This window comes from Rhinolophus hipposideros (genome assembly GCF_964194185.1).
Source record: "Rhinolophus hipposideros genome assembly, chromosome: 4".
NCBI lineage: Eukaryota > Metazoa > Chordata > Mammalia > Chiroptera > Rhinolophidae > Rhinolophus > Rhinolophus hipposideros.
The window spans coordinates 29,894,460-29,999,467 of record NC_138050.1 but is presented as its reverse complement, the minus strand read 5'-3'; the positions used below and the strand labels follow the sequence as shown (position 1 = coordinate 29,999,467).

Below are 105,008 nucleotides of genomic sequence, written 5' to 3'. Positions count from 1 at the left end.
AAAAATTTGAAAGTCTTAAAAACTCTAAGTATCAAGAAGTATGTGGCGCCAAAGGGACTTTTATATGCTGCTGATAGGGGTGTAAATTGTACAGTCTACAAAACAGTGTGTAAAAATTGCATTATCAGGTAAAGCTGAAAATATCTTTAAATGATGAGGCGATAATATTACTATTGAGTCTATCCATAGAGAAATTCTTAGACATGTGCCCATAAGACAAACAAATGTTTAGCGCGGCATTGTGGTAATAAGCAAAAAAGACTGAAAACAACGGCTGTATCTATACACAGGAGAATGGATGAATAAAATGTGGTATATTAACCCTCCAAAGACAATGAAAATGAATGAACTACAGCTACATGCATCAATGTGGATAAATCTAAAAATCATAGCTTTGAGTGAGGAGCACTTGCAGAATATGTACCAAATATCATTTATATAAAGTTTGCAAATATGACAATTAATACATTATTCAGGGATACATCAGGTAGAAAAGCATGGGAATGATAAACACAAAATCAAAAGAGTGGTGATCCTTGGAAGGAATGATAATGATTTATTTCCTAATCTAGTAATGAGCACATGGGTGCTCCTTTTTACTTTTACATTATTTTATGTCCTTTTAATGCATAAAATGTTAGTACTTTTTCTTACTGTGGTAACATATACATGACATGTAGCATTTTAACCACTTTTAACTGTACAACTTAGTGCCACTACTTAAGCACATTCATTCTTATTGTTACACAGCCATCCACCACTATCCATCTCCAGCACGTTTTCATCATCCCAAACTCCTTTGGCGTCATCATAGTCAGTAAATTATTGCAAAGTCCAATGTCACAAAGCTTTTGCCCTATGTTTTCTTCTAAAGTTTGACAATTTCAGATCTTAGGTTTACGTGTTTGATCCATTTTAAGTTCATTTTTATTTCCGATGTGATATGGATCCAACATTATTCTTTTGCTGGGTAATACATTTTTAAACAGGGAAGAATCAGAGAATATTAGCTCCAGAAGGGGTCCTCCCCACTGATGAAAGACGTAAGTGGGGTAGAAGTAAAATAACAGGCTACGTTCACACCGTTGCTTCAGGGCAGCGGCGGACTGGAAGTCCCGTCTCTTCCGCAGTGCATTGACTAGACAACTGCACAGTTGCCTAAGCAGCAGGCGCCCCCAACCTTGGGTTTGGATCCGCCCCTTATTGGCCAGTGCCCATCCCAGTTTTTGACACTGGCCCCTCCCCGTCCCCGCCCCTGTGGGCGGGACCAGGTGGCTCCAGAGCTTTGGAGCCTTTGAAAACTGGTTCAGGGCACGGGTAGGAGGGAAAGCCCGGCAAATCTTTCTTGGTTCAGGGGCCGTTAGCGACCGGTTGTAAGGCGAGGACTCCAGCTCCGGTTTCGTATTTCGCCAGGCCGCATTTTCCGTCGAGCTCCAGAACGGGGCGGAGCCCTGCGCCCCGCCAGTTTGAGGCCCGGGTGCAAGCGTCTGACGTACGTACGCGTGTGCTAAGCCCGGATTGGCGGTTCGGAGCGGCGCGGGGTTTGGCGGGAAGTTTGTGGGCTCCGCCGGCTGGCGGAGCGGTCGGCTCGGATGGCTTCGTGGCGGCGGGTGCGGACCCCCGGACGCGCGAGGTGAGTGCCGCGGGCGCTGGGAGCGTGGGCTGGAGACCGGCTTTATTGTCTTCCTTTCCTGCGGCGGTGTTTGCCTCCCCGAGCGGTGCTGCCGAGCGAGGCGCCCGGGCGGTACCGCCGCGGAACTTGGCGGCGAGTGACTCAGGGCCGTGGTTTCCGCGTCGGTAGAAGGGAGATAATTATAGTCCCAGCTTCGTCCGAATCCCGTGGGTCTTACAGGAGTCCCAGTTTAAAGCCGTGCGGGGCGGCAGGGAAGAACGTTAACTCGTGTTCGCGTCACTTTGTGGGCCTGTAGTTTCAAGTAGCCTCAGCATGTTGCAGACAACACCCGTGCCGCTTGGCGCACAGGCCCCGGTGGCGAGGGTCCCGGCCTGCCTCGTGGTCTTGTTTTCAAAGCCTCGCGGTTTCCGCCACCCACACCCCAGCCTGTACAGCTAAACCAAGTCTCCACGGGGGGGGCGGGGGCCGCGAGGCTGGCGCTTGTATCACTAAGAAGGGCAGGCACTCCAGGAGGGGCCAAGCAATTACAATTATTCTTTTAAAAAATTATGGTTGGCATACAGTAGTATTAGTGTCAAATGTACCACAAGGCGATTCGGCATGTATATGCTTGGGATGTGACCAGCACCGTAAGTCTCGTAACCTTTTAATCAAAAAGGTCACGCGTGTAAAAATTGGTTGCAGAATTGCTCTCCGAAAGGTTGGTCTTGGTGGCCTCGTTGTCGACGGTCCCGCGGGCGGTGACGGGAGCGAATTGAAAGGCCCGGTGTGGTCCTGGCCCAGCGCTGTCCGGGCTTGCTGCGTGTGAGGCACGAGGTCACCCACTGGAGAGTTCCACCCGGGCCGGGTCTGGGAAGACTGCCTGGAGAAGGCGGCGTCTGGCGCTGTGGGTGAGGGTGGAGGGCGAGCCGAGCAGAGCGAGCAGAGCGTGGGGCAAAGGCTGGCGCTGGGCGCAGCAGGGAGGGGGAATAAACCGACATTGCACTTCTGTGGCCAGTGGGGAAGAACTTTTAAAGAAACTCTTCCCCCAGTGGAGAAAGGAGTTGGGGAAACAATACAGGGCCCTTGAACCACAGCCGACGAAAATTAAATTTGATCTTGTAGGCCAGTGGTTTTTGATTCATCCCTTCTCTAACTGTCTCACAAAGATAACGTATGTTACGTATTATGTTATATGTGTTATATGTTAGCTTTGTTAGTTATATGTTATATGTAAATGTTACATATTTTATATTTTAAAATGTTGTATTTTGTTTATATACAATATATATTAAATACATGTAAAACATTTTTTCACCTTTGAGATCCATGAAATCTGTTCCTCCCTCCTCCCAAAACTCACTGCTGTGCATACACCAACATTTTTACATACGGTGTCACAGAGGTTTCCGTCTTTTGGAAGCCCTACCGTGCTCCTCGCCTAAGGTAAGGAGGAAACATGACCTTTTTTTTTGAGCACAGACAAGGCAAAAGACAGTGGAGTTTAAGAAGTTATGTAATCTGCCTTCTAGTCCTATTTCTATTACTTGGCTGTGTGACCACTGATAAGTCACTTTACTTTTGAACCCCAGAACCATAAATGCCGTAAAGTGAATACCAGTTCTACCTTCTTCAGGTCTGAGAATCAAATGAAGTGGTTCTCAAAGTGTGATTCCTTAACCAGCGGCATCAGCAGCTTGTTAGAAACACAAACCCTCTGACTCAGCCCCAGACCTACTTACTCAGTCAGCAACTCAGGGAGCAGAACCTGGAATCTTGTAACGAGCCCTCAGGTGATTCGGGTGCCTGACATTTGAAAATCACAGCTCTCAACAGTTTTCCAACTTTTTGTTCACTACGATTAACAGTTATGATGTTTTACATCACAGTTGTGCACGTACACATATATAACAAAAGGTTTATGAAAATACTATGTCCAGTGCAATCTTACATTTTATGTTCTCGTGTTTCCTTTTTAAATGCTGAGGAGAAAAAAATCATAAAGGACATTCTGGGGCAGTTGATGAAATTTGGATATAGACTGGATTACATAATCCTATCAGCGTTAAATTTCTTGATTTGGAAATTGTGCTGTGACCAGGCCCTTTCTTTGGAAAGACACACGTATTTCGGGCTAAAGGTGCGCAGTGTGTCCAGGTTGCCATAGGCATTTGTACACAGGAAGCAAATGAGACCGTGTAAGTGCTTGGTGGACCTGGGCAACGGGTGTACAGAAGGTCCTTATACTGTTCTTGGCACTTTTCTGGAAGTTTGAAATTACATCAAATAAAAAATTACTCAAAGAAATATTGATTCAGACACACGAAACTGATTTCGCCACCCACCAATGGGTGTCTGCATGGCTTGTTCTCAAGCTGGGGATGTGTAGGTATTGTGCCGACACCCCAGCGCCCTGGTACCCAGCGGAGCTCAGTACATGCTCACTGACAGTTATTTCCTGCCTCTCTTATTGACAATTTTTATTCTAGTCACTATTGTTCCATCTGTTTACTTTCAGGTTGTTGAAGACAGGCATTTTTATCCTATTGCCCAGTGGAGGGGGCAAGAAGGGGTGCAAAGCGGGCCACATGTGGATTTGAACCGATGCAGATTTTAGTGCAGGCTTCTCTCCTGCTTGGCTGTGTTGCTTTGGGCAAAAATACGTCTGTAACATGGGGTTCACTTCTACCTCAGAGGACTGTTACGTGAGAAGATGTACGGCCAAGAGCCAGGGACAGGATGGAATGGGTGTCAGGTGTACCTCCCTTCTGCTCAAATCTGCAGAGACAGTCGTTGCTACTGATTGGGACCTCAGGGACAGGATAGCTGCCGGAGTAGGAGTTTTCCACGTCCCTGAGGGAGAGAGCGATGTGCTGTTTTATATAGGTGACATGATTTGACCTATAAAAATACAATTAAATTTGTGAAATCTGGGTTCTACTTTCTAAAACGATTTTACCATAATCTGAATTTCATTGGGTGCACACTATTAGTGCAAGTAATGGGGAATATAATTTGGAAAGAAAATGCTTGGAAAGGGTTGCAAGTTAATGGTGTTTTCCCTAGTTATTTAAAAAATATTTCCTAACTCTTTTGTGTGATTTTGCTGTTTAATAGTGTGAAATATTCAAACAACACTGTAGGAAGAACACATTCCACAGAAGATGTAAGTGATCTTTTATATTTTAATGTGATTTTCTTATAACAATACAGAAGAACTGACATGTTGTGGGAACCTCAGAGTTTCATAGACTTCACTGGGTAAACTCAGTGTTTTATTGTAGTGACAAAGTATTTTCCTCTTGCTCCCACTTTTTCCAGTATAATGGAGAAAATGACCATTGTTAACTTTTTGAATCTTTTTTCTTGGACCTAGCTTGATTTTATTTTTATTTGGATAATTGACATTACTTACAATTGTACAACTTTCTGTATTTTGCTATTTTCATTTATAGTCATTTCTTTGTTGTAAACAACTGTTTATGATTTTATAATATTCCACTTTGTCCACATAGTTTTAATTTAGGGTGGAGTTTTAGAATAACAATGTTAAAAGCAGCTACATTTCTTTAACACTCTTGATAGCTAATTTCAAATTATTTTCAAGGGCTTAACCAGTTGGCATTGGCAATTCACGTCCAGACATAGGAAGGATGTCGGAGAGTACCTACTACTTTCAGGGAGTTCTCTCTGCTCTGTCTTGCCCGGGGTTTCTGTCTCGTGTGGTCTCTCCCTACCTGTTGCCCTAACCCTAGCCTTCAGAGGGCAGCTCTTCTACTCTTGTGACATGTGAGAATGAAATAAAATTCAAATTTCAGGGTGTGTAATTAAAGTTTTATTGCAACATAGCAATGCTTGTTCTTTCTGCACTGTTGCTCTGTGCTTTCACACACTGAAGGCCGAGTCAAGTCAGTGTGACACAGACCCTGTGGTCTGCAGCACCTAATATATTTATTCTATGGTCCTTTATAAAGAATTTTGCCCGAGGAGTCTGCCCCCCAAAGTGTTAAGGATCTTCTTCAGGCAGCAGGGCTGGCAGGAGTGCCCTTGCTTAGGAAGTCGGTTTGGGATGTACTTATTCGTTAAAGCCAAGTGAATGACTTTGACTTTATTCGCTTGTAGGAAGCTGGCCAACAGCCTAAGCCCGCTGATGTGTTTGATTTTCCTGACAATTCTGATATCTCAAGCATGGGCAGGATGAGTGAAAATGAGAAAGATGAAGAACCTTATGAAAACTTTGGTTAGTATTTAAACCTTTATGCTAAAAACTTGAAAGTAGTTTAAGCAACAACATTTAGACTAGTTACTAATACAAATATAGAAATATCTTCAAATATAAAAATCAACTTGTCTGCATATTGATACAATGTTCTGGGGAGTGCTTGATAATTTGAATTAATTTTTCTCACTTCTAAGTACATTGGAACTAAGAACTCTTAAACATGATCAAAGTGGAACACTTCTAGTAGCATTTGTTAATAAGCTGGTCATATTAGGATACCTATTATAATATTTGTAACAAGAAGAATATAAAATATATTTCTCACTCCATACCACCAATAGAGTCATTCAGTAAGGGACTTTAATTTAGGGAGAAGAAGAGGGGTAGTTTTCCCTTTTCTTAAACACACTGAGGCAAAGGATCCTTCAGGAGAGCCAGTGGGAGAGTTTCTCCTGTGTTCCTTGAAGTCCCTGGCTGACCCGGAGTGTGAGTTGTCCAGATGGAAATGCTTCTGTCTCTGTCACTGGCCACTTCAGAGTAAAAGTGATACAGAGAGTGCCAGCTGCCCCCACATCTAGGTCAGACATTTTTGCTGGTATATGTTTTAAGGGAATTTTGAAAATATATACCCCCTCACATATTTTTAATTTGGTATCTAATGTTTTTCAGTCTAATTTTTGGTCAAAAGAAAATATTGTACTACATTTTATAAGATATAAAGTAATTATTACCAGAATATATTATGACTTGATAAAAATGTTTTAATTATTTTAAAGGAATCTGAATGTAGAAGATCTGAATCTAAAAGAAATCACATAGTTTAAAAATTAGGATGTAAGTCACTTACCTTGAAACTGTATTAAAATTGTAATACCCAGTATATACTGATAACAAAAGATGAATACAAGTCATGTGTATACATTGTGTATACATTTTTTTTGGCACCCCCGGTATATGAATTCATCGGTCAGTTGACATTGGGTTGCTTCTCCCTTTTGACAATTGTGAATAATGCTGCTTTGAACATGGGTGTACAAATATCTGGTCAAGGTCCTGCTTTTACTTCTTTTGGGTATATACCCATAAGTGGAATTGCTGGATCTTATGGTAATTCTGTGTTCAATTTTTTGAGGTGCCATTTTCCACAGGGGCTGCACCATTTTACACATTTCCATTTTACACATTTCCACTAGCAGTGCACAAGGGTTTCAATTTCTCCACATCCTTACTTGTTTTCTGTTTTTTTGATAATAGCCATCCTACTGCTACTGGACGGGGAAGTGGTGTCTCATTGTGGTTTTGAGTTGTATTTCCTCAGGACAGTGGATGTTCAGCATCTTTTTCTGTGCTTATTGGCCATTTGTTAATCTTCTTTGAAGACGTGTCTATTCAAATCCTTTACCCATTTTTAAATTGGGTTATCTTTTTTTTTACCCTCCCCCCCAACTCCGATTCAACTCCGGTTCAAGTTGTTTCTCAGTCTAGTTGTGTAGGACGCAGCTTCCTGGTCCATGCTGGTATTATGAGCCTTGCGCTCCACCAGACTGAGGCACTTGGTTGCCAGGTCAGCAGCTCACGGCAGCTCTCGCCAGTTGCCAGCCACTCACACTGGCCACTGGCCACTCATGGTAGCATAGGATGGCTCAGGTTGCTCCCGGCAGCCCAGCTCCATGTAAAGCTGTTGTTCACGATCTTAGCTGTAGAGGGTGCAGCTCACCGGCCGATGTGGGAATCGAACTGGCTACCTTGGCGTTAGGAGCACAGCGCTGACGCTGAGCCACCAACCACCTGAGCCACCAGACAGCACCTGGTTCGTTACCACTTTAATATTGAGTTCTGAGAGTGCAGTTTGTATGACTGGTTACATATGAAAATTCAGGATTGAGCTATTTCTTTTTTCCTTGTTATTCATAGTAGTAGCGTAAATAAATCCCTTTGCCTAGTTGAGGGCAATATAAGTATATTACTAACTTTGAAATTGTGTAGTTGATAATGTTCATTATTTAAGCAGCTATTTATTTGAAAACAGTTATTTAAATGTGCACTGTCATGCTAAAATTTGAGCATAAAGAAATTGTTGTTCGGCTCTTACCCGGCATCTCCCTGCAGCAATTCAACTCCACCACAACTGGCCACCTACCTCCCTACCCCTCTCCTCAGCCCAGCCCAGCGTGCTGAGGTTGCTCCTATTACTCCTCTTTCCTAAGCAGGTAGGAGCGTAGTCCTTCTCTCAGCATCTCCTCTACGGCTTTCCACCAGGGTCGTTTGGTCTTCTCTTTTATCTTCTTCTTTATTCAAGTTAACTTTTTATGCTAGCTAGAGGCTCTAGCAATGCAGAGCCAAGTAGAGAGGACAAGAAGTGAGAGAGGACTGAATCCCTCCCACAGGGCCATTCATTCACACGCAGGGAGTGCCTGCCCTGGGCTAGGCACTGAGGCACTGGCGAAGCGGGAGTGTGCCAAGCCCTCCAAGCCTTGGCATTGATAGTAAATGCCGTGGTCTCCTACGCAGTGCAGTGCTCCATCGGTGAGGAAAGAGAACGCCAGAGTTCCTATTTATGTTGGTCTTTTATCTAATTAAAACCTTCTCATGTAAGTACAGTGATACAGGTTATAATTGATAAATATCCATGTATTTATTAGTGAGATCATTTAAATTTTTCATTATAGCGATGTGAGATCAAAACATTTGGAAAACAGATTGTATGATTGATTCTGATTTTGTCAGCCATTTAAACAAGATTGCTTTGTACTCCATTGTAAAGGAACAAACTTAAACTTTTCCTGGTAAACTTTTAAAGTTGCACTTTTAAAAACAATCTTTTTGTAGAGCCTCCTTTACATAGCACGGCTATATATGCTGATGAAGTCGAACTCTCCAAACACTCCAGATCATTTATCCCTTCAACTCCTCAAGGAAAAGAAGCAAAAAGAAGGTACGGTTATAGTTCAAGCAATTATTTATTCATGCTTAATGGGATTTCTGAGAAGCTCTTTAAGATAAAACTTTATAAAGCTAAAGTTTTTAAAAGATGTGTTGGGCCAACTTATGTTTTTCCTTAAGAGAAGTGGTACATAAAAACTTAGTCTTTCAAAAATTGACATATAATAATTACAGGTACAAATTTCCAGTTATTAAAAGGAATAAGTCCATAGGGATGTAATAGATAACATGGTGACTGTAATTAATAATACTGTATTGTTTATTGTATATTTGAAAGTTGCTAAGAGAGTAATCTTAAAAGTTCTCATCACAAGAAAAAAAATTGGTAACTGTATGTGGTGACAGATATTAACTAGACTCCTTATGCTGATCATTTTGCAATATATACAAATATCAAATCTTTACATTGTATACCTGAAACTAACATAATGTTATATGTCAGTTACACCTCAATAAAAATAGTCTAATTTAATAACCAAAAAAAATATAATTCACCCCTGATTATCCTAGAAAACATTGCCTGTGAAGGTGGTTTAGCTTTGAGGTAAAACAAAAAACGGAGGAAACGGTTTTATGAGCATAGAATTTTAGGTGATTTTTCAGAGGTCTCTTTAATTTACAAATTCTCTATCACAAAACACATGTTCTCTAGTACAAGGTGAGAGTAGGGAAGACAGGCTGATAATTACAAATATGTTGTATATTTTAAATGTGTTGTCCCTAAGGAGCATCGGTTTGAGTTTTACAAATTTATATGAAGGTATGGTCAAGTAAATCATGTAAAAATGACTCCATAGAGACAACTTGAGGGCAAATTCTATAATGAAGAACTTTTCAATAACTATCATATTAATTATAAATTATTAGCTAGAACAAATCTTTGACTTAAGGACCTCTATTAGGTAATAGGTCAGTTCTAGTTATTGAATATATTGTGAAAGTAGCAAAACTGCATTTTTAGAACAAATATTCCACTTAGACAGAAATCTAAATGAGAAAGTCTCTCTGAGGTTATCTGCATGAGGGAAGTTTTACAGTACTTGTAAAGACTCCAGTTTTTCTGTTACTGAACATCAGCAATAAAAGCCAAATATTTGGAAAAACACACACTTCATTTTAAACCGTGGTGGATGTAAGTTTTAAAGAGGAATTTTTTTTTGAATAGGCAACACATTCACATGGTTTAAAAATATAAGAAGGTTTTAATAAAAAGTCTTTCTCTCTTTATCATCACTCAGCTCCTGCACCCACTTCTTCCCTCTCCTCCACTATTAATTTCTTATGTGTCCTTTCAGAATTCTTTGTATTCACACAAAACTAAGAATACACATTTTTAACCTTGTATAGAAAAGGTAGTATACCTTGCTACCTACCTTTTTTCACTTAATATATTTTGGAAATTTTACGTATTGATACACATGGACCTTTCTCATTCTCTTTCACGTTGCAAGTATTCCAGCATATGGATAGTTTACTCCATCCCATATTGATGGGCAGCGGGGTTTTTTCCAGTCTTCTACTGTCCCCAAGTGCTATAGTTAGTCACTAACCTGGTGCACGTGCCATTTCATACTCTTGCCTAGATATCTAAAGGATATATTCGTTACAGGAAATCCTGGGTCAAATGAAATGGTGTTAATTTATACAGTTATTGCCGCATTGCCACCATAGTGATATCAAACTTGGATTTTTGCTAAGATGATAACACTTTTGATCTATCTCAGTCTAGTTCTGCTTTGTGTTTTTCTTAAGACTGTTGAGCAGCATCTCATCCTATGTTTAAAAGCTCCTGAATTTCTTTTTCTGTACTTTTTATAGTCTTCTTCATTTTTCTAGTAGATGTGGTCATTTTCTTCTTGATTTCTATGACTTCATCTAAACATTAGTGAAATTAACCCTATTTATTCACCTTATTAGATTTTTTTTTTACTAGTTTGTCCACCTATCTTTTGCCAAAATACCTAATGGTGTTTTTTACCACACAGAAATATTTTTCTTTTTGTATAGATACATTGATACATTTATTAAACTTTTTCTTTTAGGGTTTAGGGATTTTGATTCATAGTTAATCATTTTCTTTCAAAGAACTTATATGATTTATTTTTATACTGAAATCCTTGATCCTTTTTATCCTTTTGTAAGATATAAGGTATAGACCCAACTATTTTTCTTTATATTTTTTTAATTTTTCAATCACTGTTGACATTCAATACTTTATTAGTTTCAGGTGTACAGCATAGTGGTTGGACATTTAATTTCTAGGTTTCTTCATCTGGAAAGTGGGATAATAATACAACCTACCTTATATGATTGTTTCAAGAAGAATTTATCCTCTTAGGCTCTTAAAATAGGTTGAATATAGTAAACTTTCAAATGGTGCTTATTATTTGTGGTATTTTTTTCAACAAGAATTTATTAAGCACTAACTAGGTACAGGCTCTGGGTTAAAATAACTCAGAATGGACATAATCCTTGTCCTCATGGAGCATATTAGTGAGGAACTACTGACAAATCATATGGGGAGGGCATGATACTAGGAGTAGGATTTCGGGGGGTGAGGCAGGGTGAGGAACATTCCATATGAGGTAAATAGCAGTGTATAAAGGTGCTGTAGTGGGAAGAAGCACGGTGAGTCTGTGGGACTAATAATCTGAGATGCCCCAGAGTAAAAAAAATGAAAGGGGTAAACACCCTGCCAGATGGTAATTGCTTTGAACGTCATTGTTGATAGCGATTGCTAGTTCTACCCCAACGTCTTCTCCCCTCCCTTAGTGATAAAATGTGTGGTTTTAGCTGAATACATGGCTGTCAGAGTAAAGAATATATTTTCTAGCTTCTCTTGCAACCAGGGTTTCTATATACTTAAATTTTAGCCAAAGAAGTATCTGCAACTTGTGGAAGTATCTTTATAGGGAGGAGTGTGCCCTTCTTTGCTCCTTCTCCTTATGGTTGGAATGGAATGTGACAGCTGGAGCTTGAGTAACCACCAGGCTTTCTGAGAAAGTGTACTGAGAAAAGGAAGCAGTAAGGTAGAAGGAGTCTGGGTCTCTGATGCTGGTGGGGCTGCTATACCAGCCCTGAATTGTCTCAAGTTCTGTTGAGAGGGAAATAAAGTATCTTGTTTAAGCCACTTTGGCGGTGTCTTTTCTACCATTTGTAGCCATACGTAATCCTATTTAATAAACTTGGTAAGGAGTTTTGTCATCATCTTAAGCAGTTGAAGACACAGGTCTGCATTTATAAATGATTGCTCTGGCTGCAGGGTGGAGCATGGATTTGAGAGGTGAGAATGGAATGGAGAGACCAGTGTGGAAGCTATTTAGAAGTCAGGCAGGGAGGATGAGGGCAACTGTGACAGAGATGGTGATGAGGGCATGGGTTTGAGAAATAGGAAGCAAGTCACCGGGGCTTAGTGATGGGTTGGATATAGGAGGCTGGGGAAGAGTTTGCTGTCAGGGATTCCTGGTTTTCTAGCTTGTATGAATGGACGGATGATCGTGCCATTGATTAACGGAGGGGTTACTAGGAGAGTGAGTACCCCTTATTATGAGTCGGCCATGAATTTGTGTGGAGATGTTAAAGAGGCTGTTGTGTGCATGGGTCTGGAGCTCTGAGGAGAGGACCGAGCTGGAGTTCCAACTGAAGTTGTAAACACAGGTGGTGTGGCGCTGTGGGCATGGAGAGAGCGCACAGGGAGAGGTCACAGCCTGAGAGCGGGCAAGGGCCTGGCACCAACCGCAAGGAAACCCGACGTCTTCTGTCCAGGTAGAGAAGGAGCTTGCAAAGGGGAGAGAAGAAAAGTGGCTACAGGGGAGAGAAAACTAGGAGAAAACGAGGAGAGTGTGTGTGTGTGCAGTCAGGAGGATCAAATGTAGAGAAGCACATAAGGTAAGGACTGAACACATGCATTGCATTTAACAGTAGGGACATTTTCGGGAATCTTGGTGTTGATGGTGTGATAAGTCCAAACAAAAGCCGTTGTTTGGGTAAGTTAGACAGGGTTTGTTATGGATACAAAAGGAAGTTAGGGCAGAAGGGATGCACTGGGAGAGAAGCCAGCAACATTTCCCAGGACTTATGGCGGCATCAGCATCTAGGCCCCAAATCCTCACCAGGGGTGTAAACTCTTTGTTCCCACCCTCTCCCTCCGTCTCCTCTTTATGTGTAGGTGATTCTGCCACCGTATTACTCTTAGGGTTTTAGCTCTCCATGTGCCACTGTTCCCAAGTCTCTGTCTTACCCAGCCTTTCTCCCGAGGCCCAAGATGTCTTGCATATCGGTCATATTTCCCTAGATGCTCACAGACAGCTCAGACTCAACAAAGACAAAACGAAGCTCAGTCCTTTTCTTCCCCATCCAGTATCAACAAGCTCCTACAGTGTCTCTGTGTTACTGGTCCTGCTGTCATCCAGTCATGCAAGACTGGGGACCATTCCTGGTATCTTCCGTTGTGACCAATCCTATTCCAGCCTGGTACCACCTCAGGAATCCACTTTTTTCCTCTCCGTACGCTGCTACCTCCCTGCAGCTGCCATAGTTTAGGCACTAGCTACTCTCCCCTGCAGTAGTTTCCTGCCTGGTCTCCTCTGTTTACCCTCCTGCCCACACAGCTTCCAGCGGGATCTTTCTGAAATGCAAGTCTTACAAGGGTGAGATACCACCTTTTAGGGGCTCACCGTTGCCTGTATGTGTGGCCTAGAAGGCCTCTGCCAGTTTGGACCCTCAGGTAAATCAGACAGAGGCAGATTTAGAATCGAATAGGCTTATTAGTAACATCTGTGAAAGTGAAAGGTGGAAGAGCCAGCACTGGGCAGAGATGGCCTTAGACTGCAATGTAAGCTCGCGCAGTTCTAGCCAACCCCTTCGGGAGCTCTGGGGAGAAGTCCTGTTAGAGGAGTGCTGGACTGGGCAGAAATGCGCAGGGGCCGTGCTCTCACCATGTTTAGTTACTGGTGGAGACTCTCCAGAGTGTAGAGTCTCTGCTCACGCTGTGCTGCGGGCTGGTGGCCGCTGTGTGGAGATCTGAGCAGACGCTGCTATGGCTGCCGTGCCGTCTCCTTGGTCATATCCGTTGATCTCTTCCCTCGTATTACCTTCTCTTGAACAATACATTCTATCTGTACTCTGTCAGTGGGCCAGCTCTTCTACATTTTTCTAAATGTGCCAGCTCTTCTACATTTTTCTTCCTACCTTAAATACGCTTCCCTTTATTTTTTCGCCTGGAAAAGTGTTTTCAAAAGTCAGCTCAAGTGTCTTAACCCTGATGTCTTTCCTGATGCTCCCAGCCATGCATCCACATCTTCTGTCCATTGCGCTGTCGTCACTCTGCGTTATCTTTGTTCTTCCTGCAAGACAGTGAACCCCTTTAAAGGAAGGCTCTTCGTTTTCAAAGTGATTGTATTCACTGCACTTTGTATTTTGAAGTTGGTTTTAAATGTTTGTTGCATTGAATTGAATGAAATGAAGAACTCTCATCTGTCATCAGAAGTGTCGGTTACTCTTTCCAATTCAAAGGACAGAAGAAGGTGTTCCTTTTTATATCACCTAACGATGGGCTTAGGCCTGTAGTTTTTAGTACAAACGTAGTCCCTAAACCTGAGAATAGCAACTTGCAGGAAGTTGCTGTTCTCAGACAGGACCACGTGATGCTGCAGGAAGGACACACCACTACTTGCCTACCAAGGATAAAGTGGTGTGGCCTGGGTGTGGGAAGATGTGGGAGGTGACCAATAATCTGGGAAGGTGGCAGTCTGCCTAGGACAAGTGGGAAATCTCATTAAATTGAGCCTATTTTCCTGCTTGATGAACAACTTCTAGAAGACATGAATAGAAATGAAATGTATTACAAGATATTGATGGCTTGTTCTTTGGCACAGTTCGAACACTTCTGACATTGAAGAAAGTGAAAACGAATCTGTAAAAATTAGTGCAAAAAAGGTACGTAGGAGTGTTCTCTCTTCTACTTGATTTTGTAAGACATTTCATATCCTGCCTGTTTAGATTGGATGCAAATAGAAAAAAATGTTCTGTAGCAACATTTTTCATAGAGAAAGAGTATTATGTTTTAGAAGGTACTTTTTAAATAAGTGAAATATTCTATATCTGAAGTGTTCCGCATTACAGAGGTCTCATATCCAAGTAACTTGTCAATTTTAGCGGTCATGTAATGCGTTTAGATTGTGATTTACAAAGGCAGGTTGATTTGTTGAGGGTATTTATTTGGAGCTTTCGTTAATCTAGGTTTCCCATCCTATCCACTGATCATGCTGTCAATCTCCCTGTTATGTTCAGTCTTGAAGTTTAGAAATGAGAAATGTGGACTTGATGGTTATCTACTACCATGCTTCCCCGAAAATAAGACCGAACTAGATAAGCCCTGGCATGATTTTTTCAGGATGACATCCCCTGAACATAAGCCCTAATGCGTCTTTTGGAGCAAAAATTAATATAAGACAAGGTCTTATTTTCAGGGAAACGCAGTATTATAATAAGAATGTTAAACATTTTTATTTTCTAAATCAGTAATGCTGTTTTCTTGACATAGCCAAGAAGAAAACTCAAGCCCATTAGTGAGGACTCTGAAAGCAATAAGGAAAGTAATATAATAATAGGTAAACCAGCAGAGAAAGTAAGTATACACAAGATGGAACTGTTCTAGCTATAGAATCTTCAGAACTTTCAGAGAAACCAGCTGAATTGGGCACTCCTAATTGGGACCCCTTAGTACCAAATCCTCTGTTGAAAAAGAGACCCTGGTAACACAAAGTCAACCAGTAAGAGAGTGTCTGCCATCCCCTTAGAGAGAAAAAAAAGTTGATTGAAAAATGTGTAGGAGGAAAATAAAGCATTTTCTCTTTCCTCCAGTTTTTTTAAAAAAAGATGTTTTATATTTTTCTTATTATAAAAATGTTTATTTTAGAATATTTAGAAGGTATGGAAAGGAAGATAAAATCACCTATAATTCCATCACCCAAAAGTAACCACCATGTTTTTTGGTCTATACTCTTCAGTCTTTAATTGAGCTTTTCTCACCCTAAGTGGGACCATGTTCTTGTCCAATAGTACAATAATTTAATGAGTGCATGATATTTCATTCATGAAAGTGCCATAGCTTCGTTCAGCTCTTACTAGTTAATGGTTGCAATTTAAACAATTTTAAGTACTTTGATGAATTTCTAGGTAAATTTTTGTGTGCGCTTTTGATCATTTCTTTAGGAAGAAAAATTGCTACAATAAGATTTCTGGGTCATATGTGTTCTGTTTTAAGATTCTTGACATATAATATCTTTTGATCAAGCTCTTAAAATGTTTTATGCCAGCACCTTGATTTTGGCCCATTGAAATGGCAGACTTCTGACTCCAGAACTGTTGGAGAATGAATACATTTCTGTTGTTTTTCTCAGCCACCAAGTTGTGGTAATATATTACAGCAACCACAAGAAACGAAACCGCCACCTAATGACTTTTTCTTTATAGCTACATGTTTTTTCAGTTCTATAATTTCCTTTATTAATTTTGATTTTGTATTTATTTTAGTATAGTTTCTACTGAAATTCCCTATCTAATCACTGAGACCATCGCTTCCTTTACTGTTTTTGGACATATTTATAATAGCTACTGTAAAGTCTTTCTTTCCTAAATCAGATATCAGCTATCTCAAAGTGTTTTGTTTGAGTACTTTTTTGTCTTGACTCCAGATCACATTTTTTGTGTAACATTTTAAATCTGGTACTTTCTAATTCTTTCTAATTGTGTATTGGACATTGTTGTTGATAGATTGAGAGTCAGAATTCTGGTAAACTTCTGAATAATGTTGACTTTTATTCTAATAGGTAGCTTGATTATTGGCTGATCAGCTTGAACTTGGTTTTCTTCTTTAGGGTCAAGTTGTGAAAAGCGTAAGGTATTTTCCAAGCCTCTCCAACTCAGTGGGACTCAACCTCTGTATTAGTTTTCAGTTGCTGCATAACAAATTACCACACACTATGTGACTTAAAACATCATACATTTATATCTCACAGTTTCTGAAGGCCAGAAGTCCAGGCTAGATTTCCTTAGCTGGATTCTCTGCTCAGGGTCTCACAAGGCTGAAATCAAGGTGCTAGCCAGGACTGAAACTCATATGAGACTCAGGGTCTTGGTCTCGTCTGAGCTCATTCAAGTTATTAGTAGAATTTGATTCTTTGCTGTTGTAGGTCTGTGGTTCTTGTTTTCTCTCTGGGTGAAGCTGGGGGTTACTCTCAGCTCCTAGAGGCTGCCCTTAGGACCTAGTCCCGTGGCCCTTGTATCTTCAGAGCAAGCCAGAGAATCTCTCATTTGGCTACATGGAGTTAGCTACATGCGTTAGGTTATATATTGTAACCTAATCAAGGGAGCGACTATCCCATCTTATTCACAGTTGCCACCCACACTCAAGCGGAGGAAGTCATACAAGTCACTGGGGATCATCTTAGAATTTTGCTTAGCTAAACCTCCAGTCACTGTGTCCCTGGTGAATCTGGTCAGAGATTGGTTCATTCTAGGGCAGTGTTTCTCAGTCCTTAGTCATGATTGTCTTCCTTACGAATCCTTTTTAAATGTTGTTTTCTCTTAATCTCCCCCACCACCCCACACACAATTAAATTTTGATGCCACAAGTATACTGCATTATCTGTTTATGTACTTGGGTTCTTTGGAGGCTTACAACCATTGTAATAGCTAAGATTTTTTTTATTTTTGCATTCCTCCTAAGAATCAGTTTTTGCCCCTTTGGGAACAGTGTCGCCCCATTTGAGATTGCATGCTCTAGAGTATGGTTCTCACCTCTAAGTTACAGTCTTTCTGCTAGCTCTACTAGTTTGAATGAAGTCTCTGCATTTTCTACATCTAATTTCCCCCAGCATTGCTTGTCTATTACTTGTGATTTTCTTAACCCTATCGTGGCCGCTTCTGGTAAACTTTATGTTGTCTCACTGCACGTGTGGAGCGCACTCACTCAGTCAGACTTTCAGAGCACCCCTCCTGGACTTCTGTGCTCTCCTCTGAGCAGTCATTCCAGGTGCTGCAGCTGCTGTACTCGGGTGGCCGCCTCCTCCGTGGGAGGATTACTGTGCTTTGCTGGGACTGAAGCTTGCTGTGCTGCTGTCTGCGAGTTGTTCCCAGGAGTGGGGAGAAGGGTGACAGACATTCACAGGGTTCGCTTTCTGAGTTTCCTAGTCTTGTTTGGCCTGTAGTCCAGTTCCTAAATAAAATTGCCAGCCCCACCCCATTTTATGGTTTTTCATGGCAGGAGAGCTCATTCAGTTGTTTTTCCATCATAGCTTTAGAAATTGAGCTGATTCCACACATTATTTTAAATAATAAAGGTTCACCGTCTTCCAAGGCAACCATTGTTAAAAGCCAACTGAAAGTTTTGTTTACTTTTTATTTTGAGACAGTTTCATTTTTCTCAGTGTTTCCTTATGTTAATTTAAGTAATTTATATAATATATTAACTTAGAAGTAAATAAGAATTGTAGCTAAAATATTTACTAACAGTGTTTGATAATACTGTCTTAATCCTTTTAAGAGAAGAATACTTAAGTAAAATTCTTTGCTGTGTTTTTTTGTAGAAAACTCAGAAAATGTTACGTACCAAAAGGAAGAAATCAAGAAGTGAAGACACAGACTCAGGTACAGAACAGTGTTTTATGCTTTGAAAATCATTCAAGAATTTCATTTAAAAAATACTTAATTTGTTAAAGTAGCAAATTCTAAGTATGTAAAACTGCCACTTTAAACAGTTAAAAATATATGACTTTGGAGTAACTGTTTCCAACATCTATCATGAAAACTTTCAGTATACAACAAAGGTGAAAGAATTTTACAATCTTTATATACACACCACCTAGATTTTACTATTAAATTGTATTATATTTGCTTTATCACCTATCCATTAATCCATTTTAATTTTTCATCATATAGAATATACTCTTTTTATACATCATGTAGTTTGTACCTTGTATAAGGTTTTTCATTTAGCATAACTTTTTTCAGGTTCATTTGTTATTTTGAATCATTTTTATTGACACAAAATTTATTGAAAAATGTTTGAGAGGAAAATAAAGCATTTTTTCTTTCCTTCAATTCTTTTAGAATAGAAGTTATATTGTTTCTTGTTATAAAAATGTTTATTTTAGAAAATTTAGAAAGAATGAAAAGGAAGATAATCACCTATAATTCCATCACCCCAAAATAACCACCATGTTTTTTTGTCTGTACTCTTTAATCCTTTTACTGAGTTTTTCTTACCCTACTGGGATTATATCCTTGTGTCATCATATCTTACCATATTCTAAGTATTATATAGTATCATGTTAATGAATGAATATTTCATTCATGAATGAATATACTGTAATTTTGTTAATATCTTACTATATATTACTATAACTATCTAATACAGTGAGAAATCTTTATGTGTTCTAGAAGTGGCCTATTAGGTAGGTTAAAATTAAGAAAATATAAAGAAGAGCTTGATCACCAGCAGTGTTTGGATAGCAGCAGGCTATTAAATAAAGGCACAGCAAAGTAATTAAAAGGCAGCAGTGCTTCAGGCTGCTTCAGCAGAAATGGGAGAACCAAGGAGACAGCAGTACAGAGTGATTGTATAGACAGGTTTGAGAGACTGCACTGGAATAGAGAAGTGAGTATATCTCCGCCCATGTGCTGCTTCAGCTGTAGCTATTTTCAGCCATTTAGTGGCATGCTTTCTGTTGAAGCCTTTCAGAACCCTGGACTTAGAGTCAAATTATTGATCATTGGTATATTAAATTGGCTTATCTTAATGTTCTAGATACTTCCGACGGTGTACGTATTTGGTGTCTAAAAGGAAAGAAAAGCAGTGACATCACAGAGTTAGATGTTGTTTTGTCTGCATTTGAGAAAACCCTCCTAGAGTATAAGTAAGTTTTTTGATGTGATATAGGTACCTAATAGAATCCCACAGCTTTTTTATACATAGTATTTTCATTATCATTTAGTTTTACATATTTTTAAATTTCCATTATAATATTTTCTTTAATTTCCATTATAATTTTTTAGTAGTGTGTTTTTGTATGTCCAAATACATGACTTTTTAATTTATAGTTTTGTATTAACCTGTCTTAAATATGTTCTGGTCAAATTGCGTGGACTGGTGATACCTATTTTTTGAAATTTTGAGGCTTTCTACCACATAATCTCTGGGAATCTCTAATCAGTTGGTCTATATGTAGAATCTCTAATTATTGGATCTATATAGAATCAGTATTATTAACATTTGTAAAATTTTTCCTGATAGTTCCATCAATTTATGCTATAGACATTTAGAGACTATTTTATTAGGATATGCTTAAAATTGCTCTGTCTTGATTGAACATTTTATCCTTACTTGACCCTCTCCATTTTCTAAAAATGCTTTTTGTCTTAAAATCTATTTTATCTGATGATAATAATATAGTATCACTAGATTTCTTTTGCTAGCATTTGCCATATTTTACATATTTTACATACGTTCTTTCCAACCTTTGTCTTATTTTAAACTTTCTTATAAAATCTTTAAAATCCCATATGTCCACCTTTGAGTTTCAGCTGTTGACTTTAGTGCATTTACATTTATTATAATTATCAATATATTTGGAAGAATAGATTGATATAGTTTTATTGCTTGAAATATTTTGTTCTAACTTTTGATGTTTTTAATCCTTTCTTTTTTTTAAAAAAATAGGATTTATAACTCCCCACTAATAAGAACTTTGGCAAGGTCTCTTATCTTTTGGTCTTCTCTTCCTTCTCTTCCCCCATCCCAAACCCCATCAGTTTCTAATACCTAGAGACTTTTGATTCTGGCTTAAGATAGACAAATTGTCTTTTTTAGCTTCTAAAACAGCAACAATCTTTACTCAGGTATGTTTTATATTTGACTACCTTTTTACTTCACATATTTTTTGTAACATGCCTCTTATTTAAATGTTTCATCCAGCACTTCTCAGTATGGCTGTTGATGTTGTAAAATTCCTAAATCCTAATTATTTTGATCATGACTTTGAACAAGAATGACAGTTTAGCTGGATATAATATTCTAGGTTCTAAATCATTTCCTTAAATGCTTTGTAATCACTGTTCCTTTGTCTTTCGCATCTAGTGTTAATTTGGAAAATATGTCCATCTAAATCTTGTTTCTTTACATGTGGTCTGATCTTTCTCTAAGCTTTTACAATATTTTGTCTTGATATTCTTAAATTTCACTATTTTGGGTCTGACCTTTCCAATCTAAGATTCTTCTTTAATTAAAAAATAAAAAGCATTTTTGTCTTCTCTGATTCTCTTTATTTTCTATGTCATTGTTCTTGGTTTCTAGATTTCCTCAATCTAGAAATTAGAAATGTGCTAATTTACTTCTCAGATATATCCATTCTGCCATTTACCCCATCTATTGAGTTCTTTACGTGTTTTAGGTTTTATATCTAATATTTCTGTTTGGTTCTTTTTTTATCTTATATTCAGGTTTTATGTTGCTAATATCTTCTTTAGAATATTTATCAGGCTAATTTAAAATTACTGGATTATCTTTTGTGAAACACCTGCTTCTGATAGGATTTCTGATCTAATACACTGTTGTTTTCCTTTCGAAACAGTTGTGTTCTTCCTGTGTCTTGTTGCTCTAGCCTATGAGCTTTTATATTCCGCTTGGGCTGTCAGCTTCTCTGTCACACACTGTGTGTAACAGAAGGCCAAACCTCAATTTTTGTCAGTTCCCATGAATACAAGGGATGGCAGTGGATGAGTCCTAGGCTAGGAGGCCTCAGTCACTCATCCCACAAAGTAACTGTCAGATCAGCATTTCACCCTTTGACCTGCAGAGATAAGTAGCATTAAGAGGAGATATCCTCCTTAGATTACCATTCTTCAGCCCTGGGGGTTGTCGGACTAACTGCCCAAAGTTAGTCAGTCTCTACCTGTTTTTCTCCAGACCTCTCAAACACAGCCTAGATTTTACTTTTGATGACACAGGGACAGAGAGAGGTCTGAGTTGCTGCAGCTGTCAGAAAAGCATGGTTTCTGAGAACCAGTGTCGGGGAAGAAGCAGGAGCCAACCTTAACAGTTCTCTTCCTGCCCTGGGCCATAGCCACCACTCTTCACACCAGTTCACCCAGCCTAACCCCTATTCCACTTATCTCAGGGCTTTTCACAGCTTTCTCCATTTGGAGGGACAAAGGAAGAGTCACTCTCTAGTTCTTCTGGCGATGATCTTGGGGAAAGGAACCAGCTGTCATGCTAACTCACCTTATCATCATAGGAAGTGTCTGTTTTATTCTTCTGTATGGTATGTTTCAGAGCCAGTTTGCCATTAAAACTGGTACAGAAGTTCTCTTAACATACCCAACACCATCTTGACTGTGTTATCCTTTTCTCACTCATAAATCTCTTTGGAGAAAGAAAAGACTTATTATAGAATTACAATATTCTAGTGAAAACGTCATCTTGCCTTTTATCATATTAAATTCTTGGTATAAAAATGATTTAGAAGAGGTATAGTATTTTCGTGAGACATTTAAAATTATAAAATACCCTTGTGTTTTTGTCATACCAAATAATTCTGGTAGAATCACTGATCTCATTTTATTTTCTTGACAAAGTGTTCTCAACCACACAAAAAGCTTTACTTTCAAAATCAAGTTAATTATTTGAAGGTCAGCCATTTTTAATATCCTTTACCTAGTACTCATACCTGAATAGTTTCTTTGATAACAGACTTACTGATTGTAAAGTTTATCGATGTGTATAAGTAGGGAAGTATACCATAAAAAGCAAATATTAAAAACTTAGAATATTCTAAAACTCATTCAATTAGTTATCTGTAGGGAAGTGACCCGATTTTTAAGGCACTAGAATTTGGAAGAGCTAGCATTTGGGAAGACCACCACCATTAAGGTTGATAGAATCCACCAATTTATCATCATAAGCCATGCAGAAAGCCAAGCCAAAACATTTTTCTAATGTTTTTTAATCTTAAAATCATGATTTCATATTGATGTTAGAAATTCTACTTTTTAAAAATAGGGCTGATATATTTTTTTAAATTGTGATAAAATACGCATAACACATAATTTACCATCATAAGACCCTTATAGAGTATGAATTCAGTAATGTTAAATATATTCACATTGTTGTGCAACAGATATCTCTTTTTCTTATTTTATAGCTTTGGCACCCTTGTTGAAGATGATTTGATCATATATGTGAGCGTTTATTTCCAGGTTCTCTGTTCTCTTTCATTGGTCGAGATGTCTGTCTTTATGTTAGTACTATACTCTTGATTACTGTAGCTTTGTCATGTTTTGTAATCAGGAAATGTGAGGCCTCATCTTTCGTGTGCTGTTTCAAGATTATTTTGGCTATTTGCGGTCCTTTGATATTCCATATGAAGTTTAGGATGGTTATTTTCTACATAGGCAAAAAATGCCACTTGGAATTTGGTAGGGATTGCATTGAATCTGTAGATAGTTTGGGGTACTAAGGACATTTTAATAGTATTAACTCTTCCAATCAATGAGCATGGGATGTTTTTCCATTTATAGTACCTTCTTTAATTTCTTTCAGCAATGTCTTATAGTTTTGAGCATATAAATATCTCACTTTGGTTAAGTTTATTCCTAAATATTTTATTCTTTTAGATGCTGTGGTAAATGGTATTGTTTTCTTAATTTCCGTTTTGGATTGTTCATTGTTAGCACATAGAAATGCAACTGATTTTGTGTGTTGATTTTGTATCCTTCAACTTTGCTGAATTCTTTTATTGGTTCTAACAGTTCTTTTGTGGAGTCTTTAGGGTTTTCTACATAGAAGATTATGTCATCTGCAAACAGAGATTTTACTTCTTTCCAATTTGGATACCCCCTTCCTTTTTTTCTTACCCAATTGCTGAATTGCTGTAGCTAGGATTTCCATTACTATCCTGAAAAGAAATGGCAAGAGAGGGCATCCCTGCCTTGTTCCTGATCTGAGAGCAAAAGCGTTCAGTTTTTCACTATTATTATGATGTTAGCTGTGGGCTTTTCATACATGGCTTTACATTGTGTTAATGTAATTTCCTTCTATTCCTAGTTTGTTTACAATTTTTATCATGAATGGGTGTTGAATTTTGTCAAATGCTTTTTCTGCATTGTGTGGCTTTTGTTCTTCATGTTGGTATTGTACCGCATTAACATTGATTGCATTTCATATGTTGAACTATCCTTGCATTCCAGAAATAAATTCCATTTTTTCATGATGTATAATCCTTTTTAAAGATGTTAAATTCTGTTTACTAGTATTTTGTTGAGGGGTTTTGACTCAATAATCATCAAGGATATCGGTGTCTAGTTTTCTTTTAGTACTTTTGTCTGATTTTGGTATCAGTGTAATGCTGGCCTCATAAAATTAGTTTAGAAGTGTTCCCTCCTCTTCAGTTTTTTTGGAATAATTTGAGAAGGACTGGTATTCATTCTTCTTTAAATGTTTGGTAGAATTCTCCATTGAAGCCATCTGGCCCTGGAACCTGTGATGGGAGGTTTATGATTTCTGAGTCAATCTCCTCACTAGCTATCAGTTAGTTCAGATTTTATTTTTTGAACCGACACTCTGGTTCAAGCCATTGTTTCTCAGTGTAGTTGTGTAGGACACAGATGCCTAGTCCATGCTGGTATTATGAGCCTTGCGCTCGCTCCCCCCCATCCCCCCGGCTGAGGCAGTCGGTCGCCGGTCGTTGGTTGGCCACTCACAGCAGCTCTCACCGGCTGCCAGCCACTCACACTGGCTACCGGCTGCTCATGGCAGCACACGGTAGCCCATGGCAGCCCATGGCAGCTCATGCCAACTTCTGGACCTCTGGATGCTCACGCAGCCCAGCTCCAGGGAGAGCCGTTGTTCACAGTCTTAGCTGTAGAGGGCACAGCTTACTGGCCCATGTGAGAATCGAACCCTCGACCTCGGTGTTAGGAGCACGGCGCTCCAACCACCTGAGTCACCAGGCTGGCCCCAGATTTTTTTTTTATTCCTGATTCATTCCTAGTAGGTTCTAGGTTTCTAGAAATTTATGCATTTCTTTTAGGTTACCCAGTTTGTTGGCATGTAATTGTTGATAGTAGTTTCTTATGATACTTTTTATTTCTGTAGCATCAGCTATATTTCATTTCTGATTGAGTCTTCTATTTTTTTGTCAATTTTGATCTTTCCCAAAAAACCAACTCTTAGTTTCAGTTTTTTTTCTTACTCTTCTATTCTCTATTTTGTTTATTTCTGCTCTAATCTTTATTGTTCCTTCCTTCTGCTAACTTTGGGTTTAGTTAGCTCTTCTTATAGTTCCTTGAAATATAAAATTAAGTTGTTGATTTGAGATCTTTCTTAATGTAGGTATTTACTGCTATAAACTTCCCTCTTAGTACTGATTTTGCTGCATCCTGTAAGTGTTGGTACACTGTGTTTTTGTTTTCATTTGTCTTAAGATTTTTCCCTTCATATTTCTTCTTTGACCCATTGTTTGTTCAAGTGTTGTTTAATTTCAACATACTTATGAATTTTCCTGTTTTCCTTTTGCTAATGATTTCTTGTTTGAAATTGTTTAAACTAAGATTTCTTAGTTTAAGTTGGTTAGGTTACTTTGTCACCTAACATGTGATATATCATGGATAATATTCTGTGTGTGCTTCAGAAGAATGTATATCCTGCTGTTATTGGGTAGAATATTTTCTATAGGTTTAATAAGTCCAAGTGGTTTATTCAAGTTCTGTCTCCTTATTGAGCGATTGTATGATCTATCCATTATTGAAAGTGAGGTATTGAAATCTTATACTATTACTGTTACTTTGTATTTCTCTCTTTAATTCTGTCAGTTCATATATTTGGGTGCTCCAGTTTTGGGTGCATATATGTTTATAACTTGTTATCTTTCTGATGAATTGACCCTTTTTTTTTTCATTCCATAATGTCCTTTGTCTTTTGTGAAAATTTTTGACTTAAAGTTCACTTTGTCTAAGTATGGTCACCTCTGCTTTTTTTTGGTTGCCATTTGATGGAATATCTTTTTTTATCCTTTTATATTCAGCCTGTGTATTTTCCTTACACTTAACTAAAGTGAGTCTCTTGTAAACAGCATATAGTTGGATCTTGTTTTTTTTTTTTATGCAGTCAGCCATTCTGTTTCTTTTGATTAGGAGTTTAATCAGTTTACATTTAAAGGAATTACTGACAGTGACAGTATTTTGTTAGTTTTCTATAAGTTTTGTAGTTTTCTCTCTCCTCTTGCTATTTTCCTTTGTGTTTCATTGATTTTGTGTAGTGACATGCCTTGATTCCCTTCTCATTTTCTTATGTGCTTCTATAGATATTTTTTGTGAGGATGACATAAATCATCTTATAGTAATCTTCTTTAAACTGATAAACTCAATAACATACAAAAACTCCTTTACATCTCCTTCCCCCGCTATTTGCGGATCACATTATGTTATCGATGCCACAGATTACTACACCTTTTATATTTTTAACCATTGACATAGTTTTATGGTTATTTTAATGCTTTTGTCTTTTACATACTAGTATTAAAAGTGACTTATGCACCACCATTACAGTATTACAGGATGCAGTATTCACCTATATATTTACCTTTACCAGAGAGCTTTGTATTTTCATATGCTTTTGTGCTGTTGTATAGTATCTTTTTGTTTCAACTGAAGGACTCCCTTTAATCATTCTTATAAGGTGGTTCTAGTGGGGATGAACCACCTCAGCTTTTATTTATCGGGGAAAGTATTTCTCCATTTTTTGAAGGATAGTTTTACTAGGTATAGCATTCTTGAATGGTAGGGTTTTTTTTCTTTCCAGCACTTTGAGTGTATCATTCCACATCCTTCTATCCAGTAATGTTTCTGCTAAGAAATCTACTGACAATGTTATGAGAGCTTCCTTGTGCACAAGTTGCTTTTCTCTTCTTTCAAGATTTTCTGTCTTTGAATTTTGACAGTTTGAGTATAATGCATTTCAATGTGGGCCACTTTGGGTTCTTCTTGGGGTCCCTTGAGCTTCTTGAATTTGGGTGTCTGTTTACTTCTTCAAATTTGGGAAGTTTGGAGCCATTATTTCTTCAGATAAGCTCTCTGTCTCTTCTGTTCATCTTGGACTCCTATAATGGATATATTGATATACTTGGTGTCCCATGAGTCCCTTGGGCTTTTTTTTCATTCTTTTTCTCCTTTTCTTCCTCTGACTTGATAATTTTAAATGATTCATCATCGGGTTTGCTGTTTCTTTCCTCTGTTTGATGAAATCTTTTGTGAATCCCTCTAATTTTTTTAACTCTGTCATTGTATTATTCAGTTCCAGAATTTGGTTCTTTTTAATAGTTTGTTGATATTCTCATTTTGTTCATGCATTGTTTTCCTTTTTTAATTTATCTGTTTTCTTGTAGCACACTGAGCTTCTTTAAGATGATTGTTTTTGAATTCTGTAAGGTAATTTCTGTCAGGTCTCCTTTTTTTAGGGTCTATGTTTCTGGAGATTTTATGTTTCTCTCTTTGATTGGACCATGTTTTCTTGTTTCTTCCTGTACCATATATATATATATAATATTATACATATAAAATATACAGATATATTATATTTTATATTTATATTTATTTATTTAATATATTTATTTTATATTTTATATTTATACATAAAATATATGTATATATATTTTTTACCATGTTTTGTGCATTTTAAAAAGCAGCCACTTCTTATAATCTTTACAGACTGGCTTTATAGAGGTAGAGTTTCTGGGATGGGGGGGTCCGTCAACCTTTTTCTGGGGATGTATCTTCTTTGGTCTTCTGTGTGTAATTTCCCAACTAGAGAGGTTTCTTTTTCAGGAGATTGTAATCTCTAAAGATTAGAGCTCCCTCTTGTGTGTATCTGTGGTATTTTAGTTCTCTGGTGCTGCAACAGGCTGCTGAGCTCTTTTGTTTTCCATGTACCCCAGGCATCCGTAGAATGCTGGTTCCTTGTCAGTACTCCAAGTCAGGCAAGACAAAAATAAGTCCCTCATGCAGCCTTCTGAAAAGCCAGTATATTGGACATATTCCACTCTTCTCTTTTTCTTCCCAAGGGAGAAACCACGAACTAAGCATCTCCTTTTAATAGAACTGAGCTGTGCTGGCTTGGAAGAATGTCTATCTCAGTTGATATGAAATGGATTTTCTTAGATGTCTAAATGTGGGTGTTCTTGACTTTAAACTTGCCTGGCATAATGCAACTTAATTGGTTTTGGGAATTTTCACAAAGGCTTTGTGGGCCATGTATAGGTAAGTTGGTTTTCCTGGGGGGGAATGAGGTCTGGGGTATCCTATTCCACCACCTTGCTGATGTCACTAGAAATATTTTTTTAACACCCATTTCATGATGAAAACTTATACAAAGATGTGTATTTAAAAATGCAGGCATTCTTTTGTGTATGCTTAGCTTCTGAAGAATTAGGCCATGAGTTTGGTCCCCTTCTCTTGGGTGACTCTTCTCCTGATGGACTTGCTCCAAGAAAAAAATAACTTTGTAACTACTGGCACTTATACAAGAGATTTACTATTTTAAAATAAAAGGACACTTTAAATTATAGTACCCTCCTGTGCCAATGCAGAAAGGGTAGACGTCTAGCTGCAGCTCTGGCACAGTGTCTGCTGCTGCTGCACAGTCGCGATGCGTCTACCGTTCAGCCGACTAAGCCACACCAGGAGGTCATAAGGTCTCCCTTATGACAGGGACCTGAATCAGTTTCCTTTTGGGGTCAGCTTTATATTAGGTCAGTGCAAAAAAAATTGTGATTTTTGCAATTTTCAATCTTTTAAACCGCAGTTACTTTTTCACCAACCTAATAGTTTTTGAAGAATTCAACAGCTGGCTTTTGACACTGTGACTGGTTGGAACCAGCATACTTTAGATGCCTGGGGGACATGGAGAACAAAAGAGCTCAGCAGTTTGTTGCAGCAAAAGAGAACTGGCAATACTGCACACAGGCTGGCACAGCTCAGCAGGATTAGGAAAAATGGCCCTGCGCGCTCCTTCTTCCTTGGGAGAGGAAGAGATGAGTGGACCGTCACCCAGTGTTCCAGTTTTTTTGGGTGCTGCCTGAGGGAAGGGTTTCTGTGTCACCTGAATTGGAGCACTGGTGGGAACTGACAGGTTGGATTCCTGGGGTCACAGAGACCAAACATGTTATATAATTATTCATTCCTCCAGTTGTTAGCAGGCAGGGAGGGAGGGGCTAAAGTCTGCTGGTCGTTGGATCGGGGGAGGAAAAGGCTGGGATTGGTTGTAAGCATTTCCACATTACTTGTATCACCTGTGGCCGTGGCCAGTGTCAAAGAGTTAAGCTGACCATATACTTGAGGGTTTAGGAAAAAGAATTTCCTGCTGTTTTCCTTTTGTTGAGATATTTCCAGTATTTTTTTAAAGCCTGAGAAAGTGCTGTAAGCTGACTATGCTATCTTAGATACTCAGAATGGTGTAAGCCAAATTGTGCGTTGATATACTAAGCAAATAAAACACACCTTTCTAGATGTTTGATTTTTCTTTTATTCTACAGAAAAAATATAGACTCTAAAATTTGCAAGAAAGCCATCAATACATTTCATTCTAATATAAAAGATGAACTCATCAAAATGGTAAGTTCACTGACATAAATTCATTGGTCTAAATCTTTACTAATCCTGAGGCAGCATATCGTTAGGAAGGACTGCATTTGCTGGCAATGTAGTAAAGAACTCATTAGAATTAGCCATATTTCCCATGTTGTTTTAAACTAAATGTCATGTATCATAAGCTAATAAGTGTTTAATTTTGGAAATGCCATGCAAATATTTCTTTTGTTTTGTGTAGCTTAAAAAAATGCAGATGTTGAAAACTCTGAAAAGGAAGAATGCTAAGGTAAGTCCTTGTGGCGAGAAGCAGACAGCCATATAGAACGCTATAATGGAGAAGAGCTATGTAGACTTGACTCTGAGTTTTATGACCATTGGTTTGTATAAGATTTTTATCTTTTTAGTCAGGCTTTTATTTGATTGATTTTGTGTTTGAGTACTGTTAATGCACGCTAAGGAATGGGGATCCTGGTTAGCCTAAAAATGGCTTTGAAGCCCAAGATGGCCACATGTATGGATAAGTATTGTGTGATGTATACTTATTGCTTTTGTGGATATCAGAAAGCAAAGCCTTTTAGAATCAAGACTTGTCCCAGGTAAGAGGAAAGCCTGGGCGGGATACTGGTTTAAGGGTCAAGAGACCTCATTTGTTGTGCTGGTTCTGCTACTTCAATGTTGTACCACATTTTTGAGAGCTGTACGCAAATAGGTGTGCAAGGGAAACAAGCCAGAAAGCAGTAAGCCCTCCTTTCCCCATCATCTCTTTCTGATTGGACCAAATGACCTCTGACGTTCTAGCTCTAAACTTGCTTGAATCTAGGAATGGAAGAGCAGCTCCCCGTCTACATTTATAATAGAAATGTATTGGAAGTATACATTTCCCTTCTAGTCATTACAAGCCTTTGTTGTTGTTTTCCTTCCATTTTAATCTCTTACTGGTCAACTCTGCATTGCTTACAAGCAAGTGGGAACAGTCTGAATGTCCAGCAATGGAATATTAGGTAGTCACTAAAAGTGATGGCAAAGATAATAAAATTGATTTTACTGAAATGTTCTTTTTAAAATACAAATGTATCATGACATTCCCCTTCTTCAACATTTTCCTAGTGTCTCTAGATAAAAGTGAAACTCCTTACTTTATATCTCACAGGGTGAAAACCTGGCCCCCACTTCCAAGTCTTGGAGTAAATAGCCCTGCTGGTCTTTTTCAGAGTTCTCTTCTTTGATACCACATGTCAGAAATTGTAATTACATACTGCTTATATATATATGTTTTCCCTATTAGACCAAAGTTCCATGATAGAAAGAATGGGGTCTGTCTTGTTTTGCACTATTTCTAGTACCTGGCACAGTGTGCATGGCATGCCCAAATATTTATGAAATCAATTTAACAAATTATTATATTACTTAGATAATTTCAGATATTGAAAAGAAAAGGCAGCGTTTGATTGAAGTCCAGGACGAACTGCTTCGGTAAGATAACATCAAAATCCTCTTTGAGATCTTAGAAAGATTGTGCTGTGTCATGTGGGGCTAATAAACCTTGCTGCTGTGTTGCATTAAAATCGCAGGTTTTCTTTGAGTGTGGAAGCTCAGTGAAGGTGGGTTATGCAGCAGAGTCGGAGAAGCTCTTAACAAAGGAGAATTCGGCACTGATATATTTGCCATTAGATCTCTCAACTGTGGCCTGAGAGGCAGCCTAATTAGAGAGTTAATGCATAGACTCTAGAACAAAACTGCCTGGGTTTGAATCCACGCTCGACCATTTACTGGCTGTGCAACTTTGGGCAGGTTATTTAACATCCCAGGGCCTCGGATCATTCATTTGTAAATGAGCATAATACTTCCAACTCGCAGAGTGTTGTGAGAATTAAATGAATAAATGTACAGAAAATGCCTCACAGTGACTGGCATACAGGAAGTGCTGTATAAATGTTAACAGTTTTTGTTAATATTGTTGGAACGTGATTCAACAATCATTGAATTGGTATGACACTCATGCGAGTCCATTCCCGAGTATTGGACCAGTGAACTGTTCGGGCTATCCCCGTGGTCCTGAAAGACGAGCACACTGGGTTGCTGTCAGGCCACTAGTGATGTTTGGTGCTCTTCAGTCCGACCAGGATGTGGTGTGAGCTGCTGGCCTGGTAGTAAAGCAGCGGAAGTATAAGCAGTATCAGATATGCTCTCTGCTCTTCGGGAGATTTAAATATAGCTTGAGAAAGTGGTATCAGAAAAGACAGCCTATAATTACTAAGATTTAGAGAAGCGCTGCCACAGAAGTTAGAAGATGGAGGAACTGGTTATCTAGTCCATTGGTTTCCATATCTAATCTATGGACAGGTACGGCCCATGATAAAGCGCTCACCTGGCCCAGACCAAAATAAGAAAATTAAAGACAGTACAATAATGATAGCTAACACTTAAAAAAAAAAAAAAACTTCCTGTGTATGCTAGGCACCACCCTAAATGCATTATATTATACACCAACTCATTAATCATAATCTGTGAGGCAGGTGATTATGGCTGTTAACAAGGCGATATAAGACTCAGGCATGTTTTAAAGACCAGCCTCTTGGTTCTTTGTCTAGATATAATTTTAAAAGTTGAGAAGTACAGGCATACCCAGAGATAATGTGGATTTGGGTCGAGACCACTGCAATAAAGCAAATATTTCAACAAAACTAGTCATAATTTTTGCTGGTGGAGGGCCTTGCCTTCAATTTGTAACCAAAAAAAAAAAAAAAAACAAAAAGAAAGAAAAGAAAAAGAGCAACATGTATGAAACACAATAAAATGAGGTATGCCTGGATATTTTGAAAAAGCATAAAAAGAAAAAAAGTAGTGTCATTGTTTTAACTTTACATGTGAAAAACCAAAGGCACAGGGAGGCAGCTTTACCTACAGCCCCACTCGTAGGAAGCGGGGGAGCCAGGATCTGATGTCTACCACTGACTCCATATCCTGCACTCCTGACTGCAGACCAGACAGCACACTAGTGAGTCTTCCAGAGTGTTGCATTTGTTCAACGTACAGAACTGGTAAAAGGACTTTTCTTTTATAAAATAAAAAATCATGATATTAGAGGATAGTTGCTTTTTATATCTTGTGAGAAGAAAAAATTGGCAGTCTTACCCCTTCCTTTTATGTACTAGTCCATAAAACCCAAGTGATCCCTTTTAATTTTGTAGGTTAAGAAACTAAGCCACTGAAGAGAAAGCACTTTGCCCAAGATCATATATTTTTCATCCGGGCACTGTGATAGTTTTTTCCCCCAACTGGTTTTATCTGACCTTGGAAACGGACACAATTTTGACCAGAGGAAGGGGCAAAGGGAAGCTTTTTTTGTCCGTGCTTTTGCTGTTAAACTGCAATGCCTGTCTATTCCTGCCTGAGGCCATACAATGTTATGTTCTAACTCAGTAGCTTCCAAGACCCTAAAAATGACTTGAAGAATTTCAGGATAGATAGGGTGTTTTCTTCTGTGAGCTTCGTATTTCAGAGTTTTATCTACATTTTAAATTGAAATCCAGAATCTTTCCACACATTCATTATTTCAGAGCCAAAGATATTTTAAACTATCTAGTCCACCTTCCCTGTTTTTTCTAACTTCACTCAATATATTTACACACTCAGTCTCATACACTGTAGGCTGTTACACTTCATTATACTGTCATTTACTTTTAGGAACTTTTTTCTTTTCTTTTTTTTAGGTTAGAACCACAGCTGAAACAACTACAAATAAAATATGATGAACTTAAGGAGAGAAAATCTTCTTTTAGGAATGCAACATATTTCTTATCTAATTTTAAACAGCTTCATCAAGATTATTCAAATATTCGTGAGAGAAAACCAAATGTAAAGGAAACGGTAATAAGTTCAATTTTCACTTTTTTACTGTGCTTCAGAAGCTATAGGGCTTTTCATGCTAGAGTACCAGAAGCTTTGAGCAAAAAGAAATGTAAAAACAACATTGCAGTCTACCTCAAACAGCATCACTCTAACTTGGTGAAAACTTGTTACATCATCCCTTCTTTAGCTACTTAAGACTAGAGGAATAGAGAAAAATCCAGAAACTTTTTTTTATGAAGGTATTTATGCTATGGAGAACTGAATCTCACTAAGGGAAGTGAGCACAAATCTGAAGTGCTTTGCTTTATTATAATTATCACCAACATAAGATTACTCAAACATGTTTTAAAGACCAACCTTTTGTTCACCCCATGTCTGTAGTATCTTTTCTCTAAAAAACAAGTCATCCATAAAATGGTAGGTGTAATTTTAGAAGCTGAGAAACAAAAACATATAGGAGAAAGTACGTATTATTTTAATTTTATAGTGGCTTCTGGATTTTTGCTGCAGACCTTGCTACTGTTGTGAAAACCAGAAATGTTTAAGGTATAGAAAAAAATATATATAGATTATGATCACATCTTGTATTCTTCACTTCTAAATTCAATTTTAAGATTTTGACACTCATCTGAAAGTTAATTTTCCTGAGCCTAAGGTTTGTTGATAGATTATAGAGATCTGGAAATAGAATGTTTTAAAATTATTTGTTTCCTGCGACAGTACCCAGCTAGTCTAAAGCTTGTTATTTGGAGAAATTAATAGCACTAATTTAATTTGAACATAATAACTGGGGTGAAAACAGAGATTCAGAGACTACCTTGTGTGGAATACGCTACTCTTACTGATAGCTTGTTCTCTGCATGCCCTTGGTGCCTTTTGTACTTCTATTGTAGTACGTGTTCTTTTTGCTTTATATATATATTTAAGTATGTCTTACCTCTTTTCCTAAACTAAAAATCTAGCACCAAATGTTGGTTCTTCCCGTTACCCCTCCCTGACAGCACGTGCCCCATCGAAGCTTGAACACATAGTAATGTGATACATTATCTTCTATTTTGTGGGTGGTAAAGTCTGACAGCTTTTTCTGTTTAATTTTCATTTCTATGAAAACCACCTTGAAAACATGATAATAAACAACAAACTATATTCTAGAAAGGGAACTTAGTCACTCACCCTTCAATAACAATTTGCAACACGAAGTTTGGCTTTGTTACCATGTTTCCCTGAAAATAAGATCTAGCCAGACCATCAACTGTAATGCGTCTTTTGGAGCAAAAATTAATATTTTAATTAATTATTTTAAATACAAGACCAGGTCTTATATAAATTTTTGCTCCAAAAGACTCATTAGAGCTGATAGTCCGGCTAGGTTTTATTTTCAGGGAAACACAGTAATTATTTCAAAGTTGAATTCTAATTTTGTCTTGAATCATTAAGAATATTTGGACTGGCAATTTTTAAGACATTTAATTGATTTTCCCAGTAAACAATTTTTCTAGGTGATGGATTTTTTTCTCTTGAACTTTTATAGGCTTTGTGTTCTCATTCCTTCAGTTCTTGCAGTAAAAGTAAATCTGCCTTACAGTTTTCTGTTTAAAAAAGGCATGAGGTCAAGTAGACTTGCCCAAACCCAATCTATATCTGTATCAGGAATGATTTTCTCTTTTAAATAATTCATGTGCCACTCACTGTTCTTTGAACCAACTAGTCTTCCGGGGTGAGGTCAGCTCGAGCCTTGCAGGGAGCAGTTCCCTTGCAACCTTATTTCTCAATTATGTCCTAAGGAAATGAGTTAAAACCAAGTTTCTTACTGGTACTAGTTTTAAAAAGAAAATGAGTAGTTAATGGAAAGCTCTATTAAAATTGGCATTTGGTCATAACATTGAGCTATGTAAAACAAAAATTTTTAGTATTTGTTAATCTAAATAAATTATTTTCTTCCAACAGTATGATTCATCCAGCCTTCCAGCTCTGTTATTCAAAGTAAGAACGCTTTTGGGAGCTGAAAGTCATCTGCAAAATATCAACCATCAGTTAGAAAAGCTCTTTGACCAGAAATGAGACCAATCTACTAAAATGTGCCTATGTAAAGATCAGTCCCATGCTACTGCCCGTTGCCTTCTTAAACTGCTTTTTAGTGTTAAAGAAACAGTCTCCAATACATTTAAGACAGTAAACCTGACTAATTGTTCAGGCTGGCTGTATGGCCTTGTTACCACTTTGATTGTTTAGTAGTTTTAGAGATCATAAGTAACTTTCTGGTTAGTGTCTTGAGTAATAAGTTTTAAAATGTTGACACCTAATTCTAATCAGTCATAGACATATTAAGGACTTTTTACCTATAAATAAACATGCAAAATTAAGCTAATGTGAACACAGACTAACTGGTTAATAAGATTTCTACTGAATTTAAGTACACTGAAGCTAATTTTTAATAACTGTTTCATGTCAGTAAAAGACAAGGATTGGAACACAGAGATATAACTTAGTTGATATAATAAATTACTAAAATTTAATAATCTGTCTTCAGGCAAATAACAGTTTGGTTATATGAGTGTCCATAGTTAATTGGCTATTCTTGTAATACTTCTATAATTAGTTCATCAGGAATTTCATCCACTCCACTATTATAACTGAGCAGACTGTTTGCTGTAGTAGCTTCTGCTAATTCAGCATCTTCAGTAGCTTCCAGAAAATAAGTATCATCAATGCCACTATCCCAGTCAGGATCAGAAAATACACCTTTTGACGAGGTACTAGGTCGCTTATGAGGATTCTTGGTTTCATTGTTCCTTGTTTCGTCTGTTGTAAACTCTTCTTCCTTTGGTTCCAGAAGGGAGGGTAAAGGAGAATGGGACAGGAAGAAAATACAGGTTCTTCAGTCAGAATGTGATAATTTCACTGTATTAATCTATGTTGAATTAAGGTATTAAGACCAGTTCAACAGATATTAAAATGAAAATGTGGCATGATATTGTCTCTGAGATAGTTGCCATGGGAATGAATTCATTAATTCAAATATTGCTGCCACGGTAGCTCAGACACTCTTGAAACTCCAAATTTGGAGTCTGAAAGATAACATGACAAAAGAGTACTTAATAAAAACTTCTTGTAAAATATTAAGGCCACATAGAAAAGGGGACATAATACAGTTACAGGCAATCTATAATAGAAATATAAATAGTAATTCTGAAAAAAGTTCAACTTCAATTAATAAGTTAAAAAGGTAAATTAAAATTGAAATGCTACTTTTTGCCTACCAGGGGGGTAAAAATTAAAAGGTAAAAATAATGTTGGCAAAAACGTAGGGTTGTAGGTGCTCTCATAAACCATGAAGTTTAATTTCCTATCATTTTTATGGAGAGCAATTTAGTAATATGTATTACTGAAGATATTTGTGATGGTTTAAGTAGGAAAAAAACCTACAAAATAGTATGTATACTATCACTAACATGTATATACACATACACATATATATTAATCAGCATACATACAAATTCTTGTATATACATGCCATTTATATCAGTTTTCTTTGAATGGTCAAAACATGAGTGAGGATGATTTTTCCCCCCTTTTGATTTTTTTATGTATTTTCTAATTTTTTTTCTACAATGAATGTGAATTATTTTGGCAAATAAAAGTTTTTAAAGGAAAACTGTTGGCTTGGCAATCTGGTAATATCTACCAAAATTAAAAATGGATATACCTCTTGACATTCTTCTAGAAATTCTTCCTATAGATATAAAGAAACACAAAGATGAGTATTTTGTATACTTTATGTAAAGCAAAACATAAGTGTCTAGGGCTGGTTAACTAGGTATCTATACAATTTCTTATGGAGCCGTGAAAAGAGTGGGGTGCATATTATTAGATATGTGCTGAGATGGGAGAAGCACTAAAATATATGCCTAGGTGAAAACAAGGTACCAAACACTGTGTTTAAAAGCTATCTGGACACATTTGGAAACTACTCATAGCTCATTTATACAGTTGTACCAAGAACTAATTAGTGTGGGTGGTAGATGAGGGTAAAGGGGATCAACTATATGGTGATGGAAAGATAGCTGACTCTGGGTGCTGAACACACAATGTGATATACAGATGGTGTAATACAGAATTGTACACCTGAAACCTATGTAACTGCTAACAATTGTCACCCCAATAAACTTTAATTTAAAAAAAAGGAAAGAAAGGAAAAACTAATTAGTAAGGAGAAACACTAAGCACTTACCTCTTTGAGAAGAAACAGGAAACACACTTCAGCAGGTAATGGAAAACCTGAATTAGAAAGATAGTAAAACTATTTTATATAGATATCTAATTTTTACTTTGTGCTGGTAAATGTAAAAATTAATTACTCACGGTCAGATTTGAAGTTTTGTGCTTTACATACAGGGTCATGACATTTCTGATACCAAACTTCATTTTTCAGATCAACCAAAATCCTTTATGTTAAAAAAAAAAAGAAAAACAAAAATGTTGACTGGATAGAAGCAAAGATATGCCTAAGACTTAAAAAGTAAAAGAATGGAAATAGATATACACCAACCCAAAGAAAACTATGGTTACCAAAAATATCATACAAAATGGACTTTAGGGCAAAAAAGTACATTTTTAAAAAGTTCCTCCCAGGAAGATAGAATAATTCCCAATCTGTACCCACCAAACAAGATCACTTCAAAATATGTGAGCAAAATCAACAACTTCAAGGATAAACATTCTACCAAAAATGAATATATTTTTAAAAGATTCTTTTGATAAGTGATACAACAAATGACCACAAAAAATTCAGTGAGGATATAGAAAATCTGATGACAATTAAAAAGCAATTAACAAATTTGATATAATAGGCATATATGACTACTTCAAATAATTAAAAGCAGCTCTTTACAGTCACATACAAAACATTTATAAAATGACTATTCTAGTACCGTGTGAAGCTCATCAAATTTAAAAGCATTCACACAGCACATTCTAAAAAAGCAAATTATTTAGAAATAATAAGATAGCTGATAGAAACCCGTAACTTGGAAATTAAAAACATTTCTAAACCAATGACTCAAGGAAAAATCATGGTTGAAATAAGAAAATGGCCAGAACTGAATGGAATTGAAAATACATATTAAAATATGTGAAATAGAGCCAATCTTTAGAGGGAAATTTCAAATCTTAAAAGCTTATTCACAACAAAAAAGAATGGCTAAAGGCAAATGATTAACTTACTTCAGCAGAAAGTAATCAAGAGCAAAAATTTTTTTTAAAAATCAACAAGGCCAAAATGTGAAAATGAAATTCTGTGAGATTCATCAAAAAATAGGTAAAGACACATTAGAAATCAAGTGCAGCTGTAACTACAAATGCAGAATATACTAAAAATAGGATATTATAAACTTGTGTCAGTAACATTGAAAATTTTGGTAAAATAGACAAAGTACTAGTAGTATAAAAATATACCAAACTAAGCAAACTTAAAAAGTTACAGAAAACCTAAACAATTCCTCTACCACTAAAAATAAAATTTAAGTAGTTTAAATTTTTCTCAAATTTCATAGAAAAAGAAACATAAAATGACTAATGTTCTACATGATAGTGGGACATGTACCAGGGAGAGAAAAATGCAGGCAACCCAGTCTAACTGCCTCACAAACATTCCAATAAGAGGCGTCCTACTCAACCGACTAATGCTGCAGCCCCCGAACCGTACACCAAAGTGCCCCACAGCGATGGGGTTTTACATCTTTCTAGGGAGACACAGTGATACCTGACGTCTGTCAAGCACTCTGCAAGCTACCCTACAGTTCATGGCTTCATTACATCACCCTTCGTTCCCTGCAGTGATGTCCTATCTTTGCAAAGCTGGGTTTTTGGGTGGTGGCTGTGATAAAAAGTACTATAAATATCAATATGGAATGAGACATAATGATGGTGGGGGCAGTGTCCAATCTGATTCCAACGTTTAAGAAGTTATGCAATGCTCAAAAGGACACTCATTCCCTTAACAAGTAATTGTAGTTAAGGAGGTCAAAAGGCACAGACTTCTAGTTATAAATAGTTATGGGGATGTAACGTACAGCATGGTGACCGTAGTGAAAACTGGACTGCATATTTGAAAGTTGCTGAGAGAGTAAATCTTAAAAGATCTCATCGTAAGAAAACAATTTGTAACTGTATGGTGACAGGTGTTCACCAGACCTACTCATTTTGCTATGTATACATGGATATCAATATCAAACCTGAAGCCAATAGTTATATGTCACTTGTATCTTGATGAAAAAAAGAATGAAATAAAAATATTTTCTTTCAAATGATCAATATTTTTTCAAGGAGCTACTAAATTGTTAGGACATAAATACTTGAAGCTATTTGAAACTGTTTTATACACAGAACTGTTAGGTATTTCTTTTGGCCTCAGAGCATGTGAAAAATTCCTAAGAGTCTAAGGGGACCATGAACTGAGAACACTGGGAACCTCTGGAAAAAACCAATGGTATTTCGAGGCAGAGAGCCCTTATCTCCAGAATGCTCTCTGCAAGATGTTTCTGATTTCTGCATATGGTAAATAAACCTAGAGTCTGTGGACATATGAGGCATGGTTACACATGCGGTGTAAGTAGAATGCATGAGTATAAAATGCAGAAGCTTCCTGACCTCAGTGCTCCCTGCTGTGTGCGGTGACTGCTCACTTCTGCCTCACTTTCAAGCGGAGTCAGAGAGCATCCAGTGCAGAAAGCAGCTGGGGAGCAGGGCCAGCTGTCCCAGGCCTAGGACTGCTTCCCCTGTGCTTTCCATTCCTTGTATCTTTCAGCAAAGCTTGACACTGGGTTAGACTCTCGGATTCATGAGGGTGGTTTGACAATCCAATCCTCAAATTCATTAGTGATCAGGGTCATTCAGATGAAACTACAGTTTCATTTTATATTCACCAGATTAGCAAACCAAATTTTTAAAACCTAACAGTACTAAAGTGTTGGTGAGAATATGGAGCAGTAGAAAAACCTGAAAACACTGCTGGTGGGAGTATAAATTAGCACCACCATTTGGGGAAATTACCTAGTAAAATTAAATACGTACTTTGAGAAACTCTTACACATATGTGCTCTAGGCAGTATGTACAAGCATATTTGTAGCTTCATTGTTCATAATAGCAATCCAAAAGTCCATAGTAGGATAAATTGGCATATTTATATTAATATGGCAGACTACACATAATGAAAAAATAAGCAACTGCAACATGCTGCAATATGGATGAACATAACATACAATATTGACTAAAAACCAAGTCAAGATTCAATTTACATAAGATTAAAAAAATGTAAAGTGAAATAATATATTGTTTGGGGATTTAAGTATATAGGGACAATAACATTTAAAAGAGTAAGGGAAAGATTAACACAAAATCCGGAATAACTATTATCTCTGAGGTCCAGGAAGAGGAAGGACCACAGGCGCTTCTGAGGTCAGTTCTGTTCCTCCCAGTGGGTGGCAGATACGACAGTCGACAGTCGTTTAGTATTAGTCTTTCAAATGTACATGTACATGACATATACACTTACATGTTTGACATATTTAGCACACATAAGAAAAAGAATATGTTATGGATACATAACACAGCTTGGTAATTCTTCAGAAAGAAATATATAGCAACCTGACAATTTCAAAAAGTTAAAGGATGGTCATCATATGATAATGATTTTCTGGTAAACTTATATGCATAGAAAAAAAAGACTAGAAAGATACACCAAAATCTTAACCATAGTTACCACTGGTTCTGGGACAATGGGTATTTTTTTTCTTTGTTTTTCCACGTTACACTATGTGTATTGAGTATGTAGTTTCTGGAGTTGTTTTTTTTTTTTAGCTGAATTAATCCAGATATATAAGCATAGCAATGAATCGTGCTACCCCACGTTTTCTAGCTTTCCAGCAAAAGCTTCATGATCATTTTCTCATATCTGACACACGTGCTGAATAAACTTCATGTACAGAAGTCTCAGCTTTGACATTAAATATAAAACACAACAAAATCTCTCATGTAACTGTTAACTACCGGGTTTCTATTTTATCCCTAGTCTGACCATATCCCTATATTATTTAAAATTCTGTTTCTGATTTTTCTTCATCCTTTACTTCCTCTCCTTTTGCCAGGAGCATTTTAAAGAAAACTAAAACAGGACCTGGAATACACAAGAAGCATTCAATAAATATTGGTTCCCTTCTCTACCATTCTTAGTCTCGAGCATGTTAACATAATCTTAACTCCAATTCTTAACACTGACTGGTTTCCTTCTTGCCCAAATTTGCTCAGTTTCAATTCAGACTCCATGAAGTGTCAAGGACCAAAGGCAACAAAGGAGAGACATACTTCCACTGTTGCTTGTTCATCCATCTATCCACTGTCTCTTATTTCTTTTAGCCCCACTGCATTCTACCTTAGTTGTCTCAAGATTATACTAAGGAATCATTTTACCAATAAAATAGAATAAAGATATATGTGCTAGAAAAAAGGTAATAAGATACTGAAATTAAACTAAATACGAATTAAATTATAACTAAATTATAAAGTTAGTTTTATGTTCTCAACTTTAAAAATTATAAACATTTAAAATATAATATTGGTTAAATACATAAAACTCATTAATAAACAGTATTACTTACATGATATTGTTACTCTTATGAGCTCTTCCAATGTTTCTACACCAGCGATATTTACAAATGTCATAAACCAATAATTCTTCTGGAAAAAAGTAATTCCAACGCCGAATTCCTAAAATGTAAATAATGTTTCTAAAGCTAGTATTACGCTATCAGATAACAGTTAATAAAGAATATGATTCTATCTTTACCTCCTTTAATGCCATTTTTATTCACCAAAGAAAGGACAAATTTATCAATTTCAGGGTAGGGTGAATCCTGAAAACCTTCAATGTTTTCTACTGCAACAAAGAGAAAAATTAATTATAAATTATAATGGCTAGAAGTTGAGTTAAATTTTGATTTAAATTGTTGTTTGGTACAGTTAGGGGTTTTGCACGCCCCCCTCCGGTTTTTCCCCCTTTTTTTGCAATTTGCCTTCTAAGCCAGTCATGGATTCTTGTTACCCTACAAGGAAGCAGGTAAAATTCAAACTTCTCAAGTCAAATATTAATTGTCCTAAAAAGAATTTAATTGCTTTCTTCATTCTGATGAAGAGAAATGCAGCCCCTTACATCCAGGAGCTGACCTAGTACTATAAGCGAGGCCCTAGGTGTTGCTACAAGCTGGCCAGGCACTCACAGCTCAGCCTTTGTGTGCTCCTGCTAATCATAAACTATTTCACAGAACTTCAACATCAGATAAGGCCACTCTGTGCCCATGATGATTCAAGACAAAAATAAGACCACTCTGTAATCATGTCCGAACACCGACAAAACGAACATTTTCCAAGCCAGAAAAATTACCATCACTCCCCTTATCTAAGTAACTCCTGCTGCTGCTTTACCAATTATAGCCTTCAGTCTGCCTTCCTTCTAGGTAAGATTTATCAAGTTATTCAATCATAGAACTGTCCGTCATAGCACCCAATTCAAAACAAAGCCACACTTCCTTGGACCCTCCTCAAAAGCACCTAACTCAAGCTTGAATCCTATAGTAAGTCCTTTCTAACACCCTTTTACTGACACATCCCATGGTTCCTATGGGTGGCTGTCCATCACTGCAACCAGAAATACAAGGCTTGCTCAATGCACGTGTGTTCTCCTGTGGTCTTTACCTGCAGGGCACTGACAATTCAGTTATATTTTGTATCTAAGAATCTTGGAATAATTTATTTAAAAATCTCATTTAATCTTTAAAGACAGAATAATCTACTTTTCTTAAAGCCTTTATTTCACTTACAAAAGTAACAGACATAATTGGAGAAAATTTGGAAATTAAAGCAGAAATGGAAGACTCCAAATCAATGTCTAGATCAGGAGAAAATATACATGTAAGAAAATACGTTATCCATATTTTTTAATAAACTTGTGATCATACCCCACATATAATTTGAATCTAGTTTTTTTCTTTTTTCTGCTCAGAGCATGTGTTTAATCAGGATGATCAGCTGAAACACGGACTTAACATGCATTTCATCATAGCAATGAATCTAGTTTTTCTCTTAATCATAAATGGACATTTTCCACATTACATAGGCTTTATAAATTTAATTAAATGACTAAAGTATTTTACAGTATGTAACCAATCCCATTTTGCTGTATACTTAAATTTTGTTTTTCACTATTATAAATAATGATAGCCCAAAATATGTGTATAAAAATGTGTACTGGAAAGCTTATGTATGAAATCTTAGGGAAAAAACCCTATGTGTTCTTCAGTATAAGCATGAACATACAGATTTCATGAAAAACTTTGCGGTCATTAAAGGAATGAGGAATCTCTCCATATTATTGGAAGTATAGGAAAAATTCTTCTGGTTAAAAAAGAAACTATTAACCGGAGTTACCCATATTTGATTGTGGATAGAGCAATGAAGACAACTTTTAGTTTTTTTATTTTAATATGTGTTTATTTATACAAACAATTTATATTAGTTTTATATTTTTTTCAAAAACACCATAAAATAAAAATTAGCGAATAAGCTTTAAAAAACATTTTTTTTTACACATTTTACATTCTGGATAGAAACCTAGTCATTTTAAAAGATCAGTAATTATAAATACTTAAGATTTAAGAATTTAAAGGCAAAATAGATTTAGTATCCTTAAATTTTCATAGAAAATTAATTTCTTAAAATTACCTGAAGTGCTGGTACTATTAAAATATTCAACTTGTTTTTGTTTATTCTGGGATGTGTCAGATGTAAGAATTCGTAAAGTATCTGAGAATCTGAAGAAGAAAATATGTTCAAGAAACACATTAATATTATACTAGAATCAAAGAGACGTGGCTACAGAAAGGAAACAATTTCAACTAGTTCCATATTAAAATCCTTTGTTCAACAGCTAATTGTTCTAAGACATTTATGCCACATTTGCTTATAAAAGTACCAATCCTACCCATATAAAAAGAGTAGTTTGGTGATTATTTAAATTACTCTCCTCAACTACAGAGTGAATCAAAGGACTTTAGGATTGCTGAAGCTATAGAATGAAATATAGTTCTATTCTCCAAACATTTGGAGCCTTTGAAAATTTTGTTACAATTTTAAAAGTGTTACTAATAGGAAGAAAAGAGAAGGAAAGAAGAATGAGAGAAAAGGGGAAACTGGATTAAATTGAAAAAAAAAAGATTCCTTCATAACTGTAAAGAATTATGCCTTTATTTAAGCAAGAGGCACAAATTGTGCCTTTATTTAAGCAACCTGATATTTACTTGGGTATAAAAAAGACAATTAAAGTAACCCTATTTAGAAGAACTCTATTTCTCTGAAATTGATATTGAAACTATTATTACAAAAGAAATTAATTTGGTGATCAGGAGATAACCTGTACTTCAGGCTGTATTACAGGCCAACTTCCCTATACTTCAGGCTATGTTATAGGCTAACTGCGTTGCTTTTCCCCATACCTGATAGAATGTGATCTTTTTCTGGTACCAACAACAGTGGGCAGCAAAAGTCATTATTTTTACACTACTACCCTACTATTTCTAGAATCTCAGAAACTACTACTACTAACAACTAATATTAACTGAGCAGATACTATGTGCCAGGCACTACTGTAAATATTTTACACATATAGTTTTAACATATTTAATCCTCATTAGAACTCCCTGAGATAGATGTTAATGTTATTTCCATTTTGAAGGTAAGGGAATTAAAACTTTGACATTACTTCTGAGTTACGTTATGAAATAAAGTCCAGAAATAAAGAAGAAAAGCAACCCATCTTCCCAACCTACTAGGTAATCGAGGTCAAGTAACATCCAGACACAATTTTCCCTGCAGTAATGTATTCTAAATATTTTTTTAAAATTTATTTCTATGGAATTTCTCTTTAAGATTATATCTAGGGAAGGCAAACGAAGAGCAAGTTAATTTAGCAAGGCAATTTGGTCTGATCCTTATGTTTTGGACTAAAAAAAATTGCTAGGCCAGAATCAAGGGGAATGAAGGCAAATATTTCTGTTGAAAGCTCTTTTACACTTTTTTAAAATGACCAAAACATGTAAACCCAAATGGTCAACAATAGAACTGATAACATATTAGAATATATCAGTACAAAAAATTACACAGGCATTAAAAGTTTTATTTATAACTAACTACCTGTTAGCAAATTATTAACTTGGCAAATAGTCATGATATAATGTTGACTGGATAAAACAGGTGACATACCATATAACCTCAACAAATATTTTTTGGAATAAAGGAGTTACATAAATTATATGTATGTGTCTATACCGGGTGTGCCAAAAAAATGTATATACATTTTAAGAGATGTTATCTATGTATTTTCAACGATGAACTGAATTACGGTAGCAATGTGTAATTGCAGAAGACAAATGTGACTTGTATTCATCTTTTGTTATTGGTTACATATTACAATCTTAATACAGCTTTTTTCTTTTTTTAAAATGTGTATACATTTTTTTGGCACCTACTGTAGATGAAAAGAATGAAATGTTAACAGTAATTATATTTCCAATGCAGTAAAACTAATTTTTATTTTCTTTATAGAAATATTAATCATTTTAGAAAAATTGAAAAATATAATTGTAAACGAATATAAAGAGAATATTAAGTGGTTGAAAATAACTTTTACTACTATGTTTCAGTTAATAAACAAAACAGTAATCTAAAATTCTAAGAACTTTCTTTTTCTTAAGGTAGAATGAATTTACACAATTCACATTTTAGTACTATACAATGCCATTCACTGCTTAATACATTTCCATGAGTACACAGTGGTTTAATTCTGATACTATACCTGACATTGCTGATCAAAGAAGAGAGGAAATACTGATTTTCCTTCGAAATATTTGACTGTGTAAGAGAAAATTTGTTATCTTCAGCGACCTCCAAAGCCACGATCTTTCCTATTTTTGATGATTTATATAGCCGAAAGTTTCTATTTCTTGTATAAACTCCTATGTCAATAAATTAATAAAACAATGAGTGTATATTTTCAGTGATTTGTTTTTATAGTCAGCAAATATTAATTTTGTACAGCATTAGTAGAAGAAACAATTGGTTCTGATTCAACATGGCAACATATTTGTGAAAGATCCCGAACTCATGTTTTCCATACATATACCAAACCTACAGCTGTATATGGAAGAATTTCCTCTGGAAAAAAAATCTGAAAACTGGCAGTGTCCCCTTCACAGAGAGAAAATGAAAGGGAAACCACATCAAAGCAAGTAGGAAAGGCTGAAACACAATCTTGCCATAAACCCCACTGCTGGCATGGCAACTCACAATCAGGAGGAAATGGGAACCCAGAGCTTCTCCCTGAGGGTTCATACCCCATTTCAGGAACCCCAACTTTTAAGACTAGCACCTAAGAGACGAGCCCCCGGAACACCTGGCCTTGAAGATCAGCTGGGCTTACATCCATGAAACCCACGAGGCTGTGGCAAACGGAGGAATGGTTCTTAAAGGGCTCACGTGCAGACTCACCCACCCCAGTCCCCAGCACAGAAGCAGACCTTTGAAAAGTGCCCAGACTTTACGTGAAAGAAACCCATTTGTTAATTTTGAAGTGTTGGTCTGTGGGGTGGGGGCCTGCTGAGATACTCTTTGGGAACGAGGCTGGTCGGCGCCATCTTCCTGCTGTCCCTCCGCCTTGCTAAAACCAATGGGCCCCCGTTTTTTTCACCAACATGTGCCATCTTCCATGCTCTCACCTTGTCTTGCTAAAAGTGGTGGGCACCATCTTTTCTTCTTTTTCCTGTTTTCCTTCTTTCTTTCTTCACCACTGCTATCTGTGTACTCCCTCTCTGTGCTTTCTCTCACTGTTGTATTCCAGTATCTCCCAGAGGGGAGCTTCTACACATATCTTGTGCCCCAGTTTCCCACTCAGGGGATACCCCTTGATCACCTTGCATTCCTGGGTGCCACAGGGCTGTAACAATGGGAGAGAGTTCTTGGCAAGCTACCACCCACAGGACACAGCATAGAGAGCAAAGTGAAACACACCTCCAGCCTTTCTGTGAAAGAGGCTTAACTGCTTGTCTTAGAGCTTTGTCCTTGTGACAGGCTTCGGGTTTGGCACACACTTAGAGGCTACAAAGCTACTCTCAGGGAACGTAGGCCAGGGGACGCTATCTTTGCACTCTCCCTCTACCTCACTACAGCTCACCAGTATGTTCCTAGAAAGCAGCTTACACCCTCACCCCAATTTTTGCTACTGCTGCTCAGGAAACACCTCCAGATTGCCTGGCTCTGGTGGCCACTGGGGCTTACACTTCCAGTCCCACAGGACTGTATATATTTGCGTTTTTTAAAAGCTGCAGCCTACGGGTCTGGATTCTAATTGGCATGAATCTAGGTGCTAACTGAGATGCCCTCCTTTGTGACACTGATTGTTCTTGGCACACCTGAAACTACTGGGAACTATTAAAAATAGCTTGCTTGGACAATCACAAAGGTTTGTGAGACTATCAGAAGCTAGGGCAGAGTTGAACAAGGTTTCTCCCTATACAAAGCCGACCCTTCAAGATTGGGAGATGTGGCTGTTTCATATAATGCATAAACAAGCAGAGAGTCAAGTAAATGAGGAGACAAAAGAATACATTCCAAACAAAAGAACAAGATAAAACTTAAGAAAAAAACCTTACTGAAATGGAATTAAGTAATTTACCTAACAGAATTCAAAGCTATGGTCATAAAGATGCTCACTGAACTCATGAGAAGAATGGATGAACACAGTAAGAACTTGAACAAAGAGATAGAAAATATAACAAATTACCAAACAGAAGTCATAGGGCTAAAGAATACAGTAAGAGGGTTCAACAGCAGACTAGATGAAGGAGAAGAGAGAATCGATGAACTCAAAGGAAAGGCAGAGGAAATCACCCAGAACAGCAAAAAGGGAAAGGAATGAAAAAAGTGAAGATAGTCTAAGGGACTTATGGGACAACATCATAGACTAACATTTGCATAATAGGTGTCCCAGAAGAAGGAGGAAGGAAGGAGGAGAAAACTTATTTGACAAAATAATGACTGAAAACGTCTCTAACCTGGAGAAAAAAATAGACATACTGATGCAGGAAACCCAGACATTTCCAAAAAAGATGAACCCAAAGCTGGTTGAATTCAAGAGTCCTGATTGGCGTGTGTATTACCTAAGGACTAGTATTTTCTGCCCAGTACTTTTCCAGAGACCAGAAGCAAACAAAGCAGAAGACAACACGGCTGAAGAAGCCACCAGTTTGATCGTAGTAGGAAAGCTGGGAAATGGCCCCTGCCACTGCCGCAAAGCTCGTCAGTGTAGAAAACACCAGCCTTATTTTGCCATGTAAAAATGCCATTTATACTGTCTGTTTTAAAAATTTATTTCATCTAATTAATCCGCTCAGCAGTGTTGGACAGTGCTGGTCCAACAGTTCTCTGTCAAAACTTCCTTGATTCGAATCCTTGCGAAATGTCAGAGCAGAAGCCAGCCACAACCATTGCCTTCTGGCGCTCCGCCAGCCTGGTGCTTACTTATGTCCCACAGGGTCTTCCCTGGGAGCCCCGAGCAGAACCCTGGTAGATTTTCAGTCCCTGAGCTCACTGACCACATCAGTGGTGACTGCGCTGGTGACCACATCCTGTGCAGCAGCAGTGGTAGCAAGAATCCTAAGATGACAAGTGGACACTGACTAGTCTCTCACAGAAGTACACAGGACATTCTGACAGGACTGTTTCATGTTACTTACCTAGATCGACAAAAAGATGCTTTCTCCCTGTGGTGTTCTTCACAACTAAAAATGAAAGATCGCAACTGCTTTGCTCAGCCGATCCCAGCCTCTCCGGCTTCTTTGAATTCAATGTCCAGCTCTCTCCTATATCCTTATCTGTGGACATTTTACTGAAGGAAATTCCTTGTTTAACTGGTGTTTCAGAAAAACGGGAAAATCCATGCCCTGTTGTCTCTGGAATCCCATCATCATCTTCACTGGCAATTAACTGAAAAGCAGGCTGCAAAATTTTTCTCACAAAATTTCCTAAGGGGAAAAATAAATGATTTATCTAATTCTTTTTTTCTCCATAAACTATAACTTAAGATCTAGGCACAAATCTACACATGACAATTTTACACTGTAAGGCTTCTTGTTTTTGATTTCCGGTTTTAAAACTGAGTTGTTACATGCCTCTGCTGTTACTTCCTTCCTCTTACGCAAACTTTTACTTTAATTCCCATTGACACAGGAGCTCGGTGTCACTTGTAAACAAATCATCTTAGAAGGGAAATTTAATTTGAGAAGATGTGTCAACGTTGCTAGTATGAGCCTGACCCCAATGTACTGTCACCAAAAAAAACACACACTACTTCTATTAATACAAATTGAGTAAAATTTATCTTCACAATCAATGATTAAAGAATGAAATGTTTATATGAGTAAACAGTGCTGCACAGAAACACTGAGAGAATCTCTGCTATATTCTCCTTCAGTCAGAATGTCAGCAAATTTCTCAAGAGCTTTTTTTCTCTCCTTTACCCTAAGAACGCGGACATTCATAGCCACCAGTTTCAAAGCTGATGCTCCTGTTCCCTGTCCCTACAGTTGGCCCTGAGACAGACTGTGGCCTTATAACCAAAGTCCAGAAGTAAAGCTATAAAATACATTTATTGTGTTTCAACATTTCTTCTAAGAGCTCTAAATATCAGTGGTCCTATCTTTACCAAGAAAAGACTATGACAAGCTGGAACTTCTTTAAACTCTCACATATTATTTATACCATAAAATCAAGTAATGATTTTGTTAAGTTGCTTCATGTACGACAAAAGTTTAATTTTAATCTTTAAAACTTGGATAGTCTGGGTTTCTCACTTTATTTACCAGATAGCATGAACCCTTAAGTCATAAGATATACGTATTCTACATTTAAAAACCTTTCTCTAAATGATCCTTAATTACTTCCTTATTCAAAGAAACACATCCACTATCTCATAAAACACCAAACATCAAAATGAAAGCAAAAGCATTTGATCCTTGCAATGATATACAGACACGATTATTTCTGGAATGAGAAATAATCGGAATGGTAAATATGAGTGAAAAGAAATCATGATATATCACAGAACAACAAAGCAATACAAATATGAATTGATAAAGTTCATTTTTCCTGGAAATGTAAAATTACTCCTACTAGGCGATAAGAGAAGTGACGCCATGGTTGTAGAACCAGTTGCACAGGCAGCAGCACTAAGGGGCCACGCAGACCTTTGATCTTTGGCAGGGACTAACATGGCTAGCATGTGACAGTATAAGCAGCATAAGTACTAACACAGGCTCTCGCCAACTGCTCTGCTTTCTGTTTCCCTTTCCCAATCTTATCACACTCACCTCATCGTTAATACGGGGACAATTTTATTGGCTGGGAATAACTCAAAAGAATGTATCAATCATAGAAGTTTCAGGTCCTTTCGCAGGTTGGCAGAAGAGTATTTTACGCAGATCAAATGTATACATTTTGTCAACATTCTATGATCTCATACCCTTACCCTAATTCCCCTTTCTGAAAGCTAACAACTAGAAATGTCACCAAGAGATACACTGAAGGAGAGGAACTGATGGGGAAAATTTGGACTATTCCACAATCTCTGCATCTCTAGCTCTAGCAGTTCATAATTTCGGAGACAAGAGCCCTCATATGTCTCCTCCTCTAGCCTTTCAACACTGCCAGTGCGCCCCAAATTACTCATACACCCCTGTCTATATACCTGTGCTTATGCTGTCCTCACAGTAAAGCCTTTCTTCACTTTGTCTACATGACGGAATTTTATTTCAAGCCCAGCTTGAATGCATCTGCTTTCAGAACATCTATGTAGCAGAAACTGCTAATTATCTGACAAATTTCTATTCTCCCCTTCTTCCCCAGCAACAAATCTCAATTTTTAGCCTTGTGGTAGGGGTCACAGAGCAAACTATGAGGAGTGAATAGGTATCAAAGAACTATCTAGCTTAGGACTCTTCTTCCACGCCCTGCCGGCAGAGCCCACTGAATATTCATTCATTCATTCAACAAATATTTATTAAATGTCTACTTGTGCTTATTACTGCTGCTCCTGTTACTGTTACATTATTAATATTATTGATAAAGATATTATTATGTGATACGCTCTGGAAGTACAACAGTGAATAAGAAACAGTCCCTGCCCGAAAGAAACATTAAGTGGAATAAACAAACAAACAAAATGGGAAATTACCTCAGGAAGTGGTGAATGCTGACACAATAGACATTGGACACTCTGTGCAATCAAAAGCAAATACCTAAGTTTTAGGGTTTGACAGAAATGGCTTCTACACTGAGTCTTAACAGACCAGGTGAATTGGAGGCATGTCCATTCAGACAGAAGCATCAAAAAGTGCAAAGACTCAGGGACTAGAGAAAATGTGGCCCCAGTGGGAGCTAAGTAAAGGGTAGAGTGAGAAGAGCCAAGTGGTGAGAGACGAGGTTAGAGCACAGTGGGCCTCACTGTGCAAACTAAGACATCTGGATTCTGTCCTGAAGGCAATGAGTAATCTTTAAGGGTTTGAGGCACTCAAGTGGTATAATCAGATCACTAGCTAGCTCATTACATAAGTAAACTGAGAGACTTACACAGCAGTGAAAGATGATACCAACATTTCTACTTGGGTAATTGGGTGGATGGTGGTACCACTCACTGATATATGTACCACAGGAAAAACAGCTAGTTTTAGGGAAAAGATGAGTCTTGTCTAGGACATGAGTGTCTGTATGGGGAGGCAGTTGGCTGAATGGGTCTGGTGTTGAGAACAATCTTGGCTGAAGATAAAGATTTGAGTCTTCAACACATAGATGGTAATCAAAGCCATGACAGCAGATGACCATCAAGGTTACCGATAGAGTGAACGGAGGGACAAGAGTGGATCCTACAAATACTAATATCTAACGGATAAAATAAAGAGACCAGAGGGAAAATGTCCAACTAGGCTAACAGAAAACGGGGAGATGATAAGGAGCCCTACCTAGGTACATAGCACACTAGGTGCCAGACTTTTATGCCAGTGCGTGAGTGACTATATGATGTCTTTTACCCTAGGTACCCTTAAAATTGTCAGGCACCTGTAGTTCTGAAATGGATTACCTGTTACTTGAACTTCAGTCAATGATCTGCTGTTTGAACTTAGAAATACTGATCTACCCGTGCTTTGATAAACACTCAGGATTCTGACCTCTGTTTAGATCTTGGTTTTTGGTGTTCCTGTTCTGCGTATTTGTTTCCCTTTAGACTGACTTCCTTTTATACTTCAGACTCTTATCTCTAAATTTCCAGTCTGGGAATAAATACTCTGGTTTCATTTTCAAGCATACACATCTAGACTCCTTCTGAACCCTAAGGTTTGGTCTTCAACAATAAATAAGCCTTCCTGGATGTGGCCTGGAAACCAAGCCCCGGTCTCATGTACAGAAAGCTAAGGCTGAGTGAGAAAGTCAGAAATCCAGCTCTGAGGTATCACAGATAAGACGTGAATTAAGCCTCTCACATGTTAACCAGGAAACCAGCAATGACTCCTACGGGAGCAGAAAATAGAGCGAAAGCACGCACGGCCATCAGAGTAGCTACAGCAAGAGGCACTAATAAATACCAAGAATGCACTGTGTCGGCTGATGTGTTTACGATGTGCCTAGAATAGGAACACAGGTCTAGAACTACAGGCAAATCCTGAAAATGTGAAAAATCATGTTTCACTTTTTTAGGATAAGTTAACAACCATAAAACCTGACAAACACTTATAAAACTTAAGAAAAAAAGGAAAATATGAGCTTTTAATATAACTCCATGACTTTTTAAAAACAACTTACCAACATGAATGTTATCTTTAAATGCCACATCATGGAGTTGAAATATTAAATGGCGGCTAAATTTTTCATTAGTGCTAGAATCCAGGTTGAGAACATCTTCAGCTGAACAATTAACCCCATATAACTCTTGAAGTGATTTACAAACATGCTAAAAATACAAGTAAAATGAAATAAATAATTAATATTTTTAAATTTGGTTTTGCTTCAAAATTTTCCCCTGAGCAAAATTCAAATATCTTGGTGTAATTAAGTACAACTCATTTTTTATTTTGACTTAGTATCAGAATATTTATATAATTTTACCAACTTACTTATGTATTGAAACATATGTATTTAAATTATTTTACAAGTTTATGTTAAAACATTCTTAGGCTCTGAGGATTAAAGTCCTCTTAGACGTTGAACGACTTACCTGATACATTAATCTCCTCTAAAATCAAAATCAAAATATTTCTTGTAAGCATCTATTTAAGTGTCATGTATGAGTTAAAAAGTCATGAATCCCATTGTTTATAATTTTAGTTTTCAGAAAGGTCCTCAAGCATATCGAACCCAAATCTTCCTCCAAGAATACGGCCTTTGGGGGTAAAGGATGCTGCTATTGAGGACAGGTACGCATTATCGGAAGGCAGCAAGCTTGGGTTAGGAGCACAAGATTTGGAGTCAGAAAGATATAGGTGTGAGTTCTGGCTTTGCCATTTACTAGCTCTGTGACCTTGGTCAAGTCCAAACCTTACCTTCCTCTACTGCAAAATGGGATATTAGGACCTAACTTTTGGGATGTTGTGAGAGTAAACTTGAAAATGAGAAAGAGTTGGCACAGTGCTTGGCACAAGTGACTGCTCAAAAGCTGTACAGCCATAGGACAAGTCACTTCTCCTGAAGTTTCAGTCTTCTCATTTGCAAAACAAACTTACTAAGAACTACAATGCAGGGTAACCTTGAAATTAGCAAAAATGTTTGTAAACTGCCAAGCACTTAGAAACCTATTAGTTATGGTATAAATTATATTTATTAATGTTGTTTGGCACTATTATAGCACACTCCCCTACCACCACCCCTCCCCATGCTCTCTGATCTTACTCTTCTTCAGTTTATTCTCACTTTCTCAGAAGAGGCTTCCTCAATTTCCCTATCTACATCAAATTCCCCCTATAAACTCTCTATTTGTAGTACTCACACAGGTACAATTTTACGTTAGTTCGTGTGATTATTTTAACAACTGTCTCCCCTATTTTACAGAGGCTATACCTCACTATCTGTTCTCTCCTGCTTCTGTGGAAATGGAACCCTGATGATTACCTAGGTACAAGCCCGTCCAGAATAAAGACCACATTTCCCACACTCCCTTGCAGTAAAGTGTGGCCATGTGACTAAGTTCTGGCCAAAGGAATGTGAGAAAAGGAAAAGTAACTATGCCACTTCTAAGTTATACTCTTAAAGGCAAGGGACATGCCCCTCCCCCACTTTCTACTGACTAGAAGGTGGACATAGGGACGGTGAGCCATCTCGGACAATGTAAACAAGGGCAACACATTAGGAACAGCAAAGCAACAAGCCTAGCCCCTACTACAATGGAGCCATATCCAGATAGTACATGACGGAGAAATACATTTCTATCTTATTTAAGCCACTTTAATTTTAGTTCTTTATTACAGCAGCTAAATCTATCCTCATTTATTTTCCTCCATTAGACTACAAATTCTATGAAGGCAGAAATCATGTCTCTTTTGGGCTAACCATTATATTCCTAGTGCCTAGGCAGTTATACTTCGTAGAGGCTGAAAAACTTTTTATAAATGAATAAAGTCTAGTTTTATACTTTTGCAGGTATACAAAATAAGTGTAATAAGTCAGGAAATTATGATTACTTTTATTACCTACAATGTTTTCCTGCCCAAGTTAAACTTTAAATAAAATATTAAGTTATTTAAATATTTAAGTTGTAAAATCCAGAAGTTAAAAGTATATGACTATTTGAGCAATGTTACCTGTCAACTTAGTTTTATAAAATGCTTTAGCACCAGGATTCTTTCCATTTGGTGGAAGTGGCAATCTGAACTTTGTCAGTGAAATCACTGAATCAAAGGGCAATATATATTATCACTAGTAATTATTAGACAGTTATTTATTAACCATCTGTTAAATTAATGTAAGAGCTAACCTAATTTATACCTCCTCACACAGAGACTAAGGAAATATACTTACTGGATTATGTACCTGTTACCAACAAAGTAACAAATGAAATGTACTTCACTATAATCATTTATGAAGGTTATATTAAATAAAAGAAATCCTAATGACTCTTCTACCAACATGGCATACATGTTAAATCAAAATTTTAGCTGCTTAATGTTAAACTCATATTTCTACAACTCTCTCCAACTTTTACTGATATAGATTAGTTGTTTAAGACTAATCTGGATAAGACTGTACAAAGATTCAGGAAGAAAAAGCTTTTAAAATCTGTGTGATCGTCATCACACCTGTGCTTATTCATCCATGTTACAAATGGGATTTGCATTGTTGTTGATTCTATTAGGGACATTTCTCATTTCTAATACAATATGGTACCTCTTCATTAATGGTATCACCATATTAAAGTGCCAGTGAAAATCTCTGAATCTCACAGAATGTAGGTCACATAGAGTCTACACAATAATCTTACCTTCGACTATAGAAGTGTGTCATACACCAGAAACAAGTCAATATCTATGAGTTATTAAATACATAATTAAGGTTAAAAATTAAACACAATTTACTAATTATAATGAAATAAAATATTTAAATTTATTTTTAAGGGCCCAATGGCTATTTTAAGAAAAATATAACTTTTTGCTGGTATTGTTTTTTGGGGGATAGGAAGACTGATGTATATTTCTTCTGCTTCAAAGCCAGGAGAAAGCTAACATTTTCTAAAAATAGTATTTGCATACATTTTTCAAGTGAATTTAAAATAAAACACATAAAGATCCAACATAATCAGATATTCTTTACCAAAACATTTTAATTTGGATATACTTTTAAAGTTATAAAATGAAGCTACAGTTAAACTCTAAAAGAAAGAATAATCAATAAATGTTAATACCTACTCCAAGACCAAAAAATAATCAATATAATTTTAATACAACTTAATGCATTAAGTTGTACAATCTTAAAAGATTTTATAAACAAACTTAAGAGAGCTTAGTTGCATCATCCCATACTATTCCTTTTGTTAGTAACTTCCTGGTTGTCATTGCTAACTCAAATATATACACTAGAACTACACTCTTTTCTCTTTGTTAAAAACAGTGATGATTCTGTTTCTAGATCAAGGTTTGCCATTAACTAGGTATAGTTCCTTGTGTAAAAATTAAGTATCTCTACACCTTAGTTACCTCATTTGTGAGAGTGTGAAAGGGGTTCCTGGACCCATTTCCCATGTGCATGTCTGTGGAGGCTTCACCACACCAATACACAATTCTAGAACACCAGCAGGATGTATGAGAATTCAACTCGAGTCTGACAGTATCTACCCAGAGGTAGAATCATACTCCACAGGTAAAGAACTCAGTCCTACAAGACCACCCTCCACTAGAGGTGCCAGTCCCAGGCCCAGGTTGTCACCTGTGCTTCTGACCCACCAGCTACAAACTGGCGGTTCCAACGACCCCCTCCAACTCAGGATGCCAATCACAAATCCAGGTTGTTGCCTGTACTTCTGACCCACTGGCTATAAATCAGAGGTTCCCACAATCCCCTTCTTGGGTGTGAGTAGTCATGCACCGTGGAACAATGATTCTGTCGACAACAGACCACAAATATGACAGTGGTCCCGTAAGATTATAATGGAGCCAAAAAATTCCTTTTACCTGGTGACATCATAGCCGCAGTGCAACCCACTGCTCATGTCAATGAGGTGATGCTGGTGTAAGCAAACCCACTATGCGGCCAGTCATATAAAAGTACAGCACCTATAATTCCAGGCAGTGCATAATACACGATGTGATACACAACTATGTCACTGCTACGCTTTTTAATTGTCATATTACTCTTTCTACTTATGAGAAAAAGGTGCCTGTAAAATAGTAAGCCATGCTACACAGCAGCAGCCTCATACATCCCTTGTTTACTGCATCTCTTGATTGCATCATTTTCCTTGTGGCTGACCTAATCTCGTGTTGTTCTGCACAGCACCATGCTGCACAGGCTTGCATTCTCGGAGCCATTTCTCCTTTTTAGAAGTTTACTCAAAGATGTGATATTAAGACATAAAAGTCAAAAAGAAGAGTAACAAGAAACAGGAGGAGAAACACAGGACCTATATATTACATAGGCTGCATTCACTTGAATGAATGAGTGAATAAAGAGACATACAGATCAATATCAGGAAAAACAAAACCTGAGTTTGTAATTTACCTCAATGAGTAATGCAACCATCATTTTTCCATCAGCTTCTGGATTGGCAACTTTATTAAATTCCAAATCAAAATAGAGCTTGCACACAGCATTTTCAGGAATGACTTCATAGCAGTGTAAGAGATTTTTTCTGAATTGAAAAATTAATGATAGTTAGGTTTATATCTTACACCTTTTAAGTCACAGAACTTAATCTCATATCTCAAGATACTATATTAACTGGGATTTAACAACGTAACTATGACATAGTGAAGACATGATAAAGTAAGTGCCTTAGGTTTATGTATCATAGTATGCGACATGATGTAACATAGCATCAAACAAGATGTAACAGTCATCTTCTGTAACATTATTTAACTGAAAAATGTGGTCAACTTCATACTGTTGTTTATTCACAAGTGATTTTGATATTATATAACACTTCTATATTTGTTTTTGGTGTCACCATGAAGCAAATTTTGAGAAACAAACTTTCTCAAACTGGGATCCCAGAATCACATATTCTTGGGATTCCATGAATGTTTTTATGAAAATTTTTCATTTTCATAATTTCATTTGGAAATATTATTTTAAAAATTAGTTAAAAACATATTCAGAATTACCTGACTTCAGTGAGCTTTCAATGCTCACACTTGCAGTTACATTCTTGCTGGCATCAAAAGTTATGACTTTAACACAGTATAATAAGAACAGATACTACTGACTTGATAAGCAAGCTGTGCTAATATAATTTGGATGGCATTCTATACAAACACAAGGCTTGTAGTCATTTGAACAAGGAAAAGTGGTGGGGGAATTGTGTCATGATGTGGCACAGGTAGTATAGAAACTTAAAACACACACACAATTTTTTTCTCCCAACCCCAGGGGAGATAATTCAATGTTGCTATGTCAAGGAAGCTCCAGAATTCTAGTCTCATAATAAAGGAGTAACTAATTATGTGATTGGAAACTGTCTAAGCCAATTCAGCCTGAATTAACTTCACAAATACTACTAGAAGAAGGAAATGTAACATTAATGTGTTGTCCTTTACAAACTACTTACCGGGATTTATAATAAAACCAAAGCTGAACATACGTTGTTACAAGGTAAATACGTTGTCCACTGCCCACTTTGCATTCCAAAGCAAATACATGAACATCCTTCATAAGATGAAAAATAATATTTAAAAATTAATAAAATGAAAATATAAAATCGACTATAGTTATTAAATATTCAGAGAATTTTACTATTCTAATTTTTAAAAACTTGAATTTGAATATTTGTATTATTAAAAAAAAAATAATCACTATATCTATGACAATCAAAATTTAGTTATTCGTACTTACTTACTTTTAGTCACTCAAGTAATATATGTCCAAGGCAGAAATAATTAGAATATCCAAATTAGAAACAGGAAAAAAAAGGAGAAAAATCACTTTTCAATCATAGTTTGACTTCCTAATATAATGTATTTACTAGTTTATGAAATTAACCTTATTTTTAAAAAATCCTTAAACATTATTACAAATGATTTGGGCTAAAATTGATAAATTCTCTAGTACACATAAAAACATGTGGGAACCAATTTTTAAATGGAGTATTTGTAAGTTAATCTTAAAAGTTTAAAGAAAGTTTTAAAATGCTTAACTTTAACAAGGAACTATAAATTGTCTTTTCTATGAGCAACCAATCTTCTTAAGATTAATTGCTGTGGCACTTGATATAACTGTTTGTGTCTGCTGCCATAAAGAGTTTCTTCCAATAAAACACACAGGTTCTTTTGTTTCCACTTAGCTAACGATAGCTATGGAGCCTATACAGGAACTAAACTTCCATTTTCATTAAATCATAGGAGGACTAAGTTCCCTGACACTATAAAAAATCTTCAGATAAATTTTATAGACTGGTGATTGGTTAAGTCCAGCAATCATACTGCTATACATTTTAATTCAAGATCAAATGAATCTATCAGTATTTTAATTTCTGACACCTGAATTTGGTTTACATAAAATGAGCATGAAAGGGATTTCTCATATTTCCTACACTATGAGATCTGAGTAAGCTCATCTTTACCAGGAAAAGAAGAGCCTTCCAAAAAAACTGTTAGCACCTGGAGTTTTTATATAGCAACAATGATCAGAATCACAATATATTTTATGCTGGATATCATATACGCAACTTTCCATTATACAGTTGACTTTTGAATGCAGCAGGTAGGGACGACACTGACCTTCACGCAGTCAAAAATCCGTGTATAACTTTTGACTGCCCCCAAATTTTACTAATAGCCTACTGTTGACTAGAAGTCTTATCAATAACATAAATAGTTGATTGACACATTGTATGTGTACAGGCATACCTCGTTTTATTGCACTTTACTTTGAGCTTCACAGATGTGTGTTTTACAGATTGAAGGAAAGACCCTCCATCAGCAAAAAGATTATAATTAGCTTTATTGAGATATATTATCGTGGTGGTCTTGAACCAAACCCACAATATCTGTAACATATGCCTGTATTATATACTGTATTCTTACAATAAAGTAAGCTAGAGAAAAGAAAACGTTATTAAGAAAAAATCGTAAAGATAAGAAAATACATTTACAGTATATACTGAAAAAAAATCCAGGAACCTGCACAATTCAAAGCCATGTTGTTCAAGGATCAGCTGTACTTCTTTATATTTCCCACAATATCCAAAAAACAAATGATGTGAATCACACAGGCTTTTTTATTTTTGAGCACCACACTCTTTGTGAAGCTAGCGTGTAGCAAGCACTTCTTCCCACTTGCCGAATGTGTTAGAAATTACGATAAATCCACTCTACTACTCAAAGCATGAAAAGAGATAGTAGAAAGATAAATACTCTGCACTCTGATTTAAGTTTCAGAGCTTATTAAATCTAAACTATAATATTTGAGATCTTTTCACTTCCTATTGTTTAAATTTAATTCTCCTTTGCCTAATTTTGTCCTTAAAAATCTCCTACTCCACTCATTCATGTCCTCATATTTCTGTATTGTTTTAGTTTTACTCGTAAAACCTTAGTTATTCTATTATTTTCAGTCCATGAATATGGTTACTTTTCCTTTAAGTATAGCTTCATTTAACTGTAGTTTTTTAAAACTAATTCGCACACTAGATATGTCATTCTTTTTTCATTACTAATATAAAATAACTGGCTAATGATTCATAAGGATATTTTTTTTCCTCAATAGTGTGATATTAAGAATGCAATTAAATTCTTTTGGTAGAGTATGTGGCCTGAAATAAAGACAAACAGTTTTTGTTTTTTTTAAGAAATCTTAAGTTATAGTAGCTCTAAAAAAAAATAGGAGATGAGAATATTACCTCTTTACAGTTTTTAACAAAATTAAAAGCTTGAGTTTGCCGAGGAAATAGTTTCCAAATGGAGGGTGGTTCTTCTGGCTGGGACAACCTGGGTCTGTACACTGAGAACAATGGTTTCCTCTCATAGTGAGATGCTCGTTCTTCAATTCGCTGCAGTTTTGCTTCCCATTTTCTCTTCATTGGTTCAGAAGTATGGGGAGGCTAAATCTTATCCCATGTAAGATTTCTATTAATTACTACTAAAACAAACAAAGGACATCAGTGTCTTTGTTTAGAATATATTTTGTTTAGTAAAATTTCAGATGAAAGAGAATTACAATATTAGCTAGTTTTAGTTTGGGATGTCTATGGTAATAAGTATGAATTAAAAAGGGAATAAATAAATCTTAACTTATGTCTATTAATTTCATGCTGTATTTTTATGGTAATTCGATGTGAATGATTGTATTTTAACACTTGTTTATTAATGACATGTTTTTGTTTGCATACAATGCTTTCATGTTAGCCATGTAAGGTAAGGGGCCAGGTAACACTTTTCCAATTTGGGATTATGGTTTACTTAAAAGGAAAAAGGATAGGTTTTCAGAAGAAGGGGGAAAAGCTTTCCAAGGGAAAAAGGATAGGTTTTTAAAAGAAAAGGGGGGAAATTTCTGAGATTTTAGAAGGGGGAAGGCTTTTATTGTAGATAAAAAATGGCCATAAATTCTTCGCCATTCCTCTCATTAGGAGATGCCATTTAAATCCACTCCCATACTGAGTCTGGGTTTGGCCAGGTGACTTGCTTGGACCATGTCACTCTGACAAATGGGAAACAAGGAGACATTTAATAAGTGCTTTTGCATTGGATTTGGCTATCTTGGACACCTTCCCTGAGATTGTCATGCTATAACTCTGGCCTCATAGAGGATAAAAGCCATCTGGAGAAGAACCAAGGTACCTCAGCTAACAGTCAGCACCAACTATTTCAGATTTGTGAGTTAAGCCATTTTGGATCATCCAACCATCATCTGAATTCAATATATGAGTAAGCCTGAGTTAGTTCAGATGACATCTGCCAAAGAACTGCTCAGCCAACCCACAAAACTATAAGAAAAAGAATTGGTGGTTTTGTTTTTGTTTTTTTAAGCCAGTAAGTTTTGGCCTGGTTTTTACACAGAAATAACCAATAACTGAGTTTCCCTCTTCATTAATATCTTCTATGTCATAATATATCTACGTAGAAAACAGACATGTTAGTTTTTTTAAGTGAAATAATAATGTATACTAAAGCATTTGAGGGTAAAATTCCTATTTATCTTTGGCAATGTCTTTCCAGTACTTGCACTTATCAAGTTGATAAATATTCTCTGGAATTTTAGCAGAAAACTCTGTGACAACACAAACTAACTGGCAAATGATATATACTCCCTAAATGGAAAAATATCCCTAAAAGATTGAGAGGATAGGAATGTCATGACATGCCTAGAAATAAAGGCATATTATCCATAGATTTCAACTACAACAGACTTAAGATTCTTCTCTGTTACACCTAATCCACATGAGAATTATAAATTACAAACCAAGAAACAAATATAATTGTAAAGGTATCAACATAAATTTCCTAACAGATACACTTACGAAAGGAATGTAATTTCATTCGACTGAAGAGATGGGGCAACTTTTAACACAACTGCTTTAATTTTTCAATACAAAGTGATACAGCCCTTTATTGCTAGATTCTGAGTATTCAGTTCACTTTAATCTGCTTCACATAAAGATAAAAATTCCCTACATTTAGACAATCTAATTGGGAGAAAATGACTTTTTTCCTATGAAATTTATTAACTTTTAATAAAGCCCACTGATTAGTTAATGAAGAAAATAAACACAGAATGCAATCAGATGTGAATTTTAGCTCCAGTACCTAATAACTGACTAGGCCTAACCATGTGGATCTTCATACTTAGTGACAATGACATCAGGAAATTTTTTTTAGATTTTGTAAAAATATTGTTACGACCATGGGAGTGAGTCATACATGACAGTCATGGAGTCACAGTGGAACTGAGAAAACCATGAATGTCGAGAGAGAAAAAGTTCAGTATCTATTATGCTCTCATGGTCTTTACACAGTTTGAAATTTTTAACAGCTGGATTGAGGGTTAGAGGACAACTGGGGCTTGGAGTGTTCCAGCGGGAGGGAGGGCTGAATGACAAAAGCAAAGGAAATGGAGAACAGGAATTCATCTGTTTTCCTCAGCCCTTATCCTCCAGAAATGCTTTCAATTCCTGGTGGGGAAAGAGTTCTTTCTTCTATATAACCATACATCAAAAACCCCTTTCCACATAGGGTCTATAACTACCGATCTTTGGTAACAGTTTCCAAGTTCCAAAGAAAAATATGTATTGTATTTTAAAATAGTAGGCCTATTGTTTATTTCTAAACATTGCACCAGAATTTTTATTTAACCATGTTTGATACTGATTTTACAACTAAAAGGGGTCAGTCTAGAAAAAAGGCTGGCTTAGTCCTTTCAGAGAGGGGTAGGGGGATGGACGTGGAGAGATGACTCAGAAAGCCAACCTAAGTAGCTCTGGTTTCCCTAGGTTTATGCCTAGACTTGCCCAGCTATGACACTTGATAGCCTGATTCCCAGGAGCAGCTGGACTAGGGGGCACATGCTTCATGACTACTGGCTTCTAGGGAGATCTGAAACCTGCCTTGCCATGGCTCTCCCTAGCCCATTCTCTTGGTTTCTTTCTTGTTTTTGTCTAATCACAAGTCAATTCTTATTCCCCAACTCCAGCTTCTCCCTCTGCCCTGAGAATGGATTCATCAGTATTTTGTGTTTTCTTGCATACGTGTTCTAGTTCTAGTATTTAGTAACGTTCTGTTATTTGGCAAGGTTTTCTTAATCCTTTTTATGGCCTCTTGGAATAATTATACTATTTCTCCCACTGCTAAAGTATTCTTAATAAAGTATGTGATTAAAATTCATTTACAGTAATATTATTACGTATATTTACATTCCAGATGAATGACACCTTAAAGAATTAAATAAAACGAATTGACTGAATTTTCTTTTTCCCCCCACTTCAGTTCACTTTGCCTGTCTATGCTTGAACAGAAGTAACTCATATTTAAAGTTTCCAAAAGTCTCCTGTAAGGATAAGACATACTGTTCTTTTCCAGTTGCCCCTTTCTGCTATCCCCACAGGATCTCCTATCTAAAAAAGCCTAACTTGCCAATGGACCCCATTGCTAAATGGACCCCTAAGTCCATTTTAATAACTTTTCTAGGGGCACTCATTAATGATTCAGAGCATCACTCAATTCACACTACAGTTTACCTCAAGAAATCCAAACTCTCTCCAGAATCTAGCCCTAAACCACTTATGCAGTTTATGTCTTACTGTTCAGCCCTCTCACCAAATGAATGATAATGTCCAGTCCCCGCACCTGGCCACTCCAAGTGCCCTCTTTCCTGTTTCTCTCACCTGTAATACCCCACTTCCCTTCCCCAATTTCTTCCCCTTCAAGAGCAAGATCAAGTTCTGATCCGTGAGACCCTTTGTAAAAAGAAATTACTAGATTAAGAAGACAGTGCCTTCAGCCAACTGTTTGATATAATCAAAGTCTCTCTAGACCAGGGGTGTCCAAACTTTTTTCAACATTTTTAACCAAGGGCCATATGCGATAAAATACACAAACAGCCCGGGCCACTCACTCGAGGTGAATTAATATTGCCTCACCTGGTTTATTTAAGTAAACTGAATATATTTTTGGAATTTGCTGCAGGCCAATTAACAATGGATTGCAGACCGCAGTTGGACCGCAGTTGGCCCACGGGCTGCAATTTTGACACCCCTGCTCTAGACTAAGTAAATTTGTGTAATTTACACAGAAAAAGAAAACTGCTGCTGTTGCTTTAACTGAAGTATCATTTTGGTAAGAAAGTTTAACACAGGAAGGGGTTTGGGTATCACAGTGGGGTAACAGGACTTGTTCAACTACACCAGCACCTTCCTTATGAATAACCAACCACATGTTGAACCACTGTTTGGGTTTGGGAGTAAGTCCCATTCTTCCGTTTTACTGCAGCAAAAAAAAGGGACTGCCAAACATTGGTCCTCTCTCAACTTGGGAGGGATTAAGAAAGGCCTAAATTTTATTCCTGGGGTCTAAGTTTAACTCCTGTAACTTTTTTTTTTTTATTGGGGAATGTTGGGGGACAGTGCGCCTTTCCAGGGCCAGTCAGCTGCAAGTAATTGTCCCTCAATCTAGTTGTGCAGGGCGCAGCCCTGCCCCAAGTCCAGTCACGGGTTTAATCCTAGTTGCACCCATGCGGGAATTGAACTGGCAACCCTGCAGTTGAGAGCTCTCGCTCTAACCACCCCTGTAACTCTCCTTTTAACAAGAGCAAACTACTTAACCTTTTTAAGCTCGGGTGGGGATTGGAATTCCCCCACCTCCAGGGGTTGTTGGAAGAATAAAATAAGAAAACGTAGTGTGAAAATGTAAGAGCACAGAATAAACACTCAACAAATGGGAGCCATATACAGAGGGTGCCAAAAAAATGTATACATTTTAAGAAAGGGAAAAAAAACTGTATTAAAATTATAATACTATATACCGATAACAAAAGATGAACACAAGTCATGTGTATACCTTTTCTTGGCACTCCTGGTATATAAGGAGGTATATTTGTGTATAAATTATAGCCCCTGATTTATGCCCCAATAGGCAAAGTGTTGGGGGCAGTCTTGTTCTTATCACGGGGTCCCTGACTTGTCAGAATGTGACCAACCTCTTGAAGTTGGACGCAGAACTTCGTTGTCAATAGCGTTGGTATATTCAGCGAAAACAATTCTTAGGTCTCATCAGGGTCTAAAAGGAGTTCGTGACCCAAAATAGTCAGGAACCAGTGGGGCAGTTAAGTCTTTTGATTTAGGGACAGGGACCTGGGGGTGACCTAAGGAAAGGCCCCGGGGCGCCCGAGGGGAAGCAGATTACCGGTGCGGATGGCGGCCCGCTCCCCTTCATCCCGGAGGTCACGCTGGGCATGAGGCCCGACCTTGGCTCCCTCTGCTCTGCCCCCCGGCCCGGGGCGGCCTCCAGGTCCCCGTCCGTTTACCTCCAGAAACCCGCGCAGGAGGCGGAAACCCCTCGGTCTGCAGCAGCTGGCGGAACCCCTGACGTGCCCATCGAGACCGGAATCTAGTCTTCAAATTGCGCGCGGGGGCGGGGCGTCCCGGGCGGGAGGGCGGGGAGCACGCGCGCCTATGAGGAAGCGGCTGGGACGACGATCGCGGGCGCGCAGGGGCGGGAAGGCGGGGAGCCGGGGAGACCGCAGCGGGTCGTGGTCCTGAAGGGGCGGGGGCGGGGGCGGGGCGCGCGGGGGCCGCGGGGGCGTGTCTGCGCGGAGCGCAGCGCCCGGGACCGAGGGGGCGGGGCCGGCGGGGGGCGGGGCCGGCGGGGCGGGGCCGGAGGGGCGGGGCGGGGGCGGGGCCAGCTGGGGGCGGGGGCGGCGGGGCGGGGCCTGCCCGGAGCTCAGCGCTACCCTCGGCGGGCGGCGGAAACCGAGTTCGCAGACAGGGGAGAGCTGTTGGCTGTTGTGTGGGGGCTGTTCGGTGAGTGCTGCCCTCGCCCCTTCTCGCCGCGCGGCCGTTAGCCCCGGGCCAGCTCCCTCCATCCTTCCTAGCCCCGCACCCTTCCCAGGGACCCGTCCGGGCCTGCAGCTGCTCGGGGATGGCGGAGGAGGTGGGCACGGTCCGGGCGGAGGATCCTTTGTTCTGCCACGACGACGGGTGCGAGCACGAGCACTGAAGCCAGCGAGCTAGAGACGCTGTCGGGGGGAGTGGGCGGCCGGGCGGGGGCTGTGGAGCCCCGACAGCGGCCGGCGGGGAGCGGAGACCCGGCTGGAGCGGCGGAGCTCGGAGGACGGGAGGCGGGTCCAAGACCGAGAGGCCGAGCCGGGAGCGTCGAGGCGGGAGGCGGGTGGCGGGCGACTGAGCTGGGGATGTGGCGGCCGAGAAGTGGAGACCTGGCTGGGGAGCCACGCCTGGGGGGCAGGACGCCGAGGCCGGGTGGGGAGGGGCGCGCGCGCGGGGCCCGGGAGCCGAGGCCGGGTAGTGAGAGGTCCGACCCGGGAGCTGGAGGCCGCGGATGCTTGGAAAGCGAGGGCGGGCTGAGATTTGCATCGGGAAAGGAGGAGCTGAGGATCGGCGACGAGAAACGCTGTCTCCAGGGCAGGAGGCGAGTTCGGTGCTCACCGGCAGGCGCTGTTTCTCGGGGCTGATCCTCCCACGACTGGGCAGGGGTTTGGTCTCTGCTGCCTTGCCGGTCTCGAGCTTGGATTTTCTCGGGTTGACTGTGACTTAGTTTTCTTGAGCGGTAATTTTCAGCATTAGACTCCAGTTCCTTTTCAGACCTGAAGCCCTCGGTGAATCCTTCCAGCTCCTTCCTCCCTGTGACTAGGTATCCAAGGCCAGTCACCTGGGAGCTGCTTTGAAATCCCCCCCAGGCCATGGTGAATAAGAGTGCCTTTCTCACCGTTGTCACTCTTGTTTTCAGTGCGTCTGCCCTCCAGGCAGCTGCCTCTTTCCTTGTTCTCAGTAAATGGTACCAAACCAAGAAACCGGAAACGAACCTTCTCACCCACCTCTCCCACCTCCTTCCTTGGTTAGCCACCAAGCCTCCTTGACCTCCTAAATGTCCACTGCATCTGTTCACTTCTCTCCATAACCGATTTAAATCTCCCTAGGCGCTCACCTGGCTACACCAGCCTCCTCATTGGTCTTCATATTTCCAGACCCTCTGCCCCTCTTCAATCCATTCTTTATAGCACAGTCTTTACAAAATAAAATTCTGGAAAACTGTTCCTTTGTCCATATGATAAACCCAGACCCTTAACATGGTTAACAAAGCCAAGTACAGATTGGCTCCTTGGTCGCCTCCCCTGCCTTATCTTTTATGATAGCACCTTTCACTTTCTGCATAGCCATGCTGATCTTAATACCTGGTCTCTGCCTGAAACACTCTTACATTCCCTCTCTCCCCCATCACGTCACATTTGCTTGAGGAACTGTCTCCTTATGTTTCTGTTCTCATTAGACACTTCAAGGTTAAGTTTTCCTATTATGTTCCTTTTTCATCTGTCATTTCCTAAGAAGGGAAAGTCATATCCTTTGCAGTTGCTTGTTTACTATCTTCCTTACTTGCTTCCCTAAGCAAATTCCATGAGGAACTCTGTTTATCTTGTTCCTTATTGTCTTTCCCCATACCCAGAGCCTGGAACAAGTGAATGCCCACACTACACAATTATCTTTTAATTATTCCCTATCCGGAAAAAATAAACCTGTTTTCGGATTACTTAGCAAATTATAATTAAAAGATGTGGCTTAGAAAGGAACGGTAGAGGTGAATTATGGAATTGCTGTAAAAATGTAGATGTGCAGGATAGTAATTGGAGGGGCTTAGCAAGATGGTTAGACCAGACTGTGTCAAAATGTGCTCTGCCAGTTTGAATATGTTATAGGCACATGACCTCTAAGAACCAAATGTTAAATCATTCCTATTACAGCCGATGATTGAACTTCGGTATTGGTTTACTCTTGCAAAAAAAGATTTTTCAAAGTTATGATGTGTTTTAATGAATGAATGAACAATTTATTGGAGTTTGGCAATAAGACCTGTTCTCAGTAAAAAAGAGATGAAACATTGTACCTAATTAAATCAGATTTGCTTTTGCTGTCCTGAAAAAAGGTCTTGCCTCCTGCCCTTTTTTTAAAAAAAGACTAACATCTTATCTGATATAAGCATTTACAGTGTTTCTTTGCTGTTTTGCTTTCATACCTAATTTAACACAATCTCCTGCTTCATCCTCCTTCTAGTGCTAGAAAGCAGTCTTTATTTTCGTGGATGTGGTTAAATCGATTCTGGTGCCTCGTCTTAGGTAGTTCTTTAAGCTCTGCCTCAAAGAAGGGAAGCACTGGTGTTTGGTTCTAGAAAAAGAGGTAGGAATTCTTAGACTGTTAGTTATTTTGTACACATTTAACAAATACAAATGTAATGGAGGGAAATAGGTCCTCTGTAGGCAGGCAACCTGAGGCCAAATCCCAAAGGCTGTCTATACTAACTAGCTCATGCATAAATTAGGCGTCAGTAATTTACATATCTGTTGCGTTTGTGAGTATAAAATGACATGACGTCTGTGACAATGCTTTGTAAATCTCCATGTAATGTTCTCTGCCTATTTTGTTACTGCCTTCAAATTGCTACTAGAGCTTCTGAGTTAGGGTTGAGTAAGATAACGTTATCTGATACAAACGTAACCCTGTCCAGCCTCTGCCTTAGTTGAGCCACTTTTGAATACCAGTGAGCCTTGGTGAAAGTTCCACATAGGGAAAGTGTCTTTGTCTCTTCCCTTCCTTGATGGACTCAGGATGTACTACCGTACTCTGCGCACAGTTAGTGTTCAGTAAATGACTGGCACAAATAACAAATAAACTTCTCAGTGTCAAACCTCTGGCAAGCAGGATTTCTTTAATGGGTGGTTGTAAACCTGAATCTGCTTCTACAAAGGAGTGGTTCTCAGTGGGAGGCAGGAGGTCTTGTAGGTTATCGGTAATTTTTATAAAAGGTATCCAAGATCCTTCACTCCACATGTATTTCAGACAAAATATTTTAGGTTGCAAGGACTTTCCCATTTCTCCTTTTGTCCCTCCAGAGATACCATCTTAGGAGCTCAGGTGAGGGAAAGACAGACCCCTCCCTCATACATAGTATAATAAGTACTGCATTCTTTCTGGCTTATGGCTTTGAGTAGTGGGGAGCCAGTATGTCTTCCTGGTTTTTGTTTGTGTGGCACAACTGAACTTAATTTTGTTGTATTTAATTTTACTTGCAGGTAGTGTGTTTTCATCTAAATTACAAAACAGATGTTAAAAGATCAACTTTGCCGGGCCCAATGACAATATCCAGTTTTGGTGATTCTTGCAAATCCCCAAAGAAATTCAGAGACTAGATGGGAAATGATTTCAATAAAACCTCTAGCACATTACAGCTGAAATCTTTTCTAATCCAAACTACTGTGAAAACTATAATATATTCTTTCTATTTCACTCACTAAATCTGGAAATGTGACTACTCTTGAGACTTTGTCCTCTCTAATAAGTTATAAATGTAATCTGATGTTTCTGAAGTACTTTGGCAGAGGAGATGTAATTTACCCAGAAACCACACTGTAAAGGCTTTACTTTTCCTGCAGAGGCAAATAGAGATATAGAAAACTTGTATGTCTTAATGACTTATATTGAATGTTTAGTATAAAACCAGTTATTTTACTTTTAGAAGTAAATTACCCAGTGGCGTTGGAAACATCATAACCACCATTTCTGTTTTCAAGAAAACAGAATTAGAGTAAGCACACTTTATACTATTTAATTAGAGTAAATACACTTTATACTATTACTTAATAGTATAAAGTATATAAAGTGTATAGTATAAAGTATATAGTATAAAGTATAAAGTATATAGTATAAAGTATAATATAAAGTATATAGTATAAAGCACTTTATACTTAATTAGAGTAAGCACACTTTATACTATTTCCGTGTCTCTGCAGTCAGTTTCTAATCATGTTATTTATGCTCTTTGTCTCATCTTAATTAGAACTTTTAGGTTATGGATTTTGTTTTCTTCCTTGAAATTATCGATAGTATTGCCCCTTCTATACGGTACCGTGTTTCCCCGAAAATAAGACCCAGTTTTACATTAGGGTTTGCTCCAAAAGACGCATTAGGGCTGATGTTCAGGGGATGTCATCCTGAAAAGTCATGCTGGGGCTGATTTTCCGGTTAGGTCTTATTTTCAGGGAAACACGGTGAGTTGTGGAGAAGGGTGGGAGCCTTCCCTCTCCAGGCAGGCGGATCCTGGTCTGAATCCCAGCTCTGCCACTTCAAAGTTACATAACTGCTCTAAGCCTCAGTCAACCGCACTATGAAGTGGGGATCATCATGCTTCACAGCATGATTGGGAGGACTAACCAGAAGTACATAAATCATAACACACATGCATATAAATACCTTTTAGCTGAGTCTTGCCCATATGAACCAGCAGCAAAAGGAACTGTTACTACACAATGTTTTATATGCCACATTCAAGTCACATGACATTATGAGTCTTTGGCCTTTTCTTTGGCCACCAGTTTTGGTAAATCTTCAGTTACAATTTTTTTTTTTTAAGATACTCCTATTCATGGAGATGATTCAAACGTGAGCAGTATTGGTTCTTCTGTCTCATTTTGAGATTGAAAGCCTGTTAGGGCAGAGACCAGGCATGAAGAACAACCGAACTGATGGATGACAGGTATCTGAGTCAGCGTCACTCAGGCTGCTTATGCTGATTTAAGGTGTCATTTGGAAATCTCTACCGTCAGCACATTTTCAAACTTCACTTTTTAAGAACCGCCTTTTAAAAAAATTTTTAATAGTTTATAATTTCCTATTGAAATTTCAGTTTTAGAAATGAATTTTTATTCTCCTGCTTTAACTCTGTAGATAATTGATTCTGCTTTGCTCATTATTGCATTAACTTTTGAAGATCTGCCTGTTGTCGTTTTAGTGGTAAATATTAAAGAGATCTAGGAACTAGAGAAGATTCTAAGACCTGGTGGATGTCTAATTTCATTTGGTCCACATAGAATTTCTTCGGGACCTAATATGTGTTCAGAAATTTAATTTATTATCATCAACATCCTGAATTGATGGAAATAATTACATAAGTACAGTAAGAAACAAATAGTGTTAAGGCCATTGCTGTGCCAGGATATATTTTTTTTAAACCCCTATTATATATTTTCCCACTTATGTTTTGTCAAATAATAATGTTCTAAGAACTTAAACTCCTGTTATCATTTAGGGCATTACACATTTCCCTTGGGGGATAATTTTTTATCCTTGTAAGATGAGATCATCATCCCCCAAACAACTTGCATGCAGCCAGGCATTAGCTAATGGAAGTGAGGTAATGCTAAGTCTTAACACTTTAAGTTCTGCAAAAAACAAAACTCTGCTCCCCAGACGGAGTAGGAGGCGGTGCTTTCATGTGGGAGAGCAGATGGTGACAGTTCGATAGCAAATGTGCACATGTCTGGTGCAATGAGGATTTTATATACCATTATAATTATAATTTTTAATAGTATATGAAGGTCGACTGATACTGTTGTAATATATGTTGATCAGATACAAAACACATTATAGTATTTGTTCCTGAAACATCCTTATCAAAATAATAACACTTTTAAATTCTATTCTAAAATGATTCATTTTATTTTTAGATTTCAGCCACCAACTACCTTACTGAAACAAGACTATCTCGTGTCTAATATCAGAAATGATTAAACAATTACTTGTATTAAAACTAATCTGAGACTTTTTAACTTTTAAGAATGATTTGGTAAAAGGAAGTTGATTAAATGTATGAAAAGGAAATGACTACTTAAAAGTCAACTAATATTTAGATGAAAACTAAATATTGGCATGATCCGAGAAGCCAAGTGTTTTTTAAAATTCTGGAAAGCTGGTGGTCACCGTTTAAATCTAAACCTTCCATTACCAGTCATAAAGATAGAATTTTAACCCACAAGCTTATTGTTGGTACAAGGTAAAAGGTCTAAGAATCAACTGCACTGTTTGCAAAAGAACTGATAAGTGATCGTTAGGGCCTTGATCGTGGGTGGGAACCTATTCACGTGGGTGGGAACCTATTCACAGTTCTCCAGCACATACTGTGTACCCTACATTTGGCGAACTCATTCATAGGGCCAATTTGAGGCAAACCCTGGGACCAGAAAGGACACTGAAATTACCTTTATTTGGTGTTCTTTTCCACTGTGTTTTCACTCCTGATTTTTTACAGATTGGCCATAAAGTCATAAAACATAGATATTATTATTTTTTTCATGGACTGTAATGTATAATCAGTAAAACACTTATTAGGTATTTGCCTATGTTTCCAGAATTGTTAGCCACCCTGTACTGTCTTCTCAACTCATCAAATTAACCACAACTTTATTTTCAACCATGGATGGATAATTATTTTGACTTATGGTCTGCTCACTTAGAGCTGTCATGCAGAGGGGCAAGTTGGTCTCTGTGATAGTTATAGTTCAAGGAAATTTGAGATTTCCCTGTACCTAATACATGTTCGTTATACACATGGAAGAAAAAGAAAGCAAATAGGCTGGAACATGGCACAGAGCAGTCAAGGAACGGTTGCTTCTTTCACAGCAGTGGAGTATCCCTATTTTTGTCACTCTTGGAACAGGGCTGGGAATTGAAATTCGCTAGCACAATCCTGGTTGATGCAGTCTGCCACTATTGATTTTATAAAATAATCTTTGTTACTATTTTTTAACTTTAAAAACAATGTAGATGTTATAGTAAAATTAGAAAATATAGAAAAATATTAAGGAGTATGTTTTCAGTAATCCCATCACTCAGTGATAGCCACTATTATTAAATAGGTTAATATGTAAAGATGTAGCATAATTATTTTTGGTCTTTTCCTTGTGTTTATTTTAATTGAGATGATATTGTTTTATAGCCTGTTTTTATTTACCCTTGTGTAACTCTTCCCATGTTATTGATAAGTCCTTTTAAAAAGTTTTATAGTTGTATTAACCAGTTTATGAATAGACCATAATTGTTTCTCTGTTCGAATTCTCAATATTTTGAAGAATAATACATATCCTTTTCTTTCCCTTATCTCCACAACCCTTGGGATGGATGATTTCCTTAGACTGCACTGTTAGAAGTGTAATTTCACTAGATGAAAATTCAAGACTTTTATTGAGGGTTGGGGGGATATATTGTCAAAATGTTCTCAAGAGATGATACCAATTTATGTCTCTTCCAGCAGTTTATGACAATGTCTATCTCATACACCTTTGCTAATATCGTATATAATTAGTTTTCAGTATAAATTGGTAAAAAGACATGAGTAAGTACACACAAAAGTAGAGATAGGACATTTGGGGATTCTTGTCTCATCATTTATCTTCTAAATATAGAGAAAATAAGTGCAATTCTGAGAAGTATCTTCCTTCCATAGGATTCACCAGCTTTTGTACCATATTTTGCCGTGTATAATGTGCTCCCATGTATAATATGCGCCCACATTTTTGGCCCAAACTTTCAGGGGAAAAAAAATCTTTTGTTTTAATTTTTTAATTCAAATTTTTATTTGTTTACATTTAGGTACTTGGTTTTTTTATTATAAAGGAATTTTAGCATTTATTTTTAACATGGTACAAGAAATTTTATGTAACAAATAATTATAAAGTAAGAACAGATACAAGGTACAAGAAATTTTATGTACTGGTAACAAATTTACACATCATAGAAGGTCAAGAACTCTTCGTCCTTGAAAGTTCATCCTAAATTCAACAAAACCGATTATCGTATTCCAGGGTATTATTTTGCATACAGATATCTTGATTGATTTCTAGAGTTACACTTTTAACTCATAAGCATAAATAAAAGAATTAAAAACATTTATATAGACACGGAATTAGTACTACCCATGGATAATGCACATCCTTATTTTTCCCTCACAGATTTAGGCAAAAATGTGTGCATTATATACGGCAAAATACCGTATATTGTATCCAAATAGTTTGTCTTCCTTCCCACTACAGTGGGTGAACCCTCACTTGTTCTTATCTGAGACTAAGGCCCCTCTATGTGAACTAGATTCACAAACCCTTTTGTCTCTTCAAGAACTTTGCTCTTTTCTCTCCTTGCCTTATTAATGTTTTACTTTCCACAGATCATTCTCATTAGCATAAAAACATGCCTTCTATGGCCCATCCTTAAAAGTAAACAAAACAAGAAATCTTCACTCCTTGTCCCTTCCAGCTACTACTACATTTCTCCTTTCCCCTTCACAGCAAAACTGTTTACTCACTTTTATTGTATTTTCTCATATTCTTCCATTCTTTCAACCCAATGTAGCAACATTGATCCTTTTAAAGTATAATTTTCAAAAAATGGAAAACTTGGTTGTTATGTGACTATAAAATAAATAAATGCCAAATGTTTTATTCAATTAATAATAGAACCAGTAAGATATTAAGACCAGTTCAAAGGAGAATTTGAAAAACAAATAGATGTAGACTATTTCATATAAATTCATATAAAATGATTTTGCTAACATAAGCAAAATTGGTTATTCTGTAGATCAATAAAATATAATTTAGGAGGGTCATTTTTTTTTACAGGTTGGAAATGCATCATAACAAGACAAAATTCATTTTCATTGCTATAGACAGACAAGAATCATTTGCATGGCTGTTTTCTATAGCTTCATTTCCTACAGTGTTGTAAAATAGCCTAGTCAGTAGAAGGTCAGTCAAAAGAGGACACCCTATAAAGACAGATAATCCCTGAAATTCCTCTAGACAATGCCCAGCACCACACTGAAATTACATCTAGTCATTCCTTTTGCTCATTTTCAAGTCTTGGACAATTTTTCCTAACAATCTCCACTATAACCATAACTTTAAGCCAATGGTCTTCTGTCCTCATCTGAATTGATTTCTCAGCAAAATTTGAAACAGTTGAAACAAACACTTCTTGAAAGACCTGCATGCTTTGGTACCACCCTCCCTTTGACTTACCTCTGTTTAGTCTCTTGCTGGCCCTGCTTCCTTTAGTAACCCTCTAAATACCACAGTGCCCCAGTATATCTCCAGTTCTGATCTCTCCCAGAGTTCCAGCCTCTTACCTACCTATATTCATTGTTCAATTCTAGTTCAAACTATCATCATTACTTTCCAGAACTATTCCAGAAGGTTTTTCATTGGCCTATGTGCTTTTACTCCAACTTTCTGCAGTTGATTCTCTACTCAGCAGCCAGAGTGATCTTTTTAAAGCATGCTGTCTCTCCTCTGCTTCAAACATTCCAATGGCTTCTCCTTGCCATTCGGATGCAATCGAAGCTCCTCCTGGTTGCTAAGGCAATCACGCCTTTCCTACTTCATCTCCCTTCACACCTTCCCTTCCTTTACTGTGTGCTGGCCAAACTGGTTGTCTTTCATGAGTACAGCAGACTTGCTTGTTCTTTCAGCAAGGACACCCCCTATTGGTAGCCTTCTTGTTATTTAGAGCTCAGCGTAAATGGGACCTTAAATGGTTTCCAGGCCACGATAGCTAAAGTAGTTCAAACTCCCAGTCTCTTTTACTTTACTGTATTTGATTTTTTTCATAGCACTATCATCTTATTATCAATCTGTAATTATTCTTTCTCAGTTAAAAAAGAGATTAAGAGAAATGGGCTCCATTGCACATACCTTTACAAAGGATTGTCCTCAGAAACCTCTAACAGTAGAGGTGAAGCTGGGGGAGGAGTGGTAACTAATGCGAAAATGTCCATATAATGTGTTAATTTGGGGAAATAATCTTTGGAATAATTAATAGATAATGCAGTGATTTCATAATGACTGATTTTGATTAACTTCTGTTGTCTATATTCTAGTTAACAAAAGTATCCATGGAGAACACTGAAAACTCAGTGGATTCAAAATCCATTAAAAATTCAGAAACGTGAGTATTTAAATGGAATCCTATGTAATCAGGGAAGGACAGGTGTGATAACAGCAAACTCTGAGGAGCAGGGAAGCAGAAAGAATTGGGCTCTCAAGCCAGAGGGACACAGTTGACTTCCTGTCACAACAGCTGTGTGGCTTTTTACACATGTTAACCTAACCTCTGAATTTCGTTGTTAAAACTTTCACTGACCAGTGGGTAAGATTGAGGGAAAGACCAAGTACAGTGCCTGGCCCATAGTTGGAAGTCCCATCCTGGAAGCAGAAGGACACCCCAGGAGAGGCAGAATTCTGGGTGGTTCTGTACCTTCCCAAGTCATTCTGCAGGATGAGAGATTTTTTTCTGAGGATGGGGAGTTTTTAGGCCTCCTGTTTATGAGTCTTAAGACTAAAATGAAGTGCCAGTTCTTAATCTGGAAAAGAATTACCTGGCTATTGATTATTTTTTACTCTTTATTTTTCTCAGTCTTCCTTTTTTGGAATATTCTGCTTATTAATGCTTCCAATAACCAGCAGATGGAGAAAAGATAAAACTCAAACACTCTTAATTCATGTCTGTTATCCATTTGGGATCTCTTGTGGTATTTTTAATTCTGAACGTTTATTTCTGAGACCTAGTATTATTCTGGACCATCCAAGGAATTACAGACTAATTCTAGTACTAAACAATAATATTTATTACAGCGATACTATGAATAGGTTACCAATAAAGATTTAGCTATGTTTGTTTAGCAAAGGAATTTTCCTAGAAATTAAGCTTTTGAAATGCGATCTCATTTTAGAGGTTTTTAGTTTGTTTGTTTTTTAACCCATTTAAAGTGATTTACACATTTTCCTACCATTTCATATGATACAGAACATAATTTTATAGCAAATTGCTTGGGAGCCCAAAACAGATTTAGGTCTGTTTGATCCTATGATAAGTTATCATCATGTTCCTAAGCTTTCTGAGTCTGCTGTTTATCAGGCATGCCCCCTCCCGGTCTAGCTGTCTTACTCTTGCTGGTAGAGGAGCACCCGCCTCCTAAGCAGGCAGCAGGACTTGGTGGGGAATTACAGTTCCAGGATCCAGTGTCCGTGTGACCTTCCATAAATAACTCAGGTTTCAGCGTTTTAATTTTCTCATCTGTCAAATGTGGGCATCTTCACCTATAGCGAAATGTAGTAGTTTGTTTCTGATTTTGAGTGCTTTAATTTATAATTTACTTATTTTGATCTTTTTCCAGTAATTTTTTTAGAATTGTGTATAATGGGAAATACTGTCAGGCAAAGTACATGACTACATGGACTTTAGGTACCTATGTTTGTCTGCTCGTAGCTCAACCTGTTGTTTCCTGATTCTTGATAGATCAGGGGTCAGGCTTGCAGCCTGTTTTGGTCAAGTTTTATTAGAACAGAGCCACACCCGTTCATTTAAGTATTGTCCTGGGCCACTTCCACCAGCAAAATGGAGTATGCAACAGGACTGTACAGCCTGCAAGCCTACAGTACTTAATACTTGGCCCTTTGAGAAAAACTTTACTGACCTTAGTCTAAATAACAAAGGTCTCCTGGTAAGTGACTGTCAGACCAGTATTTTCAGTTATTTACAATCGTGATTTTATGTATGTGTAAATTATTTGTTCAGCTCATAGTTTTTAAGGAACAGTTTAGCAGTTGTGGTAAACATTGTGCTTTGAGTCATATTTGCCTGTTGGTTTCCTTTCATTTTAGGGTAATTTTTAAGATCTTACTCTTTGAAGGATAATAAAATGTGTCACAAAGTTACAAGAAATATTTAAAGTATACTATGTATTTGATTACATTTTTATAAAATTTAGAGGAAAACATAAAATAATAGAAATTAAAAACCTGAATTGAAGTCCAAACAGATGCTTCTAACCCTGGCTCTGACACAGTATTTACATGACCATCAGCACGTTACTTAGCTTCATGGTGGTTATTTCCTCACCTGGGAAATGGATTTTGGTGAAATTGAAGTGAGATTAAGCCTGTTGCACACAGCCTGGCACATTACATTCAACAAATATTAATTGTTCTTATGTGTTACAAAGTTGAACCCATGAGGACAGCAGCATTGGTCATTTCCACGTTTGTAAACTATTGCTTGATTTCCAAACAGAAAGATTTTACATGGAAGCAAATCAATGGACTCTGGAATATACTTGGACAATAGTTACAAAATGGATTATCCTGAAATGGGTTTATGTATAATAATCAATAATAAGAACTTTCATAAAAGTACTGGTATGTATCATTAACATCATTTTTAAGTCTTTTCAAATATTTGTACTGTTTATATTTGATATAATAGAAAAATAGTATTGATATTATTAAATTATGACACAGGATAGTCATGCAGTAGAGATAGAGCGGGACCCTAGAGGTTCTATAATACAACATGAACTCTTAATATTCTATTCTACCCACCATCAAAATCTCTCCCTCTTCCAACAGTTAGCCTATCTGTACGTTGGCCTCTTCTGCCCTGATTCCTCTATAACCCTTGCTTCTCTGTTCTCCTGCTCCCTCCTTTATGCTGATGAAAGGATCTCAACAAATAATAAGTACTAGTTTTCCTTTCCAGTAACTACAAGGCACCTCACAGGTATTGTCTCATTTCAATTTTGCAACAACCCTGAAAGGAACCATTGTTCGATGCTGAAATGTTCAACTCCTTGCACAGAGTCCCACAAGATAGTTTGGTAGCAGAGCTGGCCTCCACCATTGTGTGCCTAATATGCAACCAAGCTCTGAGTTCACATCTTTGCTGCTCCACTTCCTGTGTCCTCAGGTGCACTATTGACTTTTCCTCTTCCCTGAAAAGATGACAGACTCCTCATCTTATAGAGACCTTTCTTTCACACTATTTCCTCTTAAGCTTTGGTCTGATTTTTTTGTCTCCTTCCCTAAATTTTGAAAAGCTTGCCATCTTCACTTCCTTCCATCCCTCTTGAATCTGTTTTCCACTTCTACCATCCAGTGAAAATGTTTTCATACGTTCACCATGGCCTGATCACCAAATCCCCTACTCATTCTCCCTACTATGTATGATTTGAATCTAATAATAAATACATTTCAGATTTTTTTCAGAGAATATAACAAATAAAATCCCTTAGGATCCAAAAAAGTGAATTAATATCTTGATGTATTGCTTGGTTTTTTTTTCCTTGACAGTTTCTTTCAAAGGTTAATTTTATCCATAATATATAAGCAACTTGTGTCCTGCTTAGTCCACTTAATGTAGCATAAGCATTTTTTCATGTTGCCATATAATTTTTCTGTCTGTTATTTTTAATAATTATATAATATTCCATTCCCTAAATATACCATACACTTAATTTGCATACTTTACTGTAAGAATGGACATTTTGGCTATTTCTCCATTTTTTCATCTTTAAATTCACCGAATTGGCATATTAATCATATTAGATTTAATTTTTAATTAAAGAAACTAGAAGCGGAAAACGCAGGAAAGATAAGCAGGATTTGGTGTTAGATTAGTTATAGGAGTGAGGAAAGAATAGTTTGAAAATGGGTATCTAAATCTGAATGGCACGATTTTTACTGCTTTTATTGGCTATAAATTCAGATACCACCTTCAGCCGTTAAGCATGTCATTCCACTACTCTCCCCCAAAATATTTAGAGCAGTAATTTGACTTCAGCCTTAGAGTGAGCTCCTTTTCTGCTTTGAAATTTGAATGTCAGGTTCTCCCAATGATCTCTGACAGTTTGATGTTTTCTGTTCTATTACTAAGTGCTAATAAACCGGGACCAGAATTCAGTCACCTTGTCACGCAGCTACATGGTGTCCTTAGCCTTTCCAATGGGAAAACCTTGATGAGCCTATTTTAATTTTATGAAAATAACATATACCCATAGTAAAATTTCACAAATTACATATTAGCCGAAGAAAAAACATTAAAATCACTCAATCATACTACTCAGAAATACCTAACGTTTTAGAGATATAGACATTTATTCTTTTCTCTATTCCTCCTCTATTTACTCAATTCTAATGTGTGTACCCCACAACACTCTAGCCTTTTTAAGTCTGAGGGCCTCTTACAATCAATCTGTACATTTACGTAGAAGGTTCTGTAAAGGACTGATGAAAGCTCAGGACCCCTGGAGAGAGGTCTAACACTAGCTTAGTTACTTTGGACAAGTTCTGGAATTCTGGTGTCCTCCATGTCCCATGCCTGTGGAAACGGAGCCAGTCATACCTGTCTCGTGTGGTTGGAAGGACAAAAGGAGATTAGCTGTAGCAGAATGCCTGATGAACAGTATTCATGTGGTAGGGCTTTGTGTTTTCGTTCCTGAAAAGATCTTATGAAAGTAGTAATGCATGTTAAAATTGTTGTACGATTAAAATCAAAGAAATAACATTTCTTCTGAGTGTGAGATGTGTGTCTTGTTTTATACATACGGTTTTTTTCTTTAACAAAAATAAGATCCTGTTGTTTTCTAGCTTTTTGGAAAAAATGACCATTTCCCATGGCAAAATTTTGTCCACAAAAATTTTAACAGCAACATAGTATTCCATCATATAAATGAATCATAATTTATTTAACTAAACCCCTCTTTAGGTATTTAAGTTGTTTCTGGTTTTTACTATGTAAGCAGCTGTGAAAGCTATTCTTGTAATGGTAACACATTGACATCTGCTTACATTGTGATACACTGATAGAACCTATGTTATAAAGTGTCTTATATGCAAAGAAATTAAAAAGACTTTGTGTCTCCATAAGAATAATTGAATTTTCTTAGTATTTGAACGGAAGGATTTATTGTGGATGGTGTGACTCACTGAATAGTTCATTTCAGAGCAGTTAATTTTTTTTAATGCAATTAAAAGTAATTCTTGGGTGGGGAGGAGGAAAAAGGTGAGGGGATTAGAAAGCACAAATTGGTAGCTATAATACTGCCATGGGGATATGAAAGGCAGTTTAGGGAATATAGTCAATAATGTAAAGATTTTGTAGGGTGTCAGATGGGCACTTGTCTTATTAGGGAGACCACTTCATGGACGGTGTAGATGGCTGACCATGCTATACACCTAAAAGTGAAGCTGAACAATAATGAATGTCAACTGTAAATAATACATATATAGAGTCATGGGTTACGGAGTACAGCATAAGGAAGAGAGTCAGTGGAACTGTAACAGCTATATAGGATGTCAGAGGGGTAATAGGTTGGAGGAGGGTGGTTATCACTTTGTAAGTGGTATAAAAAAATGTCTAACTATTACATTGTTTTGTACACCTGAAGCAAAGAAAAATAAAGTAATTCTTTCTGTTCCAAGGAATGGCAGCTCGGTCTGGTACAGATGTAGATGCAGCAAACCTCAGGGAAACATTCGTGAACTTGAAATACGAAGTCAGGAATAAAAATGATCTCACATGTGAAGAAATTGTAGATTTGATGCACAATGGTAAGAAATAATTTAAAAAATGACCTTCATTGTCCAGTTTTATCCAAGGACAGTTTTATTGCCTGAGGTCTAGTTGTAATTACACACATAATAATAAAGCATACAAATTTTGGAACTATACTGTACATAATTTCTCTCTCCTGTCTCCTCTCTCTCTCTCTCTCTCTCTCTCTCTCTCTATATATATATATATATATATATATATATATACACACACACACACACACACACACACACACACACACACACATATAGTTTGTTGGTTTGTTTAAATTTTATATTGGGGAGGAGTGTGTTTCTCCAGGGCCCATCAGCTCCAAGTCACTGTCCTTCAATCTAGTTGTGGAGGGCGCAGCTCAACTCCAAGTCCAGTCATCATTTTCAATCTTTAGTTGCAGGTGTCGCAGCCCACCATCCCATGTGGGAATCCAACCTGCAACCCTATTGTTAAGAGCTCGCGCTCTAACCAACTGAGCCATCCGGCCACCCCTTATTCTATATATATTATATAAGTAAAATAAAAGTTACTCATGTCAACTCCCTAAAATGATTTGAAGTATGTTGTTCTGCCCCAAGTTGAGATTAGATGGTCTTAGTGATGTTCTCAAGTTTCTTCATCTTATTCCCATTCAGCATCTATGAGATTGTTGAATAAAGTTGCGTTGATTTTTGTTTGTTTCTTATTTGTAAACTTTCCAGTTTCTAAAGAAGATCATAGCAAAAGGAGCAGTTTTATTTGTGTACTTCTAAGCCATGGTGATGAAGGAAGAATTTTTGGAACAAATGGACCTGTTGACCTGAGAATATTAGCAAGTTTCTTCAGAGGGGATTATTGTAGAAGTCTAACTGGAAAACCCAAACTTTTCATTATTCAGGTAATATATAATTGAGCAACTTGGTTATTGAGGGCATATTGGGGATTCATTTGCTCAATTGCAGATTATGCAAAGGACTGATTTTTCCCTCCAGCGACTGAACTATACTGTTACTTTTTTATTCATTTAAACCACCACTAGGAGATATAGAATAGATTTTACTTTTAGATATATCAAAAAGATGGTGCATTATTACATCAGTTTTTACATAGCCTTTATATTGCTTAAAAATTAATTATGTGTCTGCACACAATTTTTAAAAATAAAGGTTCATTTTCTAACCTCTAGGCCTGCCGAGGTACAGAATTAGACTGTGGTATTGAGACGGACAGTGTTGAGGATGACATGGCCTGTCAGAAAATACCAGTGGAGGCAGACTTCTTGTATGCGTACTCTACAGCACCTGGTAAGAAAGTTACAAATAATGAATGTTGTGTGTAGATTTTAAACAATGGAGACTATGCTCCAAAGGCTATCAAGCTTTTGATGTTCATAAAAAATAGCTCACCTGTCTGTATTTTATGGTACCTTAACCATAGAGATGTCTCAAAAAGTTGTTTTTAGCCAAGTTTGGCTAGAAAATACACATGTGCATATAAGAAAGCATACTTACACAGTGTCATTCATGAACTCAATACCAGATAGGATACTAAATTGTAATATAGACCAACTCAGAGCTTCACCCACTTCTTGCATAGGGGAGAGATTTGTTTTCCAGGAATTCTTTGAAAAATAGAAAATAAAAAAAGATAAATATGAATAGTACATGAGAAGGTATGAGTGGAGTGAAGGAAAGGAAATAAAATAAAACAGGAAGAAGAAATAGATGAAGAATGAATAGATTATTAGCCTCCAATATTTTGTGGTTGTGTTACACATGACATATAAATTACTATTTATTGATCATACAATTACTTATTGTACAACTAACTCAGGATGTCACAAAGTATGGAAATATAGGATAAATGTATGTGTAAATGCTGTTATTTTCAAATATGCTCAATATGATTTCTGTTTAACCTTCAGGCATCTTTCCTGGTAACGTACTTCTAAATTAAAAGCAATGGGTCCAATAGTTAATCTGAAAAAAGTACAATAAATACACTATATATCCCTTTTTGGACTTTTAAAATACTCTGTAATATGTTTATTATGCTTTATTCAGATGCCCTGTAGACAAATTTAGGACACTTAAATGTGTGTGCGTATGCGAACAGTTTATTTCTCAGATAAGCCAATAATCTGATTGTAACACCATGCTACTTATAATGATCCCTTTTATATCTGTTTTTACTTCTTCTTCTGTGTGTTTATCCAATCTTCCCCCTTGGAAGGGGAGCCCAGGAAGTAGAACTCTGAATAAATCAGTGGTGAAGTTAGTCCACAACTCTTTTTCCTTGCCGAAAACACGTGTTTTTGTTTCTGTTTTCCCGTCTGACATCAATTGCTCTGAAACCAAAGGTGTTTTGTTTGTTTTTTTTTCCTTTTTATGGCTAATAATACCTGTGGAAGTCTATGATTGTTTTCTCTTTATGGTTCTATAATAATTTATAAAACCAGATAGCCATGGTATTTTGGTTATATTTTCCTTGTAGGTTACTATTCGTGGCGAAATTCAAAGAATGGATCCTGGTTCATCCAGTCACTTTGTGCTATGCTGAAACTGTACGCTCAAAAGCTTGAGCTGATGCACATTCTTACTCGGGTTAACAGAATGGTAGCAACAGAATTTGAGTCCTTTTCCTTTGACTCTACTTTTCATGCAAAGAAACAGATTCCTTGTATTGTGTCTATGCTCACAAAAGAACTGTATTTTTATCACTGAAGAAATGGATGATTTTTTTTAGTTTGTGTGTCTAGTGAGGAATTAGTGTAAACTGATTGCTATATTTTTCCCTCATCTAAATTTAATCTAATACTGCAGGTAGTACTTTGAAACATGCCACTTTCATAGCAATAGAATTACTATGAAACTACCTCAAACTCAGAATCAGGCAGTTGAAATTGAATTTAATTGGGAATAAATAAATGGATAGTAGTACAATCATGAGAGGAAGTGATTGTAAATTAACAGCTCTCATAATTAGCAAGTTTTAGTGATGCTATGCTATGAATTTTCAAGTAATTAGGGAAAAAATTAAGCGTTGTAGTAATGAATTTCAGTGATATTGATACGTCATCATTTAAGAATATGCATTCTAGTTTTCGTCAGCCTATGGAAATAATGATATGGAATAACGTATCCTAGACTTGAGGGATCTATGCGCATGATAAAGGGTTTGAAGACTTTGATTTTAGAATTTGGAGATAAATCAACTATTTTTAGATCATTTATCTGAGAGTCTGGTTTTGTGTATGAGTCCTGAGCATGTCTTTGTTGTAAAACATCATGTTTAATATTGGAAAAAGAAACTAAATATTGTCCTTGAAAATGTGAGCAAACTCAGTTGACTCCTTTAAGGCAAAGTGGAACATTAACACAGGGAGACAGAGTTAGAACTATGAGGTGCTGAAAGGCAGTTCACCCACCAGCAGATAACATCCTGTTGTTTGTCCCTATGCAAGCTGCGGAGCCTCACATACCAGCAAAATACCTGAGGTAAAAACCTCAAACTGTCCATCAAATTGATAGCATTGTGAATTAAAAAACTTCTGTAGGAACATACTAAAATACAACTTACAGATAAACAGTGAAATGGAAGGAAAAAATAGTAAATCAGCTAACTGGGCACACCGTAATTAGACGGGGGTTGGAGCCTGAGCAGGTACACAGCACAGCCTATGTGATGAAGGCACCACCCTGGACCACAGCTTCCGGAAAAGGACTGCTAAGTTCTTCCTATCTTCTGGTGTGCATGGAGGATGTCCCCAAGGCAGGAATCTCCAAGAGAGTGAACCAAATTAGAAACTTCTGAAATGGAAACTTTCCAAAGATGGTGAGAGCCATAATAAAAACCATCATACCCTTTGTAGTAAAATTTTGGAGCATGTTACTTTCTCTTGAAGTTTACGATCAAAGGAAAGTGATACTGTTATAATAATACACGGTTCTCTGAAATGAAACGACCATGACAGGACTTTAGAAATCATCCAGTCTTCCCTTGGTGCACAGGGAAAGTGAAGACCAGAGAGGAGAAGCAGCGCAGCACCCAGCGTGTGAGGCCAGGCGCCATGCCTCCTCCCTCAGGTTGGTGGTGAGCCATCACTGGTGGTTTCTCACTGGTGTTCAGTCTCACATTTTACATGAGCTTTCTTTTGCTCAGAGAAAGAAACTCACGTTTATAAAAGAAATTCATTATTTGTTTTGACTATGTCTAACCTTTCTTAAGTAAATGAGGCATGTAACGTTATCTTAAGGTGTATACCTGTGTGACAATTTTGTTAAGAATTGCTATTATGAATTTTTATTTCAAAATATAAATTCTAACCTAAAATTACCAACATGTTCAAGTGTTTTTTGTTGTTTCTGTTGTTCTGCTACTAATTGAAGTTAAAATGTTTTTTAACCAAGAGCTTAATTTAAAAAGGCCAGAGAATGTAACAGGTCCCTATAAACAAATATTTTGAGATGATGGCAAATTACTGAATAGAACAGGTAGACCTCTGTTCTTCCCTGCCCCTCTCAGAGGGCGCTGTTCTAAAATAACTATGATGTCAGGAAGGATGGTAGGTTTGCATAGATCACAATCCTTAAATATGACCATGTTTTTGTGGGGGTGTTTTGTTTGATTTGTGGAAAGGCAACAGTATACAAGATAGTAGTGAAATGAAACATTTTTCACCACATAATTATAAATGTGGCTAATAGAAAGGGGAAAAAGAACTAGAGGTACATGCAGTGAACCTTTGATGTTCTCTGATGGCCACCTCTGGGAGATGGTGTTCTGATAGGAAGATGGTCCCTTTTTATTTTAGGTTCATACTTAGAAAAGGACAATATAAGAAAGGGCGATCTTGGGTGGTTTTAAATTTCTTCCAGTATTTCTATGATGAATATATATTATTGTCAAGTCAAAACTAAATAAAATCCTCCTGATTGGGAATAGGAAATTCTTGTTTCCAAGTAGAGGGTGGTATGAATAACTTCTTTAAGACTCTCTTGAAGCTATAGTTCTGTAATGTGTTGAGAAAATCGAGCCCATTCTAACCTCTCTACTATATAAGGAAGTCTTGGAAATTAAAAAGAAAAAAACCCAAGAACCCAATAGAAAAATGGACCAGGACATAAACAGACCATTCAGAAAAAGAAAGACCAAATGTCTCTTCGACTCAGGCAAAGAGCTTAATCTCCATCATAATAAGAGAAATGCAAATTACACTAAGGTATTATCTGTCATCTATCAGATTGACAAAAATCCTCAAGTTTGATAACATTCTGTTGGCATGTCTATGAGGAAATGTATTTTCCCATTCGTGGGAGTGCAAAATGATGTAATTCCCTATGGAGGAGAATCTGGTAATGCCTATCAAATTATGTACTCATTGAAGTAGCAGTCTCATTTCTTGGAATCCAAGCTACACATACGCCTGTACATGTACAAAATCATGTACATGATTATTCATCACAACATTGTTTTAATAGTGAGAAAAAAAAATGGCAGCAACCCAATTGTAAAGAAGACCGGTTAGACACAGTATGAGGCATCTACACACTGGAACGCCATTTGCTGTAAAACAGATTGCGGAGGATTTTGCTCAACTGATAGGTAGAGATCTGCAGCATGTATGGTCACGTGGGAAAGGATGAACACAGAACACTGTAGATGCTCTCTTTTGTGTGGAAAGAAACACCACAGGGCCGGCCTGGTGGCTCAGGTGGTTCCAGCGTCGTGCTCCTAACACTGAGGTCACCGGTTCGATTCCCACATGGGCCAGTGAGTTGTGCCCTCCACAGCTAAGACTGTGAACAACGGCTCTCCCTGGAGCTGGGCTGCCATGAGCAGCCTGAGGTCAGTGTGGGCTACTGTGTGCCGCCATGAGCGGCCAGTGGCCAGCATGAGTGGTCGGCAGCCGGCGAGAGTTGCTGTGAGTGAGCGACCTACTGCCTCAGCCAGGGAGCGAGCACAAGGCTCATCATACTACCAGCATGGGCCAGGGAGCTGTGTCCTACACTATACTGAGAAACAATGGCTTGAACCGGAGTTGGGCAGGGGAGGTGGAGGAAGGGGGTGGGGGAAGACACCAAAAGGATAATAGAAACTGAAAAATGGAAATGGGTAGGGATGCAAGTGAGATTTCTCATGCTTACTTTTCTATATCATTTTGACTTTAAAACCATGTCAGTGTATTTACCTGGCTTCAAAAACAGAATTAAAGAGAGGGGGATGGCACAAAACTATCTCAGTAATGAGAACACAGGTCAGTACAGGGGTAGGCGTGGAGAGAGTGCTATAGCTTTCCAACAGCCATGTTATGGGATTTTATTTTCTGCTTTGCGTTAACCTCTGTAGGTATTAGTTGCAACGATCATAACTTGCTTAGTATTAGAACTTGAGTTTAAAGTAATTCTTAGTATCAACTCTTCAGGAGCGAACTAGACTATTCACATTAGTTTCTTAATTCATTCTTTAATTATTCTATACTTACCCTTTGCAAGACAATTATAATAAGTTATCATGTGATGAGCAGGCCAACAAATATCCACAAAGGACTCCTGATGCACACAATCTCCACTGCCTCCTACCGTACATTGGGAATGAAAAGAACTGAGGCCCTGACGTGTTGAGGAATGTTCAAAAAAAGCAAGCAGCTCCCTTTCAGGAAAATGTTTTTGCCAGATTTAAACTTGATACAAAAGCTATTAAGTAGCATGTCTGTGTTGAAAGAGTCCCTTGTCTAATCTACCCTTTATGTTTTGTTTTTAGGTGACTTCAAAGTAAGCTCAGGGACCTAGTAGTCCCACACACAGTTCTTTTAGAGAGAAGCGTGCTTGGCCAATGTGTCGAAAGCTATTATAGTTCACGGATTCTACCAAAATCATTCACCCAAACTCAGTTCTGCTTGGCAGGTTTAAGGAGCATGGAGCAGGCCATTGTGACTATAGGAGAGTCAACAAGAGGGAGAGTAGATGAGGCCAAGCGGGGAGGCTGTGCGGGCCGTGTAGATGCCGTACCTGGAGGGTCCACCTAAAGGGAGAGTACACATGAAAAGGGAGGAGACTCCAACTGAAAGACCCAAGAAAGGAGACTGAAAAGGATGCCGAAGTCAAGGGTGGGAAGACAGAAAAGTATAAAATGAGAAAGCCAAGGAAAGAAACTGTTTAGAGGCTATGGCCCATTGTAACAAGCTACTGAAAATTCAGAGACAATGAACATTTTAAATATGCATTGGATTTGTGGCAGGAGGTGACAGGTGATCCTGAAAAGGAGTTTCTGTGCAAATATTAAGGGAGAAGCCAACTTACAGGGAATTGATATTTTAGTGGAAAGTGAAGCAACGGGAATAACAAGTATAGAAAACTTGACAAATTATCTTTAGAGGACAAGGGAGAGAGCCAGAAGGAAGTAGTTGAGGGGGGAAGTAAGTTGAAATGTTTGTGGAGATTTTTTTTTTTTTAAGAGAAAGATTTGAGGTTGTTTTAAATGCTGATGGCAGGGATACGGTTAAGAGAAAGACTGAAAATACTGGAGGGAAAAGTAACTGACAGTATAAGTTTCCTAATATGAGAGCAGGGTAAATCTGAGCATAATTGTGGGTAAGAAGAGAGGAGACACCTTTTTTCTTCTTTTTTTTAAATGGGAGAAAGTATGAGGCTGAGTGTGAACAAAGCTAGGTTTGTACTTCTTGTGGCAGAAAGTTCCCTTATAATAGCTTCTGTATTTTCTATTCAGTAGACTAGGACTCTGCTCAGAAAGTTAGGGAGGTGAGAGTGTTGAACGAACTCAGAGTCTGAAGGTTTGCTAGAAAGCAATGATAGAGATTTATTCAAGGGTCTTGGAGGTTGGACGTTTCGATCTGGGAACACAGCTAGGCAAAAAACAAAACAAAACAAAAAAACAACAACCCAAAAGAGTACCAAAGAAAGAAAAGTTGGAAAGTTCTTGTAGTAAAAAGTACTTTCTTCAGGATTATCAGTCCTGCATCCTTAGTCCTAGGATTGGACCCAACGGTTGGCAGTTAGATGTCAGGCAGGATGTTGGATGCCAGGTGAAGCCTCCATAAAAAAACAAGAGTAGGTTCAGAGCTTCTGGGTTGATGCACCTGGAAGATGGGTGCCGGGAGGTCTGGTCGTGTCCTGATGGTCTGGATAATGGATGTCGGGTGTATATGTGAGTCCTTCATGTGGTAATCATGGGGGAATAAGAGGGTCACCCAGAGGTCCAGATGTATATCCAGGCAGTGACATAAGACTGGAAAGCAAAAAAGTTTTAAGTTCTCAGGATAGTCAGAACAAGAATGGAATCTTTCCTCATGCCTCAATCTTCATAAGGTTACTATTTTAGCAGCTTAGTTAAAATAACTCCATTTTGTATATTCCCTATCATCACTGTTTCCTCAAGGGTTGGAAGACTACAGGAGATCTGAGACAATCATTGTCAAAAGTGGGGGAGTGAGTGGACCAGAGAAGTTTAGTAAGATCGCTGGACAGTGGTTAGGGCCCAGCTGAAACCAGCGATTATGAATCCACAGTGGTACCAAGCTGCCCTGTTGTGTGAATTTATGTAGTAACAGCCGCTTGAGTATTGGCTTTATCCAACTTTGGACTTTTGCCCACATTATAAAACGAAGACAGAGGAGCCACAGATTAAAGTATACTGAAGAATGAGTTACTGAATTGATGAACCATGGAATCTAAGCTGGATAGAGAGGGACATGAAAATAGAAGGAGGCTAATGATAGGGAATAAGAAGAGTTATCCATGGCCTAGTGTTCCTGATAAGTTTGAATATCCATTGTAGTGCAAGTAGAGGAACAGTAAGACTAAAATGATGGGAGACTGTGGTCAGAGAATGGACGAGGTGAAGCAAATTTGATCATGAAAAAATGTGACTGAATAGAAGGATGAAATAGCATGAAAGAGATCTTTTTGGAAAGAGGTCATGGAACAAAGGGGTGAGAATGTTGAATATGTCCTCATCCATATGGGCATTGATTTGTTGAAATGAGATTCATTATGGGAGTATAGTAACAAGATAGTATAATCAAATTTAGTTGTGTTTACAAACTTGATTCTATGGAATTAAAAAAAAAATCCATCTTTTGTTTTTGCCAAATAAGAGCATTTTTAAAAAAACTTACCACCTGTTATCACCAGTACTTATAAAAACAAAAGACATTTTAACTCTCTACCTTCTCATTTTCCCCTCAACCCCAAAATAAGGGGGACATAATCTCAGATTAAAGGATAATACTCCCCAAGGAAAGGTGTTATGCTTATTTCTCTCTCTCTCATTTCATATGAACTTCTAATATGGTACAAAATTGTAAAAATTAGAACCTGATTTATCCCTGTTCTCTCCCCATCTTATATTATCCCCTCATACACCCTCAGTAGAGCAGAATTGAAAGGTTGAAGTAATTGAATCAAAACAATGGTTTGGTTTATCCAATGAGAACACGTAAAAGAAAGATAGTCTAGACTCAGAGCCACTATATTACATTCAGATTTTTAAAAATCAACCACTAAAAATTTTAAATGATTTTTTGTGGGTTCTTTTCATAAATTGCTCCTTGAAACTCTTCAAGTCACTGATGGAAGCTTATTTTGAAAACTTATCTGAAAGCCTTAGGCCATCTACTTTGTGTTCAAACACTGATGTAAATGTCCCATCAAATCACTATACTGACACCAATTACTTAAGCTGGAAAGGAGCATAATTTCAAATTGCATCAAGTAAATTCCAGGAAATTCTGAGTTGATATCGGCACTATATTTGGAAGTGTTATAGTTGTTAGGCGCCCCTTTTTTCACCATGTGATACATACAAGCAAACTATGTTAACCTAAAATTAAAAAGCCAAAATGAGAGGCAATAAGTGTTTATTTGGGATCAAAGAATTGAAATTTGGGGACACAGATTCAGGCAGAAACCCAAATAGTGTCTCAATAATAGTTCTCATAATTTTTTTTCACAAAACATCACAGTTCGTTTCAACCCCCCTTACACACACACACACACACACACACACACACACACACACACACTCCACCTCCTACATCTATACTTCTGTTGGGTTTCATGTAGTTTGGGAAGTATCAGCTCGGGTATTGGCTTACTAGCTACCTCTTCCCCAGTATGAACTCCAGTTTCTCCTTCTCTAACATGGGAGCAGTAATATTTTTCATCCAGTAGGAGTGATGTGAGAATATTCAGGCCAAGCTAAGTCAGAATTCCTCGGCTTTTCAGGGATATGCTTGGTACATTCTCGTTCTGGAGGAAATGCCTCCCACCCAACCAACCATATATCCTTTTCTACAGCTACCATGATGGAGAGGGTACTGTGGGAGATTCTCTTTCAGGGTTGCAAGCAGGAAACAGGGCCCCAGTCTTCTAACTTGCAGAACCCCAAATCTAAGGGGCTGAAGAGTAGGGCCCCTTTTCTGAGGCCCACATCAGTGACTCACTCTGGCACTCTCCTCACCAGGTCTCCCCGCCTTCCCCAACTCAGAGAACTCTGATTAGTGGCAGGGAGGGAAAAGGAGGAAAGAAGCAGATCAGCCTTCTCTTTCTGTGTCACACCAGGCCTCAAAGTGAGGGCTTAATCCTAACACAAGGTGAGTAATATTTGGTAGACGCCTTGTGAGTCAGCTCTTGATTCATTTGGAAATTGACCAGGTGGTTTTTCATCTTGCTTGATTCACATATTCTACAGAATTATTGCAAAAATTATAGATACCACACCCTAAAAGAATATTGTCCTTCTGGGAAATGTTTTGCCCTGGAGTAAGCATCTCTTACCATCTCAGGACCCTTTTCATTCTGTCTATCCTACAGACATCTTAACATTGTAATGTGCATCCAGAGGAATACAGCTCACGTGTGGCCTGAGATCTAATTTTAGAAATATTTTAAATCTAAATATGGGGAAACTGAGGCTTAGAATCAAACTCATCTGGCCCCCTCCTCTGGGCCTCTTGCAGTGAACCAGAGTTTGTCTTGACCAAAATTTTCATGGTCTGATTGGGCCTGGCTGTCAAAGGAGAGAAGTATTAATTGAGGAGGATTCCTAACAGGTGGTCTAATGAGTAGCTGGCAACTAGAAAATGGAAAAAATACTAGCCAGTGTTAAATGGGTCGAGGTATTTTCCAGATAAAATTTAATTTCCTACATGACTGTAAAGAGAAAGAGATTAGTAAAAATTATTTTCAAATTAATTGAAATTGAATTAATGGATTTAATTGAGGAATACTTCTTTTGCATAAAGCCTTTTTCTCATTTGCAATGAAAAAATTGTATTAATATTAATAAGCTCCATGAGACAAACCACATTGTGAAAGTAAATAATTTACAAGTCTTTCAAGGTCTATTAGGATTAAAACAGCTACAAAATTCTCTTGTTTGTTACCTCCTGTCCAGGTTACTGATACCTGACTGGTCTACTGGTCTCTACAACCCTCACCCCGCCAAATAATGCTTAATTCTCTTTCAGGCTAAACTTCTTAATGACACCCAGCAGTGTTAGTTTTTTCCCTTAAAGAAGGATCCCCTATGCTGACAAAGACTGGGGTTAGGCTTGAGACAGAATTGTTGGATTCAAAATCCAGAATTCAAAAATCAAATGGGTAGAGTGGTTCTGGATGTGTGCGAGGGAAGATCCCAGAGTCTCTCCTGTCCCTGCCCTCCAGTGCAAGGGAATTGAAAAGAGCGGAAATGGGCTGGTTTTCCTAAGAAGTGCCATTGGCTCAGCCCAGCACTGAAACCAGGCCAGCTTTGGAGGGATCCTCTCCAGTGCCAGGGGCAGGGACCAGAGCCAGAGCCCAAGGCTATGAAGTCATCAGAATCCTCCCGCATTACTGCTGGGAATGCAAAATTAGACAGCTGTTTGCAAAATCAGCTTGTCAGTTTCTTATCAAGTTAAATATACACTTACTGTATGAGCTGGTCATTCTACCCCTAAGGGTTTATTCAAGAGGAATGAAAATATATGTCCACCAGAAGACTTGGACGTGAATGTTTAAGGCACCTTTATTCATAATGAATTAAACTGGGAACAACACAATGTCCATCAAGAGGTCAATGCATACACAAATTGAGGTACAATCATACAATGGAATAGCAGTCACCAATAAAAAGGAACAAGCTACTGATACACACAACGTGGATGAAACGTATAAGCATCTTGCAAAGTGAAAGAAGCCAGGCACAAGAGTACATACTATATGATTGCATTTAAATAGAGGATTAGAACATACTTCTAAGCCACAGTGAGAGAAAGAATATCAGTACTTGCCTGAAGTGGGGATTAGGCCTCTGTCAACTGAAAAGGGGCACAAGGAAGATTTGGAGGGTAGTGAAAATATTTGCTATCGTGATGGTGATGGTGGCTACACAGGTGTATACATTTGTCAAAACTCATCAAACTAGTTTTGAAATGAATGCATTCAATTGGATGTAAAATATTTGTGATTGTGTGACTGTTAAACCAAATAAAGTTTAATTTTTTTAAAATGATCCAGGTGCAGGCTTTCCTTGGGAGAAAACTTTGATCTGGATCGCTCTGTATGTCTCTGGAGACATCTGAAATTTATTCTATGTTTCTCAATTCCAATGGAGTTCCTATTTAATTGATATAAAAATACTATACAGACCAAGATGGAGTAGATGTACTTCTCCCTATTACTCCTACCAAGAATAGTTAAAAAGCCTGGACATTATAAAGCAAATATTTGAAGACCCTGAAAGTGGATAGAGGAAAGAAGACTGGGGAATGAACTCAGAACCCAGGAGTGACATGGCAGTGGGTTCCCTGGGTTTTCTTTTTGTCTCATATATCCTGGATCGAATACTGGAGAGGTCAGCAATCCAGAAACTCCAATGGGTGCAGACCAACAAAATAAATAGAGCCACCCAAGAAGCCTGCTCTCTAGCCAAACGACCAGGAAAGGGGCAGCCTAGGAAGACAGAGAACTTTTAGACAATAACCACCCCACTGAAGCCAAACAGCATGAGGAAAACTGAGGCCCCACCACCACCAGCACCCCAAGCAGCAGGATTTGTTCTTCCTCAAGTGAATATGGTTTCTTCTTTTAAATAATAACAATAATAATAATAGGAAACTGTTAACATTTTCAGTGGCGCTGACTATGCTTTAGGGTAATTCACGTCTAATGACAATTATAAAACCAGCAGGTGCCTCACTTCTGGAGGAGCTAATATTCCCAAATAGTCCTTGTGTTATTGTCTTCTGTGACAATTATGTTGCTAGGTTTCTAATACAGATCTTTGCTATTCCTCAGTCTCAGAGTGGACTCTTGATTTTTGAAAAATAATCTTTTCTGACAACCCGAAATTCAGGGGTGGGGGGAAATACTTAGCAAACGGTCAGTCAGGGTGATTTTGTACCCACATTATCTTTGGCACGCCCTAAATGATCCCTTGGTATTTCCAAAGGATTTATTTCCATTTCCTACTAACTTCACCCATGGCCTGACCCACAGGAACAAAGAAGGAATTCTGGGCTAATTGGACGTCAGTGACATGCTCCACAATTTTGCCAGGGTAGCTCAACAGGACTGTAAGCATTGCCCTATTTTTCAGGCCCATAAGGTGAGAAAAACTAAAGACAAAGAAGGTAGCTCATCCTTCTCTTTGAAGGATATTTATGATTATTTAGATTTAGTCTATTCAAAATAAAATGTTATTCCTATAGAAGTATGCCTTAGTAACTGTACCTTTTCAGAACGGGTAGAAGTAACTCATATGTAAATATCAGCCAGCAAATGTTGTAAAAGACGTTATTCCAATGTTTGAAATATCCTGCCCTTGAAGAATGAATGGACTCTTTTTAAGGCAGCATAATACCAACAATGCCTCCACGACCCACATCATCCAGACCCAACAGGAGTAGTGAAATATCAAAATGGCATTTTGAAAAATAACCTAGCCACAATATGTGTTAAAACTGGCTCTTATGAATGTGAAATCTATGGTTTATAAAAGATGGGCACTCTCGCTATGTGAAATATTAATATTATTATAATAATATTAATTTGTTAATACTATGTTAATAATAGTATCCTCTGGGTAGTCTGGCAGAATATGCATGACTTAAATGGTATTGTGTTAGTTATAACAACACATATGAGAGGCGCATTTCATTCATAAGTTAAGAGAGACTCTGCCAATTGATCTGAATGGTCATGAAATCACATTGGGTTCCTCAGTTTTCACACGGCTGAAACCTCACTGGAAGGGGTTTCATCAAGCCCCACTAACTAATATGGCAGTCAAGTACTAAATTCTTATATCTTTAACCCCCCATCTCCCACAACGAGTAGTCCCTCTCATTTTATAACTTTTTGCTATTCGTGTCTCTTTTTCTCCCTCGACAAGGGATTAGCAACCTATCTCCACCAAGTTCCAATTCGGTAGTGACATCAGCATGTCCAAGCATGATCTAAGGACCTAGCTACTCTAGCTTAGGCCTGCCAAGGAGCAAAATCCAATGTGTTCCTATGTTGTCCAACAATCTTCCAGAACCTTAAGTATGTTCATCCCGATACAATTGGAAAGACTCAAGTAAATCTAAAAGGAGACACATTTCAATGGGCCTGTTGTCAACAAGAAGACAGTTCCAGTCACCATGGCCATTATCCGCAGTACGGACGGTGATCACACACCATGATATTTGCTATTTTGCTGAACTTCTCCACCTGAACTTTCTGATCTGGTCAAGGAGTCATGACAGGAAGGTAAAGGCCATACCTTGGCCTAGTTACTGTCACTCTGGGCTTATCTTCAGGAACTAAAAGATGCCAATTTCTTCCTTTGTCTGTCACACTGATATACCTCTAAATACTTCTAAATGGAGGGCCTGCGCTCATGTGCTACAAGGTACTAAGGGAAAGTCCCCATTATAGAGCCTTTCACCTGCGATGCAATGTGTGACAGTTAAGCAGCGAAAGGTTAAAAAAACAAAGCTACCCAAATGTTATGGGTAACACATGAGTCTAACTTCACAGAGTCATACTTTCCCTTTCCAACTCAGTGGAAAAATACAGAGATAAGTGAAACTGAGTCCTTATGACTTTGTTTAATTAAGCTTTATATCCCAGCTCTAGAAATCACACACACGCACACACACTCAGAGACCTAGCCTTTCCCTCTGGATAATCAGCAACCTCGGAAGGAGCAGAAGACAGTAGCCTGGAACTGACAAATGGTCACGAGGTTCGGACCTCTGGCAGGCTAAGGATGACATCTTGACCAAAGTTATGTTTCAGCTCCTGAGTCCTCAGGTGGAACGACCCTCTGGCTGCTTGCCCATAAACCCAGCCAGAGGGACACCAGAACAGACCGCAGAACTGTCCTCAAGACCTGAAAAAATGATTTATTATTCTTACCTCACCTCTGACCAATCAGCTCCCAGCACAACCCAGATCCCCTAACACACGTGGTCTTGTGATTTTTGCCCTATATAACCTGCAATCTACACATTATCAAAAAGTTCGGGGTTTTGAGCATTAGCTTCCTGTTCTGGGTAGTGCCATTCATCAAAACAGCCAATATTTCTCTACTGCAGTGCTCGGTGTTCAGTGTATGTCTCTGTTAGCTCTTGCTGTTGGGTAACATAACTAGCAAATGAGAGATTACTGTGCTAGCCAATGAAGAATCTGTGTTGTTAGACACCAGCATTTAATCCTAGCCTAGGCTACATTAAAAAGTCAACCCCAACATTTGTAGAGTATCATGCCACCTTGTTTCCAGAGGAGAGTTACAACTGGAAAGGACACAACAGTTTAGATGAAACATGAATACTTATAACATGCTGCAGAAACTCAGTTCTTAAAAGAATGTATTCTGAACTTTCTCACCTGGATTCTAACAAACAGTGAACACTATATATTAAGAATAGACTTGGAAGAGAAATCTAAAGAACCAAAGGTAAGAAATGTTATGAAGAGTCAAATTTAAAATAAAACATTGCTAAAGAGGCAACAAAAAAAATAGGAAAATTACAAGAAGCCCTATATTCCACTTGTGAAAAATTCTCTTCCGTTGTTTCACTTTTCTCCCTTTTTAAAATGACTTGAAGTACACAAAAGAATCAATCATGATCGTTGGTGTATAGCACACCTTGTTTCGTAGTTCATCCTATGTAATATGTTTGAATATATTTGAGTACCATAGTGATCACCTGTGTACCCGCCACACAACCCAAGGCTTAGAATACCCGCCGAGCCTGGGGGTAACTGCTATCCTGAATTGATGTTTATGGTTCCCTTTTTGAAGATGTTTTATCACATATACATGACTGCCTAAACAACATATTGTTTAGTTTTTTTTTAAATTTATTTATCCATTTTCCTGTTAATTTACCCATTCTCATATCAATGAATATTTCATTTATTTCTAGATTTTTGCTATTGTAAATGGTACTGAGCTTTTTTGTGTGTTTTTTTGGCTTCTGTTGCACATGGGCAAGAGTTTCACTACAGCTTATAGTAATTACTCTGCCATAAATATGAGAATGCTCAATTTCATGAGATAAGCCAGATTGTGATTCTAATTTAAACTCTCACCAAATAATAAATAGGTGATGTTTTTGATCCACAATCTCTCCATATTTGGTATTGCAAAACTACTTAATATTTGCCAATAGAATAGATGCAAAACGTCTCATTATCCATTTTCCTGATTACTAAGGTTAAACAAATTTTTATGTTTATTGGCCATATATTTTCTCTCCTGTGAAATCTCTGTTAATGTCTTTGGCCAATTTTCTGTTGGGTTTTCATTTTTTATAAATTCATAGGAGCTCCTTATACTGTTTTGGTGTGATATTAACTCTGTAGGTTTTATAGTTGCAAATATCTTTTTCCAGTTTATAGTTTGTCTTTTCACTTTTTAAGGAAAGAAGTTCTTAATTTGCTGTAATTAAAAATTTTAATACTTACAAGAAACGGAGTACAGCATTGGGAATAGACAGTGGAAATGTAATGGCTCTGCGATGCCAGGGGGATAGTGGATGGGGCAGAGGGGGTTGACACAGTGTGAGGGATATAAATGATAAACATCTAAGTATTACTTTGTTTTGTGCACCTGAAATAAAAAAAATTAATTTCTGTTATGGTTAAATGTCTTTTTATGTCTCATTCACCTATTGTTTTCTACTAAACATTTTAAAGTTTTGCTTCTGACATTTAAATCCTTGATCAATCTGGAATTAATTTTTGGTTATAGAGTGAGGTAGGGATACAATTTTGTTTTTTCCCTATACCAATAACCTTTTATTTTTCTAGTTCTATTTATTGAAAAGTCCCTTCTTTCCTTGCTGATCTGCCACGTCACCAATATCATGTCTCAAAAATTAAATATGTGGAGGTCTGTTTGGGGGCTTCATGGGCCAGTTTCATTGGTTGGTTTGTTTATCTTTGTGGCAATACCACAGTGTCTTAATCACTTCATAAAATGGCTTCATAAAAGTTCTAATCTTTGGTAGGGTAAATCTCCCCTCCTTCTTCTTTAATAGTGTCTTGAATGTTCTTGGCTCTTCTCCTTTTCTATATTTTAATATCTAATCTTCTCAAGCCTGCTTTTTTCTCTTGGTGCTATCTGGAACTACCATGCTTATTCCTTGAGAATAATGCCAGTGAAAAATAATCTTAGAAATATAAAAATACAATAGTTTCCCTTCTCTTTCTATTGCACAAAAGCAGAAACTCTGCTGAATGAATCATAAAGTTAGTTCAGATAAATTGGTAAATTGAAAGTATTCACAATGGTATTAATTAATCTTGTTTTAACTTATGTTTAACTATGGTGTCTCTTAAGTCACATAGATGTAAAAGATTATTGCTATGTTCTATGAACTGTAACCTAGAGCCCCCACAATTCTGCAATTCTAATTGGTGGTTTTACTTAATAATCTGTTGCCCTGTTTAATAATATTTAAATTGGCAGAAATATTAGTGAAATTTCTTAATTCATCCAGAAGAAATTCCATCTTCATTTATCAACACGACTTAGGCATACGGGTGTAATAAATCTCCTAACTCCTTTAAAAAAGAATTTTGCCTCACAGCATGCACAGAAAATAATATTTCTATAGCAGATGGAGGTAAATGGACAACAGTGCTTGTGGCCAGAGCTGAGTGGGTCGGGAGCTCCAGCACCCCAGGCCCCAATGAATCTTCCTCCTGATGGCTGAGAGCATCGGTCAACTTCACATACCTATAGTACGTGGTACCCCAGAACTCAGATCAAAATGTTCTGCTTTATTCAGATGAGGAGTTAACTCTATCTCATTGTAATTAAATCAGCAAATAAGCATTTATATACTGCGGGTGCCAAAAAAAAAATGTATACATTTTAAGAGATGTTATCTACGTATTACTTTTCAAAGTTGAATTAAATTACGGTAGCAATGTGTAGTATGACATTCACTCAAAACATGGCATTAATCAAAAGAATGTTAGCGTCATTCATTGTATTACAATTTGAATACAGTTTTTTCCTTCCTTAAAATGTGTATACGTTTTTTTGGCACCCTTCGTATATTTAAAATCTGGTTTGATTTGTTTCTCTTTACATAGCGAATTACTTAAACTAAACCACAGGCAAATGCAGAGTTAATATAAGTTGAGCACATCTGCTTTCTGTGACATACTGTTCCAAAATCTAATTTGAATCTAAATTGGCATGCCAATTACTCATTAATTTATAGATTATTTTAATTTAGTTACTTATTTTTATGACTGTACTGTTATAAGAAACGCTCATCTAAAAAAGTCAGCCAATAAAGCAAAGACAAAGAAAATGGTGAAAAACCATTCCCAACCCCATAACCTAGAAACCATCATTAATATAGGAAAATACCTGCCATTCACCCCTCTGGGCACTTATACTGATAAATAGAAAGGTGAAAAGATATATAATGGACAGATGAATAGACTGAAATAATTCTGAATAAATGGGATCACTATAATGCTAATTTTGATTAACAGTTTTACATTTGCATTTATTTGAATTTTGAAGCTCTATTGTTTCATGCATACATATTTGGTATCTCTATATATTCCTGGTAGTTTTTAAAAAATCATTATATAATGTGCCTCTTATCCTTTTAATTTTTTTCTCTGAAGTCTACTCTGTTATTGTTAATGTTAGCATGATATAGCTTTTCTCATTGTTTTACTTTCAACCTACCTATGTTGTTGTGTTTGAAGTGAGTTTCTTATAGATAACATGTAGTTGGATCATGTTTCCTTTTATTCTTTTTAAAATCTTGAGGATTGTCTGTAATGAAAACTTATTTCCATTTAGGTCCTTCTACTTTCCTACTTTAAAACTGTAATTGTTTCAAGTATTTCCTCTACATATATTGAACATCAAACAGATGCTGTTAGAATTTTTGCTTCAAGCATCAAATCAAATATGATTTCAGAAACTCATGAAAGAAGGATAGTTTAGTATACAGAAGGTGCCAAAAAATGTACACACATTTTAAGAGATGGTCAACATTGTTCAAGCAGTAGCTCGCCATAATCAGAAGTGTTTGGACGCTGATGGTAACCACTCTGAGCACCTCTTGTAATTGCAGAAGTCAAACATGACTTGTATTCATCTTTTGTAATCTGTTTATATTGAGTATTACAATTTTAATATGTTTTCCTTTCTTAAAATGTGTATACATTTTTTTGGCACCCCTGGTATTTACCTCTTGTTACTCACTCCATTGTTCTTTTCTTTTTAAACTTTCAAGCCCTCTTTTATTATCATTTCATTTATATTTAGAGGCTTCTTTTCGCCATTCTTTAAAGATAGGTATGCTAGTGACAAATTCTCTTAGTTTTCTTTCATCTGAGGATAGTTTCTCTGGACACAAAATTCACAATTGCCTATTCTTCATTTCAGCACTTGAAAAATGTTCTGTCATTTCCATGGTTTCAGATGAGTAATCTGTTATTTGAATTGGTATTCCCCTACAGACAATGAGTTTCTCTGATTGTTTTTAAGATGTTTTTCGTTGCCTTCAGTTTTCAGAAGTCTGACTATAGTGTTTCTTGGCATGGGTTTCTTTGACTTGACATTCATTTATAGGTTTGGTTGTTTTCTGTCATTATTTCTTCAGATGCTTTTTCAGTTGCCCATCTTTATTCTTTCCTGGGGCTCCAATGATACAAATATTATAATTTGTGTTATTGTCTCACAGGTCCCTGAAGTGCTGTTCATTTTTTTCTAATCTATTTTTTCTCTGCTTTTCAAGATGAGTAATTTCAATTCACTGTTCTTAAGTTCACTGCTTTATCTTCTGTCATTTCCATTCTATTGTTGAGCCCATCCATTAAATTTTTAATTTTAGTTGTATTTTGCTTGAATTTAACATTAAAAAATAACTGAAGTGAAACTGAAATCAATGCTGACCTTTAGAGGAATTATGTTTTCACTCCATGACAATATAAAGCTATTTCCTCAGTCCCCTTCTCTTTAATATAGGGCTTATTGGCAGAGTCATTTAGAAATTACGGTAGATCATGAACACTCACATTTTAGGCTCTCCAAAATTGCTTTCATCCTTTTAACCAAAGTTGCCCAAATCTAAAGCATTATTCCTTTTGTTTACCTATTAAGGATAAATATATTTCAGTTCACCTTCTGCTGAAATTTATTAATATATTCAGATCAATGGATAGTGCCTCTTTTCCATCTTGTGTGAAGAAAACACCCAAAGCTCAGGTCACTACATGTATTTTCTTTTCACAATACTGTTTGCTAATTTTTTGTTGTTGTTGTTTGTTTTACTACAATACTTCCAACCATTTTCTATTTAAGTAGTAATTTGGCATGTTTTAGAAGTTTGCCTTTTCTATTATTTTGTTCTGACAATCTTATAGTTACCAAATTATTTTTTTTCTTCTCTGGTATCTCTGATGTTTGATGTTGTTAATAATATTAGTGTAAAAAGCCAATTTGTAGTTTCTACACTAATATTGACAAAACAAAGTGATGAAGTTAATAAGTGTTTTTTAAAATGTGAATCATAGGGAAGTGCTTTGTTGTTGTTTGTTTTGTTTTGTCTTCAAAGGCTTTCACAAACTCGATTTTAAAGGCTTATGGAAGATGAGCAAAATTATCTGGTGAAAATTGCATCCTGTGACCTCAGGCAAGGGAGAGTAGATTTGATAAACACATCATACTTCTTGGAGTGTTTGCATCTTAAGAGAAGAGACTGGAGGAGGTATGAAAGGTTTGTGTTGGATGTGAGGGAAGAGGAGAGAGTATCCCTATATTCCTCCATTTACATTTTGTTGAATTACTGTTGTCTAGAGGAAAATATGAAAAAAGAATGGATCATTATACAATTTATTATAGTGCACATAGTGCACATTCATCTTAATGAATGCGGTGATTTGTTGATTGTTCATTCCAGAGCAAGAACTGTGAGTTCCTCCAGCCAAAGGCTCTGTATTATAGATCTTTCTATCCCACGGGCCTAGAACAGTGCCTGGATCGTGGTTCATTTCACTCATGTTTGCTAAATAATACTTGGAATATTTAAAACATTTTCCATGTCCTTGTATCTGGAGGTGAATATTTGATTTTGCAGTCCTTGTACATAAAAGATGTTTATTCATAACTCTAGGGATGACATTCTAATTTCTGAAGAGAAGGACCCAACTTACGAGGTATTATAGAATTGATTTGAATAAGGGTTGTCTATTCTGCTGTCTGTAAATGACAGTTTCCTGGATGCACTAACGCATTCCCCTGGCATGTGCCTCTTACCCCCACCACTGGGGGTCAGCACAGATGATGAAATCCACTCCAGCCGTTCGCACCTGGGAGGCCTTCCCTGGATTGTGCCCCTTCCTACACTGAGCTTGCACCCTCTCATCTAGACGACACTCACCAGTTTACAGTATGAAATAACCCCCTTGCTTGTAGAAAACATTATTAAATAGCAACCATTTGGGTTTTAGGATCAATTTTCCCAAATGTATGGAAAAATCCCCCTGCATTATCTTAGGCTATTATCCTACAGCAGAGTCTCATCTGTTAAGTGAGGGATCGGTCAAAAGTTCCTTCCCGCTCTAAAATTAATGCTCGCAAGCTGATCCTCTCTCTGCCACCCATCACAATTTTGGTTTTTAAAGCACGGAGATAAATAGAAGATGGCCAGGTTCACCTTTAGGTCAGAGTGGCTGAAGCCTCAGGGCAGAATCAGGATGTGAGGGAGGAGAACTCTGCGACCCTAATCAGGCCTCTCATTGCATGGTGACCCTCTTTTCTCCCTTTCTTCCTCCCTTCCTCCTTTCCTTTCTTCCTTCCTTCCTTCCTTCCTTTAAAAAATTTCCTTTCTCTTTTAATCTTCTGCCTGCTTCAACTCTCAAAAAATTACTCAGAAATTAAACACAGGGAAGCTCAAAGAGCCAAGTTAGACCGCCCGGGAATAGCAGGCCCCCTCCCCCAGGGGCCGAAGTCTGGCACTGGGGTCCCCACTCAGCCTGATAGTAAAAGCTGGTGCAGAGTAAGGTGGCTCCGAGGCCAGTAGCAAGCCCACCCGGAGGGTCTTCCTGCAGTGGGGTGCCCTGACAGAGCCAGGCTGTGTAAGAAGTGGCATTTGTTGGCCTTGCCAAACAGCTCCTTCCCACTGGCATCCAGGACTGGGCAGCCATGAGGCCTGCAGGAGGCCCTGGTTCTGGACAAGGTACCCAGGGGACAGAAAGTGGCCCTGGCTTGGCCATGGCTACAGACAGTCTGTGATCCTATTTTCTGAAGCTTAAATCTGGAAAATGGTCTGACCAGAGGGATCTGTTATGAATCTCATGTCAAAAATTTGAAATGGGGATTATCTAGGTAAATCTGGCATACGCAGTTCTCAGCCAATGGTCAGCTATGAAGAGAGTCTATTTGCACTTTCTCTTGTTCACTATAATCTTTGATTTCAAAATCAGTAACAGTCTTTTGCTTCTGGTCTGCTTCCCTTCCTTATTCATTTTCCATGAGCAGTTTCCTCTACCCTGCTTCACAACAGGCCACAATCAGTTCA

General features: G+C 37.6%; 3 protein-coding genes across 3 annotated transcripts; 2 read left to right on the top strand and 1 right to left on the bottom strand.

Annotated features, from left to right (window-relative positions):
• The first annotated feature begins 1,549 nt into the window (after positions 1 to 1,549).
• CENPU (centromere protein U) lies at positions 1,550 to 36,920 on the top strand. Its single transcript, XM_081046409.1, has 13 exons — positions 1,550 to 1,633; positions 4,730 to 4,778; positions 5,735 to 5,852; positions 8,664 to 8,769; positions 14,654 to 14,714; positions 15,322 to 15,405; positions 18,368 to 18,428; positions 19,588 to 19,696; positions 29,363 to 29,441; positions 29,656 to 29,703; positions 30,829 to 30,890; positions 33,131 to 33,287; positions 35,217 to 36,920. The coding sequence occupies exons 1-13, from the start codon at positions 1,593 to 1,595 to the stop codon at positions 35,328 to 35,330; spliced, it is 1,089 nt and encodes a 362-aa protein (XP_080902535.1). The 5' UTR covers positions 1,550 to 1,592; the 3' UTR covers positions 35,331 to 36,920.
• PRIMPOL (primase and DNA directed polymerase) lies at positions 35,758 to 61,194 on the bottom strand. Its single transcript, XM_081046410.1, has 13 exons — positions 60,959 to 61,194; positions 58,670 to 58,767; positions 57,625 to 57,754; positions 53,224 to 53,371; positions 49,107 to 49,394; positions 46,172 to 46,331; positions 44,044 to 44,132; positions 42,113 to 42,202; positions 41,925 to 42,033; positions 37,632 to 37,714; positions 37,501 to 37,547; positions 36,976 to 37,002; positions 35,758 to 36,090 (listed from the first exon to the last, which is right to left on the bottom strand). The coding sequence occupies exons 1-13, from the start codon at positions 61,136 to 61,138 to the stop codon at positions 35,842 to 35,844; spliced, it is 1,698 nt and encodes a 565-aa protein (XP_080902536.1). The 5' UTR covers positions 61,139 to 61,194; the 3' UTR covers positions 35,758 to 35,841.
• Positions 61,195 to 66,458: 5,264 nt separating this feature from the next.
• Positions 66,459 to 86,293, top strand: CASP3 (caspase 3). Its single transcript, XM_081046235.1, has 7 exons — positions 66,459 to 66,568; positions 76,476 to 76,543; positions 78,668 to 78,792; positions 81,853 to 81,981; positions 82,681 to 82,856; positions 83,145 to 83,262; positions 84,452 to 86,293. Exons 2-7 carry the CDS (start codon positions 76,491 to 76,493, stop codon positions 84,679 to 84,681), a joined length of 831 nt encoding a protein of 276 aa, XP_080902361.1. The 5' UTR covers positions 66,459 to 66,568; positions 76,476 to 76,490; the 3' UTR covers positions 84,682 to 86,293.
• The last annotated feature ends 18,715 nt before the right edge of the window (positions 86,294 to 105,008 follow it).

Excerpts from the sequence above, each read along its gene's own strand:
- CENPU (XM_081046409.1), top strand. The coding sequence starts at position 1,593 with ATGGCTTCGTGGCGGCGGGTGCGGACCCCCGGACGCGCGAG. Across the intron at positions 15,406-18,367 it reads TAGGTAAACCAGCAGAGAAA|AAAACTCAGAAAATGTTACG; the intron begins GTAAGTATACAC and ends GTTTTTTTGTAG. Across the intron at positions 18,429-19,587 it reads AAGTGAAGACACAGACTCAG|ATACTTCCGACGGTGTACGT; the intron begins GTACAGAACAGT and ends TTAATGTTCTAG.
- PRIMPOL (XM_081046410.1), bottom strand. The coding sequence starts at position 61,138 with ATGAAGAGAAAATGGGAAGCAAAACTGCAGCGAATTGAAGAACGAGCA. Across the intron at positions 57,755-58,669 it reads TGGTTTTATTATAAATCCCG|AAAAAATCTCTTACACTGCT; the intron begins GTAAGTAGTTTG and ends TTTTCAATTCAG. Across the intron at positions 37,003-37,500 it reads TCCTGTTTCTTCTCAAAGAG|GAAGAATTTCTAGAAGAATG; the intron begins GTAAGTGCTTAG and ends TTATATCTATAG.
- CASP3 (XM_081046235.1), top strand. The coding sequence starts at position 76,491 with ATGGAGAACACTGAAAACTCAGTGGATTCAAAATCCATTAAAAATTCA. Across the intron at positions 76,544-78,667 it reads TCCATTAAAAATTCAGAAAC|AAAGATTTTACATGGAAGCA; the intron begins GTGAGTATTTAA and ends ATTTCCAAACAG. Across the intron at positions 82,857-83,144 it reads CCAAACTTTTCATTATTCAG|GCCTGCCGAGGTACAGAATT; the intron begins GTAATATATAAT and ends TCTAACCTCTAG.